The 144,179-nt window shown below is 35.1% G+C and overlaps 5 protein-coding genes and 4 long non-coding RNA genes across 12 annotated transcripts in view; 6 read left to right on the top strand and 3 right to left on the bottom strand.

Annotated features, from left to right (window-relative positions):
* LOC127874750 (protein YIF1B-A-like) overlaps positions 1-249 on the top strand; it is an 18,094-nt gene extending 17,845 nt beyond the window's left edge. For all 3 annotated transcript variants that reach the window (XM_052419339.1, XM_052419341.1, XM_052419340.1), the window contains exon 9: positions 1-249. This exon is cut by the window's left edge and continues 1,728 nt beyond it. The gene's annotated coding sequence lies outside the window, so the exon portion shown is untranslated.
* A 20,381-nt stretch (positions 250-20,630) lies between these two features.
* Positions 20,631-21,254, top strand: LOC127872330 (nucleoside diphosphate kinase 6-like; the record flags this gene model as incomplete). The annotated part of the gene is made up of 1 exon (XM_052415660.1): positions 20,631-21,254. A coding segment is annotated over one exon (573 nt), but the record flags the coding sequence as incomplete, so codon positions are not given.
* Positions 21,255-25,212: 3,958 nt separating this feature from the next.
* LOC127874753 (uncharacterized) lies at positions 25,213-52,050 on the top strand. Its single transcript, XM_052419345.1, has 5 exons — positions 25,213-25,943; positions 49,081-49,420; positions 50,224-50,260; positions 50,896-51,003; positions 51,122-52,050. Exons 2-5 carry the CDS (start codon positions 49,124-49,126, stop codon positions 51,520-51,522), a joined length of 843 nt encoding a protein of 280 aa, XP_052275305.1. The 5' UTR covers positions 25,213-25,943; positions 49,081-49,123; the 3' UTR covers positions 51,523-52,050.
* On the bottom strand, positions 31,819-46,144 carry LOC127874759 (uncharacterized). Its single transcript, XR_008047077.1, has 4 exons — positions 46,091-46,144; positions 44,474-44,591; positions 41,036-42,652; positions 31,819-31,833 (listed from the first exon to the last, which is right to left on the bottom strand). It is a non-coding gene; the product is annotated as an uncharacterized LOC127874759 (long non-coding RNA).
* Positions 52,051-54,588: 2,538 nt separating the features above from the next.
* Positions 54,589-81,440, bottom strand: LOC127874736 (uncharacterized). Its single transcript, XM_052419280.1, has 11 exons — positions 81,337-81,440; positions 74,308-74,945; positions 73,769-73,927; positions 73,168-73,651; positions 72,948-73,022; positions 72,165-72,329; positions 71,777-72,001; positions 68,649-68,720; positions 67,379-68,311; positions 59,895-61,733; positions 54,589-57,874 (listed from the first exon to the last, which is right to left on the bottom strand). The coding sequence occupies exons 2-11, from the start codon at positions 74,776-74,778 to the stop codon at positions 56,613-56,615; spliced, it is 5,685 nt and encodes a 1,894-aa protein (XP_052275240.1). The 5' UTR covers positions 74,779-74,945; positions 81,337-81,440; the 3' UTR covers positions 54,589-56,612.
* A 16,527-nt stretch (positions 81,441-97,967) lies between these two features.
* Positions 97,968-101,113, top strand: LOC127874762 (uncharacterized). Its single transcript, XR_008047081.1, has 3 exons — positions 97,968-98,172; positions 99,181-99,366; positions 100,073-101,113. It is a non-coding gene; the product is annotated as an uncharacterized LOC127874762 (long non-coding RNA).
* Positions 101,114-103,679: 2,566 nt separating this feature from the next.
* On the bottom strand, positions 103,680-105,864 carry LOC127874766 (uncharacterized). Its single transcript, XR_008047086.1, has 3 exons — positions 105,812-105,864; positions 104,489-104,568; positions 103,680-104,069 (listed from the first exon to the last, which is right to left on the bottom strand). It is a non-coding gene; the product is annotated as an uncharacterized LOC127874766 (long non-coding RNA).
* Positions 105,865-125,975: 20,111 nt separating this feature from the next.
* On the top strand, positions 125,976-129,386 carry LOC127874746 (zinc finger protein 883-like). Its single transcript, XM_052419331.1, has 2 exons — positions 125,976-126,217; positions 127,875-129,386. Exon 2 carries the CDS (start codon positions 127,890-127,892, stop codon positions 129,273-129,275), a length of 1,386 nt encoding a protein of 461 aa, XP_052275291.1. The 5' UTR covers positions 125,976-126,217; positions 127,875-127,889; the 3' UTR covers positions 129,276-129,386.
* Positions 129,387-138,253: 8,867 nt separating this feature from the next.
* LOC127874763 (uncharacterized) lies at positions 138,254-143,859 on the top strand. Of its 2 annotated transcripts, XR_008047083.1 has the most exons (5): positions 138,254-138,493; positions 139,267-139,328; positions 141,004-141,065; positions 141,839-141,900; positions 143,575-143,859. It is a non-coding gene; the product is annotated as an uncharacterized LOC127874763 (long non-coding RNA). The 2 variants fall into 2 exon arrangements; XR_008047082.1 differs by lacking the exons at positions 141,839-141,900; positions 143,575-143,859 and having other exon boundaries at positions 141,004-141,665.
* The last annotated feature ends 320 nt before the right edge of the window (positions 143,860-144,179 follow it).

Consider the following 144,179-nt stretch of genomic DNA (forward strand, 5'->3'; position numbering starts at 1 on the left):
AGCTATTTTTGAGTTCTTAAATCTATATGTGCTTAGTATGATTGCCAAATCAGTGACTTTTCAAATGTTACTTCCTTTGTTAATCTTGTAGAAACATTCACTGCTTGATTCATACTAACAATGAACATCATATTAATTAACACTTTTTAAAAAGGTATTGTATGTTGGTATATGCATTTAAACTGTGTAAATAGCATATGTAATTATATTGCATGCTGACATATATGAAATAAAGAAGTTGAATTCTCATGCTATGGATTTAGTCGGTTGTAAACAACAGTGTAGTTTAGGAAAACACTTGACATATGTTTAGAATTAAAGGTTAATATTTATAATGATGTCCATATTTGGTATTGTTTGATATGAAAGGTGAATGATAACTATGGTCACAATAGTAATGAATGGATATATTTCTTCTGCTATAAAGCGCTTTGTTGGAAGAAAAGTCATTTGCACGACCAGGATTCAATTTTTTTTCAAGAATTTGAAATACATTGTACATTGATAAGAATATGCAACGTGGAGGCTCACTTATCACTGACTTGCATCAATGGTATTGGATGGTCAATTAGGTACTTAACACGCAGAATGACAATATGCATTTAGAAGTACACACGTTTGACTTGAATGGTACACCATACATACAATACAAACTTACTTCGTCTACTAATGCAAGTTGCATAGCTTATCAGAGACAGAAAAAATGGATTCAACATAAAAAGTATTTCTTGTATACATGCTTTATACGAAGCTAATTTAAGTGTTTAGAACTTAAAGCATACAATAAACACTCAAAAAACCCATATTAGCAATTTAGCATTCGAACTACAATGCCGTTTAACGTGGAGGGATTTATTAACGTTTACAAACCTCACTATGGATTATTTGCGAGCTAAATACAAGGAGTTCGACGATGACGTTGAAGCAGCCAGACAAGCCGCTGTGGACATGGCTGCGAAATTCGCAGGGACGACGAGTCTTGATGGGTAGAAGACGCAAATAATTGTACCTTCTAACATGTGTCGGGTATGGTTTGTACAAAAAAGGTCTTGCCTTAATAACAGTTAAATAAATATTGAGGCATACTTATCGTAAAATTGGTTCTTTTGGGTTGACAAGCGTTTGTTTTTAATGGAGTTGTCATTATTTTTGGAAAATATCCTTATATTTTTGCGTGTATGTCATATTAATTTTTAAAATAAATAATGTTTGTTGCGCATTCGTCGAAAAATACTTAAATACCACGTTGTTTTCTATTAAATGAACTGCTAGATATATGGATGCTAGCTGTTGTTGTGATATACGATCTTCCAAAAGTCGTTGATTTTGCAGTAAGAACTAACATTAATGTTTACATGTTTATTGAATTTTACGTTGGTTAAGTTCATTTTGAAAATGAATTAGCTTTTCCAAGATGTCGATGATATTTTCAGCTCATGACAGACGGGCGGACGGGCAGACAGACATACAATTTTACTGATGAAAAACAATGTTTACGTGCGCACGAATTGCTTAATTATATCATCACGTTTTGCAATTTAATTTAATACTGATCAATTTAACACTTTTAAGTATCATTCTTAACACCATGATTCCTAAAATTGAAAGTCCTCCGATGTTAATGATGTAAATCGTCCCACCGTTTCCAGGTACTTGTGTACCCTAAAGTGTCGTACCAGGACGTCTGGACTACCCATCTTCCGTTGAATTTAAGGACGGACCTCTGCTGCATAATACTCGTATGGATTGGTACGACCTTAATTCACAGGTGGTAAGCGTGTGGCTATGATGGTAATTAGTAAAAACATTATTTTGAATGAAAAATAATCAAATTATAACAAAAAATAAACTTCTCTGAAAAAGAATTTCACTATCAAATATATTTATATATAAACAACTAAAAAAGGTATTAAACTCGAAACGACCCGACAATATGGTGCATCGATTTGAACAGCCATTACTTATTCAATTGTGCAGCGATTTCCATGCAGTTGGTCTTATTAAACGCAGAAATGAATTGTCTTTCTGAAAATGTAAAAATCTTGCAATATGTTTACAAATGCTGGGTCAAATTTTAAGAAATAATACGATACACAACTCGCCTGACCTACTCGTCGTCGATCTGACCCGATTCAAGTATGAAATCTTCAGGGAGTAAAGACACACCTTCGCGATGGACCAATGAAATCACTCATGTGTTTAAAATGTCGGCCAGTTAAAATGTATCTAAACAAAGGTTTCAAAAGGCGCTGGACAGTAAGTTTTGATGCATGATTTAACGGCAAGAACGGTAAGAATTTGTTCCATAGTTTTTATTTAATCATGGTACCGAGGTCCGTTAACTTTGCGGGGAAAATGCCAATTACTCCGCGAAGATTTCAGTCTTGGATCGGGTCAGATCGACGACGAGTAGGTCAGGCGAGTTGTGAATTATAGCTGCTATTTTCAGCTACCGGTATTAAGTTGTTTCTGAAAGATTTCCTATTTTGATATGGTCTTGTATTGTGGGGGTAAGTCGGAGTACCCGGAGGAAACCCAACCTATCCGGTATGGTGACCAATAACCTAATTCACATGCTTATGGGAACGGGGATTGGACCCGGTCCCCTGTGTGACGCTTGTGTACTAACCACTGGGCTAACCGGACAGCCTGTTTGATTTAATATATTAATTTTTGCAGTAATACCGTTCACGGTGTATACATATTATATATTAAAATAGTTACTCTAATACATGTTCGGTATTATTTCACATTGTTCGATCTGCAAACCGTCAATATAGCGCGTGAAACTTTGACTCAGTTCATAGTATAAAATATTCGTGTGTTATCTACAGCGTTAGAAGTTAAGAATGAACTAGAAGACATACAATTCGATCAGGTAAGTTTGTTTGGTATTTTAGCCAATGCACACGTCCATGCATTCAAACGAACATTCTATTCTGTCTTGCCGATCAAAAACCTTACACGCAAGCACAGTACGGTAATGCCGCTTTAAAGGTCACTCATATTAATACTATGAAAGTCCTGTTTCAAGACTTTTTCCGTCCAAGTTTATGGCGACTATATATCGTCGCTGTCGTTCTCAAACCTCGTGGCTACAAAATGCCAACTTTTCAGGAGAGAGAAATAACCGTCTCATTTTTTATAACGATGTTTTAGAAATTGAAATTCTGTAAAAATACCAAATAAATGAAGCTGCAAAATACGGTATAAGCCGTAGACGCGTAAGTCATACTGATAAGTCATACTGACAGTCAGACATGGTAGCTACGATATTTTGTCACCACAGTTTTGTCATTTTTATGAGGTACGACAATTCGTCCTGATAGGAAACCTCGTAGTTGCAAATAAAAAAAATATAAAAACGTTTTTGTCAAATTTGTCCAAACGAAACGACGTACCTATAGGTGAAATGGCGTCGCTAAGACTTTTCGCCGGGAAAAAAGCAAACAATCATTCTACAACATTTCGTCACGTGGCTTTTTCAAGGGCTCTGATTGGCGTTGAGCTACGAGATATAGCACAAAACACGCGCCAGACTTCATGTATTCGGAAAAGACGAAAAAAATATTTTGAAAATGTTGGAGCTACGAGGTTTGAGATCGACAGCGACGATATTTGATCTGGTATTTCCAGTATTTGCTTTCTTTCACTTAAGGGATGATTAACATTCTCCATATGAGATAAATATAGGTGAAAATTTATAACGGGGAAACCAAAGACAGTTCTGAAACACGTATCCATCGAGCTATTGCGCGACCAAAACCAACCCTATAGTGCTTAACTACAGTGCTCGGAGAAAAAAGGCATATGTTGCATTTTATATCGTCTATATATTTCTTTCGCCATGTTTTGTCGGAAAATGCATAAAATATGTATTAATGGATTATAGTTCGTGCATTACCGGTCAGTCAATTAGTGTCACATTTACAGTTTAATAAGAACTTTAGCAGTTTTTAATTGAGCGTTAAAGGGGTCCTGTTCACAGATTTTCATATTTTTTTAAGAATATCAATAAAGGTTTAACAACTAGGGAAAATTATCTAATTCTCTTAAATAATAATTATAGGAAGAAAATTTCATTAAATAGAATAGCCCTGACCGGGATTGTTACAAATGCTTTCTTCTGTTCTTGATTGATGATTATTCGTAAATGAAGCGATCTAAAAAAAATTGCTAGTTTGAATATATAATATGTATACATTCATTGATTCTCCACTAAAGTAGTAAATTAGAAGAAAATTCTGTTCCAGGTATATATTTTCCTGTGATGTTGCTCGAAAACATGCTTGCTGTTTTGTGTTTCACGAGAGTGTCATTACGTACGTAAGACATACAATAATTGATGTTTCTTGTGCGTTTTTTCAATAATTCCAGCACGTAAAAGTGCTATTTCAACGCTTTTTCAATGTCCCCAACCACCGAAGCACATACTGCGTTTGGTTATATATCACTTTCCCGAAAATCACGAGATGAAAAAACTCCATCAAAAGTATAAATAAAGTTCAAATAACTTAGTATATACATCAAATTCTTTACGGATATTTTATTTTGGAAAATATACATGATGAAAACCATGTCCCTGAACCATTGAACAGATACGTTACCAAACTTCAGAGCTACAAGAATAACAATACTATAACCCTTTTGATTATTAAAACTGCCCTTTTAACATCACAAAACATTATACTTCATCAGCTTGACATTAATACTGCTACCAGAAATATTAAAAAGCAATGATGCCTTCATTAAGGTAAGGCGACATTTAGTTTTTCTTAAAAAACGGAACAGATACGTTACCATCCTTTCTCACTGAACATCATGTACCCTCGTTGGTAAATGCATATCGGGTCTTTTAAAAGTAAATTTTAAAATATATAAATGCCAAAAATGATCAACTTCGATATATCTGACAAATATAAATGAGGCATCTGATGTTGTTAAGTTTTGGGCAAACAGATACGTTACGAACAGATACGTTACCGATTTTCGCTAAATGAGATTAAATTGATATTTTTGCGCGATAACCAAATGGTGTTATAAAGCTGATGGCCTCATGTATCAAGCAACATCGCTGGACGGCGTTTTTCCGCCATTTTTGATTAAAGAAAGGAAAACAAAATATTAGAGGCTCTTGAAAACAAGGGTAAGTGGAGATTTTAGCAAAATTCGTTGGAAAATAGCTTTGACATACATATAATATTTTACAATTTATATCATAGAATTATATTTTGTTGATATTTGATTATATATAAGAACTCGGTATAGAAATATCCCAATAAATATATTGTAGAACTATACGAATATACGATATTCTTGGTAACGTATCTGTTTTGTCTGGTAACGTATCTGTTTTAAAATGATACATGATTTTATTAAGGAACTATAGGTGTAATATGCTTTTGAAATATGAATAAAAATGTTTCGTTATGATAAAATATCATAGTTTAGTATAACAAATAACTTTTTCCTGTAGCCTGTGTTAAAATAGTAGACCAATATAGTAAATAGATATCCATCATATCAGACAGCATGGAAAAGTCAAGAGCCGGGATAAAACGGGAAAGGTAAAACTGGATTTTTTTTATTTGATAAATCTCCTATCTAATTATGTATAATAATATCCGATGGTGCTTCACAAAACACAATATGTAAAATCTATTGTATAAAAGTGATAAAAATAAAACTATATTTGTTATCAACATTATTAAACATTGATTTTAAAAACGTGAAATCTTAATAAACGCTGTAACAAATTAACATACACAAATTCAGACACGTACTAGTACTTAAGAATATTGCTTTATGTAATATTTACTTTTTATGTAAAACAAAAAGTTAGTACGGAGTAAATTTTATACGCGTGATAATTTTGTTTAATTAAAATTATTAAAACAATTCTAATGATTTTAAGGCCAAATATTTAGGAATATGAAAATACTTATAAAAATTATTCGTTTTCAAAACAGTCAAATTGAAAATTATCAACAATTAACGGCTAAAACACCAAATACAGTTCAGGCTTCAAAATATTATATTAATGTATATAAACCAAGTTTAAAGTTGTCGATACAAGATGCCAGCGAGTTCTATGAATGGGCATGAACACACGAGAAGAAGATCAAATTGATATTCTACATGCAAGAGGACTATGACGCAGCAGATATGTTACTGCAATTGAAAATGACATTGTGATCGATGTTTTACGTGCAATGTAGTCGTTCACACACATAAGCAGACACATTTTGTTGTTTGAAAGTGTTTATAAGTTATTGTAACGTGCCTACTGTGTTTTGTCAGTATCTATTTGTATCTAAAAATTAACACAATTTACTTCAATTCCATACCATGTACAATACAGCAAAAATAATTATATTCATTTCGTACATGCATGTTAATGTTTAAAGATTTGTAATATACATAAAAAACATATAACATTTTGAGCATCACATTACCATTTTTGTCATAACTGTTGGTTTCTATTAAGTACCATAAAACCAGATTGTCATTGCTGACACATGCAGAAAAAAGATACGTTACCACGATTAAAAAGAACTCAATGCTCTGTATTTTTCACGCGGTGTAGTAATTAACACACAACATTAGACGGATAAGTTGTTTTACCTAATGTTTGAAAGTTATTGTTTATTCTCACACTGTTTTGTGAGCTTATAATTTGCATATAAACATTAACATTATAAACATTAACAAACGTATAGAACAGATACGTTACCATGACCAAAAATGACATTGTGTGCTCTGTTTATTAACAAATGTACAAAAACTGTACAAAAATAGCTGATTCAGACATGTAATCGATTGGTCAAATGTGTTTGAACTGTTAACATGTGTTTATGTTCATGTTCAAAATCTAACATAAATTTGTGTCTTGTAGAATGAAATAAACAGATACGTTACCATCTCTTGTCATTTATGTACTCTTAATTGTATAGATATGTATTACTAACTTCACCCCTACTTAATTGTACTACAGATTGAGACCGCGACACAAATCAAATATCCCTAAACAACTGGCTCACTAGAGAAAGTCAGCAAACGAACGACGGCGACGATGATGGTTGTTCACTATTTTCCAACCAATCGGACACCGAGGGCGATACGATCAACGTCAATGTGGCCTCAATTTTATTAAAAATTCGTTCCGACGTAAAGAAAATGAACAAAAAATTTGACAGTCTTGAACATTCTGTAAATTCATTAAAAGATGAAAACAAGGCAATACGAAAGGAAAATGAGGAACAAAAATCCTCTGTTACAAAACTATATGAAACTGTATGAGGAAAAACTAAGCGAAGCGGAACTTAAACAAGAAAAACATGATATGGCTCTTAGAAAAAACAATCTTAAAATATACGGCATAGCTTTCTCTGAAAATGAAACCGCTTCTCAAACAGAACAAAAACTTCGTAATTATTTTTCCACCGAATTAGGGTTGAATCAGGATGAACCACTATTGGACTACGCATATAGACTTGCAAACAAAAAAGATAGTCCTGTATTAGCTAGATTTTGTGCGTTAAAAAGTCGCGACGCAGTGTTAAATGCTTTTCGACAAAAGCGCAAACAGGGACACGTAACCGGTAGGGTAGTGGAAGATCTACCGGAGAGGATCGTAAAAGCGCGCACCGGACTGTATCCGTTTATGCAACAGTGCATATCAGAGAACAAATCCGCGAGATTTAAGTTGGACAAACTTATAGTTGACGGCGATACTTACGTGTTCAACGTCAACACTATAATGCCCATTTTAGTTTCTAAATAGGGGTCCGGCCGAAGCCCAAACTGCAGTGTAATGTAAATAGGTGTACATATATTAAAATATGCTCATTAAACATTCAAGGTCTGAAGAAATACGAAAATGATGTACTGTTTGATAAATTTTGTAAATCGTTCGATATAATCGCTTTTTATGAAACATGGCAGAGAAGTGCAGATGAATTTAATCAATTTTTAAGTGTTACGTGTTACTCAAATATATGTTTTTGTGGAAATAAGCGAGGCTCAGGGGGCGTCACAGTTTTTGTGCGGGATACGTTTAGTCAGCACTTTAAGCAAATATACGACAAATTTGATGATTGTGTAATATTAAATGTATCGAACGAGTTTCTATGCCTTATGCAGGATGTAATCTTGTACTTTACATACATTGCCCCAGAAAGATCACCAATTTACGAAGACATTACCACAAATGGCATTGAAAGTCTGCAGGATAAACTTCTTGCCATTGTATCAGACTTCCCATCAGCACACTTAGTAGTAGCCGGGGACCTGAACAAGGATTAGTGACAAACTAGACTATATACCAAATGATGACGTCAATTATATATTCGGTGAAACTGCATATCCAAGTGACACGTTCTGTGCGCCACGGAGAAATAAATACGTTACGCTTAATAGGTTTGGTGTTGCTCTCTGTGAACTTTGCTCCGTTTTTGACATTCATGCATTAAACGGACGATCAGATGGTGACAAATTAGGCGAATTCGCATGTACTGCAAACGGTGGGAAAAGTGTAGTTGACTATATATTGTTCCCAACATCGCTTTTTGAGCATGTTAGTTACTTCGAGGTTGGGAGCGAAGACTTTTCGGATCACTTTCCGTTAAAACTGCATTTAAAGTGTAACAGCAAAAATACGCACCCATTTGATTATTCAAACCAAAAAACTGCACACCATTTTAAATGGAATGAAGGCTGTCGTGAAACGTTTATAGAACTTTTCGAAACGCATTATACCGCCTTTGAACGGCTGCCACCAAACGGAAACGCTTTTGACAAATTAAACGCATTCATGAATGTTTTTGAACAGGCAGGTGCATGTATGAAGGAGAAACGTTGCGGCCCGCATAACAGATCAAATAATGTTACTCAACCTGAATGGTGGGACACAGAATGTTCGAATCTTAAATACGAGAAGTATCGAGCTTTAAGGAAGTTCCGTACGGCAAACACAAGTGGTGACTTCGAACAATATAAATTAAACAGAAATAAGTTTAAGCAAACGTGTAACACAAAAAAGTCAGAGTCACAGCGATCGAAACGTGAACAGTTATGTAACAATAGCGCCAATCAAACGAAATTCTGGGATCAATTAAAAAAGGCTAATATAAGTAGAAACGATTCGAGTGATTTGATTTCTGGTGATGATTGATATAAATATTTCCGTAAATTATTTGACAATGTGGAAATGGATGATGGTGACCATATCGACGCACTTCCTGAACTAGCAAGGGAGATAAATGCCGATTATTTAAACCTAGATATAACGGATGAAGAGATCTGCAAGAGCTTAAAAGATCTTAAAAGCAATACTGCAGCAGGTTACGATGGTCTCTGTATAGAAATGTTTAAGGTCACTGCTGAACGAATTGTGCCATTTTTGACAAGAACTTTCAATCATATATTTGAAACGGGTGTATTTCCAGAAAACTGGAGTGGCAGTATCATTACTCCCCTTCACAAAAAAGGATCAACCTTAGAGCCAAACAATTATAGGGCAATTTCGCTATCGAATAGTATAAGCAAAGTGTTTGTCAATATTTTAACAAAAAGACTTTATATGTCATGGTGTGACGACAACATGGTCCTTGATGAATCACAGGCTGGTTTTAGGTCGGGATACTCAACTGTTGATAACATATTCAATTTACAAGCTATCATTCAAAAGTATATTACAAAACAAGGAGGCCGTTTCTACGTATTCTATGTGGACTACCTTAAGGCTTTTGACACTTGTAATCATATGAAGATTTGGCAATGTCTATCGAGAAATGGTGTTAAAGGGATCTTTTCACGCTTTGGTAAATTGACAAAATTGAAAAAAGTTGTTTCAGATTCGTAGGTTTTCGTTTTAGTTTTGATATTTGTGAGGAAACAGTAATACTGAACATTAACCATGCTCTAATATAGCCATTATATGCATCTTTTGACGATTTTAAAACCTAAATATTATAAAGCGTTGCAACGCGAAACGATTGAATAATTTGGAGAGTTCTGTTTTTGTCGTTAAATTTTGTGAAACTACGAAGATTGCTTATATAAGGTATAAAACACGTATAAAATGTGTACTCGGCGGAATAGCTCAGTAGGCTAGAGCGTTTTTACTTCAGGACTCTGGCAGGACTCCAGGGGTCACTGGTTCGAAACCTGCTCCGGGCAATGTTCTTTTCCTTTTTTATTTTTTTTTCTTGATTTTTTACTGGAGCTTTTACGATCCAATGTTTACATTTATCAATATAAAGCATTTAATGAATAAGTTAAAAAAAATGCCAAAATCTGTGAAAAGGCCCCTTTAATGGTCGTTTTTTAAATATGTTAAAATCTATGTATGGTCAAATGAAAGCATGTGTACAAGTAAAAAATGGCACAAGTCCAAGATCATGGTTTTTAGAAATGGTGGTCCTCTTCGCCGATATGAACACTGGACATACAAAGGAGCAAATGTAGAAGTCGTGTCTTTTTATAAATATTTAGGTGCGTACTTTACACCGAAGTTATCATGGACAATGACGAAGGAGACGCTAGCAAAACAAGCCATGAAAGCTTTGGGAAGCATTTATAGGTACCAGAAACATTTTGGATATTTTAGCCCAAAACAAGCGTTCGAACTTTTTGACGCTATGATCACGCCGATTCTGTGCTACTCAGCCGAAATATGGGGCTTCCAGTACGCAGAGTGTATTGAACGTGTGCACATCAACTACTGTAAACGGCTTTGTGGTTTGAACAAACATGTGTCAAATTTCTTTGCTTTGTCTGAATGTGGAAGGCTGCCTTTGTATGTGACATACACGGGTAAACTCATAGCATACTCGGTCAGGATTCTTCAGATGCCAACAAACAGATACCCGAGACAAATGTACATGCTTCTTCGAAACCTCGATTCATCAGGCAAAACCAATTGGGCTACACATGTGAAAAGAGTACTTTTCGAGAATGGCTTTGGCTATATTTGGTTAGCAAACGAAGTCGGAAATGCTAAAATGTTCATGTTCTTATTCAAAAAAAGCCTTAAAGATTGTGCTATGCAAAATCTCTAAGCTCAAATGGATAGTTCTCATAAGGCGAAATATTATCGAGAATACAAAACATTACTTAATGTTGAACGATATCTGTCAATTGAGTTGCCTTACGCATTAAAAAGATGTTTTTCAAATTTCCGATGTTCCGGACACGATCTCATAATTGAGAAGGGCCGACACTTGAACATACCGCATAATCATAGATATTGTAAATTTTGTCTAATGCGAAATGTCTATATTGTAGAGGATGAGTACCATATGTTTATGCAGTGCCCATTGTATAACACACTTAGACACGATTTGTTTATTCCGTAGTGGCTGAATCAAATAGAAACTGTTCGTTTATTCAATATGCTTATGGCCGATGAAAATGACAAGCACATATTTTTGATAGCAAAATTTTTGTCTGAATGTTATAAAGTAAGAAGACAATTCAATATCACACAGCATTTATAACGTTTGGATTAGATGTCCAAAATGTAAATCCCATGTATTTAGACTGCCATAAAATATACACATATATATGTATGTGCATGCTAATATGTAATAATTACGTAATTATCATGCAAACTAGCTTTCATTTTAATACTGCATGCTTATTTTAAATTGTTTATTCATATTTGATAATGAATAATGATTCTTAGATTGCTTTATACGTATTTTACTATTGTGCATGCTAACTTGTCATAGGTATTTAATTATTAGGTAAACCATGCTTTAGTTAAAAAACTGCATAATTATATTGTTTGACATAGATAATGAATCATAACCTGTGGCTTACCTTGTAAATATTTTGAAATTATAATGTATAGCAGTATTTGTTCTAGAAAAGTGCATGTGTGTGTTGCGTCATATGACTTTTTATTATTTAACTACTCAGTTTATTTTATATAATAATGCAATTACACTGTCTGTATTATGGGCTGGTGGCCTTTGACTGCAAATAAATATCCGTATTTCCGTATTCGTATAATCCCAGTAAGGAACACTGGTAGTTTGATTAACTAATTCACATTTGATTGATATATATATTTTTTGGAATTCATAAGCCTGATCAATAAGACGAATTTTTCCAACACAATTTTCACACCCCGGATGTAACTTTAAGATTTCATTCAAAATGTTAAGCGGAGCATCAAATCATATACCATTTTAATGATTGATTGTTGTGAGAATGTGAATCAGTCGTTTAATCAAATACAACCATGCTTATGCAATCAATATAACCTTTAAATTTAAGCAAAACCTAAGTAACGTATTTGTTTTGCATAAAAATGTGAGTTAAGGGTGACTTAATTTCAACATAAGTGAAAAGAATTCGGGTAAAATGTTAGAAGAACCATTATGTTTTCATTGTTATACATACATTGGACTTTCATAAAAAGTTGTTTTCAGTTCTGTAAAAGACTCACACTAAGACTGCTCGCTATTTCAATACTTTAATGCTCACTCTCTTGGACTCTGTATATATATACTAAATCACCGTGACGACAACGTCATGAACGTAACCGATGTCATTAACAATAATATATGTTCTATGAATAGATCTCAAGGATATAACATTTCTCCTAACATTTGAAAAAGAATGAAATTGTGCAAATTAAACAAAACAAATCAATTATCAAATAACAATTGATTAAACGTATAATCAATGTTTATGATGGTTATGAATTGACTCCTGTTCCTTGAAAGGCATCAACCATAAAGCCATTTCCGATCAAGTCATAATATTTGCTGATATGTTGAACGCTTCTTGTTAAACTAGATCTGGATAAGCTGTGATCCGATTCATCAGAAGATGAAAAGTCATTAATTCGTCTTTGTCTTGTTCCTCTCCTTTGCATGTTGCTCTTGCCTGGTACTGTATTCTTGTTATGATCGTTTTCAGCAGATTTACATACTTTGGCTATGTGGTGCCACTTGTTGCAATAATAGCACCTTTTCCCATAATCTATACAATGCTCCTTTCTTGCATGCACTTGATTTCGTCCACAATATCCACACTGTGTGTAATTTCTCTTTGCTATGTTCTGCCTTTGCAAATGCATTTTGGTCCGACTCCTGACTGCGTGAATAAGTTCTCCAGACTCTTCTTCCGAACTGCTTGAAGATTCACTATCTGTGTCATTGCTTGTATATCTAACTTCTCTCGATCCCCTGTAAGGTGTAAGTCTGTATCTGTTCCCATGATCTTTTGATCTACAAACCTTCGCAAAATGGTTCAATTTATCGCAAGCATCACACTTTTTTCCATAAGCTGGGCATTTTTCTTTCTGGAACGGGTGTTTCATATCGCAGTATCTACAATTCAAGCCTCTGTCGTTTCGCGAGTTACTAGTAGCTGTAAATGATTTCTTCTTTTTGCTTACTCTGGCAATGTCCCGATCTTGGTGACCCATCGCCCCAATCTGGACAGATGTGTCCTCGTGGATTTGAGCATCGCTTAATGCTTCTTGGAGTGTCCATTGTTTATGTAATACTTTTCTTACAAACTCAGAATTTCTAGTAGTTTGTACAAGATGTTCAAGTATTCGATCATCAATGTCCACAAAATTGCATGAAAGCGCCTTGTCCCGCAGCCTAGCAGCATATTCAATTGTGCTTTCTCCGCTATTGGGACGCATCTTAAAGAATAAATATCTTGAGTACTGTTTATTCTTTTTAGGAGAAAAATAATCCGATAACTTACTTGACAGCTTCTCATATTTTGTGCTTTTCTCCGGATCGTCTAAACTTCTACTTAACCTTTTTACCTCTGGCCCGCCGTAGATAAGTAAAGCGTCCGTTTTATCATCATCTTCAGTGATTTTGAAGTATCTGAGTTGCCTTTCAAAGTCCTCTAGCCATTCACACCATGCCTCACCCGTTGCTATGTGGTCGCTGCAGTCCACCCGAAACGGTTGTAAATCAAGCCTTCTATTGCTGTTCGCCATATCTCAATTCCGTATTATGCGCGCAATAACAGCTGCATCAGTCCTCCATTTTTTTCTCTCGTCGCCAATGTAAAAGACTCACACTAAGACTGCTCGCTATTTCAATACTTTAATGCTCACTCTCTTGGACTCTGTACATATATACTAAATCACCGTGACGACAACGTCATGAACGTCACCGATGTCATTAACAATAAGATATGTTCTATGAATAGATCTCAAGGATATAACAAGTTCGTAATTAGAACATTTAATTTTAAGCTCGACCAACATCCTAATTTACTACTTTAGTGGAGAATCAATGTTTATTTTCTGATTCCTTGATTCTTTTTCAAACGTCATTTTGCTAATGTGTAAATGTCCCTTTATACATGTATATGCTTAGTACACTGTATCATTCTAATATCATTTATACTTTTCAGACACTGTAAATAAAACTCATGCATAAACAATGGCAAATATATGTTTTTATATTACTTTGGTAGAAATTCGTTTTTGAAAATATTGTATAGAATAATTTAGAAAGGCCCCTTTTAACTAGCGTGGACGAATATATATCAGGACGAATAATACAACATAAATGATGACGTAAACATCAGTACACAAATGTACATGAGAAGTGTCACACTCAGAAGTAGATGAGTTGGTTATTGCAGGTAAACGTGTGTTATGAAAAGGTTGACAGTATTTTAGTCACACAATATTCGTATGTTTAATGGCTTTATGACATGTTTACGATTGGAGTAAGTCCGGTTTCTTCGCCGCAACCTAAAAATTAGCTCATCAAAAGTTCAAGATCATGCTTACAAATAGTTCTGGCTTCCATAACTTAACATGTCGCTTTTTATGATTTTTGACTGGCGCGACTTTCTGTCAATACTATATAAACTGTACGCTGAAGTTTCTTTAGCTAGCTTACAAATAGTTGCAATAATTGGCGGCCCCAATAATTCAACTCCTCAGCTTTATAACCAAAAGGGTTGCTACAGTTAGGCCTCAACTAGAATATTCCTCCAGTGTCTGGGACCCATATACTAAAGCTCAAATAATTCAACTGGAAAAAGTACAAAGACATGCAGCCAGATTCATAACAAACAGAGTAGCGGATGGGTGGTCTAGTGGTAACACACTGGCTTCACAATCCAGAGATCGCTGGTTCGATCCCCCGCTGCACCTAACCTACTAACTCGTCTTTCGCATGAGACGTTAAACCGAGGTGCAGTGTACTAGGTGCTATACACCGGGCACTAAAAGACCCAGGGTCACCTCTGGAACGGGGTGTCTCCTGTATCTTGCACTATCCCCCGTAACCAACTAACACGTCTTTCTGGGGGCGATGGCCATATGGGAGACAATCCCGGTGCACTCGATAAAAAAGAAAAACAACAACATAACAAACAGATCTCATGAAACACTACTGTGGCTGTCATTGTCCCCCATATACACATGTAAACACAATGTAGACAAGCTTAGTCTGCTTACAACCCATACATTGGTTGTATGGTGGCTGGTCCTATTCTGTGATTGCAATGTAGATGTTTTGTTTTCATAGCATTTATGAAACATTAAATATCCTTTGTTTAACCTAATAAGTTGCAAGATATTAACTTAAGTGATTTTTTCTTGCAAAATTGTTGTGCTAAATATTTTAGAAATTTTAACTGATTAAAAAAATCATTTATCATTTGATTTACAATTTAAATGTAATATCTATTATTTATCACATGCCATACCCTGTTTCCCATGTAATATAACCATTACGAATATTTTTATCTTACACATGTGTAATAAACTTTTTAAGCGTTTTTATTGGCTTATTTTCGTTGACCAATCACATTTTGTTATTTTGCTGAAATGATGTTGCAACGTCAAATGACATCACAGTATGCAAAATTAACCCATCCCCTGATCCCCAATGTGATGAAATCTCAGCTATGGCGATAGAAAAATTGAATATAGATCGCCTGAAATGCGATGAAAAAAAATCTGAGAAAATAAACCAATAAATAATCAATTTACGTATTTCAGGTGTAAATTCTTACAGTGACACTGCTTGGTTACTTCCCTTAGTTTTCTTTTATTAGTGATCTCCCTGAGATGTTATAAAGAGTGTAAAGTCCGGCTCGCATATTTAAAATGTTGTAATAATTTTGGTAAACTGAACTTGCATTCTACGCCGATAAATGAAATAATAGTGCTAGGGTTTTTAAAGGTAAAGCGGTTGAATGTGTGTTATTTATAGTTTGAAATTACGAAATAACCATAACAGTGTTTATAATTCATATGATTAAGATCGATATACGTGAGCACCGGCTTTGTATTTTTAGCTCACCTGATTGCTCAGGTGATTTTAGGATCGCTCTTTGTCCGTCGTCCATCCGTCCTTCTGTCCTTCTGTCGTCCGTCCACATTTGGTTTGTAGACACTCTAGAGGCCACATTGTATATCCGATCTTCATGAAACTTGGTCAGAAAATTTGTTCCAATGATACCTCAATCGAGTTCGAAACTGGGTCATGCTGGGTTAAAAACTAGGTCAAAAAAAGAAAATCATTGTAAATGCTGTAGAAGTCACATTTCATGCCCAATCTTCATGTAACATTGTCAAAATGTTTGTCTTAATGATATGTTGGTTGAGTTCAAAAGTGGTTCCAGTCCGTTGAAAAACATGGCCGCCACTGGGCGGGGCAGTTTTCCCTTATTTGGCTATAGAGAAACCTTGTGAACACTCTAGTTCAGTGTAGTTATACTTATCTTAAACTGGTAAAATTCTGCAGTTTTATAAGTACTTTAATGATATTTTTCAAAAATACAAAAATCTGTGGACAAATCTCTAAGTAAATGACGCAATTAGCAGATTTGCTATATAGTATTACAGACACCTGTAAAAGAAATTAATTTGAGTTCTTTTAATTTAAATGACAACCATAATAACATTGTACGCGAAAATAATTATGAATTTCAATTAACATGAAGAACTTAATGAAATTACAATTGTTCTGCCCCCAGATCAATTTGATCGGGGGTATATTGTTTTTGGCCTGTCTGTCTGTCATTGTATGTGTGTGTGTGTGTGTGTGTGTGTCTGTCCCAAAACTTTATCCTTGGTCATAACTTTTGCAATATAGAAGATAGCAACTTGATATTTGGCATGCGTGTGTATCTCATGGAGCTGCACATTTTGAGAGGTAAAAGGTCAAGGTTAATGTCATCCTTCAAGGTCAAAGGTCATTTTTTTCTAAAATAGCTGCCGTGCGGCTTCAATGCGCAGTAGGGGGGCATTGTCTTTCACAAAACACAGCTCTTGTTATTTACAAAAAGTGTATGTATTACAACACATTTGAAAACGCTTGGTCCTAAATTTGTTGAATATACGCATATGCTTTTAGAAGTCGTCAACAACTGTTGCAATTTGTAATATTGTGAAAACTTATGTACTTTATCTGTTGTTTCCTTGTGGATTTCAGTAATTTGATTGGTATAAATGCATCAAAAGCAATATTATTGCATATATCTTATTATTTTTTAATTCACAAATGATATATTTAAAAAGAATATACAAATAAGACATGTAGGCAGATATTGCTGATCTATACAGTCATCCCGATAGTATCCCGATATCACATACAGATATATGGATATGAATTCTGGCATCTGTTAATATCCTTTCTAGTAAAACGGTTTCCGCTCATTTACTCCATTCAAACAAAATAAGCTTATTTATTGAAAAGTCATTGAAATTTTGAAACCTTATATCATGGTTTATATAATGAATTAATATTGGTTTGATGGCTGGATTCAAGGTCTATTTGATAAGTATAATTAATAATACCCAAATGGTTTTAGTCCATTAAATCGAGATTGATTTATGCTATTATAATGGTACTCTCCATTGCGCATGGTATTTGTTTTGCAATTCAAAATTACTGCAGTAAAATATAGTTTCCGTTCAATAGCTTAAAACATGAAATTATATTGACTATCTGAATTGCTACTGCATTATTGGTTCAAAATGTTATCTATTGTTTAACAAGTATAGCTTTACATATTAATCAAAGGTTCCGGACTTTGTCACTTTTAATGACTTTCTGGGTTGAAATTCCAATTAAAAAGAAATGTCAGCATACAAAAGGCAGCCATAAGCATATAAGCACATTGTTCTTCAAAAGGTTTATCATGAAAAGCATTCAGTTTTTCTTTGCTCTTGTCATTGATAAACAAAGAAATGAACTTGGTGAGGTTTGTTACGCCTCAAATAGACTAAACATGATATCCCTCCCGAGTGAATTCAGTTCAGCTAAATGGTCTTGCAAGCCCTATAGAAGATATGTTATACCTATTGAAAGGTTACTAAAATGAAAATAACTTTCAAATTACAAATAATTTTGTTTGTATACCCCTGGTAGAGTGGTATATGGCAGTTTCACTGTCCAACCCTCAGTCTGTCTGTCTCAGTCCGTCTATCTAGAATAACGCTTTCAGACACTGACCTTATTGTTGGTGTGTGAGTCTTACCTACATGACTTACAGATCAACTTCAAGTTTATTCCGGCATATCGATTTTTGACAAAGTAACACGGGCCTTGGACTTGAAAATTTTCTCCAAAATAGCTGCTGTGAAGGTTCAAAGTGCAATAGCAGGCATTGTGTTTAACAAACAGAGCTCTTGTTGTTTTTTTTTAATTTACTGATTTATAATGTGAACGGCGAAAAAATACAGCACATCCATAATGTAATATATTTGAATACTGTTAATCCGTATTGAAATAGGTATTAAATACACTAAGAACAGTTTGAAACAAGCAAATTATTTTTAAATTGATATCACCTAGCATAACTTAAAAGTGTGAGACAGGCTGACGGACGGACTGATGTATGGACGAACATTGGCGGGGAATAAGTAAATGCGATGAATTGATACCCATCGCCATACCTTAAAGGTTTGTGACACATGGAAGGAGGGAATGCACAGACGGATGGACGGACAACGACAAAACTATATCCCTCCGCCTTGGGTGGGGGATAAAATTGTTACAGTTTTTAAAAATCATACATTTGCTTCTTTATTAGTGATTCTTTTACTATTTTGCATCTTAAATGTTTTTATAGCAGTAATGATTATCTTCACTTTTTGAGGTATTAGTAATGAATTTGGGGCCTATACTGGTATCAATATTTTACCACATAAAACATGTGCAGGTATCTAAGGTGATAGTTCTTCAGGTAGATTACAATATCTTATGTATTCCTTCAGGTAGATTAAAATGTATTATGTAAATTTCGCTGGGGTACACCGTATTTTACAACTCTCATTATCAGGTCAGTTCTGGATAATTGCTTATCAATGGGGATCTGACACGTCGGTGTATTGAATGGTCAGGTCCATGATTAAGAAGACTTTTAGGTACTCTTAAGTTTAAGAATCGTGACAATACTGTTCATCAGTTTAACCTGAGGGTTCAGGTAGGGGGTTTAGTATATAAACCCTGAAGTTATATTGAAGAGGGGTGTTATGGAATGAATCTAAACTTAACATATTTCTGACGTGATGTATATATTTTAAATGTCTAATGTTTGACTTTTGTTGGAAATGCTGAAATAAAGTGTGTATGCAATGTAAATAAACTTTAGTAGTAGAAACAAATGACTTTATTTAATTATGCCCCCCTTCGAAGAAGAGGGGGTATATTGCTTTGCACATGTCGGTCTGTCAGTCCGTCCACCAGGTGGTTTCCGGATGATAACTCAAGAACGCTTGGGCCTAGGATCATGAAACTTCATAGGTACATTGATCATGACTCGCAGATGACCCCTATTGATTTTGAGGTCAAAGGTCAAGGTCACGGTGACCCGAAATAGTAAAATGGTTTCCGGATGATAACTCAAGAACGCTTAGGCCTAGGATCATGAAACTTGATAGGTAGATTCATCATGACTGGCAGATGACCCCTATTGATTTTCAGGTCACTAGGTCAAAGGTCAAGGTCACAGTGACCCGAAATAGTAAAATGATTTCCAGATGATAACTCAAGAACGCTTAGGCCTAGGATCATGAAACTTGATAGGTAGATTGATCATGACTTGCAGATGACATCTATTGATTTTCAGGTCACTAGGTCAAAGGTCAAGGTCACAGTGACCCGAAACAGTAAAATGGTTTCCAGATGATAACTCAAAAATGCTTACGCCTAGGATCATGAAACTTCATGGGTACATTGATAATGACTGGCAGATGACCCCTATTGATTTTCAGGTCACTAGGTCAAAGGTCAAGGTCACAGTGACTCGAAATAGTAAAATGGTTTCCGGATGATAACTCAAGAATGCTTACGCCTAGGATCATGAAACTTCATAGGTACATTGATCATGACTGGCAGATAACCCCTATTAATTTTCAGGTCACTAGGTCAAAGGTCAAGGTCACAGTGACAAAAAAAATATTTACACAATGGCTGCCACTACATCTGACAGCCCATATAGGGGGGCATGCATGTTTTACAAACAGCCCTTGTTTAAAGCCACACTTTCATGACATAAATAATATGTGATCATGAATAAGAAAAACAAATAGTTTGATCTTGTAAAAGTAATGTTAAGTAATAATTGGAATTAAACATAAATATAATTATATTCTTTTCAGGTCCTGGCGTGTGTAAATCATCTCAATGGCAAAAAGGACATTACAGTTAACATTGGCAATATTTAAGCCAGACATCATATCACACCCCCATGTAGTCCACAATGTGAAGCACATGATGTTGAATGATGACTTCCTTTTTGTGCGTTCCAAGCGAATGCACCTGACCAGATCAAGGGTCCAGGACTTTTATAAAGAACATGAAGGACGATTCTTTTACAATCGCCTTGTGTCTTTTATGTCAAGTGGTCCAATAAGCACTCATATTTTAGCCAGAGAAAATGCTATTGTGCACTGGAGAAAACTTATGGGGCCAACAAAAGTGTTCCGGACTATGCATGATGAACCTGGCAGTATAAGAGGACGATATGGCTTGACTGATACTAGAAACTGTACACACGGTTCTGACTCCGATCAAACAGCTGCTCGCGAAATTGAGTTTTTCTTTCCCGAGTTTAACATTAAAGACTGGTATTCACAATATGAAAGTCAGTTCCTTCAGAGAGATAGACTCTTCTTTGATGAACAACATGATGTTCACCAATATTGTGAAGGAAACAGTGGTCAACAGACACAACATCAACAATTATGATAAATGTAGACCATGTTAAGGGTGTTAAAAATATATTTGTTTTCTAGTATATTTTGTGTCAGAGTTTCTATTTGTGTGAAAATACTTTTGTTCCTAATTTAAACAAAATTCTGCTTAAGACTGAAGAGATTAAATTCTTTAATATGATTTTATATTTGAAGCAAAGAAGAAAATTGAATACTCATAATAATATGTTTATCATTTATAACACATCGGTTCGATTTGTTTCTTCTAACATCCGATTTCTTTCATTTTGACCCCAATTTCAAAAAAAGAAGTTTAAGTTAACAATTGATCGGATATACTGTATGCTGTTTTCACTTTGTGAATCTTGTGTGTAAACATTGCGGAAAAGCCACTAGCATACATGTATCTGCTTTTGTAAGAGCCTGTTACTGGTACTAAGCATTTGTACTTTCCAACTAGTTACTAAGTTCTAAGGTATTAATATTGGTACACTTTAAAGTTGGAATGCAGCAGGTTAAATGTGAAACCTACAGAACGATAGGTTTAACAGATGATCAGTTAACTGGTTTCAATTTTCAAGTAAAGGTTTTTCTTCGTCTTTATATCTTATATAAGATCCCTCACTGGGGCAATGTCGTACACGAAAAACAGCACAAGAGTCGCGGTGTGGCGCAGTAAAAATATTTTTTTAACTATTTACAAAGTCATGGTTGGTTTATTTTTGCACCATCCCTTCTTTTAATGCTTCAAGATAGGGAGCCTTCACAAGATTGTATGGCTGTTGATTCCACAGTCGTGTAGTACCGGTAGATGGTAAGAAGAAGTGTCTGAGGTAGTCTGTTCTGCAGAATGGGACGATGTACCTAATACTGTTGCCTCTCGGGGATGGAATAGCAGGGTGGAGTTTAGTGTCAGATGCGATATAATTCAGGTTGTTAATTATTCGCTACGTCAAAGTTATCTTATCTGTTCGACGTCTTTATTGGTGGGGCTGTCATTCGATGGCAGCTTTCATCTATGAGCTGATGCTGGTGTTTCTATAGTCGTCTCTCACGTAGCTGGTCAATGCATATTTGGTTGATAGAGTCCCATGCAGTTGCAGTGTACCGGTACTCTAATATTGGTCGCACTAAGGTGGTGTAGGTACTTACTTTTAAGCTAGGTGAGCTGCTGGAAAGTTTGCGCCAAAGGACGCCTGGTCTGTTGCATGCCTTCCAGGTGAACGCTTCCTCATGAGGTTCCAAGACATGTTGTGCGAAATTGTAACTCCTATGTATCTGCTTTCCCTACTGGTAAAAGCTTATGTCCATGAAATGCGTACTCTTGACTAATGGGTGCCGCTTTTTTCGAGATATGCATGACTTCACACTTTGAAGGATTGAACGACATCTTCCAATTCTTTCCCATTTCCGAAGGGCATCAACCTTTTTAAGTGTTGCTGCGTCCTGTGCTGTGTTGATTTTCAAAAACAGGGTGACGTCATCAAAGAGACGGGGTTTCGCAGTTACTGTTTCTGGTAGGTCATTTATGTAACCAGAAAGGGCAGTGGTCCAAGGACAGAACCCTGGGGACGCCTGATGTGAAGGCGCCTGAGTCTGAGAACTGTCCTTAAACTAAGACCCGTTGGCTCCGACCAGTGAGGAAGCTTTCTATACAGGTCAAAACAGATACTCTGATTCCGTAGTGACTCAGCTTCATTAGAAGTCATTGGTGCGGAACAACATCGAAGGCTTTAGAAAAGTCAAGTAACGTTAGAATTGCAACTACTTTTTCTCCAGCATCAAGCGATGCAGCAAGGTCCTGAAGGGTGATGATAATTTGCGTTTTCACCGGATGCCATGTTGTTTATCGGTCAGGATTTTGTGTTTGTTTAGGGGATAAATGACTTTGCTGTGGATGATGTGTTCCATAAATTTGCATCATAAGCATGCCGTAGAGATTTGACGATAGTTAGCCGCGTTGCCTCTGCACCCTTTCTTGAAGACTGGGGTCACACGTACCGAATTCCATTCAGTTGGGACGCGTCCTTGCTGTAGAGTAGCAGAAAAGACATGCGTGAGTGCTTGGGATATTTCTGTTACAGTTTCCATCAGCGTCAGGTCTAGGGGCCTTGTGAGGGTCAATTGTCGCTAGAAGCCTCCTAACTCCCTCAGTTCCAACAGAGAAGTTGTGCATAGTTGTAACTGGATCATCAGTCAGTGCTAGGCGGAAGCTTTGGTCCTTAGTGGTGAACAGTTCTTAACTGCTGGTGCAGTATGGTGGCCTCTATTTTGGGGTCACTGTGTGCCACGCATTCTCTCTTCAGTGAGTAGACACCATACAGAGCTTTCTGTTTGTAATAAAGAGGTCGAGTATGTTGTTGTTTTTTGTCGGGATTGTTATAATTTGTTTAGAGCCTGTATCAATTATAGTGTTTATCAACAGATGATTGGTGTCGACTGGATTGGTGTTACCATTTATGATAAAGTTGTCCATGTTGATGTCGGGGACGTTAATTTCACCTGCAATCCAGATGGTAGACTTATAATTAGACTTAGTGTAGTTAAGATGTAGTTCACTGAACTCGTGACTCATTTCTTACATATACCGCGGTATGATTGGTCTGTGCCAGGTAGAAGATACGCTGCGCAAACTATTAGGGATTGACTGCGTGGCCTTTCAAGAGAGGCTGCACATATCTCATAGTTATCCCCACGCTTTTTGAAAAAAAGGTGGGGATATTGTGGTTATCTCCGCCGTCCGTCCGTCCGTCCGTCCGTCTGTCTGTCCGTCCGTCCTGGCCACTATCTCCTCCTACACTAAAAGCACTAGAACCTTGAAACTTACACACATGGTAGCTATGAGCATATGTGCGACCCTGCACTATTTGGAATTTTGATCTGACCCCTGGGTCAAAAGTTATAGCGGTTGGGGTGGGGCCGCGTCAGAAATTATCACTCATTTTTTTAGGTTATTTTACATTTACTTCTTTATTTCTACACCGATTCACTTCAAATTGATACTGGACCTCTCTTATGACAATACGGTCAATCTCAACCATGCATGGCCCCATTCCCAACCCTGGGGCGCCCCGCCCACATAGGCCACACCCACCAAAAATTTCCATTTACTATAATTTTTTCATTTCTACACGGATTCACTTCAAATTGATACTGAATTTTTGTTATGACATGAGGGTCAATCTCAACTATGCATGGCCCCAATCCCAACCCTGGGGCGCCCGCCCACATAGGCCACACCCACCAAAAAATTCCATTTACTATAATTTTTTCATTTCTACACGGATTCACTTCAAATTGATACTGAACTTCTCTTATGACATTTGGGTCAATCTCAACTATGCATGGCCCCATAACCAACCCTGGGGCCCCGCCCACATAGACCACACCCACCCAAAATTGCCTTTACTATAATTTCTTCATTTATACACCGATTCACTTCAAATTGATATTGAACTTCTCTTATGACAATACAGTCAATCTCAACTATGCATGGCCCCTTTACCAACCCTGGGGCGCCCCGCCCACATAGACCACACCCACCCAAAATTGCCTTTTACTATAATTTCTTCATTTCTTCACCGATTCACTTCAAATTGATACTGAACCTCTCTTATGACAATACGGTCAATCTCAACTATGCATGGCCCCATTACCAACCCTGGGGCCCCGCCCACATAGACCACACCCGCCCAAAATTGCCTTTTACTATAATTTCTTCATTTCTACACCGATTCACTTCAAATTGATACTGAACTTCTCTTATGACAATACGGTCAATCTCAACTATGCATGGCACAATTACCAACCCTGGGGCGCCCTGCCCACATATGTCACACCCACCCAAAATTGCCTTTTACTATAACTTCTTCATTTCTACACCAATTCACTTCTAATTGATGATGAACTTCTCTTATGACAATACGGTCAATCTCAGCTATGCATGGCCCCATTACCAACCCTGGGGCACACCTAGGTCAAACATTCGGCGTGGGGATACGCGTCGGCCTCTGCCGCGCCATTTCTAGTTGGTTGTGATTTCGGTACCAACGATACTGTCCTTGGTTGCGATCATGACCCCACCATGATGACTATGGGTTCTGTCCCGTCTGGTTATGAAGTGATATTCAAGCGGAATTATTTCTCTTTCAAAGCAAGCCTGGTGCTACCATGTTTCGCTGTCATTATATGCAAAGTCATGAAATAAATAAGTGAAATTTTATTTCTAGCGCTCGACATACTGACTACATCAAATAATATGCCACACTTTTGATGGGAATTAAAAACCAGACATACAGCCAAAAACATAACTTAGTTGTTACAAGACCTAAATTGGAATGTGTGGGTGTGGTGCTGTTAGCGGTAATTTATTTAACAAGCGATAATAATCAGAACAGCACATAACAGAACAATACACCCACAATTACTACGGTATCCCCCAGGTATGCATGACAAAACAATATATTTAGACTTTGATCTGATTTTTTGCTGTTTTGTTAACCAATCTTCAAGACTGATCGCCAAACAGTTGTATCAAGATGTTATAAAGGTGTTAAAATCTTAGCCAGATTATGTCTTATTGGCTTATAATGTGAAACTGACAAACTATTGTGCTGACATATTCGCTATTTATAGCATTATACGGAAAACACCTATATACTAGTAGTCGCTATTTATAGCATTGAATAAGAACATAATTAGTGTCTATTTAATATTGTTGACATGTTGTCTATCTTCAGTTTTACCATTTGAGTCGATGTGATCACAAATTCAGGTCAGTGTGTACTTCCTATTAGCGTATCTTACGTTTAATACTAATAGTTTTATAATTTTACGATTCCGACTGATGATTAAAAATAAACGAACATGTATTTAAAGAATCTCGAATCTGTTCCTACGGACAACTATTCCGGCCGTCACTAAAACGCTTACGGATTATGCATACAATACTAGAGTTGCGACACCTTAAGGGTTTCGCGTGATGGAATGAGTGGAGAGATGAAATCAAATTGAAAATCGATTATTTCTATAAAAAAATGGTACGAAAAAATATGTGGGTAGGAAAAAAAAACAAATTTGGGTACGAAAACAAATTTGAGTACGATAAAAAGGGTACAAACAAAATAAGGGAACGAAAAAACTATTTTGGTACGAAAAAAATGGGTACAAATAAAAAATAAGGTACGAAAAAATGTGTGTACGAAAAAAAAATGAGTACGAACAAATGGGTACGAAGAAATTTGGGTACGAACAAATTTGTTTACGAAAAAATTGGGTACAAAAAAATGTGGGTACGAAAAAAAATTGGTTATAAAAAAAATTAGGGTACGAAAAACTATTTGGGTACGAAAAAAAAGGTTCAAATAAAAATTTGGGTACAAAAAAAATTGGGAACAAAACGAATTTGGGTACGAAAAAAATTTGAGTACGAACAAATGGGTTCAAAGAAATTTGGGTTCTAACAAATTTGTGTAAAAAAAAATTGGGTACAAAAAAAAATTTGGTTATGAAAACCTATAGGGAACGAAAAAATTAGGGTACAAAAAACTATTTGGGTACGAAAAAAAAAGGGTACATATATAAATTTGGGTACAAAAAAAATTGGGTACGAAACAAATTTTTGCATCGACGGACAGACGAAGCGGCGACTATATGCTCCCCCTAAAAAATTTGGGGGGGGAGCATAATAAACAAGTTATGGCAATTTAAAGGTGGTACGCAAACTTAAAAATACATTTATCAATTATATGCTTATTCTAAGTGAAAAAAAGGCCATAATTGTTACAAAATGCTTGATACAGTTATCTGCTCTTGTTTATACATTGGGGTCATGTTGGTTAATAAGCAAAATACATGGTGTATGAACGCAATATGTCAAGTGACATAAAAAATATTTGAGGTCATATGCAAACTTTAACATAGATTTATCAATAATATGCATATTATTCTTAGTGAAAAAGGGCCTAATTCTGTTAAAATGCTTGATACAGTAAATGAGTTGTCTGCTCTTGTTTATAGATTGGGGTTATGTCGGTAATGAAGTATGCAAAATATAAAAGCAATATGTCAATGGACATAGGAAATATATTTGAGGTGGTACGCAAACATTCCAATGCGCACGCCGACGCCGGGTTGAGTAGGATAGCTCGACTATATATATTTCATATATAACAGTCAAGCTAAAATGTAAATATACCATAAACAACAGGCTAACCTCAATCACAACTTTAATGCAATGCTTATAACAATAGAGATACAATGATATGCCAGGGATTGAAACTAACTGTTTACTATTGTGGGCAACCATCTTTAGTATTTTGGTTGCCCAGATAAAGAATAACGAGCCCAGAAATATGAACATGTGAATATTATACATTTATTTAATAAAATAATAGATAATTAAATACATTTGCGGACAACACATGTTCAATGCATGATGTTTTATTATGAGCCTGAATTGAATCATGTCCTATTCCTAAATAATGAATGTTATTTAACTAGTATTGATCCATGGTGATCAATTGTTTTTCAATTTTTATTGCAGTGAATTGTTTTAAGCTTTAAAAAAAAGAAGTTTACCAACTTTTGAAATTGAGTTGCCCAGGCAAAAATCTACTTGCCCCGGGTTCACGGTAAACCACTTATTTCCATCCCTGTATGCTCTTCATTTTCTGTTCTTCCATCCCATTCTCCAAATTAAATTTAAAGCCGATATTTTTTAATAACATTAGTATGAATTACTAACCATTATCACCCAAAAAACAATTTTACAAAGCTGTAATCCCGTCGTAGAGATTTAGTTTACTATTATCAGTGTTCTCTTTAAATACCGGCTGCTAGCGATCTTGCCGGTTACATTAACTCTTGATGCCGGCTACTTTTCCCAAATATATCAAGTAAATGTCACAAATGCTTTGGTTTTACTGCATAGTTGCCGGCCATATAACTGGCTACTCAAATTTTTCTGGAAAACACTGAACTATGCATGACAAACACACAAAAATTAAATACATCTTAGATTCATTGTAAAAAATAAATTGACACTTCCAGCTTGTCGTCACTAAAATCCAAAGATTCAAATAATTTTCCACGAGATACGTCAACAATTGCGTAATCAAATGAATGAAAAATAAAAGTAAAGAAAGCCGGATTTTACATAAATTTCAGGTTGAAACACAACAAGGTAAAGGTAGTCGGTGAGATATAATAATAATACAGTTAGTAAGGCTCGTACCCTGGGTACGGTAAATATACTAAAACATACCCGGGAATTTTAACACTAAATCGGTTGTTGTCGGCTATTTTGTAAAAATTAATTATGTTTACATTTATGTCAATTTTCTGTTAAATGGCATTTATACAATGTATTATCAAAACTCATTTTTACAATCATTAATGTGATTCAATTTAAAATCTTAAATTGTTTAAAGTCGCGTCATTGTATGACGTTGTCAAGTATATTTTCCGCGATGTCGCACGTTCACTTTTTACCGTCATAGATTTTTTTAAAGAAACATTTTTTGGTTTGCGAGGTCCGTTAAATGGGGAACACCATATTTGGTATTTATATTATGTTTTAACAAATAATTCATGCTGTGTAATAAATATTGTATAAGATATTTCGATATTTATTGAAAATGTTTCAAATTGTTATTTATGAAACCTTTTATTCTAATGAGTGTATGCTATCATATTATACTTCGAATAGCAGATCTGTTGTACTATAATCGTATTATTCATTCTTTATTGTTAATTTCATTTATTGTAGAGAATCGTCAATGTTACATCTAGACGCCAATCCTTGTCGTTAGTGTTAGTTTTCAATGCTTGTTATCATTGCCGTCAATGTTAGTCGTCAATCCTTATCGTCATTATACATAAAGGAAATAAAAGCAGAAACAGAGACGTATTCTTGATTACTTGATTATTCCTACGGCGTCCTCTCAACACTCATACTAAAAAGCATGTTGATGCAGATTTTTTTTAAAGAGAAGTTTCTTTAAGGTAAACAATATTGTTTTACTTTAATCGCTAGCATGTTTAACGACATCGGATTTTTGGCAGATATACAACTCGGATACAATCTAATATTTGCAGGTATGTTTAAGTTTCTTTACCGTACCCGGGCTACATGTAAGTAAAGTTAAGAGTACCCGGGGTACATGTACCGGTAAGTAGTACCCGAGCCGAGAATGTCAATTGAAGGTGTTAGAGATGCATTGAACCATAAGATTAAAAAGGGTAATTAACCACGGGCTTATTAAAATTAAAACGATGACATTACATTGTACCAGCTGTTTATTGTTGTATACTGTAAGCTTGAAATATTTTAAATAATGTAAACAACTTACCTTGTATAAAGTTGGCACATTGTTGTCAGGTGTAGAAACTATTATACTTATTTCTGTTAAGTTGCACTGGCTGAACCAAAAGAATTATGTAGTCGTTTCTAAATAATCACGAAACAATCTACTAATGCATATATGCTTGCCAGTTGCTGAGTTTGTGCATTTCCATTCATTATACTATCGGCCTTGGCAAACAGCGTAGACTCAGATTAGACGCCGCATGATGTCTGCTATTTGGTACGCAGAAGATTTGCATATCCACGGGTGTTTTATGTCAAATGTTATGGTTTTCAATAGATCGTATACTTATCTACAAAACAGCGAATTAGCGTTCACTTAACATCATTTTTAATTATGTTATTTTGTTAATACTTTCTCGCGTTGTTTTCGCCATTGGTCGACGCCGTCTGCTATTTCCAACGATGAAGATTTCCATATCCACTGGCGTTTTTGTATGTCAAATGTTAGTGTTTTCCAATGGATCGTATACTTGTATACAAAACGGATAAGTAGCGTTCACTTTACATCGTTTGTGATGATGTTATTTTGTAAATACTTTTAAGCGTTCTTTCTGTCGAAGTCGGCCATTTTGACGTGTGTGAAGAAATACCGACGTTCCTGCAATTACCAAAATCCCCAGGAATCCCCGAGATCCCACGAAATCCCCATTAATATTGATTATTTATCGAAAAACTGCGTATTTTAATATAGATTGTTGCGAAATACACTGAAATAACTAATGAAACATTGTTTTTATGAAAGTTTGATTTCGGATATTTCGGTAGGGTATCGGTATATCCACATAACGCATTTTGTAATTCCGGTTATGTAAAACTTGCGAAATTTTTTCGTGATTTCATCAAAAACTAGATTTTTCCCAGGTATAACGCCTACGCCAACAGGTAGATCGCATTCTTGTCCATATACATGTCAAATTTCAGCAAACGTGCTAAGCCAGTTTTCAAGGCGCTCAAATCGCAGTGATTTGCACCAACTTAACGAAACTTAGCCCCCTTTATCATTCGTTCGATTGAACGTCATCAATGATGACGTCCAATACATCACTCATTCCATATAGATAACGTTGAAAACTGCATACGATATGAACAAAGAAGGAAATTGCATACGATATGGACAAAGAAGGAAAATGCAGACGGGCTTTAATAAAATGGATTTAAATCATTATTTACACGTCACTAAGATGCGCAACACTTGTAAATGTGATATTTTATTAAAAATAGTAGCATTATTATCCATTATTATCCATAGTACCGATAGTTTAATCAAAAAGAAAATATTTAAAACCGGTTGAAGTCCGTGGGTAATATGTTACGGGTGTAATTTTTCGGTGTTTTTTTCTTTGCAATTTCATATACAATTAAAAAAGACAGGAAATGTATAGGTATTTCTGCGTTTTTATATAAATGACACGCAGACGATATAGAGAACGCTGAAAACTAATATATATTTCCACTTTTTTTAAAGAATTAACGCACACAATCCATGTTCTAAGAAAAACAACACAAAACATCTAACTTAATGATTAATATCCGGTCACACGTGTCATATGGCTCCAACAGGTGCTAACATTTTCTATACTGGTCTCGAAAAATATCCACAATCCCCCTGCGCGACACCATAGCAGAAGTGTAGAATATACTTACTCTGCAGTACTTGTGTTTTTATAGCAAAATTTTTTTTTCCCACTTTTTGCCCTTTATACACAAGTTAAGTGTCAGCAGAGCTGGCAGGTGGACTCCATAGTATTCGAGTTAAGACACCCCATGCTAATTAATATCCATCAATTTCCGCAACAATTATCAGTTTGATGTGACGATAATCTAGAATGTGTTACAAATGCTGTCGTTTTTTAACAACTCGATTTGTATCTAAGAACAGAGTTTAAATGTATAAATAACTGTAGATCATTGTATTTATTATTTAAATAAGAACATAAATTAATTTTGTATATTACTCGCCGACGGGAATAAGTTAGATGTACATTGCTTATACATCTTCTCATTATGTATACACACACAATAACATTTATCTGTCAACAAAATAATTGGTTAGATTTACAGCCACTAAAAATAAAATTTTAACACAAAAAGAGAAGTGCCGTCTGTTCGGAAGTGTGTAATGACCGTACAATATGATTTATTTGTTTAATAAAAAAAATATGTGGTAAGAATCCGAGCACCTAGGACTATAAAACAACAGAACAGCTACGAGAATTTAAATTCCAGTTAGAGCATAATGTGCTATATGTTATAAGATATATGTATAATATAATATAACATTTTTAGCAGTATAGTTCTTACCCCGCACATTTAAAACGACAGTCAATATATATTTATTTAATGAAACAATATTAGAACGTTGGAATAAAATACTAGAGACTCGATATGTGAAAAGGGGCTTAATGTACATGTGCGTAAAGTGTCGTCCTGGAATAGATTGTGCTGTCCGCACAGGCTAATTAGGGACGACACTTTCCACATAAACTCGACTTTTGCTTAGAAGAGACTTTCGTTAAACGAAAAATGTCATAAAAGCGGAAAGTGTCGTCCCTGATTAGACTGTGCGGACTCCACAGACTAATCTGGGACGAATCTGTACGCACATGCATTTAAACTCATTTTCACAGAGCAGGGCTCATTATTTATTTGCTAATATTTATTTCAAATGTTTCGAATGTGCATTTTCCTGTTGCTCATATGGAATAATAAATATAATTCAAAGTTTTCAAAGTATATCGGCAAGCTGTTAGTTAACATGGTAACTAATTGAATAAGGGCATACTCGAAATGGTAAATTTTTTTCTTCATGTATCTACTTTAAAACGTTAAGCATTTGGTGTAAACTTTTATGTAAAAATGAGATAATTAAATAATAACTTGATAGAACAGTATCTTATTAGTGTTCACAGTTTACAAAACAATAACAATTTTTAATAACTTGTGAGCTTACTTATAAGAGAATGTCACAAATATCAAACAAACAGTAGTCTATACGATAAATCATCGTATATTGTGAAAAAGAGTTGTTACATGAAAAATCTCCAGTATAGGGTAGGTAACATAAAGGTAGGATTATGATAGTGATAATGATAATACTAATAATGATGATTATATCAATCACGGTGATAATGATAGTGATGATTATATAGCTAGGAAGGGCAAATAGTACGATAACACTGAACATTAGGGGTGGTACCTAAGTAATAAGTCTACAAATTCAGTTTATTTTACACGCTATGGCATTTCCTATGTACAATACATACATGCACATGCACTTGTGTAGTGATTAAAAACTATTGCAATATCCGTTTCAAAATTGTAGTATGATTGAACGTACGTAGGTCCCCATACTATAAATAGGGTACTCGCCCATCGAAAGTTTGGGAAGGTAACCGTAGAGAAACTTTTAAGCGATTAAATAGTACGATTATACGTTTTATCGAATTCAGTTCATAAAATTGCTAAACGCTAATGTGTACAACTCTTTATGATAGAAAAAGTTTTATAAAATTAAACAAACATCTATATTATAGAACTATTCCGACAATTCGTAGAAATTCTGATGGGTATTTAGGCCAAACAATGTTATTAATTTCCACTTACATAGACAAAAAGTAGGAGAGATAGGTCGTTAGCTTGTTTTACTATTCAATTGAATAAGAATTATTTATTAATATACAAATGACATGAATTCAACTTTCAAATCTCTGTATAATCTCTTTCGTCACTTGTTGGCAAATTACAATTATTAAATTTAGATAATACGATCGCAAAATATACAGCTGGTTAATTAAGTGTAATAAGCAAAAATGATGAAAACTTAACATGGAATACCAAAATAAACTTTGGGGTTCGTTGGGGAACCAGTAACTTGTTAACCTCTTATACTCCTCGTAAAATTAGTGATAATTGATGTTTTTTAGGGTTCACTAGAAATAATGTTTTATCTGTCTAATTTGCAAATGTAATACTTTATGTGTATTAAACTTATTATAAACGTAAATGTTACCATTTGATACATGTATATAAAGTTTTAGTGTGTAATAGTAAAAGTAATTACCAATAATTGCGGCAAAAGTAATTTTCATGTACCTTATTTTGATACAACCTTAAACGATATGTATCTAGTGTCTTGTATTATTTTAATACTATTTTAATACCCGATATGTATCAAAAATAGACACAGCGTTTTTAAGGAAGACAGATAAATAAGCAGGAGATCTATCAAATTCAACAACAACATTTATTTCAGCAATGAAGCTTACAATAAAGCTTCTAGCATACAATAGTAAATGTCTGTTTTTAGATATATTCCGTAATGGAAAAAAATACTGATTGATAATGCTACAAAAATCAAAAAGTAAACTCACTGATCGCCTTCCCTAAATAATTTTGTAATTGTTGTTTTGAGAAATAAAATTTTGTGAGCTAAATGCTGTTACAACGTATGTACTGTTTTATGTGGCCTGTGAAACAAATTAAAATATATTCTGTTCTGTTATATAAATATACCTCTGGTTCAGTTGATTGTATTTATTATTTGATAAAGGAGTCAGCAAACTATTAAAATAAAATTGGTAGATTTTTGTATAAGCGTTTACACGCCAAATTCGATTTTTAAAATACACGGAATACAATTCTCATTATATTATTCATTTGAAAATGAGCAAATAAAGAAATATAGAAATGTAATTATAATTGTATATTTGGTTAAGATATTTCATTCTCCATTTATGTAATACCACTTATGATGTTGTGGTTGTTGTTGTTATAAAACCACTTGTTTACAATGTATTTAATATAAGAGAGACGGACATACTTTATTAACTTATCGTGTTAATCAGTTTTCAAAAATACAATTTGAAGATCAGACGCAATGGTAATATCGATTCTTTAAGCATTCTTACGTGATTTACATATCATCAAATATTTTATGAAAATATTAAAGTAATGTAAAGCTGTGTGATTTAAATCAGAATGAAGATGTATAACATATTCCTGTCCGTTGATATACTTTACAAATGCTTTTATTTGCCTTTATATATATATATTAGCAAAAAGAGTTAATTAATAAAGTATCAATCCTGTGTATTATCTCCGTTCATTGAAAAATACAGCGTCAATAAATGACAGACCCCAGCATATCCACATTATGCGTATAATCCTCATAAGCTCTCAACGGACCTACCACTGGGTTAATGCATTTTTTTCCTGTGCACCTGTTAGTTTTGATCACCGATAATGATCGCTGCTCTGTGACCACAGCAGGATATCAATGAACGGGGATAATACACAGGATTGGGGCCAATAGTGAACCAAATAAAGTACATTATTGTTGTAACTATGTACTGCATAGCTATTGAAGATTGCAAAATGGGTCTTTCGAACTGGGATTCATGTGTATTTTACTGTAAGGTAACTTCTAAATGATTTTGGGGTTTCAGATATAGTTTTATATTATAACAAAATAAGTAGTTCTTTGTCGTTTAAGAACATGTATACTACATATACAATATTATCACATTCTATATACACTTATACAATTACTATTGCCAATTCATGATTTTGCGATATGTTGTCTGAGGAAGGACATTTGTTGCACGCTTTAGGATTTTTGCATCCTCTTTAAGTATGAATATTTTGATTTTTGCATCCTCTTTGAGTTTCACAGTGAGTGATTGACTAACTATGCGATTTACTTTTCGACGGTGTGATCGACTGACTGCGCGACTGTTTATGTAAGCGAGTGACTGACTGTAAGAATGTTTGAGGGACGGACTCACTCCGCGAATGAACATGCGATTTACTGACAGTGCGAGTTTACAAGTGCGCGATTGAAATACAGTTACACTGATTGAATAATTTGGCTATAACTTTTTTTCATCAAACGCCATAAAACTGATAGAATGTAAAGAATGTATGTGATCTACCGTAAATTCGGCTAATGAAAATATTGAGCCGGAGGAAACTCACTAATTGACTTACTGTAAGAATGGGATTGATGGACTGAATATGCGAAAGAAGCTGTGAGCGAGTGACAAGTGGGGTTACTAGATTAACCGAAAGCGCGCGCTTTCGGTATCGGTACCGAAAGCGCAAAAGAATTACCGAAAGCGCATTGAATACATGCGTCCGTCCGTCCCTTCTTCGTTAAGGCCGGGTTTCCATGTCTCCGCGTCCGCGTTCCGTGTCCGTGTGTCCGTTTCCGCGAAAAAAACGAACTGGTTGAAATCTGTTGGAGCGATTCCATGTATCCGCGTTCTGCGTCCTCATTTTTCGTCCGCGAATTGCGTCCGTGAAAAATCGCTCGATGAGCGATTTTTCACGGACGCGGACTCAGTACACGGACGGAAGTGAACATGAATGGTCGACTTTCAAGCATAAATATTAGTGAAAAAATAATATATTTAGTAAGGGATCACTCTGAAATATACAACCAACGTAAGAAAGAATACAAAGACATTGCATCAAACAATTCGAATATATACCGTCTACACTCTATAATCGCTTTTCAAAAGACACAGTATATATTTCAAACAAGATATAACGCTGTAAGAAGTCGCTATTTATGTTCTTTTTTGTCTATTCGGGTTCACATTCAAGTTTTAAAGTCTGTAATACGAATAATCAGTAATGTTTATCAATCTAACTATGCTAATTGTCATTAATTCAGCCTGTCCAGAGTGGCTTATCAGCTAGTTTCGGCTTTCTGTACTGTGGTGTTGGAGAAATTAGCTGATAGCGGTATGAAACATTGAGATATTTAGGATTTTTGTATACCTTGGGTTATAACAGTATTTAAATATTTTGTTAATAATTATTAATAACTTACCAAGGTCCTAAACTCTTCATCGTTCAGCTCTAAGTCTCTTATAAGATGGTAGTATGTACCGTAATTTTGACGGTTTCTTATGATGGCACGTGACAAGTACCTATGTCTGCGTTTCCGTCTACTAACTTGCAGTGCTGCCGCAGCATAAAAAATGTGTGCTCTTCTAATAACGACATCCTAATCCAAGTACCACCACGTTTGGAATGAGCTTTTTACACGGAAAGGCTTAAATAATAAGCGGATGCATGGAAACGATACTCCGTAACCGTATACGGAACGCGGACACGGAACGCGGACCCGGAGCGCGGACACGGATGCATGGAAACCCGGCCTAATCCGTCCGTCTGTTCATTCGTCAATTCGCTAATCCGTTCGTTCGTTCGTTCCTTCGTACATCCGTCCCTTCGTTCATTCGTCCGTCGGTCCGTACGTTCGTGCGGCCTTTCGTTCGTACATAACATAACATGAACTTTGTTCAGTCTGTGCGTCTATGTCACCTATCAGCCTTATCGTTACTGTCTCTCATAACGCCCCACTGTGGTGTGGTCTTATGTCAAATATATCTATCTTGGTCTGATGTGCGGATGTAGTATCTTTAAATGCGGCACATGTAATACAATAATTAATTCAAGCACTTACACTTAACAAAAAACACGATATTTCTTTATTTCCGTTATCAGTTTAAAAATGATGGTATTACTAAACAGTAAAACAGATTAATGCACTTGGCCGCTAGATGAATAATGTTATACAATCATTCTGGGCAAATTTATTATTTCAAAACATTTTTAGTTGGCAATGTTATTCACGTCCAATAAATATATCAGTTCTTCTTATCAACCAGATGCCTGTTGTCTGCTACTGTTTCTTATCATAATTGTATATATTACAATACACCATCAGCGGCCGAGCGCAGAATACTGCACTTGGCCGCTAATTTTTGTTGTGTGGATTGCATCAAATTAAAGGTCAAATTCCGATTAAGTGCGCGTGCCATTGAACGTTAAGTTAAGCGAGAGATGGGAATTAAATTACCGTACACATAATTAAGAACTGAAACTATTCTGTCAGCTTGATTTATAAATCATGTTTCATCGCGCCAATATATTCATTATTTCAAAAATTGTGTATAAAAGCAAAACGATTGAAATTATGTCCGAAACCCAGCTTTTCACATAAAATGACCTTGAACATAACGCCAGCAGACCCGATTGAATACAACTCATTTATTCCAATCAGGTAAATAACAAATACAATAATAAAACAGGGGAAGTCTACACTGTGTATTAGCAACCTGCTGTGATGATCCCTATCTTGTCAGCTCAATACACAGGAACCTGGCTACCGTACTGGAAAAAAAGGATGAACTGCCAAAATAACTGATTTCATTTATTGCTAAACTGTTGTGTACATTTTAAATTAACAACGAGAATGGATCAATATCACCGTTGCACATTTTAATTAATTTCACAGTAATCTGTTCTTTAAATAGTGATAGCCTAATGAAAGACGGCGCTAATAAAGAATAAAGTGTGAAGGTGGATATTAAGAAATAAGATCCATTTTCGCATGACACTGGCAGTATAGAATGTAGTCTTATATAAATAAAACACATTTAAAGGGGCCTTTTCACAGATTTTGGCATTTTTTTTAACTTATTCATTAAATGCTTTATATTGATAAATGTAAACATTGGATCGTAAAAGCTCCAGTAAAAAATCCAAAAAAAATTAAAAAAAGGAAAAGAACATTGCCCGGAGCAGGTTTCGAACCAGTGACCCATGGAGTCCTGCCAGAGTCCTGAAGTAAAAACGCTTTACCCTACTGAGCTATTCCGCCGAGTATACATCCTTGACGTATTTTATACCTTATATAAGCAATATTCGTAGTTTTACAAAATTTAACGACAAAAACAGAACTCTCCAAATTATTCAATCGTTTCGCGTTGCAACGCTTTATAATTTTTAGGTTTTAAAATCGTCAAAAGATGCATATAATGGCTATATTAGAGCATGGTTAATGTTCAGTATTACTGTTTCCTCACACATATCATAACTAAAACGAAAACTTACGAATCTGAAACAACTTTTTTCAATTTTGTCAATTTAGCAAAGCGTGAAAAGATTCCTTTAAGACATGGATAAAAGATAAATAAGACACATTTGAATCTCTCATTTCTTAAAAAAATAAGCACGTAGTCACAAATAAATAAGATACGTTTAAGAAACAGAAAAAAAATATATATAACATACATTTGCATATTTCATTTCTTAAAAAAAAGCTCGTGAATCTGAAGCAATACATTTATTTCTTACACATTATTCTAAAAGTCGACAGACAACATAAGTTCAATGAGGGAACCACAATTAAATAAGATCCATTTTCGCATGATACTGGTCTAACGAATTTTTCAAACATTCAATTAATAGAGAGCAATATCTGGCTGTCATCATCGAACCTAAATTTGGTTGCAATGGAAGTCAAAATTGATGTGTAATGTTTTGTTTTTCAACTTCTTGCTCCAGAAAATGTTTTTTATTTACTTTCTCCATGTACATTAGTTAGTCCGTTTTAGCGTTATGATTAACTCAACAATAATGGTGAATTGAGTGTTTTTATCAAAGTTGTAACATTATGCAGTTCATAAGGAAGACGTTATACGAAATCTAGCAAAATAACGGCGCACAGACATTTCACTTAACAAACGTAGTAGGTGTACGTTTCGGCGGCTACTGCGTCTGACTGCACTAAAATAATTACGCTTTAATATCAAATGATCAATTATATTCAAGTCACATAGAAGCCGCTCATATCTTATTGAGACGCAAGGCAAAGGGTGTTATAAATGGGCTTCAGTTATCTGAATCCGTACCTATGTTGTCCGAAGATAAGAGTCATTGGCATGTGGAAAAATTAATGGAACCAGTAACACAGCCTGCTTGCCAAATTCACTACACCCATAATTACCATTGGGTCGTGTCGATTTTGCATGATAATCAAATATTTCTATTGGACAGCTTAGGTAACGATCGTTCTAGAGATAGATTAATACCACATGGCCTTCAAATACAACTTTCAGTATTATATGGTAAAGACAAAGAATACATTGATATCACAATTCCGACCGTGATGAAACAAAACAATAATGTTGATTGTGGAGTTAATGCCATTGCCTTTGCTACCCAGTATTGCCTCAATAAGCAATTGGAATTCGAAATAATTTTTGATTCTTCTCAAATGAGATCGCACTTGATGCACTGCTTCGAGCAAGAAGAGATATCTCTTTTTCCGGTCACCCAAAAAACGTTAAGTAAACGTAGTATGCTTCATGTGAAACGCGAACGGATAAATAACTACTGTTTGTGTAATCTTCCCGAATGCGTTGACAATATGATTCAATGCGACCGATGTCCTTCTTGGTATCATAGATCGTGTATAAAAATACCATTGGATGTGTCAATGAATGATAAAGTTTTTGTTTGCATTAAGTGCAATGTAACTGACTGCTCAACTGACATACCGACCGCCTCCAATTAATCTAATACCGACTAAATAATTGTCACCGTAAACATAAAAACATCATTTTAAAACGACCACATCAGTCTAGCGCCAGCAAATAAAAATACCAAAAAATCGCGCTATCTATATACTTATACAAAATATAAGTACAATCCTATCATATAGCAGGATTTTGGTGACCGGTTGCCTTCGGTATTATGCCGTACGCCGACTCGCCAACGTCCTGCACTATCTCTACAGGCTAGTGTACATAACATGTGACTTATAATTTAATAGTTGTGCAAAATAACTGTTAATGCATTTCATTACTAACCTCTGTGCATCTATATCTATCCAGTAGTCGAAATCAAAATATCTAGAGAAGGGCGTACCAGTATGCATTTGTACATAATAAGGATGTTTCAAGTTATGTCAATATTGTTTCAGTATATTTTTATACTTAATTGTATCATGACATCAAGTTATACTGAAGTCGTAATTCTGCGTAAATTTCTTGTTCTGTACAGTTTTTGAAAATTGTTTTTTTTCCATAGTAACGAAGTAATGGTTAGGAGAAATACAAACTTGTTAAAACACTGTCATTTGTTAGACTTGTACTCGCGCGTTTCTGTTATGTTTTGCAGTCAAACCCATGTGTTACTGTCGTGCCATTCCAGTGGTGTCACGAGATTGCGTTAAACTACAAGAATGCTACAGCACGAAGAAAATACCAGAACATTGTGCTCATAATTTTCATAAGACAATTAAATGATTTTCACTTTTTCCATTCACCTATATTTATACTCGAACTGTTATTGTTATTGTTGATGTTTGCTTACAGTTTATACTTAACGATTGTTAGTAGCATATATTACAATATATGTTTGTACTGACCGTATATTTTAATATGACTAATACTTAAATCCCATAAACTGTTGCTTGTTGTTTTTACAGCTTATTATTAAGTTATTTTTATTGTCGATAATGAGCCTTTGCGCACACTTTTTCGAGCAAATGTTTGAAACTTAAACGGAAAAAAACGATCGCTTACATCTAATTTTACTTTGATTGTTCGTGAGTTCATACTGTTAAATGACAAATGGTCGATAAAGTGAAGTAAGATCAACAAATAATACCCACTGTAAGAACGCGACCGTCGCGTTTAAACGTGAACTCAACGAACGTTTCTATTGTGGTTCGCGAACGTTATCTACATCGTATGCGTTAAAACAATTTCTATCAATAACTGCATTAACCAAAATTAAAGTAATATTTTCATAAAATTATAATAGTTGATGACTTATTATGCATTTTTCAAAGAACAGAATTTAAAACAAAGTACATGCATTTTTCAAAGAACAGAATTTAAAACAAAGTACATTAAACAAATCTTCGTTTATATGTTGCTTTGAACCAAAACAAGAATCATTTGTGGCTCGGCACGAGATAAGGACACCACCATCTTGTCAAGAGATGACTTCTTCATTATAAAAGTGCAAAATCTGACAAATTAAAATCAGAAATTTTAGCTCTGACTTCTCAAAAGGGACGAATTTGTGACACTTTTTATGTTTACTATTTAACACCGATTTTGATTAAAAGCAAAACAAGTATCATGTGTGGCTTGGAACGAGATCAGGACATCACCATCTTGTCAAGAGATGACTTCTTCATTATACAAGTGTAAAATCTGACACATTATAATCTGAAATTTGCGCTCTGAATTCCCAGGTGGGGACGAAGTTGCGACACTTGTGATGTTTAGTCTTAAACACCGTTTTCGCAAATTTTGTCAATAAAAGCCAAACGATTTTATGATATGCAGTGCATGTAATGACCAACCTTATGACTGTTAGCCTCGCCACAAATGCCGTTGTAAATGGTTAAACTGCTTAACACGTACATTGGGCCGCAAAATGTAACAGGCAAAAAAACATAATGATATCATGGATGAAATGAAAAGACAAATCCAGCGTATTTTATAAAAAAAATAAGATGATTGAAAGGCCATTACATAACATAACAAGGTATGTGTTTGTAAAACACAATACACAATGTCCCTTTTTGAGCGATTTTGACCCATATATTTGACCTTTGACATTGAAGGATGACCTTGACCTTTCACCACTCAAAATGTGCAGCTCCATGAGGTACACATGCATGCCAAATATCAAGTTGCTATCTTCAATATTGCAAAAGTTATGATTTTGACCCATATATTTTACCTTTGACCTTGATGTTTTTGTAAAAAAAGTGTGACATGTGCATAATACACCCCATTTAAAATCAATGGATGCAATGTAAAAAAGTACATTATTCACAGGGAGTTAGAGACAGACAGATTTGGAAACTAAAACAAGCAAATTCATTGACAATGTGTAAACAGTGCTGAGTGAACATAGAATTTCTTGTATTCAAAAGCTTGTGCAGAAACAACATAACATTTCTACATTATATTCCCTTAAAATACTTTATCATGCTTAATATTCATAATTATGGATGAAAGGCTGATTAAAAAACAGACACAAGATATACATCAATGCCATTATAACCACATATTCACCCTTACAAAAAAAACGGTATTTTTAAATTCTTTGATGAAAACTGACCTCTTAAGTCTTCAATTAAATACTTGATATGTTTAAAAGGTCCATCACAAGACAATTACTGGGCAATACATGTATATAGTCCGTGTTACCACCCACACACAGCTCAAACTGACGGTTAGATGTAAACATGGTAAGGTAAGGTTGCACCAGGATCTGCCAGGTTCATTTGTGAAGATCTGCAATGAAAATATATAACAATGACTGATAATTTATGACTGCAATGTTCCACAAACACATCAATAATACATCAATACAGTGGTAACCACATGTTATTTTTCCCTTCATTGTTGTTTTTCTTATTGAACTTAATATTTGTAAAAATAACACAACACATTATTAATCAAATGATACACTGTTATCAACATGAAAATAAGATTTTTGTTTTGTACATAATTTTATTTCTGTTCCCTCCAGATATGCATAGTGAAAAGAGCTAAGGCATTTTTGTTTAATAAATTCTGTAAGTTCAGTGCTCCAGCCAGCTTTTCAAAATAGAGGGGAGCTTCCCCAAAAAGGGCACATTTCACGCGTAATTTTGGAAAAAAGGGCATTTGATTATAAATATACTTAAGTATATACTTTGGTTATACTATATACTTATTAATTGTAAACACTTGTGCATTGGATGACTTCACCAATTGTATGCTGTTCCTCATTGGCGCTTAGGAAAACAACTTAATAGCCAATTTCCTAACCGCTATGGGCTAGCATCCGACTACACACATTAGAGATATGTAGATATTATATTTCTTTCCGGTGTGTGGGGGGGGGGGGGGGATTTTGATGTTTTTTTTATCACCTATCATCATTGAACTGCATGTTAATCTTTCAGGTTCCAGTTTCAGCATCAGTCAGTGGCCTTTTAGAAGAAAATGAAATGAAGAAAACATTAAATAAATTCAGGGGTTTCACTGGGTCAAAAAAACGTTGTGACTGTCACTACTTAAATTTGTTGCTTTAAATAACTTTGAGCCAATGTTTGTCCACAGTAATATTAATTAAAACAAAAACCTATATTGACAAATTTAAAGTCTAAACAATGATCAATGTCACTATTGAGTAGCATCCAGTCTGGAGATTAAAATGAAACATTGTTATTGTTAATAATAGGATATATTTATTTCACAACACGTTATTTCAACTAATGTCAACAACGTAGACCGTTTCGTTAGGTCGCGAAAATATATGAAAATATCAACATTACATTTTACTTGCAGAGTGATAAATCCTCCTTCCAAACAAGTTCATTATTTGTTGAATTAACAACTATCTGCCCCTATTCATGTCAAAATTCATCATGATTGGGGACAGACAGTGTTTTAAAGTTCAGAAATAAAATCCAAACACAAATATGTTTTTCATGCGGTAATTTCGGACTAAAAATTAACCGCATATTCGCATTAAAAAAAGTGATTAATTTTCAAATGTTAATAGGTATTTTGAATTAAAAATCACTATTTTTGCAAACAAATTATAGCCAAAGAATTCAGAAGTTAAAAAAAATCAATAGTGCTGAGTTTGATTTCATTCGAGTGTGATTGTGCCTAACCAAGCGTGACCTCAGAGATAATCTTTCACAGCATGTTACTATCGTCTGCAACAAAAGGCTAATTAGTGATCTAAAAACAAATCATGCCCTTGGGGCTTGTTTGTTCACAATGTGTTGACTTAATACACCCCAGGCGGTCATGTAAGGGTGTTATCTGTGTATTCATGTCGATGTTTCTGGCGATTTATACGGCATGAAAGCAGGAATTTAGAGATCAAAAGGGCATTTGACAGAAAAATAGAGGGGCGCTTTTTAAGGGGGCAAATTTTAGAGGGGCGCAGCGCCCCTCTATTTATTGCTAGCTGGAGCACTGAAGTTTTTATCTAATCATCCGCATACCATGGATAAGATAATCAATAAATCATATGTTGTTTTTCCTCATGGAAAAAATAGAATAAATAGTAAACACAAATGAGGTAAACAATACATGGTGTGAGTCATACCATACCTGCTAATTACAGTATAAGCACATCTTTTGGTACTATGTCATTATTCCCAATCAGTATGTTATGATGTGGATCAGCTTTGGACACATGCCCCTACATGTATATCATTGGAGTTCTTCACTGAAACAACAAGATACAGGCCTTAATAAAATTATTGCAAAATATATATGTGTGGTTTTAATTATATTTAAACATACTATATTACAAATATAAAAAAATGCCCGCACAAGAATTGAATCTGATAACAATCTTACCAATATTCCAAAACATATGAGCAGACAACCTTTAAATTGTCTTAAACTGGAAACTATAGTCTCTAAAGTGACTTCCAAATTTGTGTTGTTCTACATTTTTTATTTCTTTTTTGTTTTAACGAATCATTATCTTTGCGCATCACTGCTTTAATGTCAACTTGATCATGAACACTTAATTGACATTGATAACGCATTCATTAATCCTTTCAGTGCGGGAACCAAATTTTGAAGGCCTTTGCAAACAGTTTGGATCCAGATGAGACGCCACAGAATGTGGCGTCTCATCTGGATCCAAACTGTTTGCTATTCTGATAGTATTTTTTGAAAAAAAATCAAAGAAATGCTAATTGTAGAAATTCAGCAGACGACATTTTAGCAGACGACAAATTTCCCAGCATGTAAAGGGTTAATTCTGGTGTTACAAATAGAATTGCGATTGCTTACAGTCCATTACAGGATTGCACACAGATTTTTAACACAAATTTTATAATACATGTACAGTCAAGTTACCATTACCGGATCAGTAGCGTAATAAAGTTGTTCTGGTGAAAAGCAATAAATGTTTTGAGACTTCTTTTACATCAGTTTGATTAAATATACCTTTGCTCGCTGATTCAGCATATAGTCTTATTTTTAAACGCAGGCAAAATGTATTTGTGATACCTTTTTTTCGCTGCAGAATTCATGCATTAACAGATCAGTTGTTGCCATAACGGATCACGTGATCGAAACCACTCAGGGGGCTTCTACCACGCTATTTGAACTGTCGAAACATGAACTGTGTTGTTTACAATGCCCAAATTACATTGCCAGTTGTAAATTATATTCATTTGTTTTTGTTATAATTGTTTTCTATATGTGATTGAAAATGCTGTGTTCAAAATATCATCCAAAACTGACAACTATTTATCGGGAAGCGCATTCTTGAACATGAAAGTGATCCTCTATGGGTAATGATCCGGTAATGGTAACTTGACTGTATCTACTACAACCTAATTCCATATTCATTTGACAGTCTTTCAGCTATCAATTGATCAACAGTTATACAATCATCTTAAAAATAAATAAAGTGAAAGTAGAAAACTTTGAGAAGCATATAAGCACTAAAATGTATCAAAGATGTGTTACTACAGTTGATGTCATTTTAAAATCGTATAATAAGAAATGATTTGACAGATAAATTGTGAAGCGTTTTAGATTTTGACAACTGTGTAACAGACAGAAATATCCGCTAAAATCGTCATTATGAGAGCCAATACGTCTCATAAACACGTTATGATTGATGAAATATATTCTTTTACAGGAAATGTTTTTCCACATACTACTTCTTGAAGCAAACAAACTGAAAATCTATGAAAAATATACCTTGGCAAAATCCAGAAAGTTTATCCGAAAATTAACAATGTTGATCTGCCAGTCCATGCCCTACTGTTTTGATTGTTATACTTAGGTTAATCTACACCATAAAATATCAAAATAAAAAAGGTAAACATCAATATTTAAGTATCCGTCATGTATTTTTAACATCAAAAAATAAAATTAAAATAACTAAACCATAATAAACACCACAATAATGGACAGCGATTACCGTCTGCAATTTCCTTCTTTGTTCATATCGTATGCAGTTTTCAACGTTATCTATATTGTATGCAAATTCCGTAAGCGTTTTAGTGAGACCCAACTATTCCTATTCTAATGTTGATCACGGAGTGTATATTGACGTGTAATCTAGAATCCGTGTGTTGATACAGCGGATATTGGTCGCTTCGCTATTTTGGCAGCCCGAACATTGGCACACTAATGTGTATCAACAGCCCAGCCATTGGTTTCTATACATTACCGGGTATATTGACAGCCGTACTAGTATTATGAAATTAAACGAATAATGAATTAAGTGAAGTATTTGTGATCAGAAAGGCACATGTTAACATATTGTCGACCAAAATGACAGTAAAAAAAGAATGTATACATTTTACTGTTATCTTCGAAATAATTCTTTTGACTAAATATTTTAAAAAATTATCGTTTTTATGAATATAAATCTATATTCAAAATCAATACAATTATGAAGCGCTTGTTACGTTTTTCATTAATGATTTGAACATGTTTGTACTTCTTACATTTCGTATAACACACGCAGATACGCTCAAAGCAATTATATCAGTGGTGGAGCTTTAGATTTGACTGCAAATTGTCCCAGGATCGAATTCCGGTGAAGGCAATTAAAAAAAAGGAGCTTTTTGTACTCACCTGTATGATTCATTATATAGTAATGTGCATTAAGTGTCGTGCTGTATACTTTGGTATGATATAGAATGTGGTTTTATTATGTTCGTTAAATTGAGTTAAATTGTAATATATTGATCAAAATATGTTACAATAACGCAAAATAGGTAAGAAAAATTATACATTGAAGACGAATTTCATAAAATGAAGGAAATATAAATTAGCGCCCCGATTGTGACGAAGATATTTCGAACATATTTTCCTACAATAACCGAAGCATTCGTCTTTTTATTAGGATCGGAGTTAGTGTTCGTGTGTCGTATGAATAGATATCGTTGCAGGAAATTAAAATGATACGTAAAACTAAATTTAGATTCACATCATACATGCATGATATGCATGCTGTCGAATTCGACTGTACAGCCATTTTAGTTCTCAGAATAAAATATCTTACTTATTTCGCAATTTTCGAATTGTTCGTCTTAACTTTTATTTTAATTTGTATTGAAATATATGTACAAGATAAGTATTGATGCAAAGCATCAAAGGGCGTCGGGAATTTCAGTGTAAAAGGCCCTCAATGAAGTTACATTGAACGAATTTTTTTCTACTGTAAATATTAATACATTGGCCGATTATATTAAACAAAATAAAAAAAGATACTGGTATAACCATTATCTATGATTTTGTGTTATAACCCCCAAATAACCATTATCTATGATGTTGTGTTATAACCCCCAAATAACCATTATCTATGATTTTGTGTTGTAACATCCAAATATTTCATAGTTCATTTTATGTACATTGGTTTCCTTTTTTTTACTGGCATCCGTGTGTAGTTTTCATTAATGGAACAGAACTGTGTAGGTTTTAAAAAATCTGCTTCATCTTGTAAGCGTAATTTCATATTTTTCTCAACTTCAAGAGAAGATGATTCTGAACTTATTCTTACGTTGCTCATTTACGATAGGGGTTGAGTACTCATTGATATGAAAACACTGTAAAAGTTTTAATGTGTTTACGACCCCCCACCCCCACCCTCTCACACATATATTTCATGGGCATAATAAAAACAACAAATGGTTACAACAAAACAGCATATTTATTTAAACTAAAATGTCTACATCAAAACAAAAAGTTAACATAGAACACAAATAAAATAAGTTGATTCTACTGGGGCTCGAACCTTGGGCCTCTCACATGTGAAGCGAGCGTGTTACCACTACACTACGGAACCGCTTGAAAAATCACCTTCTAACTAAGATATTAATACGTGACTGTAGTGTAACGGTTATCAATAAAGCAATAAACCGTGTTATCGCTGTCGTCTTGTAAAATTGAAGAAAAACTCGAACAGCAAAGGTCTGCGCTATTGTTAGAAAAATAAAACCACAAAATAAATATATTTTGATTATGTTTTGTTTTTATACAAAACCAGAAAGTTTCACCGGTTTCCCGTATTTGCCCAGTCCCTGTGATCTTTTATTATTGCCCAGTCCCTGTGATCAATTATTAAGTAAAAGAATGAGCTTTGCATTATTGGCTATAAATGTTGTAGTAAATGTAATAGGCACAAATGCAGTACTTATTTACACTAATTTACACAAAAAAATCACCACTATGCAAGATATTCTGACAACAAAAATATATACATTGATCCGTAAAATAACTTCTCCTCCCATAAGCGAAAAAAAAACGTATTACATACGAGTCGCCGCACTTCAGTGCGACGTCAATAATAAGTTTTAACACATTTTGTATAAATTCATAAATATTTGACAAAAATCGTGCAGTCGCGCTTTAAAATGGTTCGCACACCTCGTTATCGTAAGAATTGGTTGATGTATTTTCAAGATAAACCATTACACGCACCATATAGTACATTCGTTCCAATTCAACATTAACAAATATTACAAATAACAATGTTTAAATGCAACATGCATATACGTTATTTACACGATAAATATAATACAACTACTAAATGCTCTCCGAACCGATTACAAAATCGCTTTACATCGGTGTATACATTTGATTTGCGTTTTGTGCTACATATAGACTTCATGTATATATAGATATGCTATACTCCCCTTTAGACACGTTATAAACTTTCAATTAACTCCACATTTCAGATTAGTCTGCAACATTTGCAGCACTGGAACTCAGTTTCGATCCATGGTACTAGTTGTAAACTTTCCTCAAATTATGAAAAAACCTACATTTACACTCTTGATCACGTTGGCTGTTCAATCCATTGTATTTCTGGCGTTAAGTATTAAATGGAGAAAAATGAGAGCCAATGCCAATACGAGTCTGTTGCAAGGATCCAACGTGTGCGTCCCCTGCCGAGACCTTCTGTGGGAACGCGAGAGAGATGAAGCCATTGAAGACCGCGTAGCAAACTTGAGGACAGACGCCAAGGACGCCTGCTGCGGAGAAACAGCCGATATTATCTCGTTGATGAATATAGCGGTAACCATTGTGTATATTGTGTTCTCTTTATAACGGTGTTCGTTGAATAAATTGGGTATTTGTCATTAAGTATTAAAATAAGAAATATCAGAGGCAATAACAGTATCATGTGGGAACGCGAGAGAGATGAAGCCATTAGAACCACGTAGAAAACCTGAGAACAGACGACAAGGACGTCTGCTGCTCAGACCCAACAGAGATTATCTCGTTGATGACTATCTAGAGCGGTAACCGTTGTTTATGTTGTATGTAATCTTTTTGAATGAATATATACATTTTTATGTCTGAACATTACTGCCGGTAATTTTTGGGGGATGCAATGTGATGCATATAAGCTTTATAATTGTGATGGTGTATTTCAATATTACCGCCGGTCAGACTCATGGGCAGAATTACAATAACCGTACTTGTTTTATCACAGCGGTATAACCGTATATTCATGACTATGTGAATGAAAGCAAACTTCGTACAACTGTGTTATTCTTTATTTTCCAAATGGAATAGCCGATATAAAACGCATTAGGAATTTCAAGTTCCGCATGTTTTGCAGTTCCTTGACTATGTTTAAATGTTATAATCGATGTAATATATAGTTTGAGTTTGCTTTGCTTGTCTTTTTCATGAGAATTCGTTTTCACATTCCATTTATCTTTCATTCTTAGGCGAGTTTTTTTATCTGAACTTCACAGCTTAACTATTTATATCAACACACCGTTCGGTTCAGTTTGTAATAAGAAATACTGCATGTAAGAATTGAAATTATTGATTTTCGTTATATCAGGACCTTTTCGTGTTTCTTACAGAATGTCAAGTCCATTTTCTTCAAAAACGCCATTGGGAGTGAGTATTGTTTTCTTGTTTGCATTGTCGTGATACTTGAGTGGACGTGATAATTGTAAGTAACAAAATTAAGTTTGCTTAAAAGTTATATAAGTAATATTCGACTGAAAGATATATGCATTGTTTTTTTTCTAAATTTTGTAAGTGTCGAATTTGACTTCGCCTGGAACGAATTTTATTCGGCGCCATATTAAACTGCATGCTGATTGAAGTGCGCTAAAACCACGCCAAACATGATTAAATTTCTTTGATCGCACACATTTCGTCAAAACACGGAAAAGGGTGCTTAGGAGAAAACACTTATACATTGTATAGGTATACATTGTGGAACGTACATACATGCACAATGTAAATGTACCCGAAATATACCAAGTGTTCTTATGTGTAATTATTGAAAGACAATATATACATATATCTTTAAACCGCATGTTATTTAATGTGTTAATTCTGCTAGAAATAGTCTTACTATTTTGTGGCAGAATATTAATATACCAGCTTCTATACTCCTAAATCACAGTTGTTAGTGCGCAAGGGTTATTTAATACACACCTTGGAAATCAGTTTCGTTTTCATGTTATATGACTTAAAAGTGATTATATTTGTGTATGCACAAATCTGTTTCCATGGTTTTCTAGGTCCCCTGGGCATGTTCTATCTTGCCTGCGGAAAAGACAACCTCTACTCACTCAGCTTGCCAGAAGCAAAGGTCGTAGGTGTTGTTGACTTCCTTCCAACGAATGGTGGTAAGATCTTGATTATACAGATCCGATAATAGTTTACATTTATAAAAAAAATTACGAGACAATATACAGCGCAGAATGACGTTCAAGTATATGTTGATTATGCATATTATATCTACAGACTTCCATAGAGTCCTCTGGAATAAAAATGGCCGAACAACTACCAAAGGCGGTCTCATGCATCTTGAGCTGGAAGGCGAACTGTTTATACGCAGACCAGGGAAGTACTTCGTCTACGTCAACCTTCAGCTGATGTCAAACCAATCTGGCATCGTGACGTCGGACGATCATGTTATAGTAACATTGAAGCTCTCCGTTCTGTCACATCACTATGGATACGCACGTACTGTTTCGGAGGAGACGCAAAGCTCCTATCGGATGTCAAATTTTACTAAAAGTCGGAAGTTTGGCGCTTTGTTTGACTTCCATGAATATGATAGGATATCTGTTTTGATTTCTCATCCAGAGTTAATTGGCCTTAATGTCAGTGACAATTACATGTATGCTATTTATCAGGAATAACTGAAGACTTTCACAGCAAAATGACTTCAAGCAGCACTTTTCTTAAAATAAAACGTTCCTGTTCTCATAAATAATATAAAAATGATACTTTTTTTTTGTTAGACCCTGTTCACTATACCTCAAATACTAGTACTGGGGGTATATTCATTGAAGTCTGGGAACTATAATTGCAAGAAATTATGAATTGCTTTCTTGTTCAGGCTGAACACTCGCAGGAATAAAATCAAACACAACGCGTATTTTATGAAATCATTTATAAAATTTTACAATACTTTATAATTCTACCAATTCAATTTGTTATTATACATAAAGAAAACAAAATTGAGAACTTTTTTCTTAGTCAGGAGTTTTTTTGCTTGTTTAAATACAATGCAAACATTCTTTTTTACTATATGACTCATTTCTCTTTTTGTGAACAAGTCCCTTTAAACATGTCTTTGTATACTTGCAAAAATGAATGATAAGCGTTAGATTTTGATGTAAAATGTATTCAAAATAACAAATTAAAAATAAATAGGATACCGAACATTTTATTGTGCCGCATTTTGTTATTGTCATAAGTACGTTCTAAAGGTACTGCACTCTCAAATGCTCCACTTTCGGGAACAGTGAAAAGAGTTATTTGAGACTTGGGGCGCGATTCGTTGCGTTTGATTCTCGATACCTGCGTGACGCTCTTTGCATCTAGCATGGTCCCCATTTATCTAAGCATGATACCGGACAGACAATAGGAAAATAATCGTTCTCAAAAGAAGAGACTGAAACCGAACATTCATACATAGATATGTATATTTAATAATTGTTATATTACTGCCCATGATATACTTCATTATGCAGGTATACAAGACAAGCACACTACAATTATTCTATGTGTTCTAAATGTGCGATCTATTAGGTGGTAACAGTAATCTTCTTGGAAATAACATCGCGGGCTAAACCTGGCAGTTCATAACAACAAAACGGTGCTTATGTCGATTTTAACAAGTCTTCCGGCAGCATTTTCAGTTTCATTTTAAATAAGGAAATTACGTGATAATAACGGGGGTTTTCTTCTGTATTTTCTCTGCAGTTTAATTATTCGTAGTTAAAAAACAAAATGTTACTGGTTATGGAAGAATAATTTGTAAGAAAGCATCATGACCCATCGGCTTTCAATATGTAAAATTTATGAAGAAAGAGAAAACCCAACAATTAATTTAAATATAATAGCTTATAAATCTTAAGAAATTAAGTAAAGTATGTGTCTTAAAAGATAATTTTATGAAGGGGAGCCTTTTGATCTTCTTTATCTAAACATTTGTTTGAGACAAAACAAATTAGTAACTGTTAACAAATTTAACAGTGTTTCGTTAAGGACTATTTAATAAAAAATATTATTACATGGTCCATTACTTAACATTCCTATTGGCGATTGTAATAATCGACATTTAAAGCATATCGAACGTGTTCTTTATTTGGGATTGTGTGTCTATGTTAGTGTCGTGACCTTGTTCAATCCTGCTATTTCGGACATGACGTATACCAAAAGAAAACCTTACTGATTTGTAATCGACAATATATTTAACTCTTTCAAACCTATGTATTACCAAAGAAAAGAAGATATGCAAACATATTATTACATAGGTCACTTAAACGTTGACATTATGATGTCATTTTTAACGTCATCATGCAACGTAAGATGCCTTTTCCAATATGCCGCTGTCACGGGACATATTTCAGGTATTTTAATCTTATTTCGAACCGTCTGTTATTTTTGTAATTAGAAGAATGAACAAAAAAAATCAGCGGAATACAAGTCAATACAAAAGCGTTTTTTTAAACAATAGGAACAGTTCTGGATATATCTCAAGAATTAAAGACGTTCCCGTCTAGTTTTGTAGGGTTCGTTATACTTTCAAATATTATTATATACTTTGCTTGTTGTTTCACGCCTATACTATACAAGTGCATATATTGGATTTTGATTTATCCACTGTTGCTTGTGAGTGATATTATCACAATTAAAATTGAAATGAGTGTAAATGTATACATTTTTCCGCGAATAAATAGAAAAATTTCGTCTTCGTCAATGAATCAATAGTATATACCAAGCGTATGCTATTGTTGCTAGTATATATTTATTTCGAACGGTTTACACGTATGTTTTAATAACGATTATAACCCAGATGATTTATTAAGAATACATTTGTATGCCCGATAAAACAGGGTTTCACTAATATGCGTGTATAAATACCGTTGTTGCCTTCAAAAATGCAATTCCGTTTTTTTATGAAGTAAGCCTTCCCCAAAATGGTCATTATGTAGATATACTTTCGTGAAAATGAGTATAATGCTACGAATTGGTTTAAAAACAAGAGTAAAATATATGTATTGTAACAGCAAATCAAGCCCAGGCAATCGGGAACACAATAAGAATTTAACTGTTAAAATATTAGCCGCGTTCTAGGGAAATGGGTTTAATGCATGCGCAAAAAGTGTCACGACAGATTAGCATGTGCAGTCCGCACAGGCTAGTTAGGGACTTCAAAGGCTAATCTGGGACGACACTTTCCATATACACTGGCTTTTTGTTTAGAAAATATGTCTTTTAAACAAAAAAATCCATACAAGTGGACAGTGTCATCCCTGATTAACATGTAAGCACTGCACAGGCTATTCTGGGATTACACTTTACAAGCATGCATTAAGCCCAGTTTTCCCAGAACGAGGCTCATTTTACCGACCGTTGAGAAAAAATGATTCATACCACTTTTAAAATAGACAATCCTTTTGTCATTTCTATTTTTAAGGTAAATCCTTTTAAAGGATGCATCCATTATAAGCAGATTTTTTTCACAAATCCTTTGCAAAAATACCCCCCCCCCTCTAAATATAGTACCTTATCTTACATAGTGTAGCATATAGCCGACAAGGCCTTGCCTAAACATCAAACATATTGTTATTCTTATGAGCATCATCAATATGTGCACACTTATTATTTAAATAATTAGCAATATTTGATCTTATTAAAAACTTCACTTCCTGATACCGTATACGTCTCCTAAATAAACAACAAACCCAACGATATAAATTGAAAATACAGCTTGTATTTTGGTATTTATGCGTACGACCAGATGACACATTATAACGTATGACATAAACAAATGTGAACAATTCACATTTTTATATATATTTCATAACTCATACATAAAATAACGCTCATATAGTTTACACACAAAAAACAACAACAGACTATATTCATGCAGATAATCATTTTCACGAGAAAACTAGTCAATATTTTATATCCAATAAAATATTACGAAAATTAACGTGTTCTCTGGTTCGTATCTCAAAGCCGAATGGCTATTCCACGAGCATATTTACCCGCCAAAACAATACACTGAGCGACCCCTACAGGAGACTTTCGTATGCAAAGGAAATTAATTTTCCTCTAATTCGTTGCGCTCAAACTAGGAAAATTATATATAGAGATGTTTTGCTGACTGCTTGCAATTGACAAACAACTTATATTAAAACAATAACTGTCGTTTACCTATACTTGACCTAAGTTTAAAGTGGAATTCCCAAGTGTTTGTTTTGTGTGACCTGTAACTTGAGTTTCAACTATTTAATAAAACAGTTTAACAAGGCAACATATGCAAAGTCAACATTATTTGGACAATGTCACACTTAAATGTAAAATTTCAAAGTTTGTAAATATACAGCTTGTCCAACTGTGTAATTGCGCATTACATCATGCAATTGTTAACACTATGGAGACGGCATGTCGCGTGTAACATCAGTCAGCCTAGCTCATGGATTTAGATCACACTTAATTAAGGGTCAAAGGTAATAGCTGAGCATAATAAAGCATAATAATAATAATAATCATCATCATCATCACCATCATCAGCAGAAGCAGCAGCACCAGCATCAACAACACCTTCCAGCATCATCAACAGATACTATTATTTTTACACATACATAATCAACGTAAAAACGTCAATAATCATAATTCTTAACAAAGTCAACGACAATAAACTGTAACTGTAAAACTATTTAATTTTATCTCATACATGCAATCGTAAATATTATACAATCAGTTTCAAAAGATAAATGCATGTGCATTTATTTAGCAATAAGCAACTGCCGATAATCATTACAAGTAATTCATACATACTTTGATAGTATTACATGTAAAACATAATTATTTGAGAACATGCATATTGTCTGTTGAAACTGTATGTAATTTGAAATAAGAATCTTCATTTTCTTGTTAAATCTTAACTCGATACTTGTTAATTGGCATCATTTTCGAGTACTGTACTAGCAAACTTAAACATCAAAATGACAAGCATTGTTCATACCGAGCAAACAAATACATACCAAAATATGATTATACAACATATCAGTCGGTTTGAATTTCATAGCAAACGAATGAAATAAACACTGTGATTTAATGCAATATTTTAGCTCAAGTTACACGTTTTGAAATCGGTTCGCAACGCGTATAATTAAATAATCGCGAACTAGAAAACAATGTATCAATATGTTCCGACACAAATATATTGATACAACAAATATAAAATAACATTAAACAAAACATACACGTTATAAAATGTAACGTCTAATTGTGTTTCAGAGATTGCTGCTTTCTTTGTTGTAGCAAATTACATCTCGTTATTGTGTTCTTTGATTTGCATACATACATGAGACGTCATTTACTCACTATGAGAGGCATCATTGACGTCCTTTTTAAATGATCCATAATCAAAATAAAAATGCTCATACGAATTAATTTCTTTTTGAGATTGAAGAAACATGGAACACATATGAATGTTAATTTAAATAGACTTTAATACAATACATATGACTTGGATCATTTTTAAGTGAAAATTGTTTTATCTACTTTTTGTTGTTGTCCAATAACACTCAAACGGCAAGGAAAAAACACGTGCATAGTTTGATAGCTTCATTTCATGTATGACACAACCGACTGCATCGCTTTACGTATAATATCAAGTAATTTTCGATTTTTACTAAGTATCAACACGCGTCCAGTAATGAATAACAAATTAATGCATATTATTACAACATCATGAATTGATGTATTAGATTGAGACTGGACAAATCTTAAGTCGCATTGAAATTCGATGAGTTTTGCATACATCCATACGCTCAGCGAATGTTGTATATAAATTGTCGTTAAAACATAGGTCAACATCGCCATCAACACAACCAATGTCACGTGCCAGGTCGTATATTTGGAATCGTCGCACTATAACATTCTTCCGCGTACCCAGTTCTTGTTGAATTTGAATATATTCCTGCAGTTGGGAACCATCGTATGAAGTCCAGCCGAAATCCAGCTTTATCTCAATTGTGCGAGTACATTCAAGCAGTGGGTTCAATAGAGCGCTTAATTTGGATGGACGCAATGTATCACAGTAGATATTAAAATACTTCAATGCTTGAGGTAGCTGCAGGTCTGTGTATGTATGCACATATAGCCCAAGCATTTCCAGATGTTTAAGCGATGATAGTGACTTAGACAACGACTCGTCATAATTCACTCTTAAACCTCCCAACTTATCAAGCAGACTCAGCCTCTTGATATGTAGACCACGGAGAGCCTCCCACAGACAAGGACTGTCTTCATAGACCCCATTACTAAGCGTGTCCACCTGTGTGAGTGATGATAATGACTTAGACAATAAAGCTGTATGATTCACATTCAAACATTCATAACTGTCCCACAGACTCTTGATATCCGGACAATAAAAAGTCTCCCACAGACCAGCACTGTCTTCAGACACACTTATACTAAGCGTTTCCAGGTGGCTGAGCGATGGTAGTGACTGAGACAACGACTTTTCATGATTTACTTTGAAATCTTCTTGCTCCAATGTAATACTTAGCGATTCCATCTGTATGAGCGATGATAGTAACTGAGACAACGACTCTACACGATTCACGTTCAAACGTCCATACCTACCAAGCAGACTCAGACTCTTGATAATCAGACCTTTCATAGCCTCCGACAGACCAGAACCGATATCACCATCTAGGCAAATTGCGAATGTTTTGTTTATACTGGTCGTTATTGATACGTTTCCATCTGTAGATGATTTGCTGACTCCTCCCTCTTCACCCGATGTTATTTTACAATTTTTCAGCTCACACTTTACCTCATGATCGAGTGTCAGCAGCGTGTTGAACAGACTGCGTAGCCAGGTAGAGGAACACGTGACACGTGTCAATATAATGAGTTCAATGGACGGCAGTACCGGAAAAGGGTCTGTACACTGGACTGGGTCGCCACTGTTTAGAACAATCCAGACTTGGAGATGCCATGTGGCCGAAGAGGCAGAATCTACAAAAAGCAATTTTTTAGGATATTAGCATTTAGTAGACATGCATGCATTGGTTAAAACTTGCGCATTTCCGAATCAATATTGTGGTTCACTAAAATTAATGCAAATAAGCTTAAACGTTTAAAATACATGTATCCGGATGTTAATGTACATGGTGCTGTGTAACATATTCGTCGTTATAAAGACTTTGTTATTAGTGTTTTTATTATAATTATCCCAAACGATTCACCCGTCGTGGTTATAGACTCTAACACTTACCAATGTTCGCAATGTTATTGTAAACATTTGTTTCATTATTTATATGCATAGATAGACGACAACACAACACATTTTATTATCAAACACCTTGCAACGGTATTCTCCCCGATAGCTTGTGAAGTTACTACTACCATCACAAGTACAATCATTTCAATGAAATAAGATTGTCAAAGCCAAATGAGTTATTGTGATTGAACGTTTAAACAAAAGTGCTTAACGCGATGACAATAATGAGCATCAATCGGTATCTTAAAGGGATCTTTTCACGTTTTGGTAAATTGACAAAATTGAAAAAAAGTTGTTTCAGATTCGCACATTTTCGGATTAGTTATGATATTTGTGAGGAAACAGTATTACTGAACATTTGCCATGGTCTAATAAAGCCATTATATGCATCTTTTGACGATTTAAAAACCTAAAAATTATAAAGCGTTGCAACGCGAAACGATTGAATAATTTGGAGAGTTTTGTTGTTGTCGTTTAAATTTGTGAAACTACGAAGATTGCTTATATAACGTATAAAATACGCATGTTATGTATGCTTGGCATAACAGCTCAGTTATCTAATGCGTTTTTACTTCAGGATTCCGGGGGTCACTGGTTCGAGCCCTGCTGCCGGCTACTTTTTTTCCTTTTTTAAATTTTATTTTTGATTTTTTACTGGAGCTTTTAAAATTTAATGTTTACATTTATCAGTATAAAGCATTTAATGACAACCTTCAAAACATGCCAAAATCTGTGAAAAGTCCCCTTTATGAGCTATTGCTCCTATCATCATCACTTCAATCTACAATAGATTCTACTGTGAATTAGGGAATGTTTTAAATAAAAAATCAAACTGCAATTAAGTTTAGTACAACATGCTTGATTTGGTGTAGGTCACCCAAGTTAACACTTGTTGCCAATTACATTTTATATAAATACAAGGACCTCATTAATGTGCTTGACCTCAATTTGTCAAATACATATTATATCTGTACACGAACAAAATGGTAACCAGTTACTATATTCGTTCTTGTGCATATAGTAGTTCTCTCCTTTTTAATTTGTATTAAACATGGGGTCAAGTTTAGTAAAATGTTAATGCGTACATGATTTAAGATTGAGCTTTCTTTAATTCCGCTCCAAGCGCCTGCGTTCAAAGATTTATCGACGTACTCAAATTGATTTTTTAGGCAGTGTCACAAGGTTTAAGCTGGGAAAAGTTCTGCATATACACTGTACTCAAATTCATGTTGTGTATATTTTAAGCTTTCAACAACAAAACAAAAATGTGCAAAGTTAATCTTTTGAGAAAACGGGCTTTGTAAAAAATGCTATCTGATTGACATACATTATAAATAAACATTTCCGATGAAAGATATATGCTGTAGAAAAAATCAACAGAATACCAGAGCCGTTCATATATATTTTTTAACATTTTTATGATTGTCTTTTTAGATAAATGTTTATTCAATCACAAACCATTAAACTGATAATATTCGTTTTGTTACTCATGTAGCGCTATTATGATGATTGACGACACGTTCACAGAATGTTTTAACTTAAGTTTTGTTATTAAGTACTATCAAAATAATAAAAATTCACGTTCTTAACATGTTTTATATCTCATATGTGTCTCTAATGCATGAAAACGTATATAATTAGTTTTTTTTTAATTAAATCTCAAAAAGTTCGTAAGACTGTGATGAATATAAAAATATAGCACGTGCCATGTGCGCTATATACAACGAATACAAATCTACCTTATTGTATATTTACCATTAAGCAGTATGTCGTTTCCCAATAATTGCAATGATTTCAACTTTCGGCACGATGATAAGTCAATCTTCATATGAACTGCAGACTCGTCACTCGCAGGTGAAATTCGTCTGTTTTCCAACATTTTCAATTCTCTTTTAACTTCCAATGAAAGTGCATTGGGCGCGTTATTTATCCAAAGGCTGTAAAGATTTATGTTGTGCTCATCAAAGAAGAAGTGACTGAGTTTGAGGGAAATGGCAGTTTGTTTATTTTCCAAAGCTTCTCTATATCCAGCCAGTATGATGTCTTGAAACACTTTTCTTTCATTTGATTGCAATACATCAGCAGGAACTCGTGCATTCATTATGATAGATAGCCTATTCCCAGCCGATATGTCAAGTCCACACAGGAATGTAAACACCATTGATATGTCGAGATATGCATTCTTTTGACTTTTAAGATATCCGGAAATGACGGCATCAATGAGATTGGTATTGCGGGCGATATGATAAGCAGCGAGGAATTCTTGAATGCTCATGTGGATAAACTTGAATTGTGACGATGGGCGCAGTGCCGAAGCATTGCGTCTTATCGTTAAAATTCCGGATTTCAATGCAAATTCCATGTCTTCGCGTTTATCCATCCGTTTCTCTAATTCGTTAATGCTAAACCACATTGAATTGTGTTTTGTACACCCAAACAACAAATGAAATGCTACGTCAGCAGTACGATTCACGTGTTCTATATTTGGTTGTATGTATTGAGTCTCTGTGAAACACGCAAATGGGGGCTGTTGAAATTCACATGTTTTACTGCTTGCTTTCTTAAACAGACATTCCAGTAAGATGGTGTATATTTCACACTTAGAGCCTTTGAGTTCTGTTCTTTTTGCGTATGACCATACAATGGCAGAGAGCATCATTGGTGATAACAGTAACTCGTCGAGCTTCTGTTGCCCTATATAATACATAAATGCTGAGTATTTCATGTAAAGCTCTCCTTTATCTACCAAGCATTGTTGATCATTCTTAGAAATAAAGGCTTTCTCAGCTAAAACATTAATGACATTTTCCGCCAAGGTTTTGGGGTTTGTAACGCCGGAAATTTCGAACATACGTGTCAAAGTATCGCTCATGCTTTTATTGGCAAGTTTCCACGGTCGTGCGGTTATAATGTTGGTAATGTTTGTTCGTTGTAAATACAGCGGCATACTTCGGTCTTTACAGCACTTGCACACAGAGTCACATAGCGGAGGAATGGATATATCGGGGTGGTACCATTCGTCTGCAGCGTCTGTCAGAACAATACATTTATATTCCCAGACACTATCATTCCAAGGTAGTTTGTTGCTTTTTATGACATCCTCGACCATCTGACTGACGTTACACATGGATCCGCTGTAATCACGCAATGACACAAAGAACAGAAATGTCCAGTCTCGCAAAGTTTCAAGATCGCTGAAATATGTTGGGTTTGACGTCATACCTCTGGTAGTGGCTTTACTGGTGAGCTTTTCCAAAGTGCTTGCACCATTTTCAGAATGGGCTTTACACCAATCTAAAACAAGCTTTGTTAAAAACGTCGTTTTCCCGCAACCTGGATCGCCTTGGATATAAATTGTATTAACCGGATTCCCATCATGATGCAGCAGCTCTCTGTAAAAACTGACATCTGTTTTCACCCTTAAAGTCGTGCCCATCTCACTCCCGCCATGTCTGTCTTTCTGGCCTCTCTTAAGTTCCTGGATGGAGGGGGGGACATAGATCCGCTCTAAAGGTACATATATGTCAGGATCCAGCATCGACACCGGCACAACACAGCTTTGTCGGTAATGTTCGATTAACAACCTTCGGATTTCTGCAAATAAAATTGTTATGATTTAAAACTATTTAAAGAAACATACAAGTAGTTTTTAAGTATGTCTATTAGTGTTAACAGTGGAAACATGATGATGTTGATGATGGTGACTATTGCGAGGATTAGGAAAATGATCAAGATGATGATGATGATGATTTTTTTGAGTTGCAGTAAACTGTCTTTCTCATCAAAATTGCCAAGAATAATAAACTTTAATACTTTTACATGATATATACTTTTTCAGACATATTATAACATTCCTAGATATTCTAGTAACTGTACAATCACGTTTAACCAACGCATTTCCGATAAATAAACATATACTATAAACAGACTCAACATAGTGCGCTACAAAAAACTCACATATTTTCGCTAATTTAAACATTTACGATATAGTTATTTCGCTTTAAGATTGTACACTAATGAATTTATAACACGTTTGAAACAGATTAATTTACCCTCGGTCTTTTCCGTTCCAAAACATGTTTGTTCGTACAAATATAAAATGTTTTAATACACATTTAATGAGAAGTATAAATAAACAAAGTGAATATGGTAACCGACATCAGTAAACAAAAGAAACAAGAAACATATGAAAATAAAGACACACACATGGCGGATAATGCTGTTTTGTTTCTGCTGTAATCATGTTTTATTTTATCACGATGACAGTGATAATAATGATTGGACGAGACAGTGAGTAAAGACAAGATATACCCGTTTCAGTAGCTAACATTAATCATCCTTCAACGTCTAGCTAATAAGAGCTGTTAAAGACAACGCGCTCGACTTCACATCCGCTTTGATAGCACATTTGTACGTTTTCTGATATTCGTCTGATATATTGACCATTAAATCATAATTGATGCTGAATATCTGTAGTAGTTATAAAGTACAAGTAAACTTAAAGCTGTATACGTATACATTTAAATGTGAACTTCATACGCATTGAATACACACATTCTGGCTTAATCCTTTCATACAAATATAAGGTAACGAAATTCATATTTTATATTTGTTAGTAAAAATGGCATTGACCCAATTAGCAGCGACTGCTATCCTAGGTCTGAATGAAAACTATCTAATCACAAATTAAAGAACAATACCTTAATCTATACTGAAGTTTTTGACTGGACATTATATTTATATTTTATTATCAATGATATTGACCTCACTGGCCCAAGATGCAAGATACTCCTGTCACCAACATACACCATTTCAGCACAATAGCTCTATTCCAACTAAAGTTATTTAGCAAAAATTATTTTAATAATTTTTAACAACAGTGACCTTGACCGTTTTTGTCCCAAATGCAACCCTATGCACGTCAGAGTTATGGGCCTTGGTTTGAGACCGCGCATGATGGTCCTGAAGACATGTGTGATGTTTAAATGAATGTATTATGTTTTTACTGAGACTTCAGGGAACTGAACTGCTCTCAGCATTTTTTATGAGATTTTGAAACCATGGTCAATCTTGGCCAAATATAGAGTTAACACGGTTTTTACAATAACCTAATAAGGAAAAATGAACCGCTCCCTGGTGGCCATATTTTTCAACGAACCAAACCTTTTTCGAACTCTGTCGGGCTATCTTTACTGACCAAGTTTCATAGTGATTGAACTATAAATGTGACTTCTAGAGAGTTAAGAAGTTTTTACCATAGCCAAATAAGGAAAAATGCCCCGCCTCCTATCGGCCATATTTTGCGACGAACCATTACCATTTTTCAACTCAGCTAGGCTGTTATTAGAAAAAAATATTCGGACCAAGTTTCATAAAGATTGGAATATAAATGTGACTTCTAGGGAGTTAACACAAAAATTCTATAGCTATATAAGGAAAAATGCATCGTCCCATGACGGCCATATTTTTCAACAGACCGTAACTGTTACTCATCCAAAATATCATTAGAACAAATGTGCCGGCAAAGTTTCATGAATATTTGAGACTCATGTGACCTTTAGACTGTTTACAAGGTTTTTCAACAGCCATATAAGGAAAAATACTGCGCCCCCTGATGTCCATGTTTTTCAACAGACAGGAACCTTTTTTGAAGGAATCCATGATATCATTAAACAATATTCTGGCAAAGTTTCATGAATACTGGACGATAAATGAGACTTTCAGATTGTTAACAATGTTTTAATATAACCATATGTGACATAATGTCCCGCACTCTTGTGGCCATGTTTTCAACAGACCGGAAATATTTTCTAACTCATTTAATATATCATTAGAACAAATGTTCTGACCAAGCTTCACGACGACTGGGAAATAAATGTGACTTGTAGAGGGTTTGTTAATAAAGTTTTATTATAGCCATGGGGGCCATGTTATACCACTTTCGAACTTGTCCAAGATCTCATAAGGACATTTATTCTGACCAAGTTGCATGAACATCTGACAATAAATGTGGCCTCTGGAGTGTTAACAAGGCAAATGTTGACGACGCACAACGGACGACGGACTAAAGGCGATCACAAAAGAACACCATACCTTAAATGCCTTGGTCAGTGAATGTTCATAAAGATACAGAACACACATGCCACTTTTTATTAGTTGTTTGCTTGGGAACAGCTGATGTAAGTAGTGTGCGTTGCAAGTCGGTCTGCTCTTAACTACGCTAAGAACGATAACCACCGCATCTGCCTGTTTATACTTCATCTCTGGCACACTGCAGACAGTGAGTGTGTATAAAATCAATAGTGTTCAACAGCTTGTGCGACGACATTGGCCAGTTTGTCATTGAAATCTGTACATATTTGCTGCTTTCAGGGAAAACGGGGCTTAATGCATGTCAAATAAGTGGTGTCCCAGAATAGCCTGTGCACACTGATTAGCCTGTGCAATGCGCACAAGCTTATAAAGGACGACACTTTCTGATTTTATGGTGCTTTTTTTTGTTTAAAGAGAGTTTCTTGTACTTTGATGACAATTAATGCATATGCAATTAAATGAAGCTTAAAAATTCTTTTCTATTAATGATTTGAAGAAAAAAAAGACAAAAGTGATAATAACTTCAAAGTACCCTCGCTCACAGGGCAAAAAAAACTAAATCACTTTTTAATCAAATAAACAACCACTGAGTTCTAAAGTTTTACCTTGTTGCATTTTTTAGCAATCATCTGAAAGGGAACTTTTCATTGTTTGTCATTAAATGCTTAATATTGATAAATGTAAACATTGGATATTAAAAGCTTCATTAATAAAAACCCCCAAGAATACAATTAAAGAAACAAAAAAGGTTACCCTCAACTGGGCTCGAACCACTGACCCCTGGAATATCGTTTAGACCACTCGGTCATCCGTGCTCATACAATGAGAGATGTATTTTATACTTTATATAAGCAATCCTCTTAGAGGGAAAAAAATATAACGACAACAACAGAACTCTCCAAATTATTTAATCGTTTAATTTTGTCAATTATCCAAAACGTGAAAAGGTCCCTTTAATGTTGCAAATTGAATGAGTTCAACACACTGTCAGATCTTACATCCAAAATAACTTACAAGTTTAGTGGTTGCTTGTTAGCCTGGATCCAGTAGATTTAAGCCTAAGAAACTCAATTTCACAACTTGGTTACAAATGGGCTAAAAAGCAAGGCTTTTTCAAAGCTTGAAACAACTCAATCCAATTAAGCATAGAATACACATTGGCGACTGTGGATCAATTAGGCCTAGGAAATGGTTCAATTCCGGCTCACAACGAAACATGATGCATTAAAAGTCTTTTATGTCGGCAAAATTGTAGCTCACTAATTTAAAGAAAAGAAATAAAGTATTCGATACACATTACACAACATGTACATGGTTCTAAGCTTGTTATTCTTTAGCAAGACAACCAAAATTCTAAAAATGGTTGCCAGTGCAGCAACCAATTGCGTAAAAAAGAGCCATATTCTTGTTATTTTGTCTAAGTTATCTCTTTAACATAAATATGAGGATAAACAATGCACACACATCTCGACCTGTGCTTTAAGACACACTATTTATAAATTTGAATGGGTTGTGTTCATTTCAAACTTGCGATATAAAGAGCTATAACATAATTTTCAAAAGTGAGTTGCGTCTAAGATTATTCATTGAGTATCAATGCCTAGGAAATATTACAGAGTTCCGTTTGAGATCTTGTAATAATTTCGAAATATTAAGTGCCCGTGAGTTTGCACCCACATATTAATACGAGAGCAATCAAGGACTTAAGCAATTTAAATGTTTCAGTATGTGAGAATGGTTTCTGGACATTCCTGATTGAATACGACAATTTCATTGCCTATGCTGCTAATTAAGTTGTATCAGCTCTCCACGACAGATTTAAAAAATAAATTGAACTTATGTACAATCACAGTTGTTTCGTTTTGGCCATTCAAGAGCTTTTTTTTATATTCGTAATGACGAAACGGAGTAGCGTTTCTAATAATAATTATTTCGTGACATAAGTCATAAGTATCGTGACAGAAAGTAATTACTGCGATGAATTGCAGATGTACTTATTTAAAATGTCAGCACAATTTGCTTTTTCGTCGGCATACATTCAACAATAGTTACATTGACACTCATTTGTAATGAAAAGGCCATTCCTACATTTATTTTCAAGACAACCTGAGAGAAGCCATGAACGTATAGTTAAAATAAGATCGACCAGCTTAAATCCCCTTGTCTGGTAGGGTACAGGTAAATGAATCGGTAACCGCGCTTAGCCAGTTTGGCCAGTCTGTAAGTTTTACAAAGTGATTTCATATCGTCAATAATTTTAGCTTAAATAATCTGTCTATTTAATAAAGTTTCTAAGTTTCTAAGGAGCACCAATATGTTTAATTTGTCCTTTTTCTCTGCTTTATGTTTTATTTGTTCTTAGAACAAAGACCAACGAGCTTAACTACTAACGCAAAAAGGCAGTCTCAGGCGCAAAAAGTTTAGAATTAACCAAAATGAATTGAAAATAGCGATTTGGTGACCACAAACGGGTGCAATGATAGTGCAGTTGAAGGGAGATAGTTTAAATTATTTTTTTACTTGAATTATTGATTTTAAGATGCGGTTAATCTGACGATTATTTTATCACTTTGGTGTCGCTCAACTGTAAATAAAGTGTATAATACCAGAATATAGTGATCAACGAGTTTCCGTTCAAAATAGAATATGACTCTCTATAATTAAATACAATTGTCATATACTATTAATTTGATATTTGATAAGTTACAGTTGTGTAGTGTTCTTGGAACAAGTGTATGTCTAAAACATTAAAATTTTTAACACGGTTTACTACATCAACCTTATAATGACAAGATTATTTACAACAATAATATGCTTATCGATGACATACATTATTTTACTATAGCTTGTTGTATTAGACAATAGGATGCCAATGTGTATATCATATACAACTTTTGGGTTTCTAATGGCGTTAGCTAGAGTTGTAGGGTGTCAGTTTCACCACAAGGGCTGTTTCAGAGATAATAGCAGTAGGGAATTGTCAGTATAGTTTGAAAATGTCTTCAAGCGTCTGCTGGGAACGAGATGTCAAGCAGACAAACAAAACTGGAAGGACATCATTAATGGACGGAGATGTGACAAAGGCTCCACTTAGCTTCGACTAATAATGTAATCTTTAAACATAAATATTTTTTGAAAATACTTACCTTCGCAAGAGCGTTCATATTCTTCGTTTTGCTGTTCCATGCACATTGGTTTTACATCAAAATTTTGTTCATTTGTTGTAAACATGTCTTTTTCGATAAATTCGTAATCGTCAGAACTTTTCTGTATTATCTCGAAACCATCAAATTCATTCACGTTTCCATCACATGTATCGCCTTCTATGTCACAACAAATATCAGATGTGGCTGCTTTAATAATGTCTCTAGATGCAGATACTCGGTCCGGTTGATGATTCCTTTCTTCAGTGATTTCTGAAGCTTCGATGAAGTCTCTCTCGTGGTACTTAGCTGGTAATTCATGTTTAATGTTACTATTGTTTCCTTTGATGACATTTATTCCAATTTTTATTGTCATGTCGCTTTCCTCATGAACATGCTTTTCTAAACATGACTCGTCGTTACTCCCAGATTGGGTACATTGAGTTTCTCTTTTCTCAACATTTGATGTTCCGATGTTATTCACTTTGTCTTCATTTAGTGTGTAAGTTGGAACCGTTCCGTTAAAATATGTTTCGTCTTTCTCGCCATCCTTTGATGCTATGCCCGTGTGTCTGTTTCCATTGCACTGTATTTCGTTATCCAAATTGCCTAATGGTCTGGCCAATGGGATATCGCTTGGAACCAATATGTTTTGTAGCATGTCACGTATCAAATTGGTATTGGCTGTTTGTGAATTTGGTGATTCGTTTCCACTAGAAACATTACAATATGCCTCGTTTCTCATATCGACACATTGTTCATCAGATTCGTTAAATATGTCGCTTCTTTCACCGTTAAAATATTGGAATTGTTCTCGTTCAATCGCCTCACGGGGTTGTAGATTACATTTAATGTTGTGATGTAATTTTGTAACTTCTAAGCCGTCTGTGTCTCGAACCATTGTACAACTATTGTCATTGTCATGAGCTTCTGTGGCTGAAAGTATTCATAATGTTTAATTTTTAGTTCAAAAAAATAATTACTGATATGAATAACAATTTTCATTAATTTTTCGTACGAGTATACTTTTCCGTGTTTTACAAGTCGTATTCTGCTATAATATAAAAATAACAGTAAATCAAATAAAACATTCTTAGAGAGTCATACGTTTTTGCCTTTTCTTTTTTTTTATCATAACAACATAAGATAAATTGATTTAAAAACTTTTTTTGATAAGAACAATAGAAAAACTACATCAGCTGTTTAATTGATCACCAAATCTGTGATAGATATTATTCGTCAAATATTGTAAACGCATCAAAATCTTATTTACCTGTCAGCGTCCCCAAATTAACTTCGGCAGAGGAAATTTGTTTTTTGGTTAAAGCAATCTTCACTTGCGTAACTACAATGAATAGTAGATGTTGTATTACATGTTTAAGCATTTGCATAAAATATACCTAACATGATTGTATTTGCTGTTACAATCCCAAAGCTACGAAATATTCATTTGAATCCAAATGCACGAAATATACTTGGGGACTTTTCTAACGCATCACTTTTCAAATTTTAATATCTCAGTTATGAGTGAAGATATTGATTTAAAATTTTACATACGATCATTTGACTACATTCTCTGCAAGCTCACGATATAATCATTCACCCGTGACGATTGGACGCTTTAACACGTTGGGTAGGTGTGGTTCCATATTTTTGCACGTGGAAATGGTGAAACGCGATATAATTCTAGTTTTATTACAATTTAATTATTTTAGGTGGATTTTTACACAAGGAAAGCATATAATTAATTTACAATACAATATAGCTCGTATGAATATTCAGGAGCGCAATCGCGCACTTTGCATTTTGCAGGCTACCTTCCCCACTTGCTTAATCGCCCGATCGTCACGGATAAATGATTTTATCGATAGCTTGCACATAATGTAGTCAAATGATCACTTGTGCAATTTTAAATAAAAATATTTACTCATTACTGAGATATGTACATTTAAAAAGTGTTGCGTTAGAAAAGTCACAGTGCAGTAAAACGCGATATACATGGTATTCCAATTTAATATCAATTCCATCATTCTAGGTGAGTTTTTATTCAAGAAAAACATAACATTAACTAGAGCTTAGTCACAGACGGGACGTTTACCCCCACGCGCTGCATTGACACAGACTATTTTCCATGCTGTCTTAACAAAACAAGAGAATCTAATTTATGGCGATTTTTAAGAATTATTATGCCATTATCATTTATAGCCATTTTGACCTTTGAACTCTTGAATTCTTTCACATGACACGCCGTCCAATGACTGTGAACAAAATTAATGTACAGAGTCATTTAAAATCTCACAATGAATGACATAGATATGGCCCAGACAAGATCATTTATTGCCACGTTTGACCTTTGAACTAATAGTGTGACCTTGACCTTGGAGATATCGACGTAATTCTTTCGCACGACACACCGTCCAATGATGGTGAACAAAAGATCCATATGATTTTAAAATCTCACAATAATCGATATAGTTATGGCCCGAACAAGCTCATTAATGGCCATTTTTGACCTTTGAACTCCAAGTGTGACCTTGACCTTGGAGATATCGACGAAATTCTTTCGCGCGACACACCGTCCAATGATGGTGAACAAAAAAGCCAAATGATTTTAAAATCTCACAATCATCGATATAGTTATGGCCCGGACAAGCTCATTTTATTGCCATTTTTGACCTTTGAACTAAAAATGTAACCTTGACCTTGGAGATATCGACGAAATTCTTTCGCGCGACACACCGTCCAATGATGGTGAACAAATGTGTAAAATGATGTTAAAATCTCACAATGAACGACATAGTTATGGCCCGGACAAGCTTATTTATGGCAATTTTTACCTTTGAACTCAAAGTGTGACTTGACCTTAGAGATATCGACGTAATTCTTTCGCAAGGCACACCGTCCAATGATGGTGAACATATTTGCCAAATGATTTTAAAATCTCACAATGAACGACATAGTTATGGCCCGGACAAGCTCATTTATGGCCACTTTTGACCTTTGAACTCAAAGTGTAACCTTCACCTTGGAGATATCGACGTAATTCTTTCGCGCGACACACCGTCCAAGGATGGTGAACAAATGTGCCAAATGATTAATAATTCTCACAATGACCAACATAGTTATGGCCCGGACAAGCTCATTTATGGCCATTTTTTACCTTTGAACTTTAAGTGTGACATTGACCTTGGATATATCGACGTAATTCTTTCGCGCAACATACCGTCCAATGATGGTGAACAAATGTGCCAAATGATTTTAAAATCTTACAATGAATGACATAGTGATGGCCCGGACAAGCTCATTTATGATAGTTGAACTCAAAGTGTGACCTTGACCATGGAGATATCGACGTAATTCTTGCGCGCGACACACTGTCCAATGATGGCGAACAAATTTGCCACATGATTTTAAAATCTCACAATAAATGACAAAGTTATGGCCCGGACAAGCATGTGACCTATGAACTCAAAGTGTGACCTTGACCTTTGAGATATCGATGTACTTTTGTCGCACGTCACACCGTCCCATGATGGTGAACAAATGTACCAAGTCATTTTAAAATCTAACGATAAATTACATAGTTATGGTCCGGACAAACTTTCAGTTTAAAACACACTAAGTGACCCCGTGACCTAGTTTTTGACCTGGCATGACCCAAATTCAAACTTGACCTAGACATCATCTAGATACAACTTCTGACCAAGTTTGATGAAGATCGGCTGAAATTTCGGGACAGACCGACAGACCGACCGACCGACAAAGTGACTCCTATATAGCCCCCATTACCAATGGTAATGGGGGTATAATTTAAGAAAAACAATATGGCTCGTATGAATATTCAGGAGCGCAACGGCTCAATTGGCATGTTGCAAGCCGATCAGTTATTAAGACGTGTAAGTTTATGCGTTTTACTTTTCACATTGTTATTATTTAACGTTGTAAGAGTTTGCAAATTTGACTTTTGAAGTGACGTTTTTAAATTGTTAAGCTTCATATTTTGTTGTTTTTCAATTTCAATTAAAATTTCAGTAATTATCAGATATATGTTGAAATATTCTGAGTCCAAATTTCAACACAATCCGTTCAAAAAAAGGGAGCTATATTGATATAATTAAGTGATGCGTTAGAAAAGTCTCCAAGTGTGTGTCTATAGAAATGCGCGTTTGTACTTTGTCCCTACAAAAGCTATAGGATTTATTCCAGGAATGAAATTTAAAGCACTATAATGATTTACGATATCTTCAAAGTTGATGCTTACTGATTTATACAAAATGTCAATTATAACAAATCCTTATATACAAAATACTTACAAATACTTACAAATAAATATACGCTATATTATATGGTAGTTTCCGAACAATGAGACGTTTTAAAATGAATAAGGCGTTTCATACTCACCGATTTTCATGATACATCTCGAGTAATCTCTTTCAAAGATGATAGGTAAGATAATCACATCCTTGCAACCTGGCAATGTCCGTAAGTAGTCTTGCAAAGGTTGCAATAGTTCTGTCAAGCTGCCATTTAAATACTTTTCGCACAATGCTATTAAATTTGTCAGTGTTGGGCAGGCAATGTGAATAGCCACACACCCACGCGTGATGTTGCGTATTTGGTTTCCACCTAACAACAGGAAAATGTAAGTTTAATTTGTTGATGAACACAATTATATAAAGGCATCCAAAATGTGCATTTTCAAAAAAAGTTTGATTCTAGTTATGTTTTCGATACACAACAGTAAAGACACGTGAGGTGTAAGATTAAGTACTTTTTAAATTTAGCTTACCGTCTTGCAAACATTCTAGTATAGTCTGCAACAAATGATGCAACTGTCTAAAATGAAGGTCAGTAGGCATCTCTCCTCTCAACAACTGTTGTCCGGCAGTTATTAGATTATTGGCTATCACTTCATCATTTTCACAGCCAGTTGGGTATAATTTCAGTGTCAACTCTGATAATAGAATAAAAAAACAATAACATTCGAAAAACAGAAATACGAGGAGACGCAATAACATATGGATTATGATTTTGGTTTACAATAAATATCAAATATATCAAAGAACACGAATTTTAATGGCTAGAATATAATACATGCATTTGTTTGAGAGTATCGTTTGTCTTCTTTTGTGTGAAAACTTACCAAACACCAAACGTATATTTAAGCATTTACAACAATAATTGTTTTTACAGAATCAGCTCGGGAATGTACTTATCGTGTTTGCTCTCCAAATCGCACCTTCAAATTATGCATTTAGGACCTATGGGTCTATTGTTGTAATTTGTATTACTAAAATACATAAAACGCTATGTATTTAAAAAAAATAGTTTCCATTTTGCTAATCAATTTAAAAAAATTGATAAGCAGTCATTTATCTCATAAGAGATAGAGTTTAGCCGATATCTCACTATACAGATATGTCGAAAAGAATTAATTCCTGAGTATTTTGAAAACCAACACTTTGCATTGATTCGATATTGTATCTATATACACATATATATGCGACACCATTGTTTAAAACAAATGTTAAATTCACTATAATGGCGTATCAAACACGAATTTATGACAAACCTGTGTTTTCTCTAACCATGGGCAGTACAATCCAAGGTATTTTATTTACAACAGTTCTGTTAATCTCACGAATATCTGAAAAAAGACGCAGATAATAACAGTGGTACAGTATCTGAACAATTCTAAAATGTTTATGTTATCATTTGTTTAAATGACATCATTGTCAATATGACTGAAACAAACTACCAAGATTAATGAAAATATGAAACAAAAACTGTACCTTCTTTGATATTCAAAATTGAATTGCGTTGTTCATCATGTCCATTGATTAATTCCTTCATATCGCAATGCATATCTGCAACTAGCGTAAATGTATGTTTTTCATTGGCGCTATGGTATAAATCTTTGTTAACAGAGATATTGTTATCGACAGTAGTTTGCTGTGGAAACTGCTCCACCTCCGTCATGTATTTATTAAAGTTGTCTTTGTTTTTTTTCAAGGCGTCTTGCTTGTTTTTCAAGACCGTTTGCTCTTCCTGAAGTTTCGATTCCACACGACAAAATTCTTCATTAATTGCTTCTGTCAAGGTCTTTAGTGACCGTTGGTGAATTCCCAAACTGACGGTTAAATTCGATAATTTGTCATTGCAGTTACAATTGCCAATGACAGTTTCTATGGCTATTTGAGTTTTCAAATCTTGAATAATCTGCATTCTTGCTACTAGTTCGTCTTCGTATGTGACATGTTGGTCATGTCTTAAGATCTACAAGAAACAATGTTTATAATATTATCAGTTTGACATCAGGACGAAAAAGAAAGTATAATATAAGAAAGAACTGGCGAAATTAATTTTTAAATACGAAGATACAAATGATCATACCGAGCATAATAAGTCTAATTGAGACTTCAAGTCTATTTCGCTGTTTCTTACGGCAAATTTTTTACACGTGGCTTGAATGACCCTAATTAAACGTTGACAAATCTCTTCTGAAAAATTCCCGGCTCGTAACTGCAGAACATCGTCATATATCTCCTTTACCTAAACAAAAGAACATTGAGGTAAATTACCAATTAATTAACACAATCTCATTGTACATACAGAACAAACACTCGTGTGTATACATTAACACAAAAATCGATGTCGACCTCATTTGAATACTAGTAGCACGTTACAAGTAAAAAATAAATTAATAAATATAAAGTTTGTAGTACAACAAAAATATATGCCATGCAATGGAATATGGGTTGTGAATCTAGCATGTTCATTATCTCTTTTATTTTATTGAGTTACTAAGTTTTTATTTGTTTTTTGTTTGTTTATAATCTAAATCCTCCTGAAGACATATTTGCATGCTTTTCATTGTTGTTATTTATTGTAAAAATAATGATTAAATACGGACATAAATGAGAAATACGTACCAAGCATAACTCGTCGCCATACACCCGCTTAATTCCAACATGGTTCATGCATATTTGAAATAGAGCATTTATCCCTGCTGCTCTAGCGGAAGAAGTGTCTATGTGTCCTGGATCGTCAATATAAAACTTAAACAGCTGCCATGAAATGTTGTCAATGTCGGCCCATTTTATGTTTGATAAGTTTGTGCTCTTTGATAAATGTTCAACCGTAATGAGATGAATGAGTTTTTCTTTACATGTACAGCAGAGTTCGTTTCCAGTATAAACTGATGCATTTGATGCACCACTCGACAGACCACAACGGTCACATGTGTAGTTTGGAAAAGATGCTGTGATGGAATCAACACACCTTAAATAGTATTCTTTGCTTTGTTTTTCAATAAAGCGCGAAAAAACATTTTTAAAACACTCAAACGCCTTCTGAATCACAATAAAAATCACATCGTTTGTATTTTCGACCTTCGCTTCCATTATTATTCCATGAAAAAAACTTCATCGATTTCAATCGCTGAATTTATGCTTCACATTTTTCATTTTATTTTTTTGTCGTTACTTGTTTGTGACGGTTGCATCGTACTGTGTGGTATGAACAACCTGGTCATTCAAATCTTGGAAACTGTGCCATGTACCGCAATAACCTGATGATAAAACTAAACAAAATATATATCAAGACAACATATATAAAACGAAAAATCCTAAATCTCCCACGTACAATGTGGTTTATTCAAAATCCAATAATCTAAAATGACTTTATAAAAAGTGTTTTAATTTTATCCATAAATAATTTTAAAAAAGGTAAACTCTTGGTTTTATATACACTTTTTTTCATGACAGGCATGGTTTATTTCGCAATCACATATACATCAATATTTAACAGACGTCTTTGTGAGAAAGTGTTCCTTTAAATCAATATTATGATTAAAATAATTATATAAGTTAAATAATGCATTCAAAATCAATGTAAGTAGATATATAATGACAAATCCGTTTGCTATGCTGCCAATAGCTGTACATTATTGGATTTTTTAAAAATTAAATTGAAAAAACATGCGCGTGTTTTGAAACGAAAGCAGATTTAAACCATAAGTATTTGTGCTATTTTGCAAGATAATAGAAATATGCTTTAAATACAATTGTTTGCAACATATCCATAAATGATTTTAAAAAGGTAAACTCTTGGTTTTATATACACTTTTTCTTTTCATGACAGGCATGGTTTATTTCGCAATCACATATACATCAATATTAAACAGACGTCTTTGTGAGAAAGTGTTCCCTTAAATCAATATTATGATTAAAATAATTATATAAGTTAAATAATGCATTCAAAATCAATGTAAGTAGATATATAATGACAAAACCGTTTGCTATGCTGCCATGTGAGATTGGATTTTATGTTTATATTGTAGAGTGTACTTAAATAAGGACTTTTAAGTCGTGGGTTGAGCCATTTAATAAGAAGTTGACATGAAATTAGTGTATTTTCTTATTTTGCATCGAGTTTCCTAGGTCTTATTTAAAGTCGCAAATCTCGCAAATATAAAAAAAGAGAGAAATTCTGGTTAACTTCCAAGTCTTTTATTCAAAGCAAGTGAATGAGCGCCTACTTATAAACGTTGGGTCGGCTTTGGTCGTGAATAACTGTTGCAACAAGTAACAACATCAATTCGTAGGTGTTTTTGTTCATATGCATATAATCGTATGTCTTTCGTTTTTGTTTGAAATGTACTGTTTAAACGTAAAATAATTGCCAATAATATAAGAATTACAAGTGCATGTACATGATCTTATAAACTGTAATGTATAAATACTATTGATTTATGTGTTGTCTTCGGTCTTACATGCGTATATAAAGTTTACATGTAGTAAAATATATAATACATCAGTCCGTGTGTACACCCATTATTGGCGTCGCCCTGGAGGGCGGCGACTAGTATGTAATGCTTTTTTTTCGCTTATGGGAGGAGAAGTTATTTTACGGATCAATGTATATATTTTTGTTTTAAGAATATCTTGCATAGTGGTGATTTTTGGTGTAAATTAGTGTAAATAAGAACTGCATTTGTGCCTATTACATTTATTACAACATTCATTGCCAATAATGCAAAGCTAATTGTTTTAATTAATAACTGATCCACAACTGATCACAGGGAAAAGATCACAGGGACTGGGCAAATACGCGAAACTTTCTGGTTTTGTATTAAAACAAATTATGTTTTGTATAAAAACAAAACATAATCAAAATATATTTATTTTGTGGTTTTTCTAATTTGCTTATTTAGTGGAGAATCAATGTAGTACGAAATTTGACGACCTATCGCGCAAGCAAGTTTATTGGAAGGCGTAGTGGTACGAAAACGAACAATGTATTAGTTTATTAATAGACATATAATAACGATCGCTGTACACAACTTCACAAAATAGCAGTACATAAGTGAATGTCAGCCGGAATAGCTCAGTTGGGAGAGCGTTAGACTGAAGTTGTTGACGCAACAGTCATCTAAAGGCCCCCCTCCCGGTTCAATCCCGGGTTCCGGCACGAACGGAACAGTTCGGCGGCTTACCAGTTTTTTCAGTCAGGTTGATAAAAATATAATAAAGCTTTATTTTATGTAGACGTTTTAAAATCCATTTTACTACAATTGGACATTTTTATTAAAATTAATGGATGCAACGTGGTGACAACGTTAATTAAATTTTTTTACATCTCTTAAATATCTTATAAAAATACACGTGTTTTATATTAACAGTTAAATGCAAACAACACATCTATTATCCATGTATTTTTATGGTTGTCTATCATAGGCCTATCCCTACCACATATAAAGCGCGAAGCGCGACACGTATTATTGATTGTAACAATGAGTTGCGATAAAGGAAGCAGCCGCTTATCAAGGAGGAGCTGTGTCCCAGCAACCCGTTTCCCTAGAGTCAAGCACTCCTCAGAGTTTTTATTTTAAGAACCACATAAAGAGCGCGAAGCGCGACACGTATTACTATCCAGGTCGTATGGGCCCTTTAGCATTATCCGACCATTACGTCCATAGTTATCTTCCTAAGAAGTTGAGAAATTTTGAAATCCTTGTTCGAAGTCCAAAATTTTCATCCGATTGTTCCCAAACTTTCACAGGTTTTTTTTATCAATGAGGACTTAACCCAAACTCTATATGAGCAATATCGGATCATAAGTCTAGAATTATGTCTCTTTGAATTTAAAAATAAAAGTGAAAAACTGCTTGGTTAGGTGATTATGTCACCATTTTTCATCAGATTCTTTCCAAACTTACGGTGTCTTCATATCAATGTGCATTTTTACCTCATTTAAAATGAGAAACATCGGGACAATAAGTCCAGAATTTTTTTTCTATAAAATTTGACAAAATAAACAATTTCCACTTGTTTAAAAGATTTCACAACTTTCGTCTGAATCTTTCAAAACTTGTTAAGTGTTTTTATATCAGTATTACTCGAACCCTATTGAAGATGATGAATATCGGAGCAATAAATCTATTATGATCTTTTACTGAATTTCAAGTATTGTGAAATGCAGCTTCTTTATACAATTTACAGTTTTCATTCAATTTTTTTTTTCAAACTTTTACAGTGTTTTCATATCGATGAGTACTCAACCCCTAACGTAAATGAGCAACGTAAGAATAAGTTCAGAATCATCTCCCCTTGAAGTTAAGAAAAATATGAAATTACGCTTACAAGATGAAGCAGATTTTTTAAAACCTACACAGTTCTGTTCCTTTAATGAAAACTGCACACGGATACCAGTAAAAAAAAGAAACCAATGTAAATAAAATGAACTATGCAATATTTGGGGGTTACAACACAAAATCATAGATAATGGTTATTTGGGGGTTATAACACAACATCATAAATAATGGTTATTTGGGGGTTATAACACAAAATCATAGATAATGGTTATACCAGTATCTTTTTCTATTTTGTTTAAAATAATCGGCCAATATATTAATATTTACAGTAGAAAAAAAATCGTCCCATGTAACTTCATTGAGTGTCTTTTACACTGAAATTCCCGACGCCCTTTAATGCGTTGCAGCAATACTTATCTTGTTTGATTTATATAAATGCGTTTAATGGTTCGATAAGCAAACTAAAACTTTCATATGTTTCACTGCAAATAGGTTTTACGTAAGAACGTTATACATTCTACGAAAAGTACGTTCATATTTTAGCTCGAATGTATTATTTCATTGTACAATAGTATCACTTATTTTGGAAGAATACTACAGCATTTAAGAGATTGTTTTACTCCGGTCAGTTTAAGTGAAGTTTAGAGGAAAACACGTATTCGCCGTTTTGTAAGCTAAGGTAGAAATACAGCAACGGGCTAACATACGCGACTCACTCAATACATAACAATTGATTTCTCCAACTCTGATGTGCTAAAATAACATTCCATGTGAATTATGGTATTTTTGATTAAACAATATTTATGTAGTCAATCAAAAATACATCATCATACATATAACAGACATGATACATTTGACAGAAATGTCTTACATGAAACGTTTGAAATATGCATAGGAATAAACACGATGATAAAGTTGACAGAATTAAAAAAAAGCGGGAAACGTTTTCTATGTCTTTCTCGTGTCATTGAGAATAAAAAAGAGCAAAATACAACAATCCCTTCATGCGTATACCAGCGGTGTAAATGTAAACTTGATTTTATTGATTTAATTTAAAATGGTGAAAAGGGTACGCGAACAGTTATAAATAGTTTATTATAATTGAGAATAAAAACATATGGTTAACAACAGAGTTGCTCATTATCAAGCTCTTTTAGTCATGAGTTGGAAGTGAATAAAGTATAGTAGTATTATCACGATCTAGCTTGGAAAAGAAAAGACATTTTGTTCGGGTCAGGGCATGAGAAGTAGCTTTTTTATCCCAGTTATAAAATAGAATTTATTTATGTGACGTAAACGAATGTAAATCAGAACAGGTTGACAAATTGTTTTTTCTTTCATTCAATTTGTCTTTACATTTATTTGATCACAAATATGGATATTTTAAATGTGAGTGATGAAGTGCCATAAATTGTTACATATATACATCGATTCTCTAGAGCTCAATATTTAATAACAAGAATATCATTTATCAAGAGAAATGGATTGATTTTACGTTTTTTGGGACTCAGTTTTTTATTAAAGGAAACAATTGTGTAGTGGCCTTTGACTAGATTTCAGATTAATCGATGTTCAGATGAGTACTATCAACAACTTGATTGTAAACAATCAGACTGGGCAACGGGCGTATGGAAGAATGGATATCACGAACTATATCATATATGTACACCAGACATAGGATTTACACCTACATAGTTAGTTAAGTATAATTACAAATTGGAAGATATTCCACTGAGTCGTACCTTTTTGAATGAATCCACCGGGCCACACTCTATCAAAGGCTTTCGAAATATTACATTATACAGCTCTTACATCTTTAACATTATGAAAAGGTGACACAATGAGAGACATAATTGATTGACAGTGGAATCGTTCGGTAAAAAATTAGAAAATACTGAGGTTAAATCAATGTAGCCATATAATGTTTCAAGATGTTTTCATGTAAGATTATTTCAAGTCATACACTTATAAAACATATAAGAGAGATTGGCCCACAAACGCCTACACCATGAGAAGCAGACGCTTTATGTAATACGTTTGCTGCTTGCAAGCTTAGAGGGACCTTTATAGCGTTTAGAGAACAAATACTATATTTTTGTTTAGAGTGGACGAGCTATATTAATTAAAATTTCTTTCAAAACACGGATGCTTATTTTGCACTTTTTCGATATTTAAAACTGAATGAATCTATGTAATCTTTACCGGAAATATTGACGTTATCTTAGAAGCGCAGTTTAGCACTTGAACTTTTTAAATACAACTAGAGCTTTGTCACAGACGTGACGTATACCCCCACATGCTGCATTCTTCTTTCGCATGACACACCGTTCTATGATGGTGAACAAATGTACCAAGTCATTTTAAAATCTAACGATATATGACATAGTTATGGTCCGGACAAACTTTCGTGACCCGTGACCTAGTTTTTGACCCGTCATGACCCATATTCAAACATGACTTAGACATCATCTAGATACAACTTGTGACCAAGTTTGGTGAAGATCGGATGAATTTTTTGGACAGACCGACAGACAGACCGACCGACCGACTAAGTGACTCGTATATAGCACCCATTACCAATGGAAATGGGGTATAAATATCCGGCGCTGTAAGGGTAGATTAAGGCTGCAGTAATGAATTTACCGTAGTATGTGTGTCTAATCAATAAGTGATTTATTTCAGTAGGTAATGAGCTAAGGTTGGTAGTTTTTAGAGTAACCGAACACAGTAAGCCTACTCTTGATTCGAAGTTCAACCCAAATACGCCCTGTGTCATCCATTCGAAGATATGGGTACTTGACGGCAAAGTGATCCAATTTAACATTAATTTTAATATCACCATAAGGATCAGTCGGTCCATCATCTCAAATTGCGTATGGTATGGTAAAAATAGTAGATCATCGATGGACGAACTGAGCCAAGTGGTATTATCGCAATATGTTAGGTCTGCATTGAAAATATCTTTCTTTATAGTGAAGCTTTTATTGTTGTTTTAATGTTGTTGTAGACAAATTACAGGACGTAGATGATATGCAGAATGAGCAATAAGGATCAGGACTTGTGCGGACAAGACGTATATTAAAAATATATTTGGTGTATGCTAAAAGTACACAATAAATTCATCCTGGCAATTAGATGTTCATCTATCGTTTCCTTATAGTATAATATAATATTATATCTGAAATAGCGGATATCCTGTAATTTTTTACAAACAAATATATGTATGATCCCGACTGGCGGTATTTCGGTACATTATTCGCTAAATTAATGCCCTATAGAATATACTACGGGACTGAGCATATACGTCATTAATCACATTCAATAATTGACGATATAGACAAGAAGAATGAATTACGTTGATAATAACCTAAGTAATAGTGAGGTAGCAGACCATGGTAGAAACACACTCTCTCGGAGCCGCGGACGCCTTCTTGATCTCCACCAAGCTCAATTCAGAAGACAACGAACCTGCAATCATAGAAACACATTCACTGCACACAAGTAGTCTGAAACTTACATTTAAGATAAAAAAGCATATGAAACCTGTACAGGTGATACTTTTTACAAAAATGAAAGAATGGCAAGGCCGCAAACAGGGCTTCAATATCAACTTTTTACCATGTACGAAAGTGGCTGGGGACGAATACAACGTAATCATAGCCTGCTTTTGGAATGATATTTTTACACGCAAAACATAGCACAACCCATCAAACCATGAATAAATACCATGTATCCATGTGGTTTTCGCGCAATACTTCACAGAGTGACCCTACTAGCGATTCCAGCTTAAAAAGAACTCAAAATACAATATGCCTACCTCAGTTGTCCTTCCTGAGTAACAAAGAACACAACAACAACAAGAGGTCATGACCCCACAGTTTCGCATTTGAAAATGGTCATATTCTTAGGACTTAATGCAATTTGGGGGTACAATAAGACCTATTACCCTCAAATTTGACATTGAAACCTACCCTTTACCAATATTTTTTGACTGGGGCCAATTCACATATTCTGCTTCCTACTGTGGTCTGCTACCTGATTCAATCTAAACGCTTCGGACAGTGGGCTACACCACACCGTCTCTCTTATGTACGAAGGCGGTCGTTCTATTGGATTTGGAACTATTTTTGAAAACAAGATGGCGGCCCCTAGTGCAAACCCGACGTGAAGAAGAAAAATTAAAATGTGTTTTTTTGGAGCTCGTCTGTTTCAAGATTACATTCTTTAAATAATAATAAGTGTAGATCTGTGAATTCCCATCACATAATTACAAACTTGTTAAAATTTAAAGATGCCAGTATTGACATTGAGTTAATTTTAAATCGAGTGTTGTTATATTTTGTGACACTCACTACGAGGATGGCGTACATAAAGTATAAAATACACCACTCATTGTATGAGCATGGACGGCCGAGTGGTCTAAGCGGTAGACTTTTATTCCAGGGATCAATGGTTCGAGCCAAGTTGAGCCTCAGGTAGCGATGGCGCAAGGGAGACAACTGCTTACGGCTCATTTACTACTGAAAACCTCCTGCGCGAAATCTCGTTCATAAAAATAGTACCGATAGGGGTCGGAATTACGTCGTTTTTAAGGCGGTTTTGGTTGAATATGCTTAAAATAACCACTGATCAAATTAGTTAATACATTTATTTTCGCGGGCAAAGCATTTTCATTGCCGCACATTTGTCAAGAACAGAAGAAAAACATTTAAGAAAAATTCCGAAATCGAGAAAAATAGGTAAGATACATTGCCAATTAGAAAAATTGCTTCTATTTTGTAGGTAAATCATTTTCCTTTCCTTTCATACCACTAATTGCTTTGCAAAATGCCGTGATTATGCTGGTTTTTGCTTATGTATGGACCCACTATTGACCCGTTTCAAAACATCCAAGATGGCCGCCAGTGTTGAAAATTCGTATACGTAAATATGAATTGTTCATTATTTTTGCTCTGTAAAGCTGACAAAAAAATGTGTTTGACGTGTTTAACATCATAGAAGTATATATTTATGCCGAAATTATATCGTAATGGTAGATTTCACTCGTATATCTGTGAATAGATGTATTGATAATACATAATACAGACTTGCACAATTCGGACAGCAAGTATTTCGGATATAGCATGAATGTATGTTTATATTCGATACAGTCACTGTATTTTAGTCATATTATGTATATATACTATTTCTTTGATTTCAATTATTCTTTTTGCAGATATATGTCTGATCATAATAAGTCAGGGTCTGACAGTGACACACTGGACACAGTCACAGTATTGACAAGGCCAAGAGTCACAAGTTCAGGAGTTTGACTCTGAAAGTGAGGGTGTATCACCGCCTCCGGGTCAGTTTACACAGGACCTGGCTGCAATAGGTGAAAAACTTAAGTTTCAGTGTCAGGTACATGTACTAGGTAATGCTCACCAATAACTATTTTTCTTTTTTTCAAATTGTATGACACTTCAAAGTATACACATGTAATATGAAATTTATAGCTCATTAATTAAACTGTTTATTGTTCTTTACAAAAAATAATGTACAACATTATCATCATTGTAATGGTATCTGTTAAATGAAATTTTGGACATTTTCTCCCATAAAAATTGTTCTGTATTACTATTATTATTATGGATTTCTGTTGCGGCTTGGTCATACTGATTTGCTGGAACAAGTGCTATGAAGTATGTGATTATTTTTATGTACTTTATTCTTATAGCTTTTCAGAGCTTGAGACACAGCCATTGGCAAAGAAGCCTGGCAGAAACCGAACTGAGCAGGTGTAGCAAAAGGCAGGCACAAGCCCATGTTTCATTGTTTTTTTGTATATTTTGCCGTAAACTATGTGTAGTAATAAGTGCAAAACCAATAAAAAATATTTGTTATAAATATATATTAATGTGTTTTATGTCTAAACAAGCATTCACATAGATAAAACAACTTCTAAATGCCCAAAATAGCTGGTTAAATGCAAATGTCAACTGTTTGCTGGCAATGAACCATTTTTTTTGGGAAAACAAAATAGCAGAAAAATTTACCTATTTTGTTACGTTTTTAAAAAAAAATCATAAAAATTGTATTTTTCAACCAAATAAAAAAAGAAAGAAGTCATTTTGTTTCTTTAAAGTAGTTTAACATCAATACCAAATATCATTCAAATATTCCCATTGTAAAAAAATCATTGCCTCTTGCTACAACTTGAAGGTTACTTATTAAATTGTATTCTTGTTTTTATTGGAGCCGTAGGCTTGCTCTTGGCGAGCACTACAGTAACATGAGTATTTGACTGTACAGGTTGTTGTTTTGAAAAGTTTGGTATTCGCGCGCAATATCCGAACTGGAAATTTCGAAGTAAATAATCGGTGTCTCCTGATTGATCATAATGATAAAATAGATAACATGATCAAATTTAGGGCTTTTAAATATTCTAAAATTCTTCTCTGTATTAATTGTTACCAAATTTCGAATAACACATCAGCATTCTATGTGTATTTAAAACATTTGTCTTCATTCCGGGACTTCCCCGTTCGATGACGTCATCACCAAATGTATCCAAGTAACGAATGACGGAACCGTTTTGTGTGTACATAGCACGTGTCAATACCAATGGCTACTGGCATTTTTTATTTAAAACGAGGACAAACCAAGTAAGTGCTTTTATTTCATTGGACGATTGCCATTGAGGAACACACACACAATTGGTTCGGTACTCAGGTACCAAACTTTTCAAAACAACAACCGCACAGTCAAATACTCGATATCATAATAATTTCATATAGTGAATTTATTTTTCTTTCACTGTCTAAGTCATGCATTACATTTAAATTTACATGTGGTAAATCACATTTGAGTATCATTTCAACATGACCAAAGTTTGTTATCTCATAAAAAATATACATCAGTGGTTATATACTAGATATATATTCTCTTCTATTGAAAAAAAAAGTACAAGAATTTAGCTTAATTGTTATGCCTCACAAAATGGCACGATACAAACAAATATTGCTTCCTTTGACAATATCTCATAGTGATGGAGATAGTGTCCTAATTGACCTCTGAACTTACCTTTCTGGTAAAGAACATTCTAAATTAATTATTTGATAATTACTACAAATAGTGCAATGTTTATAGATACTATAAAATGTGATTGATTCAAGCAATCAAAAGATGTGATCAAATGTGATTAACCATATTTTAAACATAAATTAAATAAGATATAAATAACTTTGAGGTGGGTGACGTGACAGTCGCTACCTTAAGTACGGTGGGTGACTTGACAGTCACTACCTTGAGTACGGTGGGTGACGTGACAGTCACTACCTTGAGTACGGTGGGTGACGTGACAGTCGCTAACCATAATGACTTTTAAACAGTTGTAAGGAATATACAAACTAATTTAATCCTAGTATTTTGGTACTTATAAAAATATATACTTACAAGTGTAAAATTGTCAAAGTGTTATATCAATGGTGTTAAATAACATGTTTTGGTGGGTGACATAATTGTCGCTGACCTACTTTGCATGTATTCCACAATTACGGTAATTTGAAATAACTTTGACTTTAAATGCTCAAAAAGGAAAATAAAACAAATATGCTGCCTGGCCCTTGTGAAATCAAAGTACAGTTTGCAACATGGAGAATTAATTGCAGATGTCAGTGACGATGGTGTGCACCTGAAAATTATAATTGACAAGGTTGCAACAGTGGGCTGTTCTAAATTTTTACATTGTATGTTTTAGTTGATTGTTTAGTGTTTTTTATGAGGTAATGCCAAGGACATACATACTCCATGAAAGTGATATTATGGGCATTTTTCACTGTTGAATTTAGCAAAAAAGAATTAACAGGTCAAAAGAGTAAGTTAAAATGTGGTTACTGATCAATTATCTGCAACTCATCTTGCTAGCAGTTGTTTATAAAAATATATTTTATATTCGATATCTTACGTGACTCACCCAGTCCTGTAAGCCGAAATGATCCGTAAAACAAAATTGTATCTTTGTGTCGTATAAACGAATCTGCACTAAAACTAAATTTAGGTACACATTGTACATGCGTGATTAGTTCTCAAACGAAAGTACGGTTGATATTCAAATGCATTATTTTTCTCTTTCCGGGATATTGTTTTAGTATGTTCATGCTGCATTAACAAATATAAGTGTATATATAGTGAAAACACCAAAAATAAACAACGGTTGCGATAGACACCTATAAACTATTAGATGCCCATTATATCACTTTAATATCTATGTCCTTTGTATATACCAATCTTTGTTTGCTGCACAATTTGTATATAGTTTCATGTATAACAGCAACGTTCACCTTTGATATATCTTCTCTTTATGTATGCATGATTATCAAAGTATAGGCCACTTAATGGTTTAAATAATTACTTATTAAAAATATTAAAGGTATTTAGTTACAAGGAGTGTTCTGCTGCTCTAATCCACAGTTAGTATTTAAGCCATATAATTTATATTTTACCAGATTTGTGCAAAATATGGTGATTTTATCTCAACTATACACAGTCGGCAAATTAGCACCATTTTACAAACAGAAGCTTTTGTGGACAGAAGCTTTTGTGGTGTGCTTTTCAAACATTACCTCATGTGAGCTTTTGAACTGACAATATACTGTTCTAAATCAAAACAAAATATCAATTAAATGTAATTCTTTGTAAAATTTTCCTAAGAAATGTAACCATGCTATTATACAGCATTACAGTTTACCTATATAATTTTCAAAAGGTCAGATATCTTTATTGGTAGAGCAACCCAGGCCAATATCATATGATCAATATCATCAGATGGCTCATGGGTGGATTCGGGTTCGAATCTGACCTTCGTAGGTAAACTTGTGGTTGCAAGGCTGGCAACTAATAGTGTGACAATCTGTTTCAGGTGGGGTTTTGGGCTAAAAGTTCTGTTCATCAGGTCACATGAACCCTTTATTAACGCCCGTTTGTTGTGTAATTGCTGATTAACATAATAATTAAAAGTTCATTTCCTTATTTTCTAGACCGGTCTTTGCGAACTCCACGTTCTTCTTCTACATGTAGGTTGTGCCTATAATAATTTTATTTAAACATTATCTTTATTAAAGTGTTTTGTTAGTTTCTTCTATTTAACATTAATCGAGCTTGCTTTGAGGCTTTGCCTTATTTCATATTAGTTTTGTGACATTACAAGGATTGCTTATATAAAGTATAAAATAAACCACTGACTATGGAAGCACTGATGGCCCATTGGTTTAAGCGCTTGACATTTTATCCAAGGGTCAGTGGATCGAGCCCAGTTAAGGGAGACTTCCTTTCCTTTTTTTAAATTGTATTTTTTTTTCTTGAGGTATTTAGTTCCAATTTTTACTTATCAATTTTAATCATTTAATAACAAACTTTAATACATGTCTAAATCTGGGAAAAGGTCCCTTTGAAATTGCTAGTTTTCCTCTAACATGCCCTTGTATTTTAAGATAGAATACTTTCCTCACCAGAGGAGAGAGGTCTGAGTTTGATTCCCAGCGGGGGCTTCAGAGGATGAATCATTTTGAGACAAATGTTAATATTTGCTTTACTATATCCCAAAATTAACCTAATGACTGTGAAATATAATCCAAAATACTGTTTGTTTCTATATACATGTAATCCATGTACATGAACATTCAATTATGCAAGAAACATGTATTTGAGGGAAGAATACGACAGAAAACTTAGAATGGACATTCATTTTAGATTTTTAAGCAACTGAAACTATAAATGTTGTAAAGCTTGTGTTTGACGTCCTTGCTTCTGGAAAGCAGAACTCTGTTTAGGCATAAATGACTACTCTTTTTTTCGTTAGAATCAACATTGATGCATTATTACTTAAGTATAGTTGAACTCTAAAAAACTCGACGACTGGGGGACTGAATTGGTCATGTTTGTTGCTCGCAATTTACTGAACATAATGCAGGTGAACAAATGCCTTCTCTCTTTAAAAGGAGATGGTGTTTTTTTCATAAATATCCAGGTTATTTTGTATAAATAAGACCTCAGAACATATTTATACAGTATAAAATAAATTCTAAGCAATACATTTATGATGATGACATTATGTGTTTCGCTGTAAAAAAAATCTACAGAGACAATAGACTTCAGCCGCATGTCACAAGAGTTGTTAAAGGGCATTTTGACAGTATTGCCCCTGACTTTTGCCCATTTTGAAACATTCTTATAAAAAAGTGATTCTTTGTTTAGCGTGCATAGGGAATGGAGGGGCATTTATTGGTGCCTTTAAAAAAGTTGTTTCATAGTGTGGAAAAATGGTTACACAATGCCTAAAATGAGGCAAATTCCAACAATGTCTGTGGTTTTTCATTTAAAAACAAGAGATGTGTTTGTCAGAAACACAATGCCCCTATTGCGCCGCTTTGAAGTTATATATTTGACCTTTGGCCTTGAAGGATGACCTTGACCTTTCACCACTCAAAATGTGCAGCTCCATGATATACACATGCATGCCAAATATCAAGTTGCTATCTTTAATATTGAAAAATTTATGGGCAATGTTAAAGTTGTCGGATGGAAGGACAGACTGACAGACAAACGGACTGACAGAAAGTTCAAAAACTTTCCAACTTGGACCAAAGAGGAGTTTACTATTCTTATATTACACCGAAGAGTTTTCCCTGTACCACTGTACAGTATTGTACGATTGTTTATGGTATAGAACCTAAACATATGGCTTAAATCTCAAAGTTTATCTCCCTGCAAAACATCAGCAATGTTGTAATTAATGTTATTTAAGAAATACTGGTTCTTTTAAGTTTGAAAAGTTTGAATAATGCTGTTATTTTCACTTCAAGAAACAACTAATCGGCTTTCTAAACATTTAATTAACATTTGAATATCAATATTTTGTATGTAATGACAACTAATGTTGTCAACAGAAATAAATATTCTATTATATTACTCCTCAGAGATATTGGTCCTTCTATATCTATATTATCGGTTAATTTAGTGCAAATTTAGTGGTGTGTAACCCGAACTATATTGTCGGTGTAATATCTTCTGCCTAGAGGCGTTAGACATATCCTTCCACCAAATACACCCGAGAGACGATCGCCGTTATGGCGGAATTGTCCGAGGTTTCCCGATTGCTACCTGATTCAGAACAATCGTGCTACATCGACTATCTCCGGACTCATCCGTAAGATAGGCCTCCAATCGGAAACCCTCGGACATTTCCACCATAACGGCGATCGGTGTGGTTTATCCCACTGTCCGAAGCGTTCAGATTGATAGGCCTCGTGTATTGTGGTCGCCATCTTGGCTTATATTACTACTTTATTCACCAAAAAAGAATCCGTCTATTGTTATAAGGATTTATACGACGCGCGTTGAACTAGCGCCATACATATTTAAGAAACTATTATATAAAGAGCAATGTCAACGTTCATTTTTGTTGCATTTTGACATTTTATCCAAATCATTTTCTTTTCCAACATTATTCAATCATGTTATTGTCCACGTTTGAAGATAATTTACGGTGTTTACAAAACCAACCAAACCGAAAGTGAAACTGGATGCATTACGTTTCGCTATGTAAACACTAAATATTTTTTAGTGTTCAATCATAATCAATCATAAACGATGGAATATTAATGCAATACAGACTATTATCGCCAATTGCTGTACTGTTTTAAAATACCTTTGCTGACAGGTCATGTATGCAAATGTAAATCAAAATAATGTCTGGGTTGATCATAAATTAATCCATGTGTCTGATATAATTGGGTGTATCCATTTGTAAATACCATGATATTAAAAAATTAAAACTTTTTTTCCCATAAATTAACATTTTATTTGTTTTATTATTATCATTAAGGTAATATAAAATTTTGACATTATCATTATTAAATGTTCTAAAAATTGATAAAAATTTAAAATTATCATGATTATTTATTTTAAAGCAGAATTGTTTTACTCATTATTTTAAATGATTGTCCACATTCGCTTTATTCAAAATAAAATGTGTTTATCAGGGTTTTAGTATCAAGTTTAAACCTCTTTATTTTTAGTTTGATAGTATTTAAAGTACTTGCTGCGTACGTGTATTTGAAATGCTCTTGAGTCCATTTACCGGGCCTAGAACAAGTCCTAGAGTGTCTCTGGGAGAGTTCTAAAGAACTCTCCCACAGTGGGGATCGAACACGTGACCTCCTTGTCATTAGGTGAACACCATGTCCATTGACACATCAGCGACATTGGAATATTTGATTTTTTCAGTGAGAAAACTACAGTGTAAAAGGATCACTGGATTGTGACAATTTTGGCTGAACAAGAAAATGTTATCATTTAAATATAAAGAAGACTAGCTTCCAGTTCAATATACGTTTAAAAAATGTTTATGACATTGACGAACAAAGAAAATAATGCCAAATTTGATTTTCCAAATATTGACTGTTACAATTTGATTCTCAGTCTACAGTTTCTGAAAATAAAAAAACTCTTAAGACGTAAGAAACATACATATTTTATTACTAGTTTTACAAGTATCTATCAATATATTATAATATCATTTTATCAATGGTCAATCAATTTAAGTTTAACTAATAGATCTATGTCTTGATGTGAGTGTTTTCTATTGAAGCCAAATAAATATCACATTAGCTTAATTACTATCACAGCAGTATTCCTTGTTTGTCTACAAGTACTTTATAAATCCGTGATTATTATTTTACTGAGACAGCCTTAATCTTTACATTATAAGTGTTAAAACATGATTTACACATGTATAATTTAATTAAAGATGATGTAAGATTTTAACGGTAAATGTATAAATTAATAAAGAATCAATAACAATCATAAACTGTGCATTTTTTCAGTATTGTGAAAGGATTTGAAGTCATTTTGTGTTTTTGAACTATGATTTATGTTTGAATTTGAATTAATATATCAAACTTTCAATGGACATCATTTTGGTGATTTTCTCAGACTGTTAATTTCATATTCAGAATGTATTATTGTAACATCCATTCTATTCTTTTAGTACAAAAAGAACTTTTCCATGACTTTTTTATTTACAGTAATGGCATATTTTATCATTCTGACTGCATTTATAAACAGTGTTCATGCAAGCATGGAGATGATTTCGTGTTTGGGGTATTTAAAAAATCAAATTAAACATTTTACTTTGATGTAAAATGTGTTTTTATAAGCAAGTGTCTATTACACTTATAAATTAAAAAAGAATATTATACATTATGGAAAAGATTATTCCAAGATTGATGTCTTATTCCAACTTCGCACTGTGTAGTTAATTGAAAATTGTATTCAACTGTATCGGAAGCTAATTTTCAGGTAACAGCGGATACAAAATGCATTATTTCTACCACAACTTAACCACATTAGACCCACTGGTCTTAAGTAGGAATGCGTATAACACTGTTTTTCGTTATAACACTTAAAACATTTCTTAAATTTTCAATATTATTTGCAAATAGTGTTTTAATGCATTTAAAAAATATACTCAAAAGACACTAAATATGCTCTTCAACAAACGTTTTTTCTGGTAAAGTGAACTAATTCCAAAAGTTTATATTTTCTTTGCAACAACTGTTTTAATCCTATTTGATTTACTTGAAAACGAAAGTCATTAATTTCCGCTGCTAGAATCACGTGCTCTTGCACCCGGCTTAGCAGTGACAAAGCCAGACACATATCATCCAATCAACAATAACAACGACGCTTTAACAAATGTAAATAAATGACAAATACTTACTCATTCTGATTGTATTGGAATTAGTTTTTAGGGGTAAGTGGTTGCATATGCATGATTTATGTGACAGGCCTCGTTGTTTTAAAGGAATAGGACGCAAGCTATCGATTTAGGGGAGAAAACTCAGAAATATTGTTTGCAAGTCTGTTCTAGATTTATTCTCATGGACAAACGGGCTCAAAATATTGCTTGGTTAACGACCGACTGTGATTAAACAGATTTCTTTGAAGTAATTTTTTGAAAGGTTTTCCAAATGCCCATAAGATGACAAAGGGATGCTTTGGATTAAAGCTATTCTTGACATTTTTGCGGACCGCGAAGAAAGATCTATGATAAATTCTAGATAATTACCTTGTTATGATTCCATAGGGTGGGGATTTTTTTCATGACTCTTTGTCAATTTTTCTTTCATTAATTTTATGATTTTATATATTTATTTGAATATATTGGGCGCCTTGGCCCATATACTATCAAGAGTACGTTACTTCCACCTGTGTATTAAACCAAAGAATAATTATATCAGCTAAATATTGCATGACGTCTGAACTTACCACAAGCATTTTGTTTTTGGTATTTAATATATGAAACACGAAACGCAAGTCGATTTCAGAATGTGTGTTCTTTACATTAAATGTAATATATTTTGCAAATTTCGTTGTAAATATAGCCCCCCTCACACAAAATCATGGAAGACTCATGTAAACATCTTCCGCCTCGGTAAGTATCTGAATTATCACGATGTACAAGATTCAAATGCATAAGTTCATCGTCAGTATTAATCATTCAAAAGTAAGCATATCTATGCCAAGAATGGGTTGTTACTAAAAAAGGAATTAGGTTAGTGGGCATGGAGATACCTATAAATAGGTAATCTGCTGTTTGCCAAGGTTAAAGGGACTGTCCAACAGATTTAAGCGTTGTTCGACGTGAATCGATATTTTGGGAAACTACGAGGATTGCTTATATAGCTAAAAAATACTTCCGCATTTGTCGTGAGCGTGGATAGTCGAGTGGTAAAATCGGGAGACATTTTACTCCAAGCTTCCATGACTCTAGGGGCAGTGGTTCGAGCCCTATGGAGGTTAACGTTTTTTCTTCTTTTTTAAAATGGTATTTTTATTTTTTACTAGCGATTTTTAGTTCAAATGTTTAAATTTATCAATATAAAGCATTTAAAGCAGTTAATGACAAGCTTTAATACATGCCAAAATCTGTTGGACGGCCCCTTTAAGAATATCTATAAATAGATAATTTGGGATTCTAATGATGACTTTCCATGAATCATACCTCTATATCCCTTCATATTTGTTATGTTTATTCTTTTGCGTTTTTATAGCCCAAATCATAATAATAGGCGGATATACTGTGAAGCATCATTTATGTCTGTCCGTCTGTGTCCGTCTGTGTATCCGGGTGTCCGTCTTCAATTCGGTCCGTAGACACATACATGTATATATCCAGAGAAGTTCTACAGTGCTTTTCAACGTACGTCTTTTAAACTTGCAAGGATTGTTTCTTATGATATTGAGATTGTGCTTGTGTGAAATTGTTTTTCGTGGTTAACAATAGTTATGTGTATCAATTTCTGTAACATTATTATTGTTACTAAAGACCCTTCGTGCAAAAAAACCCCAACTCTTCAAAACCACAACGTCGCCTAGTTGTGTCATTAGGAACGTTACATATTTTTAAATGCATTTTTATTATTTCACATTTGCCACTTTCACGAAAAGAAAAAAATAAATATTTTTTTAATCAAATTGTATATTTTTCTGTTGAACCAACAAACAAAACTACAGAAATGAAGTACATCGAATTTGGTTTACTTTTTTAAATGCCGGTTCGGTGAAGTGCATTCTATAGCGTTCTATTATTATTATTTTGATTACATTTTTTGCTTCATTATTATCACTTATTTCAAGATTTATATGCGCAAGTCCAGCAAAATTAGTAATTTTTCAACAGTCCTAGCATTCCTGCTGTTCAAAATCACTATGACTTTACCAAGAATGCGTTGTTCCTTAAAAACAGACAAGGGTATTGGGAGTGACATAGTCATACTTTTAAATCGTTAGTTTGTTATTTAGTTTAAACCTATTATTTGACCTCGATTGCATAAAAAGCCAACGGCTTATTTGAAACGCTATCGAATCCGTTTCCTGGGACTAGAACCGGTACTTGGTGTCTTTTAGGGAGATCTAAAGAATGCTCCAACAGCGGCATCGAACCCGTGACCTCCCGAGGCGGACAATACATCCATTACGCCACGGCGACCTTCAAATTTGCTATTCCAAGTCGATTAAGCCTAGTCCCATATAATCACTGATGGATACGGAAGCCCTGGATCGTCCCGGATTCGTCAGTTCAAGATCCCGGGCGATACGTTGGATTTAAAGGATTTTTAGCGTCGACGGTCTTCCAAAGACCATCACCATAGCTAGGCAACAAAACGGACCAACCCGTACCAACACGGACAATCCCGGCAGCAATACGCAGTTAATACGACTAGCTAACGGACTGTCCCGGACCATCACGACAGAGACACGAATAGCCCTGGATACACTCGGATAAGCCTGTCATCTGCAAGGACCATCGCGGAACTATACTCCAACTATACATATAAACACGGCAGAGGTATGGACCAAACACGATTTTCCTCGAACCTACAATCAAAGCAGGTAATTTTCGGAGATCCATCGATTCAGCTCTTCGGTTAGCACAATGGTTGGAACATACGGTTTTCAACTAGGCGACCCGGGTTCAATACCCGTTCCCGGCAGCATGTGCGTTTGACGGTCACAATACTGGGGGTAGGGTTTCCTCCGGGACCTCCAACTTCCACCAACAGCATAAGACCCCACCAAATTTGAAATATTTCAGTAAAAAACAAAAAGCGCGAAAATGAAGCTATGCTTCGAAATTTGTACAAAATTTCGTGAGCCAAGTAATAAGGTAGGAGCGCTGGGACACACTCCGGGTCTTCACATAATGCAGCCTCAGACGTGGAGGAAACTCATAAACTCCTATGTACACACAAACCAGTTACCGAGCGATCGTAAAGAGCGCCGTCAGCTACCAATAAAAAACAACTGAAACAAGAAGAAACATGCTCCAGAACCATATCAAGATCGCCATCAGCTTAACAATTACATCATCTATCAACAGCAACGCCCAGAAAAACTGAGGCTAACACGAAACAGAAGACGTCCATGTCCTTTCATAGGAACATGACATGGTCGATTTACTTCAGGAGAACCCTGTGTTGTACACAAAGAGCATAACGAAATACAAACAAGCAATGTAGACAGACATCCGGAATGGCAACGTAGTAGAGTTTAATCTTGATTCCCGGCTATGTTGAAGATCTGGTATGGGATATTAGGGAATGTTAGACAAAAGAGTGGCTCGGCAACAACAAATATAATGGACTGGGACAACTTTCTTATGCAGAACTTTGTGTTCCCGGCGTCTCATATTACGAGAGGAAAGGGCAATTCAGCATTAAGCGAGAGTTTAAATGCATATTACTCGCGTGATTTTTCTGCTCATTTGTAATTTCAGGATGGTATTTGTATCCTGTAAATTGCTATATCTACTCCCAAATAAAATCGGATGTCGGATAAACCAAATGATACACAGTTAGTTGACAAGTTTCAAGTGTGTATTGCATTTGCCACATGCCCGAACTAGCTTATAAAGGCCGCTATTGAGTTAAATCGACGATATAATGTTTATCCACGACATTGAAGAGAAGCTAGAAATAAATAATAGTCACACAATGGACGTATCAGGATAAACCGGATAGATAGTTACTGTCTGTTTTATCCGGAAAGTTTATCAGGCTCCGCTCACCATATACAATTCCTACGCATTGCACAATAAACTTTTCATACTCAACACACCAACGAATTATGCTCAATATAATTTATACCATACAATAACAATGTGTTTAACTGAAATGTTTTCCCGGACTGTCAATGATGCACCCGGACAACCAAGGCATCAATACGACTGTCTCCGGTCCCTATACGGCAGCTACACGGACCATCCCGCGTGCTGCTATCTTCCCGTAACATCATGGATCAACACGGCAGTTTTGAACTTCCAAAAACGTTCGTATTGGCCTCCCGGAGCCCGAAGCACAGTCCCGGACGTTCCGGGAATACAAGGATCGACACGGCATCTACGCGGATCACATGCCGGAATGTTTCGGATATAAAAAGTTTGATCCGGCATTTATATGGGACATGGGCTTTAAAAATGACACGATCTCTATTAATAGATCTTAAGGAATTCTTTTAATGGTCTTATGCAAATATGTACATTTCAACTGTTAACATTTATATCCTGAAATAAAATTGTGTATGCATATTTAAATGCGTTAATATAAATTCAGATTGGCCAACTTCACGATTACAAATTTAAAAAAAATCCGTTTGTATCTTGAATTGAATTAGATATTATTCCTTATTTTAAACAAAACAAAATACGTAAATACTGTAAAGTATATGAAATCATAATTGAATTCTTCTTGAACTTGGCTTTCATTTTATTTGACATACAATTTTTGCCAATTAGTTATCACTTAGTACATATAGATTTATATGCACTTGTTCATCAAAATAAGTAATAATTCAACAGTTCTTGCAGACAAACTGCCCGATATCACTCTACCACGATTGCGTTGTTGCTAAAAATAAGGATAAGGGTATTGGGCATAGGATTAGTCATACTTCTAATTCGTAAATTTGCTATTTGAGACGGCAAAGAATGACATGAGGTCTATTTATAGATAATTTGGAATTTCGGTGATTATTTTCCACGACTCATAAATTTGAATCTCTTCAAATGTTTGTATTACTATAGCGTTTTGTGTGTTTATACCCTCAATATGAAGTAATAGTGGGTTTTCTGTTTGCTACTATTGACGTCTGTCCGGCTGTGTCCGTGTGCCTGTCTTAATGTCCGTCCTCTGTCAGTTGGGACAAAATTTGCCATACCCAGGGGTCTAAACTAAAATCAATCAAAAATCTATTCCTCTTAAACCAATGCCCAAACGTTTAATTATTTGTATCGAAATATTATTGCCGTTTTCTACACACGTTGTTAAAACGATTCCCCCTGCATTCAAAGTTAGCCATGCCCCATGGTCAGTGTTACAACTTGCTACATAATACTACGCAGCGTGGTGGGCGGGATATTCGTTTCTGCAGTGATACTTTCTAATTTCAATAAATTAAATTGAGTACTCTCTTAAATGTATGTTTCAATCAACACCTATTAATATGCGTATTCTGAAATAAAGGTCATTTTTGTATGTATATTTAAATGCATTTATATGATTTCCAATTTGCAAACTCCGTGATCACAATATTAATTTCAATAAATCCTTACTTATGTTTAAATATTTTTCTGTTGAAAGAAAGAATATATTCACATAAATAAAGTATATGTAATCATATTCGAATCATTCTTGAAATAGGTTTGCCCTTCAAAATGCAAGTATGGTGTAAGGCATGTTATAACAATCTATTATTGATTATATTTATAAAACTGTAAAATAATTACAATTTAAAAAGTCAGATGTTTAAATGTTAATAAATACATTTCTAATTGACTTTCTATTGCAAATATGAAATAATTCAACATACATGTTCCGTCCGTCTCCTACACTGAACTGATCTTGGCAAGGATTCAAATATACTGTCACATGGGTTTGGCGGGTTTCCACGAGTTGGACGGGTTCCCAAAATGGATCATATTCGGTCTCTTACAAATTTACGCATTGTTTAATCGTAGCCTATCGGGTTTACTGTTCTGCACCACAAATCCGCTAGAGGTATTCATATTATGAGGCAGTGGTTGGGGAAATGGTTAAAACTGCTCAGAAATCACATTTTCAGGTTTTTATATATTTTATTTCCACTTTCTGTTAGAAACAAAAAATAGGTTTCTATCATTTTTAGTTGTCGAGAGATTGACCTTAAAGGGGCTTGTTCACACTTTGATAAATTGACAAAATTGAAAAAAATTGTTTCGGATTTGCAAATTTTCATTGTATATATGATATTTGCTTTAAAAAAAATACCAAATTGTTTCCATGCTCCAAAATTTCCATTAAATGCAACTTTTGACGATTTGAAAACCTGAAAATTATAAAGCGTCTCAAACGCGAAATCAGTTATTTTTAGTCAGAAATTGTGAATGGGATCCCAACTAGTATACCAGAATGCAGCCTGCGCATGCGCGCTGCGCTTATCCGCTTTTGGTTTACAAACAATGCATCTCATTTCTGTGATCGAAAATATAAAAAAAGAGAAACAAAAGCCGGAGCCAGCGACATCGCTCGAATTTATTCAATCTTGGCGACAAGACTGAGTGTTTGCAGAACCATAGGAGTATCGTTGGAAGAGACGAAGACAGGGTAATGGCTTAAACACACGAATTGTAAGTCATATTTTAGAAGCTACGTTTAGTTTTTGGCAAGTGTTGCCTGTTTACAAAGGAATTTTAGCAAAAGTTTGGATAGGTATTTAGTTTTATTGTATGGATATTTTACTCTGCAACGAAACCAGATACGCACTGATAACATAATTTGTTCATTGCGCGTTTTAAAATAAGCCTTTATGCCCCTATGCCAAGATGTTCGTATCAATTTAAAGGGGCCTTTTCACAGATTTTGGCTTTTTTTTAACTTATTCATTAAATGCTTTATATTGATAAATGTAAACATTGGATCGTAAAAGCTCCAGTAAAAAATCAAGAAAAAAAATAAAAAAAAGGAAAAGAACATTGCCCGGAGCAGGTTTCGAACCAGTGACCCCTGGAGTCCTGCCAGAGTCCTGAAGTAAAAACGCTTTAGCCTACTGAGCTATTCTGCCAAGTACATATTCTTGACGTATTTTATACCTTACATAAGCAATCTTCGTAGTTTCACAAAATTTAACGACAAAAACAGAACTCTCCAAATTATTCAATCGTTTCGCGTTGCAACGCTTTATAATTTTTAGGTTTTAAAATCGTCAAAAGATGCATATAATGGCTATATTAGAGCATGGTTAATGTTCAGTATTACTGTTTCCTCACAAATATCATAACTAAAACGAAAAATTACGAATCTGAAACAACTTTTTTCAATTTTGTCAATTTACCAAAGCGTGAAAAGATCCCTTTAATGAATTCGTTATAACTTATAAGGAACACTCCAACACGAGTCAAATGAAGCATGAAATTAATGATAAATGATGAATTATGAATGATTTATTTATTCGGTATATATTATACTATAAAATATACTGGTATGCAAATGTATATGTTATATTATGTAATCAAATTATTATCATGATATGATTATATGATTATACAGTTTATTCCCTGATTTTAACATCAATTTTGTTTTTTCTTTAAATTGATATGTGATGAATTTTATAATCTAATACACACCTTCTTTTTAAGGTATTTAGGAAGACGTGCCGGCCAAACTATTGCAAGTTTGACTATTCAGCATAATGTTAGAACAACAAACTCTTCACCTATGCACGGTTATCAGCCCCCGCCAGGTCCTGGCCTGTCATTTGTGTCACAAGGAAGTACCACACCTGGTCATGTGTCAGGAATTGGAGAGATAACAGCTTACTTAGAGTATGCAAACAACCCTGTCTTAGCATATTTTAATTGACAAAATAATATATTTATATTCAATAAGATTCTATGTGCTTCCTAAAGTTCATTGGTAATATAATTGCTTTATCATTTTTTTACCAGAAACTTGTTATGGTATGAAAACCAGAGGATATCCGATAGCTGGTTTGTTTTCTGAACCGTTCAGATAAATTGCATGGTGATTGGTCATGAAATTATTTCAATGCCATTCTCCTCCAATCTCTAGTTGTACAGTAATTGTCAGTTAGTGACTCAAGTATGATAACTTCATCATATAATAAGCTCATACTGGTGAATCAAGAAGCCAAGAAAAGTATTGGTAGGTTCATAAGTTTATACTGGTGAATCAAGTAGCCCAGAAAAGTATTGATAGGTTCAGAAGTTAATACTGGTGAATCAAGTAGCCCAGAAAAATATTGGTAGGTTCATAAGTTAATACTGGTGAATCAAGTAGCCCAGAAAAGTATTGGTAGGTTCATAAATTAATACTGGTGAATCAAGTAGCCCAGAAAAGTATTGGTAGGTTCATAAGTTAATTCTGGTGAATCAAGTAGCCCAAAAAAGTATTGGTATGTTACCTGATTGGCATGATATGAATAAAATAATGTTTAAAATAGCAAACAAATTTCATGATAAGTTTTAGTGTACATTTCAAAATTACAAATATGCTTATATGTTATTTCAGAGTTAATTGAAGGCAGCCAACAATTGGACGGTGGTGCCAATCAATGAAAAGAAGGGATACACGTACATGCACTGAGTACACAGAGATCATCAAGGAAAAAACCCTTCGATCAAAGTTCCTTTTTGATTCAGCTTATCCAAAGCTGATTGCCTCTACAATTGCCCCTTATATATCCACCTGCGGCTAATGAGGAGCTGCAATATCCAATAGGTCAAGGGCAAGCAACCCGGAAACAATATGAAGATTTACTCATACAAATTGGTACATGGTGTATGTAACTATGTTGTTTTAACTAACTTCAACATACCATTATTATGAATTAAAAAATTGACAAAGCTGAAATCAATGATAACTGATTATGGGTAGGAACATGTTGTGTGAATTTGGCAGCATGGTTTTATAGGATGTATACCATTGAGTATAAAAGTGCATGTGTGACCCTTGCTGTTTTTTCAGTCAGAAGATGACTTAAGTATTTGAAATGATGCTTGAATTTATTTGTGTAATATGAAGGCGTGACCAAATGTGTGACATTATGGTCGACTGTCCTGTCATCATCATGGTGATAAAATGTGATTTTAATAAGTGAACTGCTTATAAACATAGGGCAGAAATATCATTGATAAAATACTGATGAACATAGCATACAAGTGCCCTGAAATGCCATGAGAATATGTATTTGAGTTTTAAGTGTGTACGGTATTGTGAATTTTGTTAATTGTTTTGTTATAAAAATATAGGATCCAAAGTATTCAATCATAGATTACTCTGAAAATGAAGAATAAGTAAAAAACTTGTCTGGCAAATAACTACATAAACAATGGGCCAAGTTCCAGATTTTTTTTGTCACAAGTCAAGACCATTAACAGAAATTGTTGACTCTTATAGGTGTTATGTATCATGATTTGTGTTAAGTTTTTTATGGGAGACCCATGATCAAACATGGTGAATTAATTGTTTTGTTATTACATTAAAGGATCCAAAGTATTTGATCATAGGTCACTCTGAAACAGAAGAATTTGTTAAAACCTTGTCTGGCAAATAGCTAAATAAACACTGGGCTCGGCATTTTCCTGATTTTTTGTCACAAGTAAAGACTATGAAAAGGAATTATTGACTCTTTTAGGTATAAGCTACCATAGTCAATGTTGAGTGCGTGCTGCACACCACATTTGTTTATGTTCCATTAACAATGACATCAAAGCACAATGCAATATATAGATTATGTATTGTTTTCCATTGTTTATCAGTCTATAAACAACCATTTATTGTAATAGCCTTACATAAACTGTCATAAAGATGATAAAGTGCTGTTTATCCATAAATAAACAAGGGCTGTTTGTAAAACATGCATGCCCCCCATACGGGCTTTCCGTTGTAGTGGCAGCCATTGTGTGAATACCATTTTTGTCACTGTGACCTTGACCTTTGACCTAGTGACCTGAAAATCAATAGGGGTCATCTGCGGGTCAGGATTAATGTACCTATGAAGTGTCATGATCCTAGGCAAAAGCGTTCTTGAGTTATCATCCGAAAATCATTTTACTATTTCGGGTGACCGTGACCTTGACCTTTGACCTTGTGACCTCAAAATCAATAGGGGTCATCTGCAAGTCATGATCAATCTACCTATGAAGTTTCATGATCCTAGGCTTAAACGTTCTTGAGTTATCATCCGAAAACCATTTTACTATTTCGGGTCACCGTGACCTTGACCTTTGACCTAGTGACCTCAAAATCAATAGGGGTCATCTGCGAGTCATGATCAATCTACCCATGAAGTTTCATGATCCTAGGCGTATGAGTTCTTGAGTTTTCATCCGGAAACCATTTTACTATTTCGGGTCACCGTGACCTTGACCTTTGACCTAGTGACCTCAAAATCAATAGGGGTCATCTGCAAGTCATGATCAATCTACCCATGAAGTTTCATGATCCTAGGCGTATGCGTTCTTGAGTTATCATTCAAAAACCATTTTACTATTTCTGGTCACCGTGACCTTGACCTTTGACCTAGTGACCTCAAAATCAATAGGGGTCATCTGCGAGTCATGATCAATGTACCTATGAAGTTCCATGATCCTAGGCCCAAGGGTTCTCGAGTTATCGTCTGACAACCACCTGGTGGACGGACAGACCGACCGACAGACCGACATGAGCAAAGCAATATACCCCCTCTTCTTCGAAGGGGGGCATAAAAATTGGTGGAATTCAGAAATAATTTGATCTGTCAAATGTTGAAAGTTGGAAACATTTATTCAAAATGTTATCAATTATAGTTTTGTTTCATGAATATAGAGTATTATGTTTTGTGTTCATTATGTTATGGATTTTGTTGTTTTGTTTTAAAATGTTTTAATAAATAACATGAAGAAATAAGAAGCTAGTTTGTTTAATTTTGATTTATTATTACATGTATATTACACAGCAAAACATTACTGCAAGAATGTTAAGTGGACACCTTATAATAATACATGTTGAGTTCAACACTGAACAAAAGAATATGCATCAATTAAAAACGACTCATAATACATTATTATATGAAACTGCATCATGATTCAAAAGTTAAAGAGCATATTGACAGCTAAAACCTAAATAGGTGAGCCTTGTCTTGGGAAAATGGGGCTTAATGCATGTGCGTAAATTGTCGTACGAGATTAACATGTGCTGATCATACCAATCAGGCAGACAATTGCTGCTTTATGGTATTTTTTGTTGAAAGGGAGAGAGAAAATCCAGATAAGGCGGAAAGTGTTGCCCCTGATTAGCCTGTGCAGTCTGCACAGCCTAATCTTGGACAACCTTAAGTACATGCATTAAACCCCCTTTTCCAAGAACGAGGCTCAAATATTTATTAAATGATTGATTAAGTCTTCCACATAACATCTTTTAAGAAACTTTCAGTAAAACATGTTTATTTGATGACAGGCTTGGCAAAATCAGTAGTAAATTCATAGTATTAATTTGTGTTACATTATAATACTTACATATTGTTGCTGGTTATAAATGTGGAAAAAGTTTGAATATGCATTGCTAAAATACATGTTAATTTTCTAAGAACTGCCCCTTTTATTTAAGGAATACTGTATGTATGCCCCTGTAATATTTCTGACAAAAGAACAAGATAAACAAATAATGATTAATAGAACAGTAAACTTGGTTTTCATTTTTTATACAAAGGATAATTATGTTCTTATTATTTACACTATATTGAAAGAAATAAGATTACATCATTTAATAAAGAATGCATTACTGAAGCTTCAAATTTAAAACAACCGTTTATCCACTTAAATGTTGCAAGCATTCTTAAACAACAAGACTAAAAAAGCTGTTAAAAATAATTGTATTAACTACTTCCTTTAAAAAAAAAGGCAGGTACAGTTTTGTTGTCGTCCCGTTGAAGGTGTTCATGTATCCAAAGGATGTACTGTGATCAATCTGTGTCCTCCACATCTTGTTTCGACAGTAAATGAGTTAAATTTTCTACACTTTTAATTTTAAGCTGAGACAATTACATGAGTAGTTTTACGTGTTCTATATTCATATTACAAGCAACAATATTTGATAAAGATAAAATGCATTACTAATTCGGTTAAACAGGCCCACAGACAAATAAAATATTTGATATAGATAAAATGCATTAATAATTCCGTTCAACAGTCCACAGAAAAATAACATATTTGAAATAGATAAAGTGCATTATTAATTCTGTTAAACAGGCCCACAGAAAAATAAACATGAAAAATGGGTCATATTCAACAACAGTAAACATACTGGTCTCTGGCTTGTACAGTATTGTCAGGCCATGCCACAACAAAGCTCGTCTTCATCATGTTCTTCCAAAAGTAACAATTCTTGCAAACACATCATCATGGTTAGCTTGAGGATGGTCCCAGCTGGGCCAGGACAGGCTGTCAGTGATAACTGTTGACTGTCTGGCAGCAATTTCCTTCAACAGCTCCTATGTTTCCGTATAAGTAAGGTGGTCTATGATATCCTTGAAAAGACATTTCTGCATTTAACAATAAATGTTTTGAACATAAAGCTAAGAATTTGACACAAGATGTAGCTACATGTACATATAGAATTTTTTATTTTTCATGACACCATTTTTTAACATTCCTGTCAGATTTTTTTGTAAAATTTCAATATTCACCTAGTGTAGTGTAGGATCATTTTTTAAATTCTTTGCTCATGTAGCAACACAGTTTTACATACAAAGACTTTGTTTTATATATCAATAATTAGTGCGTTGAACTGTGTTTTTTATGTTTCCATTCAAGAATATTGTGAAATGACATAAAAAAAAATTAATGAAATCTCAACTTGCCTGAATATCTGAAAACATTATCTACAAATTATTTCAATATTTTCAAATGAAATCAACAGAAAAAAAATGCAGCTAAATAAGTATACCTTTTCTGTTTCTTGAACCAAAGTGACAAAATCCAGTGATCCCTTCTTCATAAACTTCTTGGTTTAATTATGGTTGTATCCTATTGAAAAAGTAAATACACAATTTAAACCACTTTTTAAAACTATTTATGGTCTCTATTAAAAAAGTGTGTTGTAAATATGTGGTATTATTATCTAATAAGTTTTCTTCAACATTCAGGAAATCAAATCTTGAGGATATTAAAAAACAATTGAAAAAAGAGGAATATCCAGAATATTCTTGGCTTTTACAAATATAATGATACATGCATTTCAGATGACCTGTATTTGATTTATTCAAAATACAATGTACTGTTGAAATACACATTTATCAAAATAAATACGTGCTTTGCTAAATTAACAAAGAATATAAAGATAAAATACTTTAAATAAAGAAACAATAAGATGCTCGAAAATAAATTGGGGCGAGTTGTCTCTTGGTTGGAGAGAGTGACCATATCTTTGATGCGAGTTTGTTTTGGGGCAAGTTGGTATTGGGGCAAGTTGTCTGGCGCCAGATACATGCATTTGATGCCATGAATTACTAAACTGTGTTACTATTTTTAAAAATATTTTGGTTATTCAGTTTATTTATAAAATAGCTGTGCAGAAGAAACTGATATAAATACATTAACCCTTTGCATGCTGGGAAATTTGTCATCTGCTAAATGTCATCCGCTGAATTTCTAAAATTAGCCATTTCTTCGATTTTTTTTCAAAGAATACTATCAGAATAGCAAACAGTTTGGATCCTGATGAGACGCCACGTTCTGTGGCGTCTCATCTGGAACCAAACTGTTTGCAAAGGCCTTCAAAATTTGGTTCCAGCGCTTAAAGGGTTAACTATGAGTTTTGGGTTTAAATTAATAAACTACCAGTACCATTCAAATGCATTTTAGTTAATAATAAATGTCATTGTCATATAACACACAATAATGAATATGTCAATAAATGCACAGCATCTTGAATTGCCTGCCAACAAATAATGTTGTCACTGTCAGTTGTGAGGAAAGAAAAAGATACTGTACTGTTTAAATGATCTCAGTACTCCAAGGCTAATGATAAATTTAATTTATTTGCACGAATACTAAAGTTAATTCTGTATTCAACTTGGCTTTTAATTTTAGTCTCTGTCTGTAACTCAAGTGTAAACGAGAGAATCAGTATTTACGCGTTCTGTGATGTATATGCATATACTTATGTAACGAAAACGAATCATTTGATCAGTTATACTATTTTAATCTACTTTTATAAAAAGAAAATCATACGCACTATTGAGTTTTACAATAAAAAAACATATTTTACCTTCTTCTTCCGTGTTTGACAATACAGATTCCGCCATATTTGTTGTTGTTGTTGTTGTCACAATGCGTGTTTATATTTAAATTTACATTTAAAATCTATATTTAGTCGGGGAAAAAACCGATCCAAGGGTCAGTGGTTCGAGCCTTGGTGCGGCTTACTTTTTTCTTTCTTATTTTAACTTTATTTTTGTTTTATACTGGAGCACGTTATTTTCGATGTTTAAATTTATGAATTTAAAGCATTAAATGAAAAACTTCAAAAAATGCAATTTAAGTGTGAACAAGCCCCTTTAAGGTTATACCACCATTGGTGCAAAATGACTCATATTTTGCAAATATGCTTGGTAAACACTGGTAGATGATGAATACGCAGCATTTTTTTCTATCTTATTCCATAAATGCATTTTATACTTTTATACTTAACTCGACACATACAAACATACATTTTATTTGTGTCCTCTGATACCAAAAATTGTATTGTTGTTTGACATGGAAAAGTATAAATAAAAAGACCATAGAACACTAATGTGGTCTTTGGCTGTCATATTTTTTTTTTTTAAATACAATACTTACATTATAATGTTTATAATTATGCATATGAAAATGCAAATTCAGATTTTATTGATTTACAGCATTTGTTGTTAACATTCACCAATTAAAATGATACAAAGTATTTGTAACAGTATAGGCCTTAAATTAAATGCATGAGTCATACCCGGTGCCACTCTGTCAGAATATTCATACAAGCCTCCGAGGTCTACTCAGTCTATTGCTAGCGCTCACCACATGCACGCGCTCTATCAAGTTACCTTATAAACCATACGTGTAGTTTATTAAGTACACCATAAACATGGTGTCAGAAGATAAGTGATAATTGGATTAATCCGTTCGGACAGTTACAAAACAAAACAAAAAACAAAAAAAAACACATTTTGTTGTCTGTGCCCATTATCTGGATCTACGCTATGGGTGATGAAACACCACCAGCAATTTAAGCGCTCGTGGATTAACTACGAAAAAGCATCAGGACTAAGTGCCAGAGCAAAGGATTTACGTGCTGCTAAGTTCCTTACATGCATAGGACCGGAAGCTATGGACGTGTTCGAGGGATTCGCATTCACTGAGGACGAAAGCCAGGAAGACATAGACGTCATTCTACAGAAATTCGAAGCATTCTGTGTTGGGAAGACCGACGTTACGTACGAAGGATACCTGTTTCATACGGACGTACAAGGTGAGATCGACTCATTTGACACGTATTTGTCAAAAATACGACAACTTGCCAAGATATGCAAAGACCGATTGGTTATCGGAATACGCGACAAACAGGTGCGTAAACGTATTTTTACAAGAAGAAAAATTAACTTTCCAAAAATGCATTAATATGTGCAGTGCCGCAGAAGCCTCAAATTGCAAAAATCAAGACAATTAGCAATGGTGCGTCAGTTGTGTCCGACGATGTGCATGTCGTCAAAACAAAATCGAAGCCGCAACAAAATCAAAGCAATCACAGAGGACCAAAGTCAGCCGTCAAAAAATGTCCTTATTGTGGAACAAATTTCATGCCAAACGAGTGCCCGCCCTTAGGACTAAAGTTCCGAAAATGTGGAAAGCTTAATTATTATGCGTCAGAATGTCGCACAGCCAGAAAATCAAAACACAAAGGCCATGTGAAACAATGTGACCTTTCAGATGATGTGAATTGCGATGACATATTAACATTAAAAGCTGGAAAGTGTTTTCAGTTTTCACAACATAATTTATGCAAACATGCTACTAGTAAAACTCATGAAAACAATTAGATTCTGGTGCGACAACAAATATCAGTCCACGGTCACTAATCCAAGGAGTTGAAATTGAATGCACTGACTCAAAATTGAGAATGTATGACAAATCAGTGACCAAAGCTAAAGGGAAATGCCAATTAATGATAACAAAAATACAAAGACACATGCTAGGTACACTGTTGCAATTTTAGTTATTGATAAAGATGTAACCCCGCTACTGGGCGAAGAAGCAATCCAAGAAATGCAATTGATACAAATTTCAGTATCAAAACACATGCCCTGTGGACAACTCTGATTGTTTGTCAATGCATGATATTGAACAGAAATTTTCAACAGTCTTCATTGGTGAAGGTGAATTTTCTAAGCCACTTCATTTGAACGTTGATGATACTGTTCAACCAGTGAAAATGTCTGTACGACGCGTGCCGTTATCATTGAAACTTGAGCTAAAAAAACAGAGAGATAAACTTGAGAATAATGGAACAATTGCGAAAATTGACAACCCTACTGACTGGTTATCTAGTTTGGTAATTGTGAAACATGCTTCTGGAAAGATTCGATCCTAATCCCCTTAACAAAGCGATGAAGCGTAGCCATTACTTGATGCCAGTGGTTGAGGATTTATTACCAGAGCTCTCACAAGCAAAAGTATTCAGTAAATGCGTTGTCAAAAATGCTTTTAAGCGTGTCAAGCTAGATGAGGAGTAAAGCTATTTAGCATCATTTGAAACGTCTTAAATAATGAACCATTGGCTCAAGATGCCGTTTGGAATATCTCCAGCACCGGAATACTTCCAGCAGTATTTGCAAGAAAGCCTTAGTGGTCTCAGTGGAATAAGCGCCATAGCGGACGATATAATTATCTACGGCAAAGGTTCCACATACGACCAAGCCGTCAGAGACCATGATAACAACTTAAAAAGTTGTTGCAACGATGCATAAAACGTAAGATTAAGCTAAACATGGACAAATTGCAGCTACATAAGACGAGCATGTCGTTTGTTTATCATTTATTAACGGACAAAGGTGTTAAACCGGACCCGCGAAAGTTGAAGCAATCATGAAAATGCCGAAACCAACAGACAAGCAGGGTGTGCAGAGACTATAAGGTCTTGTCAATTATTTGACAAAGTTTCTACACAATCTCAGTGACATGTGTGAGCCACTACGCCAGCTTACACACAAGGAAAACTTATTCCAGTGGTCCCATGCGCATGCAGAAGCACTACACACGATCAAGCAAGCAGTATGTAATGCCCCTGTGCTACGATATTTCGATTCAAAGCTCGAAACTACAATCCAATATGATGCATCTGATACCAGATTGGGGTGTGTGATGTTTCAATGTGGACAACCTGTTGCATTTGCAAGTCGAAAAATGTCAAAATCGGAGATAAACTATGCGCAAATCGAAAAGGAACTCTTAACTGTGCTGTTCGGATTTGAGAAGTTTCACTAATATGTATATGGTCGGAAAGTGACTGTATGGAGTGACCATAAGCCGCTTGAAATAATAAGCAAAAATCCGTTGCTCAGAGCTCCGAAACGTTTGCAGAGGATGCTACTAAAACTGCAAATGTACGATTATGACTTTGTGTTCCAGAAAGGCGACCACATGTACATATCGGATACGTTTTCAAGAGCATATCATGGCCATCGTTCATGGAAACTCGACGTCGTTCTACTCTCGGAATACGAAAAAGAGATTGAAAGTACAAAAATGACGGACTATCTTGTACTTTCTCATGCAAAACAAGACAATATACGCAAGCAAACACTAGCAGACCCGACCTTAAGAATCGCGATTGATCGAATAGGCAACGGATGGTCAAATACGCCACGAGACGCAAAGCCATATGTATCAGTGCGCGATGAACTCACATGCGAAAATGGAATTATATTCCGAGGAGATCGCGTAGTGGTGCCGAAATCGATGCGAAAACACGCGCTAGAACATATTCATTCTCACACTGGTGTTGAAGGATGTCTAGCAAGAGAACGCAACAGTGTTTATTGGCCGAACATGACGTCAGAAATAAAGGATTACGTCAGCAAGTGTGAAACATGCAAGTCGTTCGGTAGGAAGCAGTGTAAGCAAACGCTTACCAGCCACGACGTACCAGATCGTCCATTGGCTAAAGTAGCAACGGACGTGTTCACATTCAACAACAAGGAGTACTTAGTGACAGTGGACTACTTCATCAATTTCTTTGAAATCGATTTCTTGGAACAAGCCACGACCAAAATTATCATCAGAAAGCTTAAGCAACATTTCGCAAGACACGGAATACCGGGAACGCTTGTGTCAGATCAAGCTACAGTGATCAAGTCTGAGCAGTTCAAAGCTTTTGAAAATTAATGGGACATTACTCACTCATAATCGTCAGCTCGATTTCCCGAGAGTAACGGAAAAGCCGAGAGTGCTGTAAAACTGGCCAAGAACATAATGAAAACAGCGAAACACTCGAACACTGATACTTTGATAGCATTGCTAAATTTCCGGAATACTCCGCAACAATCTACTCGCTATAGCCCATTGCAACAGTTGTTCAATCGGGCAACAAGAACACTGTTACCCATCAAGTCTTCGAAACTTCAGCCTGCAGTACCCAATGACGTACACCGAAAGCTCGTGGAAAGTAAAGAACGTCAAGCGCATGACTACAACCTCAATGCACGTGACATAAAGCCATTACACGTCGGAGACACCGTTCCCATACTACCAACGGAACGGAACACAACATGGGAATGGGGAACCCCCCAAATTCGTTCTTATGATGTTAGAACAGAATCTGGCGGCGTCATCAATAGAAATCGCAAACATCTGAGAAAGACACCAGAAATCTACACTCCAAGGGAGGAATAGCGAGAAAATGAACAATTCTTTGATGCACCAGAATATCCTCCCATTGAACTTCCGAATGATAGGGCCACGACTTTTTATGTCCCCCACTATAGTAGTGGGGGACATATTGTTTTTGCCCTGTCTGTTGGTTGGTCTGTTGGTCTGTTGGTTGGTTGGTTGGTTGGTTTGCGCCAACTTTAGCATTTGCAATAACTTTTGCAATATTGAAGATAGGAACTTGATATTTGGCATGCATATGTATCTCATGGAGCTGCACATTTTGAGTGGTGAAAGGTCAAGGTCAAGGTCATCCTTCAAGGTCAAAGGTCAAATATATGGGTCAAAATCGCTCATTTTATTAATACTTTTGCAATATTGAAGATAGCACCTTGATATTTGGCATGCATGTGTATCTTATAGAGCTGCACATTTTGAGTGGTGAAAGGTCAAGGTCATCCTTCAAGGTCAGAGGTCAAATATATGTGGCCCAAATCGCTTATTTTATAAATACTTTTGCAATATTGAAGATAGCAACTTGATATTTGGCATGCATGTGCATCTCATGGAGCTGCACATTTTGAGTGGTGAAAGGTCAAGGTCATCCTTCAAGGTCAGAGGTCAAATATATGTGGCCCAAATCGCTTATTTTATGAATACTTTTGCAATATTGAAGATAGCAACTTGATATTTGGCATGCATGTGTATCTCATGGAACTGCACATTTTGAGTGGTGAAAGGTCAAGGTCATCCTTCACAAGGTCAAGGTCATCCTACAAGGTCAAACATCATATATTGGGACATTGTGTTTCACAAACACATCTTGTTTTTTATTGGTTTACAAAAAAAAAATTGAAAATGGTCTATCGGGCGGTCGAAGAAAAAAAAAATCATTGGACAAAACAAGTTAATACTAATAACATCAGGACAAAGCCAACATATCTTGTATAACCTTAACAAAGAGACAAGAAATCAAATTATGCAAAGAAACACATCTATATCTTCAAATGAAATGAGTCCTAAACGCACCTTTTGTAACATCAGGCAATTTTAATCACTCCATTACATGACATGCGTTCTTCTCCCATTAAAACGAAAAACTGCGCTTCATTTCCGTAATACGATGCGCACCATTACGCAATGCGATGCCCGTTGCATAAATCGTATATAAGACAAACTACTCGTACACAAATTATGTGTTTGCTCTTACTCGACTTATGAGATCGTCCATGAAAAAAATCGAGGTAGATCGATCCCCGCGTCGTCGAGGTAATGTTTGTTAAAGTTGTTGTTGTTTTGAAAACTTGTTTATTTACAACGCAAAACGTCTTATTTGAACTGACGCGAATTAATTTAATCATATTTTTGAACTTCGCTTTTGCTTTATTTTGATAATTTAATCCAAAGCTTAATGTTAGCAAGTGTTTTTTACCTGAATTGTCAACAAAGAGTCAGTTAAAGTCTTCTGAAAATTAGCATTCTGTGTGAATTGACAGTTTGACGTCATGAAAGGAAAGCCGCTTTTTGTCTGAAGCAATAAAGCGACAAATTTCGCGCCGACAAAATTGGCTTCCTTTGTCTAGCAATCAACATGCCGCACCAATCGTGTGTTTGTTTCTCTATGGCAATCCTCCAATTTAATAATAGCACGTGCATAGCTCCGCCTTTGAATCTTTTGCAGAGAACGAAGGTGGAGTTTATATGGTTAATTGAGCAAGTGTTTTACGCAAGTTGAGTTCCGATTTGCCGAAATTACTCGGCCCTAAGCATTGAAACGACAAATACATTTATCAATAATAATCCGAGATATACCGATTAGTTCCGATTTACAATCTCTCTGCACAGTTCCTAATTATGGCGGACGTGTTTACAAAATTCCTAAACACATATATCGTAAATAATGGCAGTGTTTTATTGGATTATTTATACTAATTATCAAATTGCAAGGTAATACTTTTTTATCTACTACAATATCGGGTTTGTTTAATATAATTAACATGTTAAACAATATAGTTGCGTCACAGACTCAGAAATAAATTTTGATGGGGTCGACATTTTACTGACGTGGATTTTCCTATTGTGTAATTTGTACCCAAAATAAATTTTGAGAAGTGCCCAAGGAATGGTACATAATGTGCCACATGAAAAATATCTCTGCAATATAATATATCACAGGAGTTTGAAATTCTATCCATAAAGCTAATCTTATGGCTAAATAATAAAAAATATACCCCTATATAGTATGGTCTATATTTTTTTGTTTTATCTGCTCTGACTTGTTAACCAATATCCCTTCTTGGATAGAATTCGCTTTTATCGTATACGAAGAAAATACAGTTACAAACACGTGAACGTTTGCTTAATTTTAAGACATTTAGTCAGTTTACATAATCGCACTGGACATTTCAGAAATGCTTCAAGTTTTTCCCACCCAACTAGAGATGTACTGGTATGAAACCCAGGTAATTCTCGCGTGTATCGGTGCTATACACTGAACACGTAAAATACCAAGGGATCTATTCGCAAAGAGCTAGGGTATCGCTTCCGGATTCTTTGTATCCCAATACTATCTCTCCTGCTTGCTGTCCCTCCAGCAAAACCAAAGGACCCCATTGGAAATAAGTGCGTGCACTTTCATGGGTTATCCTTGACTGCAAGGTAAAAATAAATACATATATACATACATACATAAAGTACTGTGTGTCACTCTAGTAATGTACATTTTGTCCGGTAAACGATTTCGAAAGACTTTGATCAAAATGATTGTTGGAGCGAAACTTTATATATTCTGTAGAAATGGTAACTAGTAGAACACGGTAACAAGTTTGTGCTGACATATATACAAAACCCATAAGAAACGCGGTTCGCCCACATCGTTTTTGAAGAACTCACCAAATACAAAGCAATTCCTGATTTTTTTTATTCTTTGTTTCTTTTGTTTTATTTGTATTTAATATCAATGTTTTTTCTTGCACATCAAAATATATATCGAAAATTCATACGTTCGTATCTAGGCATACAATATTTTGTGTTACTGTAATATGTTGTGTACTGATCATGTTTGTTGATCGATAAATTATGCGTTAAATTTTAATTAAAGAATAGATGCTAGTCAGTCAAATTCAGTAATAAAAATGGTATATTGAGGATGGTTTAAGTATACTATGTTGTATTTAAATTAGTACAAGTTATTGTAATAAATAAAAGTTCAATCAATTTTTTATCCCTGTCATGTTTTATACATCGATGTTTGGAAAACAACTACGTGGAATTCATCTGCCGAAGTGTTAGCCTCAGAGTGTTGTTTGAAGATTGTACCTAAAATCACGTTAATGTGCTGACGATATCGTGTTGTTTTCGTGCATAGTGCATTTCAATTAAAAAGCCTGGACATCATTATAAGTGGGAAATGAATATTGAAAACATTTTGTACTCTACGCTTGCCTGAGATTGACCTTAGTCGACGTGGTTTAAATCAAAAGGTGAACGGTGAATACATGGATATCTTTTATACACCAAAATAAATGTTTAATTATCCCCACGCTTTTTGAAAAAAAGGTGGGGATATTGTGGTTATCTCCGCCGTCCGTCCGTCCGTCCGTCCGTCCGTCTGTCTGTCCGTCCGTCCTGGCCACTATCTCCTCCTACACTAAAAGCACTAGAACCTTGAAACTTACACACATGGTAGCTATGAGCATATGTGCGACCCTGCACTATTTGGAATTTTGATCTGACCCCTGGGTCAAAAGTTATAGCGGTTGGGGTGGGGCCGCGTCAGAAATTATCACTCATTTTTTTAGGTTATTTTACATTTACTTCTTTATTTCTACACCGATTCACTTCAAATTGATACTGGACCTCTCTTATGACAATACGGTCAATCTCAACCATGCATGGCCCCATTCCCAACCCTGGGGCGCCCCGCCCACATAGGCCACACCCACCAAAAATTTCCATTTACTATAATTTTTTCATTTCTACACGGATTCACTTCAAATTGATACTGAACTTTTGTTATGACATTAGGGTCAATCTCAACTATGCATGGCCCCAATCCCAACCCTGGGGCGCCCCGCCCACATAGGCCACACCCACCAAAAAATTCCATTTACTATAATTTTTTCATATCTACACGGATTCACTTCAAATTGATACTGAACTTCTCTTATGACATTAGGGTCAATCTCAACTATGCATGGCCCCATAACCAACCCTGGGGCCCCGCCCACATAGACCACACCCACCCAAAATTGCCTTTACTATAATTTCCTTATTTCTACACCGATTCACTTCAAATTGATATTGAACTTCTCTTATGACAATACAGTCAATCTCAACTATGCATGGCCCCATTACCAACCCTGGGGCGCCCCGCCCACATAGACCACACCCACCCAAAATTGCCTTTTACTATAATTTCTTCATTTCTACACCGATTCACTTCAAATTGATACTGAACCTCTCTTATGACAATACGGTCAATCTCAACTATGCATGGCCCCATTACCAACCCTGGGGCCCCGCCCACATAGACCACACCCGCCCAAAATTGCCTTTTACTATAATTTCTTCATTTCTACACCGATTCACTTCAAATTGATACTGAACTTCTCTTATGACAATACGGTCAATCTAACTATGCATGGCACAATAACCAACCCTGGGGCGCCCTGCCCACATATGTCACACCCACCCAAAATTGCCTTTTACTATAACTTCTTCATTTCTACACCAATTCACTTCTAATTGATGATGAACTTCTCTTATGACAATACGGTCAATCTCAGCTATGCATGGCCCCATTACCAACCCTGGGGCACACCTAGGTCAAACATTCGGCGTGGGGATACGCGTCGGCCTCTGCCGCGCCATTTCTAGTTCTAATCAGTTATGGTGCATTATATGTGTCTCACAAGGGCTTCGGCGAAATGTGAAACGGCGTAGGACAATGCTTTTGCAATTTTTTCGTACCCTTTCATACACTTTGAAAATTGCACCTCTCATATTGTTTTTAGTCAAGCATCCTTTCCCTTTTCAATTCAATTACCGATACAGATAAGCGCCTTTACATAGACATATATAAACTATCAAGATAAGCCCTGGGAAAGGGGACGATGTTTATCCAAATATAGCCATTTGTAAGATACAAAAAGGCAAGGTTTTAATAGTTCGATACGCTTTTACATGTAAAAATTGCATATGGATACTCATGTAAGTGACACACAACACGCCAATAACAAGTCGAGTTTGTGAAAAGCTATCAGTCGATTGAATAAAATAGTGTATACTATTCACAATAAAGAAACATCTAAAGCCGTCATACGAATATTTGATTGAATGGAGCAACATTGTAATTTTAAGGATCCCAATCTAACCATGTGCGGGTTATGTCCTGGCATCAATAATCGTATTGAAAGAATTAAGAAAAAGTAAGATGGCCACGATAGGTAATGTTTTGCAAAGATTATTTAGTGCACGTGTATTCTTTCAGCTTGCGGAAGTCATGCAAATTCTACAAACACAGACGATCCCGTTAACACGCCGCATAAGCATATACTTCAAGCTTTGTAAAAAGCTTGTCATTTTTCGGTTTGCCCAAGTACTAAGCCCATGTTGCGTAGATTATTGTACTATTATGTTACTACGCGATCATCCAATATAAGCTTCACTTTTTGTATCATTCAGACAGCCCACAATATAAATTTATCAAAAGAGGTTTAACATCTCTTTAAAACATCAACAAGACCAAACTTTTTTATTTTTGTTATTCTGCTCTTCTCAATGTTCCTCCACTCAATCTTCCACTTCTTGCGGGCCGGGCGCACGATAGCTTTTCCTCATCCAATTATTTCTTGCACTCGGGCATTATATGATGTACACTGACATAGGAGTGTACAGAATGAGGATAGGTTTGTTCTACTCTCTTACTATGAAAAGTTAAGGGCTTCAACAAATAAATGAATATGTTCGAGTTAGTTTGCTGGCTGGCAATTCTTCTTCTTAGAGGAGGCGATGTCCATCCAAATCCTGGACCCGACAGCTCCCTTGATATGTCCTTCTCATCTTTGGGTACATCTTTCTCATCTTCAATAAATGATGCATTTGCACGTAATCTACAAATTGTTCATTACAACGTTCAGAGCTTCCTCGCAAATATATTCTGTATGCTGATCTTAACAATTTTGATATTATAGTCTTTACTGAAACTTAGCTCCGCTCATCAGTTGACACTGCCGACTTACTTTTCCCTTCTTATCATAAGCCGTTTAGACGGGATAGAAGAAACAATCCCCATGGAGATATTCTAGTATACATAAAATCTGATCTCTTTGCCATTGAGCGACCTGACCTACAAATTGACGATCTAGAATGTCTATAGGTCGAACTTCGTAATAAGGGAAGGCGTCTTTTATCTGGCTCTTTCTACAGACCACCAAACTCTTGTCCTTATCTACTATTATGCATAAACGACTCGATGTCACTAGCCGTTGACACCGGTAATGAGAACATTGTTATCACAGGTGATTTTAATCTCGACATGAATAAACCACAGTACAGGATCATAATGGACTCCCTTCGTTTACAGTATAATCTCACACAGATTATTAAAGAACCTACTCATTTTGCTGAAACATCGAATTCTATTCTTGACCTTTTTATAATAACATCTTCATTGAAAGTGCTAAAAAGTGGCGTTGGAGAACCTTTTCATAACCAGCAACTTCGATTTCATTGTCCAGTCTTTTGCGTCATAAACTGCAATATAACAGCTGGGTCTAATTTTAAACGTAAAATATGGCGATATAAAGATGGGGACTACACTAATCTAAGACAACTTGTGCTGAATTTTGATTGGAACAGTTGCTGTGATAATGATATTGACATATATACTTCAAATTTCACACGTCAACTTTTCTGTTTCTGCGAAACTACAATCCCACATAAAATAGTTACAATAAGAACAGATGATCCTCCATGACTAAATAATAATATTCGCAAGGAAATCCGACGCCGCAAACGAGCATACAAAAAAGCCAAGGCTACCAATTTAGACCGATACTGGCACATCTTTCGCCAACAACGTAATATTGTTAATTATCTTGTCAGATCAGCGAAAAAAAGTTCACTTTAAAAATCTCGCTAAACTAATACGTGAAAATCAACACTCATCATCCGACTTATGGGAAAAAAAAATCACAAATAAAAACACTTCACATAACGAGTTGCCTCCCTTAATTCATAATGGTACCATATATGAGTCACCCCTTAATAAAGCGAATATTCTTAATTCATTCTTCCAATCTCAATCTACTTTAACTACACCCAGAACGCATATGCACAACCTACATTCCCAAGAGCCAGATTTCCCTGTTTTTGAAGATCTCATTATTTCCGGTCAAGATATCTTGGATTCCATAAAAGTTATGAAAACGGGAAAGGCATCTGGTCCAAAACAAATTAAAAGTCAAGTCCTAAAGCAAATTGCGTCTGAGATTGCAGGTCCTCTACACAATCTTTTCAATTTTCCTATCAGTAATGGTAGGGTCCCACGGAGGAGGAAAGAAGCAATTGTTTGTGCACTTCACAAAAAGTCTGATCCTCTGGATGATGAATATTATAGACCGATCTCCCTTTTAAGTGTTTTAAGTAAATGTTTCGAGACAATTTTCCACAAATATATGTTTAACCTTTTAAGGGCTATTGAATTTATAACCCCATTTCAATCAGGCTTTATTCCAAAGGATTCCACTGTCAACCAATTAGTCTCTGTATATCACTCCTTTTGTAACGACCTTGACGAAGGTAAAGAGTTTCGAGTCGTTTTTTGCGACATTTCTTAGGCCTTTGACAGGGTATGGCATGAAGGACTTATCCACAAGCTCCGACTAAGTGGTATCTCGGGCAATCTTCTATCTTGGTAAAAAGACTACCTACATGCGAGGACCCAGTGTGTTGTAATCTCTGGCTGCCAATCTGACCCATTACCCATAAACGCTGGTGTCCCTCAAGGGTCTATATTAGGGCCCCTCCTCTTTCTTATATACATACTAGTAAATGACATTGTACGATATATTCACTGTCCAATTCGCCTATTTGCAGACGACACCACGCTATATATCATCGTCGACAACCCTGTTGATGCGGCTAATCATCTTAACTCTGATCTTGCAAAATTCATTCTTGGGCTGATTAGTAGGTGGTCTCTTTCAATCCATCCAAAACCGAATCCTTGGCTATATCTTGAAAAATCAACCGCCCAATCCATCCCCCTTTTTCTAAACGACTGCAAAATCACCGAGGTTTCGTCTCACAAGCATCTAGGCTTAACTTTTTCTGATACATGTTCCTGGCATGACCATATTGAATCAATCAAGAAGAAAGCATGACAAAGACTCAATCTAATGCGAACGTTTAAGTTTACGCTCGATAGAAAGTCCCTTCTATCGATATACACAACATTTATTAGACCAATTATTGAATACGCTGATATAGTCTGGGATAACATTAATACACAAAATGAAAAAGAACTTGAGAAGATTCAACAGGAAGCAGCAAGGATAATCAGCGGGGGAACACGTTTGGCATCTTTGCAAAATCTGTATAATGAAACTGCTCTCGAACCATTAAAAATAGGAGAACAAAACATAAACTTACCCACTTCTATAAAATGTATAATTCACTATCACCCCCATACTTGTGCACACTTATCCCATCTAGCGTGGGAGAAAGATCGGCTTATCCTCTTCGTAACTCTAACAATATTCGCAGTATTCAATGCAAATCACAACTTTTTACACGATATTTCCTACCATCAACTATCAACTTATGGAACAATCAACCGCAATCGGTAAGAACGGCTCCTACTCTCTCTGCTTTCAAAGTAAATCTTAGTAAAGATAAAAAAATAATTCCCCAGCATTACTACGATGGGGAGCGGACGTTTAATGTTCTACATGCGCGTTTACGAATGCGTTGTAGCAGTTTTAATGAACATTTGTCCGCAAAAAACATTGTACAAAGTCCATATTGTCAATGCGGTGCGATTGAAGATACATATCACTTTTTCTTCAATTGCCCCATTTATACAGAAAAAAGAGTTATCCTTTTTAACAATCTGTCCAGTTTCAAACCCATAACTTTGCAACTACTTCTTTTCGGTGTTAAAGACGGATCATATGAAGTAAACTCATAAATATATATTCAAATATGTTTAGTCTTTCATCCGAGATATTCATAGATTCTAACCCAACTCTATCTCAGGAACAAACCATATTCTGCTAACGATGCCCCGTTCCCGCAACTGCTTCTTTTCATACCGCAACTTCTCTTATTCTGAAACTCTACTCTTTCACTTCTGTCCCTTTCCTTCTCAACTTATTAGCTCTTATGCTATCTTCATTACTCTGTTTTACTTTTGCTCTTATGCTATCTTCATTACTCTGTTTTACTTTTTGTATAATAACTTATATTATTTTTCCTTTTCTAAACGGTATGAAATTACCTATCACTGTAATATATTGTTCGTAATTTTGACAAAGTTGTTATACGTTTGTTGTTTACACCATTACAGCAGCGCTTCTAACTGACAGAAGAGAGACATAGTATAAGCCTTGAGCTTCCTTCTCAATGCTGTCTAATTGTATTTTACAGCCTTTATGTTAAGCAATACTGCGATTCTACCTGCCTAGCATATTGTTCGAATATAATATGTATATTTGTATTGTCTTGGTTATATGTACTTTCAATGAACTAAATAAATAGTGTTTAAACAAATGATAATTTAATCGAGTAAACCGATTAAATACTTCTCGAAATGTCATGGTTATGATGCTCCTATGTCATTCAAACTTTGGTGCCTGTGTGTATGTTTTCAATCGTCATTTTTTTTAATTAAAGCTATTAAAATTTCACTTAATATTTCAACGGTCAGACTTCACGATTCGGTACATTAGTTGCAGTAATTGATTAGCCTTTTGACGGTTATTAAAAATGAAATATGCAACGTGTGATTAAAACGGCGACATAAAAGTCGCTCGACCAGCGGAAAAATTATGTTTTGATATGTGATAAACTATTTCTGATTTATAACGTGAACATTCCATATGTGTCCTTCGATTGCGCGATTAACGCCAGACTATTACCAATCTGTCATATGATTGGTATTAAACGCACAAATCAAGCGCTTTATGTGATTTTCCGAATTAATTACCTTATTTTTACCCACGAGTCATCAAATGTTGTATGATGATAAGTTTGTTTTGAGCCAATCATTTACTAAAATTGCATTTAATTACAATTTAAAACTAGAAATGGCGCGGCAGAGGCCGACGCGTATCCCCACGCCGAATGTTTGACCTAGGTGTGCCCCAGGGTTGGTAATGGGGCCCTGCATAGCTGAGATTGACCGTATTGTCATAAGAGAAGTTCATCATCAATTAGAAGTGAATTGGTGTAGAAATGAAGAAGTTATAGTAAAAGGCAATTTCGGGTGGGTGTGACATATGTGGGCTGGGCGCCCCAGGGTTGGTAATTGTGCCATGCATAGTTGAGATTGACCGTATTGTCATAAGAGAAGTTCAGTATCAATTTGAAGTGAATCGGTGTAGAAATGAAGAAATTATAGTAAAAGGCAATTTTGGGCGGGTGTGGTCTATGTGGGCGGGGCCCCAGGGTTGGTAATGGGGCCATGCATACTTGAGATTGACCGTATTGTCATAAGAGAGGTTCAGTATCAATTTGAAGTGAATCGGTGTAGAAATGAAGAAATTATAGTAAAAGGCAATTTTGGGTGGGTGTGGTCTATGTGGGCGGGGCGCCCCAGGGTTGGTAATGGGGCCATGCATAGTTGAGATGGACTGTATTGTCATAAGAGAAGTTCAATATCAATTTGAAGTGAATCGGTGTAGAAATGAAGAAATTATAGTAAAGGCAATTTTGGGTGGGTGTGGTCTATGTGGGCGGGGCCCCAGGGTTGGTTATGGGGCCATGCATAGTTGAGATTGACCCTAATGTCATAAGAGAAGTTCAGTATCAATTTGAAGTGAATCCGTGTAGAAATGAAAAAAATATAGTAAATGGAATTTTTTGGTGGGTGTGGCCTATGTGGGCGGGCGCTCCAGGGTTGGGATTGGGGCCATGCATAGTTGAGATTGACCCTAATGTCATAACAAAAGTTCAGTATCAATTTGAAGTGAATCCGTGTAGAAATGAAAAAATTATAGTAAATGGAAATTTTTGGTGGGTGTGGCCTATGTGGGCGGGGCGCCCCAGGGTTGGGAATGGGGCCATGCATGGTTGAGATTGACCGTATTGTCATAAGAGAGGTCCAGTATCAATTTGAAGTGAATCGGTGTAGAAATAAAGAAGTAAATGTAAAATAACCTAAAAAAATGAGTGATAATTTCTGACGCGGCCCCACCCCAACCGCTATAACTTTTGACCCAGGGGTCAGATCAAAATTCCAAATAGTGCAGGGTCGCACATATGCTCATAGCTACCATGTGTTTAAGTTTCAAGGTTCTAGTGCTTTTAGTGTAGGAGGAGATAGTGGCCAGGACGGACGGACAGACAGACAGACGGACGGACGGCGGAGATAACCACAATATCCCCACCTTTTTTTCAAAAAGCGTGGGGATAACTATTCAAACACATCGTAAAAATTGATAAGTAACAAACACTAATTGAATGCGAAATATAACAACGCGTTTATACTTGTATCTTTCGCCAACGGGTCATTTTCTTGTTTAAATCAATCGCCAAGGTATTTATTGACAACTGATCCTTAATTGGGTCCGACCGATTGCATTAGGCGACAATAAGAAAATCTTCAAAAACATATTATTATAATAAATATGATGACGTTTTCGAAGACCACGGGCAATTGCGTTCTGCAGTTAAAAAAATAATGAATAAAGCGAGGAATCTCATGATTTATATTCGACACAGGCAAAACAAGTTCACATCGTTTAACTACATTTGGTAAGCAAATGAACAGTTTCATTCCTTAAAATAATTATTAAATATCATATCGACATGAAATGTGGACGAGTTTGAAGTCTTATTTTATGGAAGAGTATGCATGAAGTAAATACAGTTTTTGTTAAAAATACACTGGCAAGTACAAACACAGTGGGATGAATAGTAAACAGACAATATATCGCAGAAAATTCAAGAACATTTAAGTGTGCATTTGCTTGACTGGCTTAGATACAACGATGCGGAAACGACTGCCGATAGTTCATTTTAATCATTTTTTCGGTACCGCGTGTATATAATCATTATATCGAGTATCTTGTTCACTATTTTGCGAACATTCCTGGCATGATCACCGAACCTTTCACTATTCTTGAGGAGTAAAATTAAGGCTTTCCGCAATACCGCACTCTATATTAAAGGGACCTTTTCACAGATTTTGGCATGTATTAAAGTTTGTCATTAAATGCTTTATATTGATAAATGTAAACATTGGATCCAAAAAGCTCCAGTTAAAAAAAAAACAATAACAAAATTAAAGAAATAAAATAGTATTCCTTAACTGGGCTCGAACCACTGACCCCTGGAGTAAAAGTCTATCGCTTAGACGATTCGGCCATCAGTGCTCACACAATAAGTGATGTATTTTATCCTTTATATAAGCAATCCTCGTAGTATCACAAAATATTACGTCAACAACAGAACACTCAAAATTATTCAATCACTTCGCGTTGCAACGCTTTATAATTTTAACGAATTAACGAAGTTTTTGTTACCAGTGTTCGACTTCTCGAAGTAAGTTTGCTTACCTATCACTTTGCAAAGAATTAATTAAGATATACTGCATTTTAGTTATTCATATAAAATCCCATCTGTATTATAATAGAATACCGGTAGCGTGGACTTTTGAACCGTAACTTTTCCACTGAAACTGTCCACGTGGTTAGCATTTTATAGTGACAAATGCGCTTTTTATGCCTCGTTTGTAGCGTCAGACTCACTAGCCTTATTCAGGAATGTATATGCAAAAATAAATGTAACGGTGTTCGGGCGGTCTAAATATTCTCGTGGACCGACGCATTTTTTGTTTCGATTGTTTATCTGTAAAACATGGTATTACGCGTTTGTCCGATGGCAATTGTTTTGTTTTAAATCTTGCTATAAGTGTTCGTCTTTTTCGGATTGCTTTCAGTATAACGGAAATATCGAACAACCAGATTGTCAATTATAAACAAGAGCTGTGTTTGTGAAACACAATGCCCCCTACTGCGCCGCTTTGAAGCCATATATTTGGCATTTGACCTTGAAGGATGACCTTGACCTTTCACCACTCAAAATGTGCAACTCCATGAGATACACATGCATGTCAAAAATCAAGTTGCTATCATCAATATTGCAAAAGTTGTGACCAAGGTTAAAGTTTTGGAACAGACACACACATACAATGACATGCAGACACATACAATGACAGACATACATACATACAGACAGACATACAGACAGACAGACAGACAGACAGACAGACAGACAGACAGACAGACAGACAGACAGACAGACAGACAGACAGACAGACAGACAGACAGACAGACAGACAGACAGACAGACAGACAGACAGACAGACAGACAGATCAAAAACAATATACCCCCGTTCATTCGATCCGGGGGCATTAAAAACACAAATTAACAAATAAGGTTCACTTAAACAAATATGTGTACAGCAACAACTCGTGTTGTTCTCCACATAAAATAAACTCTACAAATCGCTTGGTGGTACGTTTACCAAGACCCGCTTGTTCTTTTGCATTTTATAAATTAAAGTGTATACCATGACATAGGCTTTTTGGTAATAGAAATGAAAAACATAAATAATTTGTTTGTGTACGTTACAGTCAGTCACCCGAGATGTGTGTTAAGCAAATGTATTTAAGTTAGCCTCGTTAACAAACATATAATTATAATAAGGTAAATACGTGATCATTTGAGGCACTTCATACGTTTCAGCTTAACGGTTAATTTGACACCATGCTTATTTGCCAAGTTAATAAAGCGAAAAAAATACGATTTGACTCGGTAAGCAAAATGATACGGAAAACAGTAATCACTTAAAAAAACATAAATGAATGAGAAACCGAATCCAACATATTCAGAAAGGTTGTTTATTATTCGATGCTTATGCTTACCATCAATAAGGAACACAGAAGGATGGTCTATGATTTAGCGTTGCAGCATAATTGGATGTAATCTGGTGTATTTTAAATGCGTGAAAGCCTTTAATAACCCTTGTGATTGACTCAATAGTAATAGGACAATAATCCGTTTGACGATTAAGCGGGCAGCAAGATCGAATTAAAAAAAAATCATTAAACGCATTAAAGTCGTAGTGGAAGATTGCATGATTATGTTAATTCGAACACAAATTGTGACCACCTTTCATTGGATTGGACTGAAAAATATCAATTCTAGAATGTTAAAAACGGTTTCCCTAAAGCCATATAAGGAAAAATGCCCCGGCCCTTGGCAGCCATGCTTTTCTTCAGACCGGAAGCATTTTCGAAATCGTCCCAGATATCGTTATTCCAAATTTTCTGACGTGGTTTCATGAATATTCATGACTATTAAACTTAAATGTGACTGCCATGGTGTGTTTATAGCCATATAAGGAAAACAACCCTACCTCCCGGTGCCCGTATTTTTCAAGAACTTGTAACCATTTTCAAACTCAGTAGAGATATCGTAAAAACAAATGTTCAGACCAAGTTTGATGAATATTGGACTTAAAATCTGACTTCTAGAGTGTTAACAAACTTTTTATATACCCCTCTTAGGAAAAGTTCAATGCTGTTCAACGAACCGAACACTTTTCCGAATTCTGCTGAGATACCATTAGACCTAACGTTCTGACCAAGTATCACGAAGCTTGGACACTTACTGTGACTTCTAGAGTATTAAAAAGGTTTAACTAAAGCTTTATAAGGAAAACTTCATTTAAACCTGGCAGGCATGTTTTTGAGACTGAAAACCTTTTTTAAACTCAGCTGATATTTCATTAGAATTTTATAATAAATGTTCTGACTAAGTATCATGAAGATTGAACTTTAAATGTGACCTCTAGAATGTAAACAAGGTTTTTCTATAGTCATATTAGGGAAACTGCCCCGTTCCCTGTCCACCATAATTTTCAGCAGACCGAAACCATGTTAAAACATTGCTAAGATATCATTATAACAAATGTTCTGCCCAAGTTTCATGAAGATTGGACAATGAGTGTTACTTCTAAAGTGCAAAGAAGCTTTTTCCTAAATTTGACATAGTGGACCTCACGTAACTCGGTAAAGGTAGCATTGGGAACAATATTCGGACTAAGTTTGATGAAGATCGAAAATACATGTGGCCTCTTGAGAGTAAAAAGGGCTAATGTTGATGACGCCAGGAAGACGGACAAATGGCGATCACAAATGCTTACCATGAGCACGTTCGTTGTGCTTAGGTGAGCTAAAAACGTTATCATTGCGTACAGAATTTGACTGTAAAACGTGTATGATTCTTATCAGTATATACGTATGTTCATGTTCTATATGAACCTCTAAGATCCGTGCAGAGAGTTGGCTGATACACGGCGTAACGAGTAGGATTTTACCTGATCTATCTATAGCCTCAGATTTCGTATTACTGCCTGTGCTGCACTAAAATACCGCGCAACTTAGACGTTGCATGGTGTTCTTAATTGAAATTTCATCTGGAACTTATTAAGGATTGGCTGAATAACAAAAGGGAAACAACGCCATATTTACCACTATTTGTAAAGGTAAGGCAACATTATTACATTGGTTTCGCTATTGTACTTTTAATCAACTGGATTATAAAAAGTCAATATTTGCGTCTGGTAGCATAGCAATACATGGCGCATACATTCTACAAATACATGTATACTGTTTATGCTCATTAGCTTATGCATGCTCATCATGATTTTTTACGTTTTGTTACACTCTTCGAAGGAGAAAAATGCGCTGTGCTAAACGTTTCTATAAGGCAAAAGATGCATATGTAGTAATCATGTCATGTAATGAGTACAATGTAAAAGTCCAATAATAAATAACAGACAATTATCATTTGGTGTTTGAAAGCCATGCTACAATTATTACACAAACACTAGTGAATTCAAACAATCGTTATTTTCTGTGGTCTCGTTCAAAACAGGAAAATGTCTAGCCATCTGCTATTCTCTGAAGTACTGCATGTGCCATTGTATCTGCGCCAGTTTAAATAACACGCAGAATACCACGCAGTCGCGAATATGTACGTTACATATCATGACTAATTCTAAGATGACTAACCTATTTCATCCGGCAACTTATGGTAATCATATGCACGTGTTGCTGCAAGTAATCATTTCCGCTTAGTCCAAGACTATTGAATTGAATCCCTTAAAGTACGTCGCCAACGGTCAATTCAAACACAATCATGTATACAGTTCGCACGAAATGTTTTATTGATGTTGATGTTCGGCTTTCAACAATTGAATTATGCTTCAGAAACTGTTGAAATAATGGTTTATTAAAAAACATCAAGAAGGTCCAAAGCCCAAGTGGACACAGCAGCTGTTTACAAAGTGAATAGTTTATGAATATACAAATTATGCTGATGAAAAGTACTAATACGTTTAATTGCAACATACCTACATGTTTTATTAAATGTTGAACAGTAATAACTATCGAAAGTATATAATTAAAAAAACAATATCTCATTGTGATGAAGATAATGCACATTTTTATAATAACAATACTTGGTATTAAAACTAATTAACAAAACTCGTTTCACGTGGCACATTCTCATGATACTAGTATATATGCAGCAGCATGTACATGAAAGAGAGTGTAAGAAAGTGTTACTGTAGATCAGTCATCACAAAGAACCGTACAATCTTTGCACAAACTTGTCGTTCCATGCCTTCACATACAATCTCTGCCATCACAAGAACATCCTACCAAATTTGGTAGGATATTTTTGTTTAGGTATTATATTATGAAAAGAAGTATCGTTTTCTTTTATATTTTGAAAATAGTTTATAAGTTTAGATTTATAATTAAACAAATTTACCTAAATTAAATAATAATACTAATAATAAGAACGTTTAAATTATTGTACTACGTGGCTAGGCTATCACCACGTGGTTGGTTATGAAGGCAATGATTTTATACAGCTATGCTGGTTCAAGTCAAATCTCTGCGCGGAGGTTGGGAACCGTACTATAGAAAAGCCGAAACTAGATATCGTATTGTAGATAGGCCGAAAGATAAAAGTACACTTTCTACTCAGTGTATGCAAAAATAGCGATATATGGTAATATAATACACGTTGATGTATTGAAATACATTTAAAAGTTTTACATGCATAATACATGAATAATATAAAATTTATAGTTTATTTTATACTTTAATAATACACATGAATATCCATTATAGTTCACTTTGGATACGATGGAGCTAGACGAAATCTTAGCAGAGTTGAAGGCAGAGGACGAAGATGATGAGTCGTACATTCATACATCGGATGAAGAGTTTGACACTAATGTCGATGATATTGGTGAAATGTACTTGTCTAAAAATCTCAGAGAAGACTATATCGACCCATGCAGTCTGTCGACCAATGTGTTTCGTCCTGACATGAAATTAAGCAGTGATATCAACACTACTGCAAATACGCGATATTTCGTAAAGAACGATACAATGATAGATTCGAATGTACCATCTACAGCAGATGAAACTGTGGAACGTTATAAGGAAGCTGATGAAACCAGGCGAAATCAGAAAGTTTTTGAGAGTGTTGTTGTTGATTCCCAATCAGACTATGTGTGCGATTTTTGCAACACAGCTTTAAAAGATCGTTTCTGTTTAGTACAACACATGGAAACCCATTTCGGTCCGATCATAAATGCCGATAGAGGGATAGAGGCGAAAAAGAAATGTCAAGGTCAATGCTGTGATAAAACGTTTATACACAAATCAAATCTTAAAAGAAACATAACGAATCGCAATAAGGGAGCATGCAGTGGGAAAGAATCCTTACCGTGTCCACATTGTGACAATGTCTATAAATGTAAAAAATACCTGATGAACCATTTGAAATACGTGAAGAGAAGCACTGAAAGCACATTTACGTGCTCTGTGTGCAAACGGATCCTTAGTTCAGCACACGCTTTGAAGGGACATCAAAGGATTCACCTTGTAAAAGATGCTACAAACAAACAGCTACCCGGCAACACTTACAAATGCGAGATATGTTATAAGTCGTTTTCAAGATTGGAATATCTTTTGCTTCACAACGAAACTCACAATGGGACGCAGAAATATGAATGTCACGAATGCAAAGCAAATTTCAGTCGTGAAACTGATTTCAAGCGACACTTATATATCCACACAGGCGAAAAACCCTTCAAATGTAACCTATGCCCGAAAGCATTTCGGCAACCGGACGAATTAGGTCGCCATAAGAGGGTGCATAGCGGCAAAAACAAATGTAGATTCTGCGAAAAGGCATATTATCGCGAAAATGAGCTTTGGCAACACGAACTTAAACACGAACACGAATTGGGTATCAAGTCAGAGATGCAGAAAAGGCAATGCAAAGTTTGCCAGCGTATCTTCAGTAACGAGTTGAACTTACGCAATCACATTGAGTTGAAACATGCTTATGTCACCGAAGATGTATTGTCGAGTGGAACAAAACTGACATACAAGTGTTCATTTTGTGGTAAATATATAACCACAATTAGCAATCTGCGTAAACACGAGCAACGGAAACATGCAGTTCAACCAAAAGTGCGACCCAATAAACTTCAAATGATGCATACAATTGTTCCTTAAGGACGTATGCTGCAGTTTCAATGCAAATTTTGCTCCACCTAGATTTTGATAATTTTTGGTATTTAGGTAGAACCATCTGTTGTGGATAGAAAAATAAAATAAAAAATCATGGGTCACCGGTCTTGTTCATTTTTTATTCGCACTTGAACAACAAGCATATTTCAGCACAAGAACAATTCACCAATAAGGTAATAACATAAAAACTTGAGTAAATTAATGAGGAAAATGTTGATAACAACCTCTATTTCTCACAAAATATGTAATACTGATTTAATTTGATTGCAAATTAAAACAAAATGAACATGAATCGACTGATTCATGTTTTTTATCATTTTTTACATAAACAAAAACAACAGAATTTCACATATGAAAATAAATAAAATGCATCAAAGTCATTTTTATTTTTACATGCCATTCTGCACCTATATTTTTTCCAAATTTACCTAAATGTTTAATGAGTTATAACTTTATACAAATATAAAAAGAAAACAATAGGTCGCCGGGGTCGTTTGTTCACAAATACAGTTTAACTGCATGTATTAAAATACCAATTAAAAACACAGTGAAAACAATTCACATGGTGCAGGTCAAAACACATACTAGTACATGTATTGCTGTTTTCCAATGAAACAGTAGATTTAGTAAATGAAAACAAAAGATATTTGTAACAAGACCAGTAATATAAGGTAAATACAGCATCCAACTTAAAAAAGACGTAAACGCAACATTTAAAGGGGAATATCGACAGTATTAGTTTTATTTCTTGACAAGTCTTGACCAATGTTTTTATGCATGCCAATGCAAAAGTAGATTTTTATTTAAGTGAAAACACAAATTATGTGTAGCAAGATCAAACAAATATAAGTTTATATTGAACGAAACAAAAACACAACAAGATAATGTAATACATTTAAAGGGGCATACTACCATTGTTTGAAATTCTGGACATGATGTTACCAACTTATTGTTGTATGGAAATGTAGATTTGAATATAATGAAGATACAAATTACAAAAGATGTGTATCGAGATCATTACATTAGATTAATTAAGTATTCAATTAAAAACAATACGTATACAATACACTTAAAAGGGCATATCAACGGTATTAATTGTGAGTCTTGATATGACTTCACCAATTCACGGCATATAATTTGTATGAATGAATGTATATAAACGTGTTACCATATTATTGGAATTGCTAGGAAAAAATATATGAAAAACGATTTTATTTTCACAGTTCGCGTACGATAAAAAATCTAATCCACACAGGTGTTGCATTTTTTGGAAAACGTTTACATACTACAAACAAGTTTGAATGTGAATAAAGATACTACAGAAGGCAATTATGGCGTATATGTAAAGCAATTATTCACTTCCCATGAACTTCGTTATCTATATAAGGATTTTTTTATAATAATAATCTATTAGTTGTTGACACGCCACTGTAATGTAATAATGCTGGAATCAGTATTTTGTTTTTAAATCTACAATAACTGATATTTTAAAGCACGGAATACATTTTAAAGGTGCCTTTTCACAGATTTTGGCATTTTTTAACTTATTCATTAAATGCTTTATCTCGATAAATGTAAACATTGGATCGTAAAAGCTCCAGTAAAAAATCAAGAATAAAATTAAAAAAAAGGAAAAGAACATTGCCCGGACGAGGTTTTGAACCAGTGACCCCTGGAGTCCTGCCAGAGTCCTGAAGTAAAAACGCGTTAGCCTACTGAGCTATTCCGCCAAGTACACTTACTAGACGTATTTTATACCTTATATAAGCAATCTTCGTAGTTTCACAAAATTTAACGACAAAAACAGAACTCTCCAAATTATTCAATCGTTTCGCGTTGCAACGCTTTATAATTTTTAGGTTTTAAAATCGTCAAAAGATGCATATAATGGCTATATTAGACCATGGTAAATGTTCAGTATTACTGTTTCCTCACAAATATCATAACTAAAACGAAAATTTGCGAATCTGAAACAACTTTTTTCAATTTTGTCAATTTACCAAAGCGTGAAAAGATCCCTTTAAGAACTTACGCGGTAGTTTTTGGCCTGGGGCGTAGCCCTAAGGCCATAGCAATGATACAAATTTCTGAGTCAGAATTGGCTGGCTGCCAAAACCCACGAATGACTTCTCAAAAGTCCGATTTACCACTTGGCGGTAATTCATGCGCAATCAAAGAAGTTCTTCGCAGATCTCAATAACCGCCTTGTAAAGACAGAACATCACTATATAACATGACAGTGTCATAAAACGTGTAAAAAAATTATTGAAAAAAAATTGCTAAGCATTGGCTACGACATAGTTTTTATTATTGGTTGCATATTCATGCGACAATAAGTTCCTCACTTGACGGTCTAGGCCGAAAAGATACGAGTGTCTACGGAGACAGTAAGAATAATTTTTTTCTGATACATTTTTTGAAGACATTACATTTGGTATTTATAAACATATTATAAGATATTGTTATTCTTTTGCGTTAACGAGACATTCAAGAAAAAAGAAAATGAAAAAAAAACAACAACAAATATTCATGATCATTCTCGGAAATATACGAAGTTACCGGATATGATATTTCACTGCGCATATCGAGCGCGCAAATCGAGCGCGAAAAGTTCTACGTGAGACAACGTACACAATCTGTACACCGTTCTTTATCAGGGTAAAGACCCAGTCTCACTATGATGCCGGCGGAGCCCCTTTGCGTGATCCGGGATCTACCGGGATGAACCGGGGCCCTACCGGGATGAACTGGGGCTCCATCGGGGACGACCGGGATGAGCCGGGAAAAGCGGGGCTCCATCGGGAAAGTATTAAAATGTTTAATACCTACGGGATGAACCGGGAGTCAAAGGGAAGGACCGGCAACGACCGGCGCGGCACCGGGAACAACCGGGACGGCACCGGGAACAACCGGGACGGCACCGTAGCTCCACCGGCGTCCATATAGACCCCGGCATAGCTACGGCAACGCCCCGGTGAATGCCGTTAGAGTCCCAGTATAGCTACGGTATATAAGAAAACAGGCGCTCTGCCGGAACGCCACCGGCATTCACCGGGGCTCCGCCGGGGCATTACCGGCGACGACCTGGTAAAAACCGGGGCGTTGCCGTAGCTCTGCCGGGGTCTGATGCCGGTATAGACTCGGTGAGTGCCGGTGGTGTTACGGTATACCGGGGCTCTGCCGGCTTTCACCGGGGCTCAACCTGGGCACTACCGGCGACAACCGGGGCTATGCCGGGACGCTGCCGGCTTTCACCGGGGCAATACCGGCGACAACCCGGGCTCTGCCGGGGCTTCACCGGGATAAACCGTAGCCAGTCCGGGTTGACCGGGACTCTGCCGGGCTGTTGACAGGCTTAAACCGGGGCGGCACCGGGAAATAGTGTGACTGCGTTAAAAAATGTCTACGAATCATCCCGGTCCTCGCCGGTCGACCGGCGTTAGCAAATCGGGATGGACCGGGGCTCTACCGGCAAAAGTGAGACTTGGGCTTCAGTGGATTTTCTTTTGTATACACATTACAAAGGAAGTATGAGTGTTTTCCTGATCTGTTAATTATGTAATAGAAAGCTATTTTAGGCTATTGAAAGTGATTTATTTGACGCCAACAATAACAGTTTTTTGCGGCCATATTGTTGTTGTTGTATATCTTCACCGCCTATGTAGACGAACCTCTACCAGATCTGTAGAGTTGAACAAAAGGTTATCGTTCCTACCACCAGTATCGTGTTGTCCTCTACCGTCTATGAACACTGCAGTATATACACAACTAATGTATTGTCTTAAAGTCTCTGAGCTTCTGCACTTAACCGCTAAGGTCAATCCGTATAAATTCGGACAAAGGGAGAAATTCGGACAAAACATCGTAAATGCATTTTACGTAACACTCAACCTAGCCCCAGGCCTTCAGCGCCTACAACGCTTTGATTATGATTTGTTATTACATAAAGCACAATGTTTGATAGATATATATATTTTGCTGATATCAAAATAAAATAAAAATCGAGGGTGACGGGTGTTCGTATTTGTTTTATTGAGCTTTGAACTAAACGACTGTTTCAACGTGTGAGTTCACCTCGCAAATATGCCTTAAAGAACAAAACTGAGCACACAAGTCAAACTTGAGGGCCTGAAAGGTCCAAAGTCGCTCACCTGAGATAACAAGATATTATTGGGACAAACATTCGGACCAAGTTTCATGAAGATCGGAAAATAAATGTGGCCTCTAGAGTGTAAACAAGGGATTACTATAGCCATAAAAGGAAAAATGCCCCGCCCCCTGGCAGCCATGTTTTTTCAACAAACCGGCTTCATTTTTGACCACGTCCAAGATATTATTGAGATGAATCTTCTGACCAAGTTTCATTAAGATCGGACAGTAAATGTGGCCTCTAGAGTGTTAACAAGATTTTACTATAGCCATATAAGGAAAAATGCCACGCCCCCTTGCGGCCATGTTTTTCAACCAACCGGCATCATTTTCGAACTCGTCGTGCTCAGGTGAGCTAATATAGCCATATAAGTAAAGATGCCCCGCCCCTGGTGGCCATGTTTTTAAAGCAACCATAACCATTTTCGAACTCATCCAAGATATTATTGAGACAAATCTTCTGACCAAGTTTCATGATGATCCGAAAATAAAAGTCACCTCTAGAGTATTAACAAAGTTTTACTATAGCCATGTAAGGAAAAATGCCTCGCCCCTAAGGTGGCCATGTTTTTCAACCAACCGGTATCATTTTTGAACTCGTCCAAGATATTATTGGGATGAATCTTCTGACCGAGTTTCATGAAGATCGGACTATAAATGTGGCCCCTAGAGTGTTAACAAGATTTTACTATATCCATATATAGCCATATAAGGAATAATGCCCCGCCCCTTGGCAGCCATGTTTTTCAAGCAAACATAACCATTTTCGAACTCATCCATGATATCAATAAGACTAATCATCTGACCATATTTCGTGAAGATTGGACAATAAATGTAGCCTCTAGAGTGTTAACAAGGTTTTACTATAGCCATATAAGGAAAAATGCCCCGCCCCCTGGCGGCCATGTTTTTCAACCAACCGGCATCATTTTCAAACTCCTCCAAGATATTATTGCGATGAATCTTCTGACGAAGTTTCATGAAGATTGGACAATAAATGTGGCAACTAGAGTGTTAACAAGATTTTACTATAGCCATACAAGGAAAAATGCCCTGCCCTTGGCAGCCATGTTTTTCAAGTAAAGGTTATAATTTCTGAACTCATACAAGATAATATTGGAACAAATCTTCTGAGCAAGTTTCATGAAGATCGGAAAATAAATATGACCTGTAGAGTGTTAACAAGGTTTTACTATAGCCATATAAGGAAAAATGCCCCGCCCCCTGGCGGCCATGTTTTTCAACCAACCGGCATCATTTTCGAACTCGTCGTGCTCAGGTGCGCTAAAAGCTGTTGAAATAATGTAATTCTCTGTGTCTATTTATAATTATGATTACAATTTTATTTAAACCATAAAACATCAAATGGATATCAACAAAGTTAATCGGAAAATTAAAAAATATATAATTTCTTACTTTCAACTTTTAATACCTTCCCGCATACAGATTTCATTTGAATTTACCCAAATGGCTCGTGGGTTATCAAAAAAACAAAACAAAAAAAACGTGTAAACAAGCAAATTTTTTTAATTGATATCCCCCGCAACATTTTGTTTGTGACAGACGGGTGTAAGATCTGACGTACGGACGGACAAGGCCAATTATATATCCCTCCGCCTTTAGAGGGAGGTATTTACTAAGTCACCAGGCTCTTTTGTTCACTATTACAATTAAAAAAAAAACAACAACTCGCAATCAAACAATAAATGCTAAGTGCCAACACATCACGACTGAAAATGCAATAAGTAAATAAATATCGGATCCTCTTTGCGGGTCATTGTTTTGTCAAATGCTAGACGAATATATTTTTATTGAGAATCCATTATATACTTGTATTTTAAAGGCTGTTGTTTTCCCATTCCAGAATACGGGCCTCATCAAATTCCCCTATGCTACACGTGATCCCATGTCTTGTCTTAAGTAGTTCAGCGTGTCACAAAAATAAAACAAGGATTTCACTATATTTAGGTAGAAAGATTTAGATTGCATTGCATTCGTATAATTGGGTCTTTTCGTAATTAAGAAGTTGTCTCCCATTCGGGTAGGTATCACGAGTATCCCTGGTAAAAAGCGGTCCGTCTAAAATGCGAATATGACTCCTATCCGCGGATTGACCGAAAAGTTTGGGCCGATTATCGCCAGACCACAAGTTATTAATGATGTTACTTTTCCCTGGTTATATTTTTATTTAAAATCAAAATGTTTATTTAAATATACTGAATGTTATGAATGCAGTAAATATTTTCTGAAATATCACTGTTTCAAGTAGCATTTTTCATTTGAAAATAAATGATGATTTCAAATGCGCGAATATGATAAAATTGACGAATGTGGTTTGTCCAACAAAGGATCTATATTTGTAGTGCTTTAATAACTTTATGCAAGGTAAAAATATCTTATATTTGATTGTTACTATTTATTTTATGCTTTCCGGTGGTTTATTGAGAAATTTCAGTGAATGAAAACTGATAATTTCAATGTTTCAAACAGTGAAAATTAACAGTGAGAATTATCGATAATTTTTTACTTTTAACTGTGAAATGACGTCATTTTTTTGACGAAATGACGTCATTATCCCACCGAAAATCATTAGTTAAACTCTTAAACAATGTGTCCCGATTTTCGTAATTCCGTCTTGACAGAGTTGTCGTTCGTGCGGGTAGGTATACCTACTTCCGGTGTTAAGGAAACAATGGGAAAATACTTCTGTTCCATCGTTAAATGCCATAATTTTAGCGGTATAACCGGTAAATTTTCAAAAAAAGTAACATTACATAAATTGCCTAAAGACTCATGTACAAGAAAAGCTTGGATGACAGCAATTAGCCGGCAAAATTGGTTTCCAACGGCTGAACTCGCGTCCGAAACAAAATTCCTACTGAAAATTTACCTCAGCGCAAAGTAGTACCAAAACATGAAAGAAAGCAGCGTATATTAAGACAGCCGCTTCCAGAAAATATCACTGTCACCTCTGCCCTACATTTCCATTCGTATGTACCAGACAGGTACCATGTTTTGTAGTCATAATCCAAATTGTCAACATCATGTTCAAAGGGTATAAAAATATACGTTGCCCCTATAGTTTCATCCATTCCTATGAATTCAGCCACCAAATGTAAGACATATTTGGATAAACATGAGGTACTTATCTTATTTTTGTCATAAAAAGTTTCATATGATATTAAAAGGGTAAAATAAAACACAATAGATCTAGTCAAATTTTGATAAAGTATTTCTTTTATTCTATATAATTTTACATACATTTAAGCGTTATGCATATAAACCAGCAAATTCATGAACATGTCATTACTTATAATGAATAATATGTCCGACACATAAAATGAACAAGATTTCTATGATCACTCGTGAATTAAAGGGATATTATGGGCATCTAACAGTTGATAGGTGTCTATCGCAACCGTTGTTTAATTTTAATGTTTTCAATTCATATACACTTATATTTGTTAATGCAGCATAAACTTACTAAAACAATATCCTGAAAAGAGAAAAAATAATGCATTTGAATATCAACTGTACTTTCGTTTTGACAACTGACAACACAAATGATTCGATTTACGATGTGAATCTTAATTTAGTTTTAGTGAAGATTCGTTCATAAGACACAAAGACACTATTTTGTTTTACGGATCATTTCGGCTTTGCGGAGTGGGTGAGTCATGTAAAATATCGAATATTATATATATTTTTATAAACAACTGGTAGCAAGATGAGTTGCAGATAATTGGTCAGTAACCACATTTTAACTAAATCTTTTGACCTTTTCGTTAATATTATGTTTTATAAGTGAATGTAACAGCTGTAATATTGATCTTAAACATATAGGCTTCGTATTTTAACTTTTCGCGGTATTGAATATGAACTGTTGAAATATTAACGAAAAATCTAAAACTTTTGCGGGACATGCATCGCTTTTCAATAACAACGCAACTATAATGGTTATAATCACTCTTGAAACATTTCAATGTAGCACTACGATATCCTTTGTTCATTTGAATAAATAAAATAACGTGCATATTTTTACGCACTTATAAAATATAATATATAGTAACAATCAAATATATGATATTTTACTATGCATATTTAATACATATTGTGTATTTTTCATTGAACATTGAAATGAACATTGCAGAAAAAGTGTCGATATTGCTTATATTCGTCCATATCCGCACTTTTCGGTCATATCCGCGGATATGAGTCATATACGCATTTTAGACGGACCGCTTTTTACCCTGGATACTCGTGATCAATCTCTTGCACGACGGTCACATTACATTCACCTCTGTGTTGGGCTCAGAACGGACTATTGTTTTGAAAGCGTCTCATTCATGTCATGATCATTCCAAGCGTTCATCATTGAGGTTACAGTACACTAAACAATCTCTTGCACGACGGTTACATTGCATTAACTGCATTAAAGAAAACCATCTCATACCATGATATCTTATATCAGTCTTAATTAATTATTATAAAATTGATATGTTTTTTTTATGTTAAGAAACCAACATACATAAATACGTCGAAGCAATGCCTAACGTCACTCAATAAAAAATATGTACAATTGTTTACATTTGTGAAGTGCGTGGAATGATTACATCTGTGTAAATGGGCAATTAAATAGTTCCAAAGAGTTGCATTAAAACTCACAAGTTTTTGCTTGATTTATCGTACATTTAAAAGTCATATTTCTTAATTAAATGCATGCGATCTTAAATATCCACTCAAATATACATTGTATGCGTTTGTTCGGTTTTAGCTATTTGGTAGACAAAATGGCGTGCTGAGCCTTATGGTTACAATATACTAAATCATTTTGGTGTTCAATGCTATACCCTCTAAAAAATGGAACGTCATTTATTTGAAGACACAATTCTCTGTATGTGCACTTGCCATGACTTTATTTTTGAATATTTCTGTGTGCATGTGGTAGGGAAAACATTGTTGTATACTACAAATTCAGTGTTTTGCTTATAGGTTGGAGACTACATGAGATTTTGACAGATGGCGGGAAACCCTCATCAACTGGAGATCAGCCGGTAAAAAGGTGGCCTTAAAACAGTGACCGTTGATTCGCGTCGAGTTCTTTCTTACATACTGCATGACCTATCTTTTTTATTGTTTAAATCCATTCGGCTTGGCATGCTCTTTAAGAAAAGGTATGGGTATGGGGGTGTCTACGCGCAAAAGTTTGACTTTATTTTTCGTTGAAGTTGTTGATTTTACATTGAATTTGTTAAGGAAATCTTTTGGTATATTGTAACCTAAACTAACTTTAGGTAAAAATGAAATATCATCTGCAAGTGCAAAATATGACTGGTAAAGCTGATTTTTGGTCATTTCTTAGCAAAAGAGAAGATTATAAGTGCATTAAATGCATGAATTCAGATGATTTGACCCAAAATAGTTGTTTTTCAAGTTGACCCTCCACCCTTATATAGCCGAATAAGGGCTAAATTGCTTTCCAACTTAAGTTCAAAGGCATATTGGTTGACCGTGTAGCATTAATGTACTACATGATGTCAGAATTCAACGCCTGGGTCTCCGTGATCCAGTAACGCAACAATAGCTTGTGCGTAAAGCATTAACATTCAAACAGAGCCCCATTTCACCGATATGGAATGGCGGACATTTTTACAGATTGGACAGTGCAACAGATGCTTAGCTGAGCCAGCCTTCATATTTAGTACAATCATGAATATAACAAGCTTTATCACTACATATTATTCTTATAAATACACTTAAAATACATAAATGCATGTGTTTTTTTTCATTTTATATCTATTTCAATTGGGTATTTTGACTTTTTCAGGTAGAGGAATGTCTGCGACTAAGCCGAGGGCCACTGCATAAGGGTTATTGATGGCAAAACAGGTAATAATACTAAATTATTATCATGTACACAAGCAAATAAGCATATTAATGATGCTTAAGGTGTGAAATACTGCCCTAATCAGGTTTGTGGTCACTCAAACCCTTGCCGTTGTGCAATTCCCCGTTCAGTTTGAATCTATAGTTCCGCATCCCGACACGTAAAGCTCGTGCTTTGCTGGCAGCGGCAGTTGGCACTAAACAGGTTTATCCTTGTTCCTGAGCATGTATGCAGTACAGCTGAGTTAATTTGCTACTTGTAACCCTACAATTAGCTTGTGTTTGGTATTGTTTTCTCACAATAGCGCTTACTGTTAATGTTCTGGCTTGAAAGGATGTCGCGTCGGACTTAAACATAGGATTGTTGTAGCAAGTGTCCCCTTCATCATTTACCTAAGAGGGATCTTTTTGCCAACATTTGGCACTTTCAGCAACCAGTTTTGTTTTTTATTTGGTACATGATTCTCTCATTCAGTGATATAAGGGAAGTATTGACCTTATTCGCGTGTCTTTGCATACAAAGGTGACATGGATCGATGATATTTGTTGTGTTGAGAATTCTGCGTGAAGCTGTGTGTCCAGAAGAAGTACTAGAAACCCCTTTCAGGAAGCCTACATTGATCTGAGCTCCTTTCTGGCCCTGCTAGTACATGGAACCTCATTGCTAAGCTTATAATGCTTGCCTAAATATATGTATCTTGTTCATTTTAACCTTTCCTTCCGGTCTAAACCCCCAACATGAGCATTTTTTCTTTCGCTCGGTTATGAACCTCCATTTTCACCTGATTGCCACCATAAAAATAGTCAAAAGTACTTATTTCTTGCCCAAAATATAAAATTTTGTATTCTCTTGAACCTCTAAATGAGAGCTGGCAGTGCATATTGGCCATCTGCTGCAGTTTAAAGGCACCCATGACATTATGTGTTAAAATATATCATTGGCTGCTGGTAAATAAAGGGGCTCCGAGCGACAAGGCGCTTTCAAGATTTCACGCTTTTATTGTTGCGCAACAAAAAGTTATTGGAAGCTTATTGATTTCTACACTTCAAAGTATCTTTGATCTTACATTTTTACTAATTTGTTTATTGTTTTGGATGAAATTGGATTTTTTTTGCTTTGAAATTGACATTTTTGGGGTTATTTAAAGAAAAAACACACTAAAAAGACATTATCAAAATTGCTTAGAGTGAAAATATCTAACAAATTCATTCTTTTCCCACCCCGCATAAGCCCCAGGTGCCTATCCATTTGGTTTGTTTTGGTATTTTGTTGCAGATATTGAACACAACAGCTTTAAATCTTAAAGGGACATTTAAGCTCCAACAGGCCTAAAATCGCCTTCTTCGGACGGAAAACACCAGCGTGTGAAAATATGATATAAAATGGCCAAATGGACAGATAATCCAGCCAAACTTAATATATTGGTGCAATATGAATAGGAAGATAATAATATGCAAGAAAAACACATTTTAATCAGAAAATATTTCTCCTTGAGGTTACAATATACTAAATCATTTTGGTGTTCAATGCTATACCCTCTAAAAAATGGAACGTCATTTATTTGAAGACACAATTCTCTGTATGTGCACTTGCCATGACTTTATTTTTGAATATTTCTGTGTGCATGTGGTAGGGAAAACATTGTTGTATACTACAAATTCAGTGTTTTGCTTATAGGTTGGAGACTACATGAGATTTTGACAGATGGCGGGAAACCCTCATCAACTGGAGATCAGCCGGTAAAAAGGTGGCCTTAAAACAGTGACCGTTGATTCGCGTCGAGTTCTTTCTTACATACTGCATGACCTATCTTTTTTATTGTTTAAATCCATTCGGCTTGGCATGCTCTTTAAGAAAAGGTATGGGTATGGGGGTGTCTACGCGCAAAAGTTTGACTTTATTTTTCGTTGAAGTTGTTGATTTTACATTGAATTTGTTAAGGAAATCTTTTGGTATATTGTAACCTAAACTAACTTTAGGTAAAAATGAAATATCATCTGCAAGTGCAAAATATGACTGGTAAAGCTGATTTTTGGTCATTTCTTAGCAAAAGAGAAGATTATAAGTGCATTAAATGCATGAATTCAGATGATTTGACCCAAAATAGTTGTTTTTCAAGTTGACCCTCCACCCTTATATAGCCGAATAAGGGCTAAATTGCTTTCCAACTTAAGTTCAAAGGCATATTGGTTGACCGTGTAGCATTAATGTACTACATGATGTCAGAATTCAACGCCTGGGTCTCCGTGATCCAGTAACGCAACAATAGCTTGTGCGTAAAGCATTAACATTCAAACAGAGCCCCATTTCACCGATATGGAATGGCGGACATTTTTACAGATTGGACAGTGCAACAGATGCTTAGCTGAGCCAGCCTTCATATTTAGTACAATCATGAATATAACAAGCTTTATCACTACATATTATTCTTATAAATACACTTAAAATACATAAATGCATGTGTTTTTTTTCATTTTATATCTATTTCAATTGGGTATTTTGACTTTTTCAGGTAGAGGAATGTCTGCGACTAAGCCGAGGGCCACTGCATAAGGGTTATTGATGGCAAAACAGGTAATAATACTAAATTATTATCATGTACACAAGCAAATAAGCATATTAATGATGCTTAAGGTGTGAAATACTGCCCTAATCAGGTTTGTGGTCACTCAAACCCTTGCCGTTGTGCAATTCCCCGTTCAGTTTGAATCTATAGTTCCGCATCCCGACACGTAAAGCTCGTGCTTTGCTGGCAGCGGCAGTTGGCACTAAACAGGTTTATCCTTGTTCCTGAGCATGTATGCAGTACAGCTGAGTTAATTTGCTACTTGTAACCCTACAATTAGCTTGTGTTTGGTATTGTTTTCTCACAATAGCGCTTACTGTTAATGTTCTGGCTTGAAAGGATGTCGCGTCGGACTTAAACATAGGATTGTTGTAGCAAGTGTCCCCTTCATCATTTACCTAAGAGGGATCTTTTTGCCAACATTTGGCACTTTCAGCAACCAGTTTTGTTTTTTATTTGGTACATGATTCTCTCATTCAGTGATATAAGGGAAGTATTGACCTTATTCGCGTGTCTTTGCATACAAAGGTGACATGGATCGATGATATTTGTTGTGTTGAGAATTCTGCGTGAAGCTGTGTGTCCAGAAGAAGTACTAGAAACCCCTTTCAGGAAGCCTACATTGATCTGAGCTCCTTTCTGGCCCTGCTAGTACATGGAACCTCATTGCTAAGCTTATAATGCTTGCCTAAATATATGTATCTTGTTCATTTTAACCTTTCCTTCCGGTCTAAACCCCCAACATGAGCATTTTTTCTTTCGCTCGGTTATGAACCTCCATTTTCACCTGATTGCCACCATAAAAATAGTCAAAAGTACTTATTTCTTGCCCAAAATATAAAATTTTGTATTCTCTTGAACCTCTAAATGAGAGCTGGCAGTGCATATTGGCCATCTGCTGCAGTTTAAAGGCACCCATGACATTATGTGTTAAAATATATCATTGGCTGCTGGTAAATAAAGGGGCTCCGAGCGACAAGGCGCTTTCAAGATTTCACGCTTTTATTGTTGCGCAACAAAAAGTTATTGGAAGCTTATTGATTTCTACACTTCAAAGTATCTTTGATCTTACATTTTTACTAATTTGTTTATTGTTTTGGATGAAATTGGATTTTTTTTGCTTTGAAATTGACATTTTTGGGGTTATTTAAAGAAAAAACACACTAAAAAGACATTATCAAAATTGCTTAGAGTGAAAATATCTAACAAATTCATTCTTTTCCCACCCCGCATAAGCCCCAGGTGCCTATCCATTTGGTTTGTTTTGGTATTTTGTTGCAGATATTGAACACAACAGCTTTAAATCTTAAAGGGACATTTAAGCTCCAACAGGCCTAAAATCGCCTTCTTCGGACGGAAAACACCAGCGTGTGAAAATATGATATAAAATGGCCAAATGGACAGATAATCCAGCCAAACTTAATATATTGGTGCAATATGAATAGGAAGATAATAATATGCAAGAAAAACACATTTTAATCAGAAAATATTTCTCCTTGAGGTTACAATATACTAAATCATTTGGTGTTCAATGCTATACCCTCTAAAAAATGGAACGTCATTTATTTGAAGACACAATTCTCTGTATGTGCACTTGCCATGACTTTATTTTTGAATATTTCTGTGTGCATGTGGTAGGGAAAACATTGTTGTATACTACAAATTCAGTGTTTTGCTTATAGGTTGGAGACTACATGAGATTTTGACAGATGGCGGGAAACCCTCATCAACTGGAGATCAGCCGGTAAAAAGGTGGCCTTAAAACAGTGACCGTTGATTCGCGTCGAGTTCTTTCTTACATACTGCATGACCTATCTTTTTTATTGTTTAAATCCATTCGGCTTGGCATGCTCTTTAAGAAAAGGTATGGGTATGGGGGTGTCTACGCGCAAAAGTTTGACTTTATTTTTCGTTGAAGTTGTTGATTTTACATTGAATTTGTTAAGGAAATCTTTTGGTATATTGTAACCTTATGCAGAGTTGTATGTGAGAGCAAGGAACGACAACTCTGCGTGGAGATTGACTCGTGATACCTGGGAGGCGGAAAACAACAACGGGCGAGGCCTCCCGTGATACCTACCCGAATGGGAGACAACTTCTTAATTACGAAAATCCCGAATATGACGTTATGTGCGTTTTATAAATGGGTTGAAGGTGCGGGACCGGCGTACGTTGAAATACTTTGCTTCGCGATTGACCAGCCTGTAAATGCGATAGTGTACATCAATGTTTTTTAATCAACTGCTTACCAAAAATAAACACAATGATAGTTTTTTTCGTATCATAT

The sequence above is a fragment of the Dreissena polymorpha genome, chromosome 3 (genome assembly GCF_020536995.1).
Source record: "Dreissena polymorpha isolate Duluth1 chromosome 3, UMN_Dpol_1.0, whole genome shotgun sequence".
Classification (NCBI taxonomy): Eukaryota; Metazoa; Mollusca; class Bivalvia; order Myida; family Dreissenidae; genus Dreissena; species Dreissena polymorpha.

Bases quoted from the DNA above. Each gene is read 5' to 3' on its own strand.
- LOC127874746 (XM_052419331.1), top strand. From the start codon at position 127,890: ATGGAGCTAGACGAAATCTTAGCAGAGTTGAAGGCAGAGGACGAAGAT.
- LOC127874753 (XM_052419345.1), top strand. From the start codon at position 49,124: ATGGTACTAGTTGTAAACTTTCCTCAAATTATGAAAAAACCTACATTT. The intron at 49,421-50,223 runs GTAACCATTGTG...TGTTTCTTACAG, and splicing joins TCTCGTTGATGAATATAGCG to AATGTCAAGTCCATTTTCTT. The intron at 50,261-50,895 runs GTGAGTATTGTT...ATGGTTTTCTAG, and splicing joins CTTCAAAAACGCCATTGGGA to GTCCCCTGGGCATGTTCTAT.
- LOC127874736 (XM_052419280.1), bottom strand. From the start codon at position 74,778: ATGGAAGCGAAGGTCGAAAATACAAACGATGTGATTTTTATTGTGATT. The intron at 72,330-72,947 runs GTTTGTCATAAA...TTCTATTATCAG, and splicing joins CATGGTTAGAGAAAACACAG to AGTTGACACTGAAATTATAC. The intron at 57,875-59,894 runs GTAAATATACAA...TGCTTTTTGTAG, and splicing joins AAACGACATACTGCTTAATG to ATTCTGCCTCTTCGGCCACA.